The 144,179-nt window shown below is 42.6% G+C and overlaps 4 protein-coding genes across 5 annotated transcripts; 1 reads left to right on the forward strand and 3 right to left on the reverse strand.

Moving 5' to 3' along the window:
• Positions 1–13,723: 13,723 nt before the first annotated feature.
• RAB43 (RAB43, member RAS oncogene family) lies at positions 13,724–26,695 on the forward strand. The gene is made up of 3 exons (XM_075287082.1): positions 13,724–13,920; positions 22,727–22,910; positions 25,661–26,695. Exons 1-3 carry the CDS (start codon positions 13,729–13,731, stop codon positions 25,912–25,914), a joined length of 630 nt encoding a protein of 209 aa, XP_075143183.1. The 5' UTR covers positions 13,724–13,728; the 3' UTR covers positions 25,915–26,695.
• Positions 26,696–32,181: 5,486 nt separating this feature from the next.
• On the reverse strand, positions 32,182–46,675 carry HDHD5 (haloacid dehalogenase like hydrolase domain containing 5). The gene is made up of 8 exons (XM_075286406.1): positions 46,399–46,675; positions 39,369–39,578; positions 38,748–38,860; positions 37,796–37,889; positions 37,191–37,224; positions 35,831–36,005; positions 35,085–35,273; positions 32,182–33,903 (listed from the first exon to the last, which is right to left on the reverse strand). Exons 1-8 carry the CDS (start codon positions 46,504–46,506, stop codon positions 33,498–33,500), a joined length of 1,329 nt encoding a protein of 442 aa, XP_075142507.1. The 5' UTR covers positions 46,507–46,675; the 3' UTR covers positions 32,182–33,497.
• Positions 46,676–51,377: 4,702 nt separating this feature from the next.
• Positions 51,378–81,988, reverse strand: ISY1 (ISY1 spliceosome associated protein). The gene is made up of 11 exons (XM_075286951.1): positions 81,941–81,988; positions 79,145–79,167; positions 77,104–77,155; positions 76,800–76,865; positions 74,599–74,641; positions 72,624–72,736; positions 71,094–71,211; positions 57,958–58,080; positions 55,633–55,745; positions 53,012–53,098; positions 51,378–51,574 (listed from the first exon to the last, which is right to left on the reverse strand). The coding sequence occupies exons 1-11, from the start codon at positions 81,941–81,943 to the stop codon at positions 51,467–51,469; spliced, it is 849 nt and encodes a 282-aa protein (XP_075143052.1). The 5' UTR covers positions 81,944–81,988; the 3' UTR covers positions 51,378–51,466.
• A 33,223-nt stretch (positions 81,989–115,211) lies between these two features.
• On the reverse strand, positions 115,212–120,941 carry CNBP (CCHC-type zinc finger nucleic acid binding protein). 2 transcript variants are annotated; one of them, XM_075287208.1, is made up of 5 exons: positions 120,819–120,941; positions 118,185–118,328; positions 117,953–118,015; positions 116,344–116,542; positions 115,212–116,151 (listed from the first exon to the last, which is right to left on the reverse strand). In XM_075287208.1, the coding sequence occupies exons 2-5, from the start codon at positions 118,309–118,311 to the stop codon at positions 116,034–116,036; spliced, it is 507 nt and encodes a 168-aa protein (XP_075143309.1). In that variant the 5' UTR covers positions 118,312–118,328; positions 120,819–120,941; the 3' UTR covers positions 115,212–116,033. The 2 variants fall into 2 exon arrangements, with proteins under 2 accessions (XP_075143309.1, XP_075143308.1); XM_075287207.1 differs by having other exon boundaries at positions 117,953–118,045.
• Between the last annotated feature and the right edge of the window lie 23,238 nt (positions 120,942–144,179).

Genomic DNA, 144,179 nt, shown 5'->3' on the forward strand with positions numbered 1-144,179 from the left:
AGAGGCCCAACCAACTTCCGGCTGAAGCGCCAACCTACGCCGGAACTCCTCGTCGTATCTCCACCATGCCGTTCCACCATAGAGCTTGTGAGCAGTAAAGATAGTTTCCAAATACACGAAAAGATCAGCCGCCAAAGATGGTGCTGACTGACACAATATACAAGCATAAATAGCAAAAGCTTGTAACCAATTAGAAAACGTCTTGGCTACTTTGGGCTTCTTATCTTCACCCCGACCAAACCCTCTCTCCTTATCTACCGTCATCTGATCGGGGGACAACAAGGACCAGATGTCAATATACTCATTAGCCGTGATCTTGTGGCGAAGCTCGGCTGGGACATGGGTACCCAACGGAGCCACCACGCAAAAATAAGAATCACGGAACCTCAAACCGGAAGGAGGGGGAACCGGCTCAGGCTGTGCACTAGTTGCCCCTGGAGAAGCAAGTGACTGCCCCCTACCTTCCAACTGACTAACCATTGCTTTTAACACATCCAATACATCACCACCAGCCGGTGGTGTTTGCGAAGACCAAGCCTGTGAACAGGACAACTCACCAGCCGGAATCACTGGGATCTGTGACGAAGCGACCAGGGGTGGAGGCAACGGAGCCACAACAGGAGGAGGTTCAGGAACCACAACAGCAGGCACGACTGGAACGCCCTGGGCGGAACCGTATTCTCTCCTCCCACTCCGCCTCCTGGAACCCTGCTATAATGCGAACGCCGGGACCTACGGGAATCACATGAGGAGGAGGACGAACGAGACTCCGACCGACGCCGGCTATAGCGAGACCCACGCCGCCTCCGGCGACTTCGTGACCTAGAACGACTACGATACCGCCGAGACTGCCCAGAACGCATCGACACATCATCCTCCGGCCCAAAACTCCTGTAGGAGCGGGCCCCCGACCCCGGCGCATGACTAGACAGGGAACGGGAGTGACCAGGTGGCAAAACATGAGGAGTTCCAGGCACATACTCTACATCAAAGAACTCCTCTTCGCTCTCCTGAAACAACACTGGGGAGGCTGCGGCCGGCAACGGAGCCAACGCAGACACATGAGCTAAAGTGCCAGCCGCCGTATCCTGGGCTGGTGCAGCACTGTCTACCCCCGCAGGGGCGGTAGTTGCCCTCCCAAACCACCACGCCAATCTACCCGGCGGCGGTGGGGGTGCCCCAGGAGGAACCGCAGCCGCAGATGCACTAGGCCCCACAGGGGGCGCTACAACTAAGGCCTGTTGGGAGGCTTCCATAGGGGGAGCACTCCCTGAAACATGCTGGGAGGAGGGCGGGGGGCCCATCGCCGGCCTATCGACCGAAGGGCCACTGCCACTGGAGACCCCCCCCCCCCCCCGTACTGGCTGCCATAACGGAGACCGGGGGGCGGCGCCCGCGAGCCCGGATGCCCGCACCCCCAGACAGGGAAGCTGCGCGCCGCCCGGTGCGCGCAGGAGCCCGGGCGGCACGCGATACTGAGCGGGCGACCCCCCGCGCCGGAGCCCTGCTCCGGCTACTGGGGGCCGCATCAGGGGACAGCCGCACGGGAGGCCTCGCCGTCCTGCTAGGCCGGGTAGAGGCCTCACGCTGCGGCATCGGTGGAGCGGGAGGCAGGCTGGAGCCGCCGCTCGCAGTGAGCAGCGTCCCCAACCACGCCGTCCCCTCGTCCCTTACCCGCTGTTGCAGCAGCTCCATGAGCTGCTGTTGACGAGCCGTCGGGTCCATCGGCGCTGCAGGGAAACACGTCCTGCTCCGACGCTGGCGGGGATCCGAAAGGAAGTCCCCGCCCAGCGCCGGAAGTTACATTGGACGCGTAACTCCGCCTCCTCCGAAAACCCCGCCCCGGACAGCAACAGCCGCCGGGAGGGGAAAAGAGAGGAGGGAGGGGGAGCCACACGCCCGGTCAAGACCCGGACAGCTTAGGCAGCCGTCCGGGTCACAGGTTGAAACCTGTAGAAGAGCTAGAGTGATTCCTGAAGGTTTGCTGGAGCAATAATCACCCTGTTTTGAGTATTTGTTGCTGCAGTGCCCTTTAGAGATGCATGAATTGCATTGCAAAGGGGCCCACTGAGACAACGTCACACAGGAGCCCACACAAGCCTGGAGGTCTCTATGTTAAAATCATTGAATATTCTACATTTTCGAGAATGAGATTCGTTGATGTGAAGCCATCTCAAAAGATTCACTTCCTAATAAGTTTCGGCATGCTGTAGAGTATGACATTGACACAGAAATAGCCTCAGTATCAGACAGCCCTTAAAGCTTCATTTATACAAGGGTAGAGAATAGAGATGAGCGAGTACTGTTCGGATCAGCCGATCCGAACAGCACGCTCCATAGAAATGAATGGAAGCACCTGGTACTTCCGCTTTGACGTCGGCCGGCCGCTTAACCCCCCGCGTGCCGGCTACGTCCATTCATTTCTATGCGAGCGTGCTGTTCGGATCGGCTGATCCGAACAGTACTCACTCATCTCTAGTAGAGAAAGAACAGAGCAACTGGTAATATACAGAGGCTCATCTACCAATCGTAGTTATACAGCATTATGATGATGCTTGAATATATATATATATATATATATATATATATATATATATATACAGTATATATATATGCTATTTTTGCTCAAAATGTTAGCGTGAGCGCAATCCGCTCTAAGTATCACCGTATTAAAGTCCAAATTAATACAACCGGTATATAAGATGTCTTTGAGTAACACACACACATAGCTTTTGTGTATATAGTGGGTTCTGATTGAATGGTGGGAAAAAAGATAGTTTAAATACATTGTATAGACAAAGAACAGGTAGTTCTGGTACATGGCTATTGGATAAGACATAATAGAGGAGCCGCATTCCATAATGGCTTCCAGGGGGGATGAGCTCTCTAAACAAAGAGGAACCAACAGCCATGGTCCTGCAAGGAATCCAAATAGGATACACAAGCTAGCATCCTCCACATTAGCCCCACTCAATAATGAAACAACTGGCACACAAGTTTAGGTGGAAAGGTACTGGTGTAAGGCACGGTATATATTCATATGTAGAAACAAATATACTGTATATAATTGTAGGTACCTTGAGACAAATGACTGCACTTCAACCAGGCTACATTGCCATCTGGATACTGTGCCCACTGCCAGATCTTCCAACTGGTTCGTTGCTTGTCAGACCTACTTATCCTCAACTGGCTCCTTCAAGTCAGAGCCTTACTCTAGGTCAGTGATGGCGAACCTTTTAGAGACCGAGTGCCCAAACTGCAACCCAAAACCCACTAATTTATCACAAAGTGCCAACACAGCAATTTAACCTTAAAAATGTGTGGATCCACAATTGCACACAATTACAGACCTGCAAAATATGGTCATACGAATGGGGCTTTATAGAGCTTTCTGCTCCACTGTGACCCTCACAGAGTCCAATCTGCTTTACATTGACCCACACACAGTATAATCTGTTCCACGGATGGGTGCCCAAAGAGTGGGCTCTGAGTGCCACCTCTGGCATCCGTGCCATAGGTTCGCCATCACAGCTCTAGGTTTACACCTGCACCCGGTTTCTGTTCTTCAGGGACCACTTGGGACCATAGACTATAAATGGGTCGGCCGGTTCTCCATGCAAAATATGTGGAGAGAAAAGTCCTGCTTGCAGCATTTTTCAAGCGGATTTGGAGGCGGAATCCCTGAAGGTAGATTGATCACTGGTGTGAATCCAGCTTTAGGCTGCTTACCCACCCTGAGGGTTCAATTGAGTCAGCACCTGCTATCTTGAGGGACCAGCAGGGCAAGCTGTGTCCACACCCTACAGCTGTTGTTTGGTGTCCAGCCAATGCACTTGATGCCAAGGGGTCACCAGGTCTTCTGAGAAACCACCAGAGTATAATAATAGCAGTTTCGTTTTGGCCGTGTTTGGTCTGAACGAAACTGCTGGTTGATTTTGTCTAAATCCCCCCCAAGGGACTCCGGGTGCCGGGCCAGAGAAAAATCCCTGGTATATATGATACCTGTAAACTACAGTCATGGGAGGTGGGAGACTATAACAGGTATAAGATGAGTAAAAGCTGCCATATATACTCAAAGGAGGTGGAGATCATATATAAATACCTCTTCTCCTAGCATCTCCAAAGTCTCTTCACCTACATGTTAAATGGGAGAAAGCAGGGGATATAGAGCAGCACAGGGTCTATTTTTCCCCTTTTTTAGCTATCATTGATCCAACACCAATCATTCGTTATTTCTCCATTATTCCTTATTGCTGTGACACTTTTGCCCATCTTGGTGTCAATGCCCTATTGTTTCCGAATTATATTGCCTCACTACCCTGGTCAGTTGCACTTTATCCAGATTAATTTTTAGTCCGGACCCACCTCCCCCTCCTCTTTTTCTACCTGAGGGATTATCCCTAATCCCTAAATTAGTTGCTGCCAACAAAAAAAAGGGGGAGGGTGAAGTAAATTATCATTAGTATTCGGAGAGTTTTTTTCCCTGTACAACTACTTTTTCCTATAAATTAGCTCAATAGTCCAGTGTACAGCTGGTAAATGATTCATTGTGCCTCTTGTGTTTATGCTAAATATGTTTGCTTCCAAGGAGTTTATATTATTCTGGTCACTTCAAGACCCCTCCACCCTCTACCCCGCTGGTTTGTCCACATTTTCTTTCTCTAACACATTTAAAAGCTGGGGGAGGGCAGAAGCAGCTAGAAAACAATATATGTAGGGCTGCAGAACAAAGGGAATACTGGCTTCTGTTTTTTGTTCTGGAGAAAATAAGAAAACAAAACATGTAAAGTGCATGTATGCAGTACTTTTCTCTCCACATGATTCATGTAGAAACCACACGGACCCCATTATAGTCTATGGGGTCCGTGTGGTTTCTTAGCTAACCACTTTTTAATGTGTATAGGTTTCCGTTCGAGGGGGTCCCCAAGCGGATTCCCCAAAGGGAATAACGAACGCAGATGTGAATGGCTTTAGTTTTAAAACCCATTGAAATCAATTGGTTTTAATCCGGACAGTTCAAAATCAATTTTTTAAGCTTTCAGATACTGAATTGAAATGGATTTGCCGAACACAGATGTGAACCGGGCCTTAAGCAAGTTGTTCTATGACAATTAGAAAGAAATAGAAAGTATGTATATTTGTACACATGCCTATCTATGTCCATATATACACATTTGTGTACATATATCTATCTATGTCCATACATACACGGACCTCTGTTATACATACACAACTAAGTCTATATATACACATACCTCTGATACACACACCTGTTATACGTACATAAATACCTATTTGCATATACACACATAACCCTATTATACATACATACCTATGTCCATATATACACACCTCTGATACACATATACCTCTGTTATACATACATACCTATGTCCATATATACACACACCTGTTATACATACATGGCTATTAAGTGCGTCTATACACACACCTTTGTTACACATATACAACTACATATATGTATAGAAACACATACATGCACATACACACGTGGACAAAATTGTTGGTCCCCCTCGTTTAATGAAAGAAAAACCCACAATGGGCACAGAAATAACTTGAATCTGACAAAAGTAATAATAAATATAATTTGTTGACAAGCCACAAAGCTTCTGGGGAATGTCCTATGGACAGATGAAACAAAAAACAAAATTATGTCCATGTGTACACGCTTATTACCATTGATACATATGTTTGTCCTATACTAAAGGTTAAATAGGTTAGATACATATGTTTGTTCTATATACAGTATTGGCCTAGTTATATGACCTATCTGTAGGCACATAGCTTCCAAGGAGTTTATAATTAACCTATTTTGTTTTGGTCACTTCAAGACCCTCCACCCTCTGTCCCCCCTTCCCCCGAATACCCGCCCCCGCTGGTTTGTCCACATTTTCTTTCAATGAGACTTTTAAAAACAGGGGGGAGGGCAGGGGAAACTAAAAAAAACAATATATGTAGTTTGCAGGACAAAGGGAATACTGGTTTCTGGTTTCTTGGTAAGGAGAAATTAAAAAACAAACATGTCCATCCAGTCACAACTACATGTACTGTATATATTGTGGATTGTTTACGTTAGTTGTTCTATCACAATTAGAAAGAAATAGAAAGTATATATATATATATATATATATATATATATATATATATATATATATATAGTGGCGTAACAGCTGCCACAGGGCCTTGGACATTAGGGGGCCCAGTGACAGCCGCTACCACTGTTTTTTTTTTATAGGCCGTTGCCGGCTGGAGTTACTCAAGCCAGTAACGGGCCCTACTTACTTACCGATCCTGGCAGGGGCAGGGACCGGTAACTGACACCGTGGGCCCCGCAAACATCATTATTATACTCAGGGGTCTTTTCAGACCCCCGAGTACAATGATCGGAGGCCCGGAAGAGGTAAGCGAACATAACAAACAGTGTTACTTACCTCTCCACACTCCACAAAGCCTTTGGGGCCTACTTGTGTGACGTCTCAGACGTCACATGACCGGGGCCTGCGTCCTTATGCGTTGCGACGCAGACCCCGGTAACATGACGTCCCTCACGTCAATGAAGTGAGCCGACAGCGGGGAGCGCAGGGATAGCTAAGTAACAGTGTTTATGTTTGTATCCCCCTCTCGGTCTCTGATTATTATACTTTGGGGTCTGAACAGACCCCAAAGTATAATAATTGTTAATGGGTGTCCACAATGGAGCATAAAGCACTTACAAAAGGAAAACACCCTTAAATAATTTTCAGTCAATCATATAAAATTTAAGTACATCTTTATTATACCAAATATAATCATAAAATTAAATAGCAGCTAGGCAGATGATAAAGCCAAAGTTGAAAGTACAGGGACAAATAGAGGATTTGAGACTATATATAAATCACAGTTAACACATAGGGCTTAAATATACAGGGTATAAATATATAAATAGCTGTAGACAATAATTTTAACCCTGAAGATAAGGCACTATACAGATATTAAATCATTTTATACTCCATTGCTAGTAATAGTAGGACCAATGGTATAAATACAGCTCAATAGCAAGAAAGTCAAAATACATCCCAAACTGGAGAGCTTCCAAAGGGTTAAAACCCATATAGTGGTATAACATGAATCATACATACATGAATAACGGAAGCCCAGTATATAGATAATTCAAGCTGAAGTCATATCAAATTTTGAAAATACCTGAGGTCATTATAGCAGATGGATACAGTCTCAAATCCTTGAATTATCTATATACTGGGCTTCCGTTATGCATGTATGTATGATTCATGTTATACCACTATATGGGTTTTAACCCTTTGGAAGCTCTCCAGTTTGGGATGTATTTCGACTTTCTTGCTATTGAGCTGTATTTATACCATTGGTCCTACTATTACTAGCAATGGAGTATAAAATGATTTAATATCTGTATAGTGCCTTATCTTCAGGGTTAAAATTATTGTCTACAGCTATTTATATATTTATATATTTATACCCTGTATATTTAAGCCCTATGTGTTAACTGTGATTTATATATAGTCTCAAATCCTCTATTTGTCCCTGTACTTTCAACTTTGGCTTTATCATCTGCCTAGCTGCTATTTAATTTTATGATTATATTTGGTATAATAAAGATGTACTTAAATTTTATATGATTGACTGAAAATTATTTGAGGGTGTTTTCCTTTTGTAAGTGCTTTAGTGGTTGAATTTAATTCCCTCAGCTACTTATATGGTCTATGGATAATTGGTTTTTTTCACAATGGAGCATAATACTGGGTAATGGGGCCACTATGGGGCATAATACTGGGTGATGGGGCCACTATGGGGCATAATACTGAGTGAAGGGGCCACTATGGGGTATAATGCTGTGTGTAGGGGCAACTATGGGGCATAATACTGGGTGAAGGGGCCACTAAGGGGTATAATGCTGAGTGAAGGGGCCACTATGGGGTATAATGCTGTGTGCAGGGGCCACTATGGGGCATAATACTATGTTCAGGGGTCACTATGGGGCATAATACTGTGCACAGGGGCCACTATGGGGCATAACACTGTGTTCAGGTGCCAGTATGGGGCATAATACTGTGTTCAGGGGCCACTATGGGGCATAATACTATGTTCAGAGGCCACTATGCGGCATAATACTGTGTGCAGGGGTCACTATGGGGAATAACACTGTATGCAGGGGTCACTATGGGGCATAATACTGTGTGCAGGGGTCACTATGGGGCATAATACTGTGTGCAGGGGACACTATGGGGCATAATACTGTGTGCAGGGGACACTATGGGGAATAATAATGTATGCAGGGGCCACTATGTGGCATAATACTGTGTGCAGGGGTCACTATGGGGAATAACACTGTATGCAGGGGTCACTATGGGGCATAATACTGTGTGCAGGGGTCACTATGGGGCATAATACTGTGTGCAGGGGCCACTATGGGGCATAATACTGTGTTCAGGTGCCACTATGGGGCATAATACTGTGTTCAGGGGCCACTATGGGGCATAATACTATGTTCAGAGGCCACTATGCGGCATAATACTGTGTGCAGGGGTCACTATGGGGAATAACACTGTATGCAGGGGTCACTATGGGGCATAATACTGTGTGCAGGGGTCACTATGGGGCATAATACTGTGTGCAGGGGACACTATGGGGCATAATACTGTGTGAAAGGGTCACTATGGGGAATAATAATGTATGCAGGGGCCACTATGTGGCATAATACTGTGTGCAGGGGTCACTATGGGGAATAATACTGTATGCAGGAGCCACTATGGGGCATAATGCTGTGTGCAGAAGCCACTATGGGGCATAATACTGTGTGCAAGGGCCACTGTGGGTCATAATACTGTGTGCAGGGGCCACTATGGGGAGAGTTCCCACTAATTTTTTTCTCAATTTAAGCACTGCACATAACTCTGTTATACATACATACCTATGTCCATACACACACACACACACACCTCTGTTACACATATACACCCACATATGTGTACCTATAAATACCCATATATGTATAGATACACATACATGCACATACACCCTTATTACCATAGATACATATGTTTGTCCTATAAGATAAGATAAGATAATCCTTTAATAGTCCCACAGTGGGGAAATTTCAGTATGTTACAGCAGCATAGTAATACAGATACAGGATAATACAGAGTAATATGTTACAGACGTAGACACAGATAAGCTGAGAAGAGAAGATATACTAGGAGTCCATGGCAGCTAAGGAAAAACAGAAGAGAAAGAGGAAGACCTCATGGTCATCCTCATAATCATTAGTTCTCAGTGCGGAGTGATCTTCGTTTGGTCTGATGTAGATTATACAGCCTGGTCGCGGTTGGAAGGAAGGACCTGCGATAGCGCTCCTTCTCACACTTGGGGTGAAGCAGACGGTCGCTTACAGTGCTGCCAAGTCCCATCAGGGTCCCATACATGGGGTGGGATTTGTTCCCCCGCATGGAGGTCACTACGGACAGTATCCTTCTGTCACCCACCACCTGTACTGGGTCCAAGGGGCTCCCCAGGACAGAGCTGGCCCTCCTGATCAGCCTGTCAAGTCTATTTCTGTCCCTGGTTGATATACTGCTTCCCCAGCAGGCCACACCGAAGAAGATGGCTGAGGCAACCACAGAGTTGAAGAAGGCCCTAAGAAGTGTCCCCTGGACTCCGAAGGCCCTCAGCCTCCTGAGCAGGTAGAGTCTGCTGTGGCCCTTTCTGTGCAGCGTCTCCAGGTGATCAGCCCAGTCTAGTTTATTATTGAGGAGCACGCCCAGGTACTTATAGGTCCTGACTATCTCAATACATGTTCCTTGGATCTCCACCGGGGTCGGAGCACCTCTCCGTTTACTAAAGTCCACCACCATCTCCTTGGTCTTCCCAGCATTAATCCTGAGCTGGTTCTGCTGGCACCATTCAACAAAATCCCGGTTTAAGTCTCTGTATTCCCTATCATCGCCATCAGTGATAAGGCCGACTATAGCAGAGTCATCGGAGTACTTCTGTAAGTAACAGCTGGATGAGTTGTGCCTGAAGTCAGCAGTGTACAGTGTGAAGAGGAATGGGGCAAGAACTGTACCTTGAGGTGCCCCCGTACTACAGATCACAGTGTCAGACACACAGTCCTGGGCTCTCACATACTGAGGGCGGTTTGTCAGGTAGTCTAGGATCCAGTTGGACAGGTGATGGTCCACACCACCAAGGTTCAGCTTCTCCCTCAGTAGCCCTGGCTGAATGGTGTTGAACGCACTGGAGAAATCAAAGAACATTATTCTCACAGTGTTCCCGGGTTTCTCCAGGTGAGAGAGAGCTCTGTGAAGAAGGTGGATGATGGCGTCATCTACCCCAATGCCTGGCCGGTAGGCAAACTGGAGGGGGTCCAGAGCGGAGCTCACTAGGGGGCGTAGGTGTGTCAGGACCAGTCTCTCTAGGACCTTCATTAGGTGTGATGTCAGTGCTACAGGTCGGTAGTCATTGTAGCCCATCGGGTTGGGTTTCTTTGGGACTGGTACCACGCAAGATGTTTTCCACAGTTGAGGTACCACCCCCAGCTTCAGGCTCATATTGTACATGTGCGTTATAATACCACACAGCTGGTCACTGCACATTTTAAGAACTCTTGCGCTTATACCATCAGGTCCCCCCGCTTTGTTCGCTCTAATTTTCTTCATTTCCTTACACACCTGAGACTCCTGCAGGATCAGATAGTCAGATTGCAGTTGACCGCAGGTCGGTGGGGGTTGGGTCTTGGTGTGTGAGGGGAGGGCGGTTAGCTGACATGCTGGTGGGGGGAGCATTTGCTTGGAGTCGAATCTATTGAAGAATAGATTAAGCTCGTTAAGCCACTTCCTGTCTATACTATAGGTTATATAGTTTAGCTATATATGTTTGTCCTATATACAGTATTGGCCTACTTATATGGCCTATCTGTAGGCACATAGCTTCCATGGAGTTTATAATTAAGCTACTTTGTTCTGGTCACTTCAAGACCCCTCCACCCTGTACCACCTCAATCCACTGGTGAGGGTCTGGCTGAAGATAATTGACAAAGTCATCGCTCCGATCCCAGACAAGTCTAAGTGGGATTCCAGCCCAACAGAGACCTTTCATCTACAGTTCTGCAAGTACCTCCTCTATGTCCATTGCTGCACCTCCAATATGGGATGCCGGGCAGAGCTATGCAGGCTCCCCCTAGGGCTCACTATGCAGAAGAGGGCACTATTATTCTGGACACACATACAGGGCAGCAGCCCTGGCTCTTACCACCACCAAGCCTGGATAAGCCACCGAGCCCTGAGCAAACCTGATGCCCCCCCCCCCCAACCAAGTATCAAACGCCTGCCAAGCCAAAACCCCCAACATGCCCTAAACAAGGCTCAAATAAAAGGGGCCATTGAGAGCGACAAACAGTGATACATCGAGGAATGGAGAAGTGCAATAAATAACTCCAAGAAACTCACCGTGTACCAGTCACTGCAAAGGGACTACACCATGGCCACCTACCTGGAGAGAATACCCCACTCCAAACACAGACAGACCCTGAACCTGTACAGACTGAGTGCCCACAGCCTGGAGATGGAGATGGGGCGGCACAGACAGACATACAAGCCACGGGAGAACAGACTGTGCCAACACTGTGACCAGGGGGCCCTAGAAGACGAGACCCACTTCCTGCTTTACTGCACCCGTACATGACCATCACTCTTGAACAATGTGAAACGTGATTCATCTGACCACATGACCTTTCTCCACTGCTCTAGGGTCCAATCCTTGTGGTCTCTTGCAAATGACAGGCACCGATGTCTGTTGGTCTCTGTCACCAATGGCTTTCGTGTGGCGACACAACTGTTGAGACCCATTCGCATTGTTCGCTCCGAAATGTGTCACTCCGTCGAGTTGAACATCTGTGTGAGCTCAAAGGTGGTTTTCCGGCGGTTATTCTTCACCAGTCGCTTTAGGGCCTCAAGTTTCGAGTATAGTCTTACGCCCACACTTTCCACAGTTGGAGGGGGGTTCTCCACCATCTCGCCATGCTTGTTTGATACGCTGAACAGTTCTCTGTCCGATACCAGTTACTTCGGCTATCTCCTTGGTTGATTTGTTGGCCTGATGCAATCCAATGACTTTCCCCTTCTTGAAGGCACTAACATCTCTTCCTCTGGTAGCTCTTCCGTTGGTAGACATCACTTCACACCTTTAATTATGATCTGTACTTGAAAGGCTACAGCTCAATTATGTATATTCAAGAATATATGCAAATTCCTGTCATGAACAGTTCATAATTATATCAGGGGTGGAACAGTACCTTGTTGCACAATGCAACTTTTTTTATGGCCAGGCAGTGTATACACACATACACCTCTGTTACACATATACACCCACATATGTGTACCTATAAATACCCATATATGTATAGACAGACATAAACTCTTATTGCCATTGATACATATGTTATGTCCTATACTAAAGGTTAAATATGTTAGATACATATGTTTGTCCTATATACAGTATTGGCCTAGTTATATGACCTATAGCTTCCAAGGAGTTTTTAATTAATCTATTTTGTTCTGGTCACTTCAAGTCCCTCCACCCTCTACCCCCCACTGGTTTGTCCACATTTTCTTTATCAGAGGCTTTTAGAAACAGGGGGGAGGGCAGGAGAAACTAGAAAACAATTTATGTAGGGCTGCAGAACAAAGGGAATATTGGATTCTGTTTTTTTTTTTGTTCTGGAGAAAATTAAAAACTCACGTAAAGTCTAGTAGAGTGTGTATGTGTGTGCATGTGTGTGTAATATCACACTACAGCACACACACACATGCAACCCCACAAGTTTATAATAGTCCACATGATCTCGGGCCCCTTAACACTAAATGGCTAGCTGACTTGTTTGATGACTTATTCAACTATTTTGGGGAATCTCAATGGCTGCTCTTATGGCTCCTCACCCTGAGCCCACCATTGCTCTTTAGCCATAATTGTAAGCTGTACAAATGTAACCTATGTACTTTAAGATTCTGCTAAGCAGAAAGTTAACCTTTAAAATAGCAAACAATTTCTTAGCTGTGGAGAGGAGGGGGCTGTCTATGTCAACAGAGGAGACAATAGCTTTTCAGCCCTCTCACAAGGCTTTATGGGATCCCATGATAGTACCCAGTTTGTAGACCAAGAAAAGAAGTAATCGATGCTTTCCAACCTATGCCAACTTTTATCTGAAGCAGAAAAATAAACTTTATGTAAACTTTTGCAACCAACTTTATAGTCACATACTGCATTAAAAAGATAAATAAATACTCTGTATACAAAAAATTCACGTCAGATATTTTGGCTACTTTTACAGGCCTTTCTGCGGACAGCTATGTGAATGTGGTATATGAGGCACATTATATATGTGCATGTGCTGTAGAAACTGTTATATTACAGGCTGACTCCTATAGAGGTGTATGGATCGTATAATAATCCAGACAGGCATCACTTAGGGCAGCTATGTGCAAGTGGTGTATCTTTTGCATAATGTTTTGAACAGGCATCTCCGCGGGCAGCTATGTAAGTGGTGTAACTCTGTAGTGTTACTGGTCGGCGGCTCAGCCAATAGGAAGCCTCGGGGTCCTCAGCGCTCTGTAAGCTCATATAGTTCCGCGTTGTCAGATCCGCGGCTTGTTCATACCACGTCACGGTGTGTGTCAGGAGCTCTCGGCGGACCCCGGCATGTCCGCTCCAATAGACTCGGACGATGCTTATGATTTCCTCTTTAAGATCGTACTGATCGGAGATGCCGGGGTGGGAAAGACGTGCGTGGTGCAGCGGTTCAAAAGTGGGGTGTTCGTGGAGAGGCAGGGGAACACTATCGGGGTGGACTTCACCATGAAGACTCTGGACGTGCAGGGGAAACGGGTTAAGGTAAGAGATCAGAGAGCTGGCACTAGGGGGCAGCAGCAATAGATGGGCTCAGCTCCAGGGAGAGGTGCGCTGCTGGAGAACTACAAGTCCCAGCTGGTTAGCAAAAGAAGCAATTGATTGTAAGGATGGGAAGACTGTGCATGATGGCTGAATATTTCCCTATAGGCTATTATTGGCTCTCTACATGGTCAGATGCATGGTTACTACTTGGCTGTATTCACACGTGCAGGCATTCTGATGCAGCTTTCAGAACTAAAATCGGGTCACAAGAAAAGTAAGTTTTATACTGATGCTGAGTCTGGGGTTTGAATTCACTTTTGGCTTTGTCAACATTTAAAAACCTGATCAAATCCTGCCAGTGTGACTATGACCTAAACAGTAGATGTTGGTGATGTAACGGATTGGATTGTTTTGATGACTCAGATTTGATTCTTCTCATCAGGATGACTCAGTATAAGATCGGACCTGTTACATCTCATTACAACATATGGACCCTTCAGCAGATTTATGGGGGAAGTCTCTGGGAGGTAACAAAGGGGACGGGCAGGGGGTATGTGGCCCCTTTTCTTTGTAAAGCCTCAGCTGGCTAGCATTACTAGCCCTTCCCCCGGTTTGTTCTAAGGTGTCAGATGACACCTTCAGGTGGACAAACAATGGCTAAACCTAGAGCTGGCCGCAGACAATGGGGCTAACAGCTGGGTGGTCTATGGGTGACTATAGTGCAGCCATGAGAAACAATACAGCCGGGCTACCTTATTAAGTTCGTGTTCACTCCTTACAGGAGATGTGTTTTTGTCACTATGGAGCCCATGGCAAAAATCTAAGGCTGAGCTGGTCATCACGTTCTGTAGTTTTTAGTCTGAAACTGCGGCAAGGAGAGGCCGAACGCTCACCGAAGAGACAACCTATCTGTCTCTGCCTCAACATTAGGAAGATTTAAGGATTTTCCTACTAAGGCCCAGTTTACATCTGCACTTCGGGATTCCGTTCCCCTATCCACATGAAATATGCGGAGAGAAAAATCTGGCAAGCAGCACTTTCCCTCCGCATTTTTCTTACAGGAAACCACATGCACCCCATTATAGTCTATGCGGTCCGCGGGTTTTCTTAGGTGACTGCTTTTTTATGTGGATAGGTTTTTGTTTAGGGGGGTCCCTAAGCTGACTCCCTAAACGGAAACCCGAATGCAGAACACAATCCCATAGACTTCAATGTGTGCCAGTCTTACGCACGCTACACATTGAAATCAATGGAAGGCTTTGTAACCCATTGATTTCAATGTGTAGTGTGCGTAAGCCGGCACCCATTTAAGTCAATGTGATCTGTTTTGAAGCTCCTCGCTCTGACACGTGTTTACGTGTCTAAATGAGCGGCGCGTTACTCTGTGGGAATGGAGCCTTAGAGATGAAGCTAGCGTCAAGGTCCATGATTGGCTGAAGTGTTATGTAGGTGTATGACATGTCACCGGTACCGGAAAATCAACAAACAGCGAATTTATCAGGCGAGTATTTATTACAGCTTGGAGACTGCTTGGGCGCTATTCACAATACCAATGTTCATAAGTGATTGGTGCCCATGATCTGACTTGACAAAAGTGACAATGTCTCGACCCGACAAATTAACTGAATGTACTGTTATACGTGGCAGAAAACTGGCATGAGTTGTACCTAAAATATGAAGCAGTTCCAAGCTGGCATAGATTGAATTTCTGGCATATTAAGAGGCAAATTTGTAGATTATAGAGTAGGAATACCAGTCTTAAAGGGGATGTCCAGGATAAACTAAGAATTAACCCCTAATGAAACTGAAATTTCCCCAATGTGGGACTATTAAAGGATTATCTTATCTATAAACTAAACCCCTTCCCCACACTTAACTTGTAATTTACTTCAGTTAAAAAAAAATAAATAAAAAAAATGTGTAATTACCCATATCCCTGGAGCGGTCATGTGATCGCCACAGGGTAATTTTCTGATAATCCGGTGACGTTCCGTATCACCGCTTGCGAAACAGCGTCATCATTACTCATCCCCCTCTCCTATCCCCATCAATACTTACCAAGCCTTCCTGTAAAGGGAACAGCTCTTCCTCTCTGTTAGAAGTGGGTGGTATGGGTTAGAAAGGGAGACGGGGGTAGTACTGGGCGGGATTGCTAGGCTAGGGAAACTGGGAGGGGCTTGTAATAGGCAGGATTGCTAATCTAGTGAGACTGGGTAGTGGGAGAGTAACGGAGTGAGAGAGGAGGGGGTGAGTGAGAGGGAACTAGTGCAGTAGCTACACAGGAAGCTGCACAGCAGGAAACTAACACCATGTAACTCAGGGGATGCAGCAGCAACCAGAAACACTCAGAAATCACTCCAAACATTGCTAAAGGTATATGGGTGCACTTATTACCCCATTACTTGCACTAACAGACCTTTCTTTAAAAAAAATAAAAAAAATAGATTTTCTGCCCTGAAAACCCCTTTAATAACTACTCTTTATTTTGTGGCTATGTCTTAAAGGGACCTGTCACATGAAGAATGCTGTTCAATCTGCTGGCAGTATGTTATAGAGCAGGAGGAGCTGAGCACATTCATATGTAGGTTTGTGGGGAAAAATTCAGTATAACTTGTCAGTTCTTGAAGTTTCTGTAGTGTTTTTGAAGTTTTAATGCTGGGGAGCCAAAGAGGCGGAGCTATCAATGATGGGTCATAGAGGGGCGTCTGTCACCCGCTGATGGGTAAATGATCAGTTATACAGACTCTCTCCCCGCACAACTATATATCAATCCGCTCAGCTCCTCCTGCTCTATAACATACTGCCTGAAGATTGCACTACATTTTCCATGTGACAGGTCCCTTTAAGCAGGTTTTTTTTTTTTTTTTTTTTTTTTAGGGGAATTTCTTCTTAGTGGTGCACTTAGGGGCTAGTACAAGAATAGACCTTGTATGATGCAATATCTTAGATAAGCCAACAAATTACACACAGCTTCTGTTTTGGAGGTTGTGAAACTTTTTGTTGTTTTGAAACTGGTTCCTCGGGCCTAGACGTTCCCCCACTCCTCTAATCTAACCTTTTGTTGCAGGAACATAACTGTTATAACTGGATTTATCTGATGTACTCGGGTTTTATCTGATAAATCAACCCCTTTCTTATACTATAGGTCCCCATTTACAACATTTCAGGTATTGGTTTAGTTGGTGTATTGCCATGAGCGTGCTCTCTTATATGTACTGTATTCATTACATAATATATCTTCATAGAATATAAGGCCCTGGTGATATAGAAATGTGCAGCATCCAGTACACAGCCATAAAGGGGTTTTCCTGGCAAAAAAAATATACGCACAGGCGTGGGAAGCCAACAGAGGTAAGTTAGGTATTGGGGAAGGGGATGGTGTTTAGCTTAGTGTAGCAAGATCATTTTATCCTGGACAACCCCTTTAAAGAGGACCTTTCATCAGATTGGGCACATGCAGTTTTATATACTGCTGGAAAGCTGACAGTGCGCTGAATTCAGCGCACTGTTGGCTTTCCCGATCTGTGCCCCGGGTAAAGTGCTATCGGCCCCGGTACCGTAGCACTTTAGTGTCAGAAGGGCGTTTCTGACAGTTAGCCAGGGACGCCCTTCTGCCCAGCAGCGCCTATCATGCCGTACTGTGGAGCGGGGAGGAAGTCCCCCCCGCCCCCCTCCTGATAATACTCGTTCCTCCCCGCTCCACAGTACAGTGCGATAGGCGCTGCTGGGCAGAAGGGTGTCCCTGGCTAACTGTCAGAAACGCCCTCCTGACACTAAAGTGCTACGGTACCGGGGCCGATAGCGCTTTACCCGGGGCACAGATCGGGAAAGCCAACAGTGCGCTGAATTCAGTGCACTGTCTGCTTTCCAGCAGTATATAAAACTGCATGTGCCCGATCTGATGAAAAGTCCTCTTTAAATAAATGGTCACATTCTGGCTTTCTTCCTCTGTCGCAGGGGGTCGCTCACTTCATATATTTGTATACAGCTCCCATTTATGCCAGTAGGGGCAGTATATATATGCAGCCAGTGCGCAGTTTTGTTGCGGTTTTTAATTTTTATTATTACACCTGTAAAAACTGCATCGAAATGGATGTAGTTTTTTTTTAATGCCTTATGTGCACCATATAAACACACCGTTGGCCTCTCTCCCTGTGCAGTGATGCAGCATATCACAGTCACAAGGAGCGCCTCCCTTCTAGCATTGGGAACCTTCAGGCCCCTCATGCAACACCCCCCTCCCCCAACTAGCTGATAGCGAAGTGAGAAATTGTCCCCACTGCCAGCCATTGTAGTAGAGTCAGCAGTATGACTGGCCCTGGCCTCATGGAAATCCTGCAACAAATAGCGGTCCGTAACACAGAGCTGTGCAGACTATCTATCTATCTATCTATCTATCTATCTATCTATCTATCTATCTATCTATCTATACATACATACATACATACATACATATATATATTATATGTGTGTGTATATGTATGTATACATACATATATTTTATATATATATATATATATATATATATATATATATATATATATATATATATATATACATACACACACGTACATAATAACATGACACGCAAACAACCTTCTGTCAGGTTACAAGTGTCCATTTTAAGGAACATGCTGTCTCTCAGGCTAGGGGTACATGGCGACTTTGGTGTTAAAACCAATGATTTCCGTGTCTCCCTGCAATGCCTTCACTAAAAGTGTATGCAGTGGCATTGCAACCCCAAGGGTGCTGTGACTTCTAGTCGCAAAAAATTTTAACATTGGTGAAATTTTGTGGCTATAAGTCAGTCACTGCACCTTTGGGGTTGCAATTCAATGTTACCTTCTCATTTGTACCAGCTCTTTGTTGTTTGGTCCATTGAGGGACTGTTAAGAGTAGTTACAAATGCAGCCCGGTGGTCCCCATTGACCATAAAGGGTCTGCCATTCCGAAACTGAAAGCGGCAGAGAAAAAAGTCCCCCGTGCAACAGAAACCCAGACGCAGAGGTGAACCCAGGATTACGTTTGATGGGCGTTACCATGCAGTCCTAGCCTTAGGATATATAAACTTGCCCCACTTAGGCTTTGTTCACATATGGTTTTCTGTTTCATTCACTACAATGTCCGTAGAAGTCTGGCTAGCTTTGCTGCTAAATCTCTAGGCAGATTTGACATTCAGGAGTCTGGAAAAGCTGGATGAGGACATCCTGCAAGAACTGTAGTGACAAAGTATTGCCAGCTTTAGGGACCGGAATAACGTATGTTATGGGGTTGTATTACTAGACGGATTTGTCATATAGGAATCCCGCAAAGCTGTTTGACATCCCCTGAATGGACACCGATCCAGATCCAGATATGGCATATTCCTGATGGGTTTTCAGTACAGGTTCTGCCTTATAATAATCTAGACATTTTCCACTTCAGGATTTTCAGGGAATTTTCCATTTCTGTAGGATGTTATGTTTAGAGGTTTTTAGGGTTAAATGGACCCTAGTTAGAGGTACTTTCATATGTACAAACTTAGCCGTCTGCCCTGTAGTTTGGTGGTTTTGTTAGTTTCAGCCTTGCAGCTGTGTATCTGAGCCCATTGTTTCTGCTCAGCAGCGTGTGATCTGTCCTGTACATTGAGCTGGCTTCCTGTTGTGACATTGCAGTTTTTCTGATGACTGTGCCCTTATGACAGGTGTATAGATGTCATACGTATTACAGGTTTACACAGTAGCAATTCTGATGTTCATTTATACATTGTAGATCGTGCAAGTCCACCAAAGAGATCCAGTGAAGCATCACCATCAATGTCTCTATGGATAGATTACATGGACGCTAGATTTTGGTTTACAATCTGCATTAAAAATTCTGTGAAGTATATCAAAAATATCAATGACATTCCTCATTCGATAGGTGCCGTCACCCTGAGCGTTTTGGTGCTTTGTTTATCCAAATCTGTTCAGCCATTCCAAAACTAAAAGCCCTTTTTAGTGTTGGTGTACATTAGGGTATACTAGCCAAGTGAGAGTTAACACTGCTGAAAAGTGTTACCACCCACTTGGCTAGTATACTCTAATGTGAATCAATACTAAAAGGGCTTATCTTTGGAATGGCTGAACGGATTTGGATAAACAAAATGCCAAAATGCTCAGTGTGACAGTGCCGATCAGATTATGTATTGTCATTGGGCTTTTCAGACCTGGTAACAGTTCTACTTTATATCGGAATATATCTGTAAGTTATTAGACCAAAGTCTCCAAGATCTGCACTATGTGACCTGCTTGCTTGTAAAAGAGTGGGCAGCATGGTATAGCGGTTATTGCAAAAAACTGATAAGAGCCAAATAACAGGCACAATACCATCCTTCAGGTTATGCTAGGTTCATACTTGCATTCAGGTTTCCATTTTTCGGATCCACTTGAGGAGCCAGAAAATGGAATCTTAAGTGGTTACCTACAGACAGCCACAGACCCCATAGACCATAATGGGGTCCACCTGGTTTCTGCCTGAAAAATGCATTTTTCAAGCTGATTGGGGAATGGAATCCCCGAACAGAATCCCGGTGTTATGACAAGTCCGATTCATGACTACTCCCTTTGCACATAGCCCAGCATGGTATACTGTTCTGGCTAGTAGTGTGAACAGAGTCCTGGGACGCTGCTGGAATTTGTCAGTGGTCATGTTAAATGTATTTTACGACTCCTTTTAGAGTTTTCAAACTGTGGCGACAGGTGCAAAAAAGGGCTAAGATACACAATACATTTGGCCCCTGCAATGTACTCCACGTTTAGGCTTTATGGTCCCGTGTTTTCCATTGAATGAGGAGACCCTAAAGACACTCAAACCCCCAACCCACAAACCCCGTACCCATTCTCCTCCACCACCCCCAACCTTCTTTTTGTATCTGTATCTTGTTGCATGTATACGTAGCATTCTGTACAGGTCAGAATTTCCCCCAGGTACACTCCACCTGCAATGAAACCTGATGCTGGTATATGCAGATACAGAGGAAGCTCCACGTATTACACTGAAATCTTGGAGGAGTAACATGTAAGCTGGTTACAACACCTGGAAGTTACATGAACCTGTTATGTGACATTTATATGACTTTCACCATTTGCTGTATGTATGTGCCAATAATGTGGGTCAATGTCTAGAATGGAGTGTCAACACCACTGGTGGAACAGACATCCCAATACATGGGGAGGCCAACAAAGATGTGTGTGGACACGCGTGGTATAATCTCCGAGGGTTAGCTGCTGTGAAATCACTGGCGTCTAACCCGCTGCCATGTACAACCCCAGTGTAGCGGATCTACACACTTCCGAAAATACCCCGCAGACAATTTCTTCTATTGCAGAGTGTTTGGTTTAATTTTGCAGAGCTGGGCAAAGAATCGTGGCTGAAAACCGCAGTGATACCCAAACGATTTTGGCTGGTTTTCGACGTGGGTGGGTCCGCTGTCAACATCCCTCACTGGGCCTATACCTATATATTATAGGTGACCTATAGTGTAGCGCCTCCTTACACTATAGGCCAGTACTACATGTTCTGTACTCCTCTTTAGGGCTCATTCACATCTGCGCCCGGTCTCCGTTATGCAGGTTTCCGTTTCCTGCACAAAACAGAGGCAGGAGACTGAAACCTGCAGGACTCTTATACCCATTCATTTGAATGGGTTTGAAAGCTGTCCGGCCGTGAGTGGTGGTGAGCGTTTTATGCTCTCCGCTGTGAAACCGTTTTTTTAAAATCCGGACACAGAGTCGGACATGCAGTACTCTGTGTCCGGTTTAAAAAAAAAAAAAAAAGGTTTCGCGGCGGAGAGCATAAAACGCTCACCGCCGCTCACGGCCGGACCCAGTCTGTTGTTTCCGTCTTCTTACATGCAGAAGACGGAAACCACAGAACGGAGACCCGAACGCAGGTGTGAACCTAGCGTTACCTGTACCAGGATAACTTGCTCAACTGTATATACTTTACAGGTCCCTTTAAAGTTCCTGTCACCATCAGAAAAAGTTTTTTTATAACTTCCAGACTCTCTTCCCTGCAGATCCTTGTATATATTAGTTAGATGATTTTCCATGTGGTTGCTGACAGTTTGGGGTCTTCAGAACCAGTTACTAGTTTTCCATTCCTTTCTGTTGTTCTGGTCCGTCAGAGGACCAGGACCAGGACAAGGGATAGACCAGGGGTAGGGAACGTACGGCTCTCCAGCTGTTGCAAAACTACAACTCCCAGCATGCATACTGACTCTGCTGTTCTGGGAACTCCCATGGAAGTGAATGGAGCATGCTGGGAGTTGTAGTTTTACAGCAGCTGGAGAGCCAAAGGTTCCCTACCCCTAGGATAGACGGACGGCTACAGCTATGGTCACATATGGAGCCCCTCAGACCCCATTAACTACAATGGGATCTGTCAGATCTCTGTTCTTTAAAATTGAAACCGACAACATTTTCATCGGGCAATTTTTGGGGCGCACAATGAAATGGAACACAGATATAAATGTAGCTTTAAGGGGCATTATGTCGGTCACTGTAATGGGGGTCCTGTAGCCCATGTTTCATATTTTCTGTCCTATTGATGCTGAATCTATATGGGCTTGATACATTGTAGCAGAAATATGGTAAATTCATGTTTCATATTGAAGATTTGCAGCAATTTACCTCGGTTTACTGTCACTTTACAGTTAACCCTTGAGAGAAATTTTCAGAAAATGATTGCAAATTCAGAAATTTTCTGACCAAAGGTTTTGGCATAGTCTGTAGGATAGGTAACATTGGTACTGGCTCACTTATGAATTCTTTTTCTTGACTACCAGCTACAGATCTGGGACACTGCTGGACAGGAACGCTTTCGGACCATAACCCAGAGCTACTACAGGAGCGCCAATGGTGCCATCATCGCTTATGACATCACCAAGAGGAAGTCATTTGATTCCGTTCCTCGCTGGATAGAGGACGTCAGGAAGTACGCGGGATCCAACATTGTGCAGCTGCTTATTGGTGCGTTGTTTTATTTACCTGGAGTCTTCACTTGCCTTATACAAACAGTATATAAAGTTACAGCCCTGTGCACACTGCCAGACAGTTCCAGGTTTCCAGGATACAGACAGACGCCTTCTGTCATGATGCAAATATGTTGTCTACACATGAGGGAGGCCATACGTTTCTGAAGCAGGATCCTATACATGGAATCTGTCTTAGGAAATGTAGCAGTCAATCACAAACTTACATTTTGGGGTGTTTTTTTAGTGCAATTCAGGAAATGAAAACTGAAATCTTATTGGTTACTGTAAACACTAAGGCTATATTCACACGGCTGTGGTTAAACAATCCATTTTTCCTGGTCAGTTTTCATCTATGGAGCTTTTTTCATGGATTTTACATACACGAGTATATAGGTGCAGTGGGGCAGATTTACTAAGTTTTATCTATAGTCTAAACTACACCAGATTTATCACAGTGTCTGTGCTGTTTGGCATAGTCTAGTATTACACCACTTGCTTAGAAGTTCTTGCCGTATTTTTGGCGCACAGAATTGCCTCTTTCTCACAAGGTCCTTTTCATACAATTGTGAAAAGTGTCTTCAAAGGGTCTTAAATACTTGATAACTGTGAACAACATTTTGGCCCGTTTTTGGTGGAAATGATGCCAGAACTCTAGCACGTGTTGCATATTATAACACCCCCATATGCCTTGACTGACTTGCACGTTCCCCACGTAGCTTAGTCATTTTGACCTGCTAAAACAGGGCAGCAAATGGTTAACTCTTAGAAGTTATGGCTCCAGCTCTGAGGCCTGTAATTTCAACACATTGTCTCTGTGGTCGGACACAATTGGTTTGTTAAGCAGGAGCATCTGTATACTTGTCGCCAAATAATTATATATCGCCAGCCGGACGCTTTGTTCCTATTGGCATCCACAGACTGCACTACTGCATTGTGCCCTATGGCCGCCTGACAAAGGCCGGCACCCCTGTCTCACCAGGATCAGGTGGAGCAGAGCTGCCATAATAAGTGTAGGGTCTCTAGAGCAATGAAAGCTCCGGGCTGGCAGATGCTACAGTCCTCTCACTAGTTAAACAGAGGAGCTGATGCCAGGAGGGGGCTGATGAATCATCAAATTTTTTTTTTTTTTGTATTTTACTTTTTTCTTTCTATATTGAGTGATATGCATGAGAATTGATATAAAAGCGCTGTTATTTGGGGCTTGTATCGTGACGTGAGAAGTGTCCTTCAACTAAGCTCTGACAAAGCAACAAATTCTTGTATAAATGGCAAGGCTGAGCTGCTGCTCCTGTACATGGGTCTAAGTACATTACATCACTACGCCCAATGTCAATCAAATGATAATCAGTACTGACCGTACCTAAACATATATACAGGTCATAATCCTAATAAGCGTATGTTCGTATTATGTTGTTGCTATCCTGTTATTGGATACATTTACAAATCATGTGAGAATCGATTCACACAATTAATTAGACGTATAGTTTGTTACATAATTACTTTTTTAGTCACTGACACTAGGTTCATAGTTGCGTTTGGGTTTCAGAAACTCAATTCGCTATTATGGGGTTCGTGGGGTTTTTGCCCGAAAATTGAAGTGAGAGAAGCGCTGCTTGCAGGAGTTTTCTCTGCATTTTTCAAGCGGATTTAAGGACGGAATCTCCAAACGGTGACCAGGCGCAGGAGTGGACCCAGCCTTAGGCTAAGGCCTGGTTCACACAGGGTTTTTTGGTCTGGAGCCTGAGGTGGAGGCCGACTCAGGTTCCTGACCAAAAAACGGGTACCCACGACTGAATACCGGTGCACTGCATCGGCATCCAGTTGCACACTCTGTTCCGGATTAGGCCCAATGAATGGGCCTAGTCGAGAGGAGGAAGTGTCTTCAGGCCTATTTGCGAGGCGAATCGGCCTGAGGAATGAACAATGTCCATTCTTTTTTCCGGGGGCCGGAACAAACTACTCCCGGCAAAAAAACCTGGCCGGCTCCCATTGATTTCAATCGGAGCCCTCTTTTTGGTCAGGATTTTGAGGCGAATGCGGCCTCAAAATCCTGACCAAAATAGCCCGTGTACTCTCAGCCTAAGGCCCCACATTGCGGAAACGCAGCTTTTTTTGTTGCAGATTTTGTTGCGTTTTTTTGAGCCAATGTCTGGAGTGGATTAAAAAGGAATGGGAAATATAAAGGAAGCTCTTAGATGTTTCCCTTCTGTGAGATCCATTCCTGACTTTGGCTCAAAAAAACCACAGCAAAATCTGCAACAAATAAAGCTGCGTTTCTGCAACGTGGGGCCTTAGCCTTAGAGGAGCTTTACTGCTTCAGAATGAGGCATGTGAATCTGAATAGGAATCTGAGTTGGTCTGTAGGAAAATAAAGGAGCTGGCGTTGGTGATTTGGCCTACTGACTCCTCAGTCCTGGTTTTTAGTAAATGAAGTGATGGCGTATACACCAGGTTATGCCATCGATGATGGTCAGTAGGGGTCTGGGCTCTGGGACCCCCATGGATAATGCAGAGATCACTGTTTTTCCCTGCTGGTAGCATCCCAGGGGCTTCAGTTTTTTGCAGCCCCTTCTATATAAGGATTAGTGGGGGACCCAGAGGTCAGAGCTTTTTAGAGTTACTTGAAGAAGACTGTTCTAGATAACCATACATGGCCTGATTCTTTCTATTTCGTCATATGGGACTGTGTGTAACATTATTGAACCTGGTATAAACCCTCACTAACTCTGCCCTTTGCCCCCATAGGAAACAAAATGGACATGGAAACGTTTCGAGAAGTTGAGCTCGCAGAAGCTGAAACCCTGGCCAAACATTATGACATCATCACTGCTTTTGAAACCTCTGCCAAGGATTCCAGTAACGTGGACGAAGCTTTTGTGAAGATGGCCACCGAGCTGATGATGAGGCACGGCGGGCCACTCTTCAGTGAAAAGGCCACAGATAATATAAAACTTGACAGCAAAGACATGGCTGAAGACTCCTGGAGTTGTGCTTGTTGATGACAGTGTTTTTTTGTTTGTTTTTTTTGTTTTCTAATTTTTAATATTTTTTTTTTAGGTAGTTAATTCAGTGAAATTACCTACAATTAGTATGACCATACGTTACATCGGCAGCATGTGGCTATGCCAGTTGTCTAGTTGCTGTTGTCAGGGGGGCACTAGATCGGCACCACTGACTGCACAACTCTGCCATATATTTCAGTTTTTCCAAAAATGTTACTTTTTTTTTTGTTTGTTTGTGATTGATATGCTACCTGAAACCTTAAATTGTGTGGATGACTATGGAGGGGGGAGCAACAACGGAAAGAGATGTGGAACTGGTTTCCACGCTAGTGAATCGTTGCGATTCTGTTGGTCCAAAGACCTATGCACTGTAACTTTGTATATTAACCACACCAAATTGCCTCTGAACGTTCAGAACCCTGGATGATTCTCTAACCTGATGCCGTGTTTGTAATACTATTAAGTAATTCAACAACGTGGCAGACGGCCACAAAATCGACACGTAGGACCACCTGCATTTTAGCAGATGTTTTTCTAAAATTTTTAAAACTTGAAAAAAAAAAGATCTATTTTATGGATATTTTATACTTACTTGCCGGATAGACAAGCGGTTTATTATCACTTAGAGTCATTCCTGAATTTTTATAATCTTTGGTTGGTTGACCCACAGAACATTTCAAGACTGGGAATAATGTGCAATGTTTCAATCATTTAAAAATACAGTTTAACATTTCAGAAGATTTTTTGACTTATTTCTTTAGGATTTTTTCCTTCTTTTCTTAAATAGATAAATATATTTATCACAGCAAATGAATTTGAAATAAATATTTGTAAATCTACGTGTTTGATTCTGATGTCCGAAAGGTCTCGTTGACCTGCAGGGGTTTGGTGAATACTGGAGTGTTTTTACCTCTTTCTACATTGGAAGTTTTTACATAAAATATACACCGATCAGTTCTGACATTAAACCCACCTGCTTAATTTGGAGGTCCCTCTTAGGTGCAAATACAGTTTGGATCCATTGAGGCAAGGACTCCACGGGAACTCTAATGGTGTCAATGGTATCTGGCATTAAGACTTTAGCAGAAAGGGTAAGAAGCTTTCATAAAAAATATCTGCAGGATCTTGGTAGGTAGTATAATCTCTGGCAGTATAAGCCATCATATGTGGTGCCCCCATTATGACTGCAGCACATTTTACATTTGTCTCTTGAGGTTGGGGGCATGTACAAGAAGGAATAATTTAGCCCCCTACTCTAGCCATTATAATTAATGTATAACTATGTAATTCTGCCAGGAGTAACTGTACGGTGGCAAATAATAGCTGAGAAAAGCCCTAGTAAACATAATATAGGCAATACAGAAACACTGTACTGCATATAAATGCAGGCATGATACAGCTAATAGGATTCTAGATACAGGAAAAGAGCCATCAATGAACATGATCATGTCTAACATCTCATCTGTAACCACACAAGTAGAGATGAGCGAACGCTATTCGAAACAGCTGTTTCGAATTGCACGCTCCCATAGAAATGAATGGAAGGAGCCGGCCGCTTAACCCCCTGCGTGCCAGCTACCTCCATTCATTTCTATGGGAGTGTGCGATTTGAAATGGCTGTTTCGAATAGTGTTCGCTCATCTCTACACACAAGTAGTTAGAAGTTGATACAAGTACATAGAAGACTTTTCTTATATTGCAAACTGAGATCTGCAGAATATTTAGTCCAGTGCACAGAGAAAGCATCACAAACTGGAAAAGGGGAAAAGGGAAGGATTATACTCAGCTCTCCTGCAGAAATCTGTGTATAAGTGTATGTCATCCGATTTAAATGCATATCCTTGGACTTGCCCGGATGCCTGTCTCCCTTGGCTGGGAGTAAAATCCAGAAATAGTACGAGAAATCATCCAGCAACGAAACGAAAGTTCCTCCAATAAAAAACTTTGCTTTATTTCATGTCCACAGGATAAAATATAAACACGCAGTCACAGGAAAAGACAAAAAGGCTGGATGTAATTTGCGTGTGATTCCTCTCAGCGTCTCCAGGTGCCCCTGGTTGTCACATACAACCCCCACCTGGAGACGCTGAGAGGAATCACACGCAAATTACATCCACTACTGCAAAAAGACAACCGTCTAAAATCCATATTTTCTGACCCCCCTCTCCTATGCTACAGACAGCCACCAAACCTCAGGAATATGATTATTAGCAGCTCTCTGTCACCTCCAACTAACAAAGGAACATTCCCATGTGGACAGAAGAGGTGCAAAACCTGCCCGCACATACTGACCCACTGACAAGATAGAGATACCAAACTCTAACAGGGAATATAAAATCCCAGGTACGTTCACCTGTAACACACCTAATGTGGTGTATTTGATCATTTGCACCAAATGTTCCACTGAAAATCTGTATGTTGGAGAGACTGGTCAGAAACTCAGAATGAGAATTAATTCACATCGCCATACAATCAAACAACAGAGAACTGATCTTCCCGTGCCAAATCATTTTTGCCAGGAACACCACAGCATCATCAATGACATGAAAATCTTGATCTTAAAAGGGAACTTTAAATCAAGGAAACAGCGACTGATTTATGAGTACAAGGCCATGACCCTATTCCAGACGTTGGACAATGGGATGAACATCTCACGTGGGTTTATGTCTTTTTATACACATCATTAAGACAGCCATTAAGATAAGAACTGGGGGATCTGGCAATTGATTGTTTGTTGTTATAAGTATATAGTAATAAGCCTCTTCCCCCCTCCCTCCTGTAATTCTAGCCCTGTGTCCAGTTATAAATATGCAGCCTCTACAGAGTGTTTTTTAGTTATATCTGAAGAAGAAGCTCAGAGGAAAGCTTCGAAACGTCATATTCTGTCATCATTATGAGTTAGCCATTAAAAAAGGTATCACCTACTGAAGACTTGCAAAGTTTTTTTTGTTTTTTATATTAGTTAAAAATGAATTTTCCTAGTGATAGAATCCCTTTAATGTATCTCTGGTAAGGAAAGGGCATATTCTGGAAATGGTTTTGAGATGGATATGACATGTGCGTACCAGTGATTGGATATGGCGGCGTCGGGAGGGGAGTAAAGGTCTGAGTCAAACACAACCCCGAGGCAGCGGGCGTGCCGCCTAGGAATTATAGTAAGGCCGGAGTCTGCAATGGATATATCAGGGACAGATCTATTAGATGGTGGAAACAGCAGTAGTTCAATCTTTGAGAGATTCAGTTTCAGAAAGAGCAAAGACATGAACTAGAAATGACAATTGCTAAATATGAGAGGGCTGGGGAATTGCTATAGGTAATACACCTAGCAAGGCAGATTCCATTTTATGGTGTGAGCTCATGTGATGTGTTACATGCTGAACTATGCAGGTTTTCTTTGTTTTTTTCACTCCTGGTCACCTATAAAGAAAGCCGTGGTCACCACTCCTCAGTCATGAATAATTGATTATTGGGAATATAGACAGCGCTGAGCTTTGCAGCAGACAAATATAAGGTCTGCTACATACACTGCAATATTTTTCCTTCCAGGTAAACAAGTACAAGGCTGGATGAAAACAGGCCATTCTAAAAACATTGTAAGTGAATAGGTGTATTCATATGTCCAATTTTTGGACAAAAACTATTCCTTGCCTGATTTGACAGTCTCCAACAGACCAGAATAACAGTGTGAACGGTCAGCCATCAAACCAGACATACTGACCTACACACAACAGTTGTTGAAGTGATTTATCCAATTTTCACAGCTGAGAAACTGACACTGTTGTGTGAATAAGACCTTAGGGGCCATTCACACGGATTAAGGCGGTGCTGATTCTGGCACGATAACTTGCGTAAGAATCAAAGCTGCAAAACAGAATCCCATTGAAATCAATGGGTTAAAAAGCCTCCTATTGATTTCAATGTGTTACGCGCGTTAAACGGAACCCTTTGAAGTCAATGGGATTCTGTTTTGCAGCGCTGATTCTTACACACATTATCGTGCCAGAATCAGCGCTGCATTGCTCTGTGTGAATGCCCCCTTAAAATGGTTACTTTCACATGTCAGAACTTAGTATTTGTAAAGGTATATTCTGACCATGTGTTACCCCATTCAGTGCTTTTGTGTCAGATATATAAAAAAAATCCTTGAGCCCTATGTAAATTCACACCGTACAGTTTTACTAATCTGCTTAAAACCAAATGGCCTAAATGTGATCTGAACAAAAACACAGCCAAAAATAGCATAGGAACATAATTTGAGAAAACAAATGGTTAAAGATTTGCACCTCTTCTATGTTTTAGACCCATTTTAGCCTACAAATATAGGTACGGATTTGCTCCTTTGGCTTGAATAGGGGCACATGTGATCATCCAGAACACTGCTGCAATACCCAGACTGCCTGACGTTCCCCAGAGCAGGACTTGGAGCGTTATAGGATTCTAAGCTGAGCCAGATCTAGTTAATTGTAATATGACTGATAAGATATAAGCCTTTTATAGCCAGCCTGAGGATATCAATAGCATATTGTTTGCTTTGTGACATATGGGACAAAGTAACAAGACCACGTAACCTTTGGGGCTCTTGCATACAGGGAAATGTAGTCAGTACATGGGTTAGAGTTCCCTGACCAAACCCATCCAGACTATAAGCATTATAGTATAGTATGATAGTGGGTGTTCCCGAGGTTACCAGTAGTTCTACTGTCCTTCATGTTGTGTGTCTACAGTACTCAATATGGCTAGATGGGCAATGTTATAATAACAACATGCAGAGACTGAATCTTAAGATTTGATTAGTTTCCTTGATCCTGACAACTGTATATATCATATAGTAATATTAATAGGGGGCTGCAGTTGAAACCAGACCCCATAAATCAAAGTGGGTGGTCCAGCACTTTCTAAATACACTTATGGTATTATGGGGTCCCTATTGAAACTGTATAATGGCCATCAAAACCTCATGTCTAGGTATTCCAGGCAAAAGCCTAAATTTATATGGCTATAATATCTATAGCTATATGCTTACACTTGTACTAATACCTATACACTATATAAGCGATTCTTACCAAACTGCCAGACGGGTTGTTTTTCAGAGAGATGTGCAGTAAATTACTCATACTGAGAAGGAAGCCATGGCCAACCAGAAGAGGAGACTGTGAGACTCTGGTTTAGAGGCGCTCCGCTGCATTTCATGGGGAGTTCTCTTAGGAACCCCTTTCATGACATCAGTATGTCCAAATCAATAATTTGGATAAGTGAATCCCCAGGACTGTTCTTCATATTAGAGTTTAATAGCATAAGAGCATAACACATCCACCAACACAAGGCTGCGTTAGTCATTGGGCCAATAGTGCACTTTCATCACGCGCCCTATGGTAGTGGGGGCTTTCCTGGTCCTGCCCCACTGTTCACAGCGCCATATCATCAGCGACCATCCCCTCCTTGCATCACCATTCAGCCGCTACTCCCAGTGTACTGGTCAGGAGTTAGGAGGCCCGATGTACTGATATCACTTACATTACGCCTGTTGCTCTCTGAAGCTGCCGGTGGCAGAAACAGAAGACAACAAGGGAACAGGGAAATGAGAGTATTAGGCTTTTTTTTTTTCTTCCTTGCCTTGATACTGTGAAGGCAATCTGGAGGGGGACATTATAATATAGGGGCCACTGGGGGGGGGGGGGGGGGGAGGGGGACCTGTTAATGTCTGATGCCTCTCCAGGGGCATTTGATACTGTGATGGGCATTATATTGTATTGGGTAACTAAGGAGGCTTTATACTGTATGAGGGCTACTACAGGGCATATACCATATTGGAGCCATTGATGGGGCGTTATAATTTGTGTCGGTCAGGTATTTCTTAGGCTCCGTTCCCACTGAGTAACGCACCGCACATTCAGACACGTATACATGTGTCAGAGTGTGAGCGCTCAGAACATTTCCCATTCACTTCAATGTGTGCTGGCTTACAGGCACTACACATTGAAATCAATGGGAGGCTTTTTAACCCATTGATTTCAATGTGTAGCGCATGTGAGCCGGCACACATTGAAGTGAATGGAATCTGTTTTGAGCGCTCACACTCTGACACGTGTAAACGTGTCTGAATGCGCGGCCCGTTACTCCATGGGAACGGAGCCTAAGGGGTGGCGATAGGAGGGGCTCATTTATGAAACCTTTGCACTGGGCCCACCAATATGTTACAACTGCCCTGTACCATAGGCCAATAGCGCCAGGTGATCTACCATAGCGAAACAGCGCGATCCTCACATTTAGCATTACTGCACAGCCCGGATCTAAAAGCTTGTGGATAAAAGAAACATATATTAGTTGTGTTGTAAAATAATTTTATTACAACCGTATGGAGAACATAATCTGTAACAGACACATACAGTAAAGAATATGCAAGATCCATGAAGGGTACAGCAACATGGCAAACATGCACACAGAGAGAAAACAAAGGCAGGAACAAAAACAATTCAAGTTACAACCCGGGCATCTCTGCCATTTAGGGTTAATAATACAGTAAGAAATAGGAAAAAAAATTGTATCACTGAAAATGCCCCATTTAAAAGTTGTGAAAATATTCCATATAAAACATTTATCTGTAATATTGCACTGAAACATTAGCTGCAAAGACAAGTCAGTCCCCATATGTCACACAGTCAGAAAACTGCAGATCAGATTCTAAACAGTAAAAAGATATCCAGCACCCAGGTTTATTATACACAGGTGACTATGGACTATAGTTATTGTAGGCAACCGGCGTGTTTGTGCATAAAATAACCTTAGGGCTACGTTACATGGGCTGACAATCCACCTGGAGTTTCAGCTATGCACAGTTTATATGCTTGGGATATTTGTACAAGTAGTGTAAATGCTGAGTCCATGTGACACCCGCTACTTGGTTCCTAGAGCATATCCATACCCAGTACTTTGGCTACTAGTAATGCTCATTAGTTTAGATCCAAAAAAAATAAAATAAAAATCTACTTCCTTATATTCTCCTGAAACGCTCTCAGTAGCGGAATTAATGGGGTAAAATATACAAATGCAACCAGCAAGATGGAATATCAAGATTCTTCCCAACAGGTTATAAGACAGTATTACTACAGTGCCCTCTAGTGTCTTCTGATGGGACAACAGCAGAGAATCAATGCCCAATATGTAACCACGTTATCTACTAAGGTGTAAACACATGCACAGCCAACAGAGCAAGTGGATATTGTATCCATGTAACCAGCCCCAAGTCACAATGTACATAGATGAATAAAAATACAAATTATATACATTACATAAAGAAGGGAGAGGGTCAATGTTTTTAATTCTACCAGAATCTAATCATATCTGATAACTTACTCTCCCCGTCACAATAAAAACAATATAAATATGAGTCTTAAAACCTCTCTATATCACTTTAAAAGTATTATGGATAAAATGTCATCTAAAAATGAAAGATATGGGGGAAAGGAGGGTGGGAGATGGGGGGGGGGGTAAAGTGCAGCAAAAATAACAAACATCAGGGCTATTTGAGGTTAATCGGGTTATATCCTGATACCATAGACGTATAGAATGGTATAAAATCTCTATGAAGTCCTCTTATCATTGCTTGGCACAAAGGTTTCTAGCTGGAAGATCAAGTCAACAGCAGCATTAACATCATCGACAATGTGCCCTGGTTCTACTAAGGCTGGATCAATCCTGAAATCCCGGTGACCATGAAATACTGTTTCAGTAACGGACTGTGAGGGGTCAGCAGGCACTTCGGCATGAGGATTGTAGATCCCAGTGCAGACGAGAACGGACTTGCATTTAGTAGCGGTGGGAAATGAGAGCTCGCTTTCCCACGCAGCTTCCTCCTCTTGAGACACCGTGGTCACTTGGGCTCCAGAACGAGCTTGCACTAGTGCCTTAGAGCCTTTTCTAGAGTTTGTATTTTGAAGGTAGCGGTTGTATAGGTTAGCACCATAGATATCAGTCATTAAATTGTCACTGCAGAAAATAACGGGAAAAAAAACAAAAAAGTTACTTGTCATACTAGATACAATTTATTAGGTTAATACATTCGGATACACCATGCCCACTCTTCTAAAGAGATACCATTAATCTAATGGGTGAAGGTCTGACTCTGGACTGCTTAGATCCTGAGAACGATTTCAGATCCCGAGAACGATTTCAGATCCCTTTAACAGTCCCGGCCACCTGGCTGTGCAAGGAACTGCAGTGTAACCCATTCACATGAATAGAGCTGGGGGCAGCATGGCGGCTGGGCTTCACTCTGCAGGAAAAGACTATAAGGCCGGGTTCACACAGGGTTTTTTGGGCTAGATTTTGAGGCAGAATCTGCGTCAGAATCCAGCAAAAAAAAACCCTGCCTCTCATTGAAATCAATGGGAGCCGGTCATTTTCTTTTTCTGTGAGCAGTTTGTTCCCGTTCGTGGAAAAAATAAGCGACCTTGCCCTTTCTTCAGGCGGATTCCGCAGCTGATTCAGTCACGGATGTCCGCCTCGCAACACCTCCTTCCCAACTAGGCCATTCAATTGGGCCTATTCCGGAGCGGAATGCCACGACTGGATGCTGATGCACTGCAGCGGCACCCAGTCGCGGCCAGCCATTTTTTCAGACTGGAATCTGAGGCGGCTTCAAATTTCCGTCTAAAAAAAACTCACGTATAAACTTACCCTAAAGGGGCCGAGACACAGCTGCAGCCCAGTCACTCTCAGGATCAGTGAGGGTCCTAGAGCTCACCCCAATGATTATAAAGTGATGGCATATCCCAACTATACTGCAATTACCCAACAATTAATAATTTAAAGTAATTATTATGATAAATAATAATAATAATCCCAGGAAATGGGTTTTTAAATTAAATCATAATAATGATAATGATACATAATTAAAGGGACTGTCAAAAAGTAGAGACCATTTAAAGAAAAAAAAAATATATATAATATTTTATATAATTTTATAGTTCAATAAATAAATGTAATGTTGTTGGGTTTCTATTAAATAGTTTTTTTAAAATAAAAATTAGAATAAAAAAAATAATCATAACCACTACATAAAAATAATGAATAAATAAATAAATATATACGGGACCAGCAGAAGGATTTAAACTACTACTACTACTACTAATAATAATAATTATGCCCAAAGGAAATATTTTTTTTACCCTATAGCATAAAGTGTTTGGACAGGCTTATTCCACTGCATCTCAGCGGCTTGGGTCCGGATGAGGTATTCTGCATACTGATATGTCACCTCGCTGGGTTTCCCCATCAAGGCCTCATATTTCAGCTCCTTTCCTGTAATCTTCTTATAGATGTTTTCTAAACAAACCATGAAGATCCCATGCCCGAACCTGGAAGAATATTTACACCGTCAGCATTATATTACAAGCACACGTTCAACTTAGGCTAAAGTTCACATGTGCGCTGCCAAAACAGCGGTTACCAGTGGACACCGGCAGACCCTATAGACTATAATGGGATCCGCTGGATGTCCACCAGTTTTATAGAGAAACCAGTGGAGAGAAAAGTTCTCCATACAGGCGTGTTGTCTACAAACGTGTGCTAGTTCTGTGGGACGTAACTGAGGTCCTACAGCCAGCTATGTGAAGTACATGTGAGAACCAGCAATGCATGAGAATTATGGAAACCGCCATGTCTGCCATCAGTGAACGGAAACATTTGTGGTTTCTGTTCAGTGCCAAAAAATCTATCATGATTATGTACTGGTGATCACAGGATTGCAAGGTCTGAAATCTGTTGGCGACTATGGCGGTATGAAAGTCACTGAATGGTTTCAAACTGACTGGCAAAATATTTTATGTCAATATGATTTTTGGATGTTGTTCACACTGCTGAGCCAGGAGTTACTCCTCCATGGGAGCCATTAGGGTCTATGATTTGGGCTTACCTGGGTGAGCGGGCCTCAGCCATCCACATCAGGTCCATGTTACAGGCCAGTAGAGGGATGTGTGGGTAACTGTGAGGTTCATGAGGACTTGCGGGGCGACCATTAGTCAGTAAAACATCTATGATAATCTGAAGATTGGTTTCCCATCTAATAGGTTCCCCAAAAAGGATGACAGCTGAAAGGAGAAGGCACGTTATTATAGCTAGTCAGGATAAAATACAAGAAAAGATATTGAACAGTGTCCCTATTGTGGACCCTTGTGCTGTTCCATTCATTTATTTTTTTCATGACGCTTCAGCTAGAAGAAAATATCCTGCCTCAAAATCTGCCTGAAATAAACTGTGTGAACTAACCATCCCGTAAAGCGTCAGAACAGGTGAAGAAAATTTTGTTTGTTTGATTTTTTCACTAACTGACAGGTTTTCTTTCCATTTTACCAGCTAGACCAGGGGTCCTCAAACTTTTCAAACAGTGGGCCAAAATATAGTTTAAAATAAATGTAAGATTATATGCTCCACAGTAGCTCTCCCCACAGTATTATATGCTCCACAGAAGGCCCCCCCCTACAGTATTATATGCTCCACAGTACGCCCACCCCCACACAGTATTATCTGCTCCTCAGTATGCCCCCTCCCACACAGTATTATCTACTCCTCACTAAACCCTCCCACATTGTATTATATGCTCCTCAGTGTGTCCCACCCCCCACATACAGTGTTATATGTTCTTCAGTAACCCCCCACACACATACAGTGTTATATGTTTTTCAGTACCCCCCCACATACAGTGTTATATGTTCTTCAGTAACCCCCCACACACATACAGTGTTATATGTTTTTCAGTACCCCCCCACATACAGTGTTATATGTTCTTCAGTAACCCCCCCCCCCCCAACCAACACTGTATTATATGCTCATCAGTGCACCCCTCCCAAACCAGGATTATATGCTCTTCAGTATGCACCTATATACATACGCACTTATACTTACCCATGAAAAGCCGCCGCACGTCCTCCTCCTCGAGACTGCAGACGCAATGGCTCACGTCATCGCGCCTGCGTCGGGGCAGAAGTCACAGTCTGCAGTCAGTGTAGGACACGGTCGCGCAGACCACAGCCTACACTGACAGCTTTCAGTTATATGTGCATTTGTACATACAACTGAAATCAGCAAAAGCTCACTAACAGGGAATCCTGTACCGGATTCTCCGTTATTGAGCGATCCGGGCGACGGTACACGTGCAGCGGGCCAGACAAATGTCCTCAACGGGCTGCATGTGGCACGTGGGCCGTAGTTTGAGGACCCCTGATCTAGACAACCCCTTTAAGTACTGTGAGTTAATGTGTAAGAGGACAATGTACCTTCTATCTTGGGGAGATCCACGGCTGTAGACGGCTGTCAAAACACAAAAGACATGACAGGTCACATTCTATTCTGCAGTCAGGTTTACAAGTTATTAAACTTTTACGCACATTAAACAGAACCGGTTTTATAACTCAAGTAAAGGTCAGAGCCTGAGGAGAACTGAAATGTACGGGCCGACACTCCAGCTGGCACTAGCACTAGGTCAAAGCGACATGACAAAACAAAACTGTATTGTAAGAGGGCATATACACACAATGGGCAAAGGTAAGCAGCAGGTCACATCCAAAAAACATCATTGTGCATGGAAAGTATATAATCTATACATATATATGGTAGCAACACTGAGGAAGATGGTGCAGTAGTGATAAGAGGAGACCCAGTCAACATCCATATAAGCAGCTATGATGCGCTCCAATTATGATGCGATAGATAGATAGATAGATAGATAGATAGATAGATAGATAGATAGATAGAGATACCGTAAAGAATATCCTATGCATAAAATAGTCATCCAACATATGGAAATTAATTTACAGTCGATTAAGAAGTTACTACCCCATTATACAAAAATAATATAGAAAAATGAACATGCAACACTCACCAAAATTTTAGGTCTTCTGTTATGGTCCACCATATCCAGAAAGGGGTAAGACTCCCGCACAGAGTCTATTGTGATAGGATTCGAAAATCCTAAACTGTACATTGGGTTAAGGAAAACAGACGCAGACAGAATGGAAAATGAAATGCAAACTTTTCTCAACTGTGTTGGTCAAAATAGGAGTCCTATTCAGTGAGTGACAGCCTTAGCCGCATGAGTGCAATGTGTAGGAAGGAATAGCTGTCACTCACTGTGTAGGGGCACCCACTGAACTCCTAAACCCAGAATGAGCAAAGAGTTAATTGAATAAAACACAAGCTATACTATATATGAATTTGCTCAGCTCCTACTGCTCTATTGCAGGCTGTTCTGCATTTTTAATGTGGCCCCAACCATCCCTCTCCAGGCTTAGGTCAGTGTCAGCAATCAATACAATGCCATTGTCATCAGTCTCCTCTACATGGTAACCATACAAACTCTCCTGTAGCTCACGATGGCGGCACTTTGGACCGAATGCCTGCCCAGACTTTACTTCTCTGGAATGGAGAAGCTCAGACTAGATAAACCTTGTCAGTGTGCGAGGGGGCACAAACATTGTTTTTACCAAGAAGGACACTAGTTACATGTTAAACCTAGTACATCTGATAAGTCTATTGACTTAGGCTGGCCATAAACTTTAAGTAGCTGTTGGTCAAACCTTAGTTCAGTCTACAGCTCTCTCCCAACCCCTACACATGGCCAGGGAGAGAGAGGGGAACATTCTGCTGCCACATCTGGTACCAGCTTATCCATCTGTAAACAAAAGGATTGGGCATGTTGAAATCTTTATCTCCATGACACTTGCAGTTGGGGTGGTGGCGTCAGATCCTATACACATTATATGGCTGACAGTCTCAAGTGACACTAGTATGATGTGTATGGCGAGCTTAACATAACATAATAGTAGAAAGGATACTATTTTGCAATATCCAGAACGGGCCCTTGTCCAGATACCAGGACGCACTTGTTGTGATATTGTTTGAAGATGCGCAGAGGACTATGTGACATCATCACCTGATCTTGGGAAATCTGGGAAATGGAAGAGAAAAGAAAGTAAGTATAAGTGATCCAGACAAATACAACTCCATCATGTGAATAATATATATATTAAACAGAATTCCAATTCTCTGAATAAAGCCAGCTTCACGCGCGCTCCCATTGAAGTGAATGGGATGTGTTTTGAAGCGCTTGCATGTACGGGTCTAAATGAGCGGAGCACTTACGCCGTGTGCAGGGGCCCATAGCTTTCATTTGTTTTCTATCAATAGGGATGTGGAGATATTGGGGTTACTACACTATTGATTAATTCAGAATATGAGCAATGTATTCAGCCTGCCCAGCAGATGCCAAGAATATCATATTGGCATCAGCCAGGCAGGTATAAGTTATTATACTTTTTTTTCCCCATGTAGTTATCACTTTTCTATGTAGTAGGCACTGCAAAAAATTCATATCACATAGTATACAGTTGTTTTTTTTAAATATATTAGCAGGATATATGTTACTGTGTGGTATACAGAATATAAATGACGCTCACCGGCACACCGAGGATATCTGACAGCTGATCGGCTTTGGTCTGACGGAGGCAGTTTCCAGCATTAGTGACAAATACGACTGGCACCAAGAATTGGCCTTGGCTGTTCACCAACTTCTGGAAAGCTTTTCTTGCAGCAGGGATTGGGGTCTTTCCTCGGACGAGTACTCCATCAATATCAAATAACAGGCCAAACGTTGGCTGGAAGCTCGACTGAAAAGAAAAACACAATGAACACATTATGCATTGAAGAGCTGCCCATCTAAATGTCATCTTACGCAAATGACCATGCCAGGGAAAGCTGTGCTTGGCCGTACTAATGTAGAATTACATGCCAGCTATTCAAAGCCATTATTTACTAACCCAGTAGTACATGCCAGCCTGTCTGTGAAATACATTGCCAGGTCCAATAGATTTAAAGGAGTTATCAACCTTTTACAAATTGATATGTCAATAATTTTAGCTCAGTGAGGGTCCAGCTATTAGGACCCCTGCAGATCAGTGCATCCTCCATTGTATACACACACACCAAAACTCTTTTAGGGCGTGCACAAAATATAACTCCCCTATGTATACCCCATATTTGTAATGCAAAAAGTGTGACAGGATCTATAGACCACATTATTATACGACTGTCTATCAGTACGCTCTTCTTTATCTGCTGCTCCCACACAGGGTATTATTAGATCTTCCCTCTCCCACACTCCCATATTCTCCATGTAAACTGATGCAGATGGATCCGGCTGACAATTTCCGTTCAAGGATGTTGCCTGATGGATACAATCCCGATCAATAGTAATCCACACTTCACTAACCTTCAGCTCAGACTGCTCAGAGTCCTGCATTTACAAGAACCAGTCAAAGTTTCTTTGCATTAATAATCTATAGCACTGGATAATATTATATACATATGTATACATATGTATGTAATATTATATACATGTACTTTGACTGTTCAGATAACAGCAGTGACGTCAGTCTACACAAGGCACGCACAGAATCATGTAATAAATGAAACGCACTACTAATAAAGGGTAAAACATGGTAATTATAGATTCTGATAGGAGTCGCCTCTCCCATTATAATTAGAGGGCAAAACCAGACTAAACCATTCTGAAACTGCCTCTCCAACGTCACATCTCAGGATTTATGAACGGTCCTGAACTCTCAATGAACGCAGATTACTGCCAAAGCAATGATCATACACTAAGAGAACGCCGGTCCCAGTAGGCTCATCATTTAGTATAGAGAGTGTCCTACTTGGGTTAGTTTTCTAAGAAGACAATAAGGGGGGCGTTCACCCTACTATTAGTGTCCACTCTTTGTATCTGCCACATGATGTTAACAGTAGGCAGTCAAAAATCCCAATGATTTCAATGGGATTCATGTCCCTTGTTAGGGTCCCGTTTCACCAAATCCATCACAGCTCTGGTATTTTGGCAAAGGTAACACAGGGTGCAGGACTTTTGGCTCTGTTCAAAATAATGGACTTATGATGGATATGAATTGCAGTGACAGTCTAATCCAGGGGTCCTCAAACTTTTTAAACAGTGGGCCGGAGGCAGAGCAGGTCGCACAGACATCAGGAGCAGTGCCCTCCAATAGGTAAAGTGAAGTGCGCTCCATGGCCTGGCCCGAGCTCCCCAGGAGCTTCATTATAAATGCACGCCTGCCGGCAGTGTTGGCGGGGCCAGACAGAAGTGCTTGGCGGGCCGCATGTGGCCCTCGGGCCGCAGTTTGAGGACTCCTGGTCTAATCCATTAGATTCAGTCGGTGCTCATATTATATAGAAGGGCTCTTTGGTGAGCTGCACACAGGCTTTTATGGTCCATATTTTGGCCGGATTTCCCTTTCTGCCCTCTGTCCAGAGACCTGGATTCCTAGTATCACAGTTATTCATGATGGTGGGAATTACCGTCTCGATGTGGGACTAGTCTAACGCTCATCATGAATACAACATGTACAGAGGACGGTGTAGTAGTGTGGTAATGTGTCCCAAATACATACCGTATTTTTCAGACCATACAAGTCCGTGTACATGTATTCTTTCAATGCAATCTTAGGGGGTTTTTTTTAGCTTGTTAGGCTCCGTTCACATCTACATCTGCCCAATTATAGAAGAACAAAGCGCCGAATATTTAAATTGACGGGCACCAACGGTGCATAAGAAATCCTATTTACTATAATGGGGTCTCCTGAGCTTCAGACACAGAGTATGTCATTTTGCCAAACATAAAAGTGCTGCATGCACATAACCCGCCACACACCACACAATATACTTTTGTCCTATAAAAAGAATCATGACACATCTGCAAGGAAACCGGTGTAGTTAACTTGTCACTAAATCAACAGATATTGACGTCCATATTTTGGTAGAATTTCCACCTGTGAACCATTTCCTCATGTGAACAAGGAAGGTTTGTGATGAGACATAGGGCGTTGTAAACAAGCTGGTGGCCCTAGAGTTACATATCCTTCATATCAGTATTCAAGGCAAGGCCTCAGGCGCTAAACCAGAGCCGGAGCAAAGGTTACGTACTGAGATGAGGTCACAAGCTTGGAGTGTATATATAGAGACGAGGATATAAATAGATGGGAAACAAGTCGTGTTCCTGTAACTCCTAGAGTTCATGGAGTTTCCTGTGAAAGACACCAAGACTCTGCTTTAAGCTGCAGAAGATGCCAATGTAACCGCTAACAGAAGTAATAAAACTACAGCTAGAGTGGTCAGAAAACTTTAATAGTCCATTCATCTTTAAGGCTTCATGCACACGGGAATGAATTTCATGCGCATTTTGCAAGGAAGTGTGCAATGTCACCACTGCAAACAAGTGCCAATCAATGTGTGCTAGCATTGACCATCCTCCATTCCATCTGCCCAGGTAATATCAATGCCACCAGCATTAGGCTTATCCTATTGAAATCCCCCATTTTTATAGGTTCAGGTGAGAGGTTAGGTTAGTATAAACCAATCCCATACACTTTAGTTGTAGGTTGAATGTTCGTTTGGCCAACAGCTATCTCACCAGATATGCCCACACACGTGCAAGCTCAGCAGACCAAATGAATCGGGCAGCAGGACTCTAACCGCAATCTCCCCTGTTATATACCATTGGGGGAAGTCAGGAGGACCTACTACATTTCAGATGGTCCACTGACCCATCAAAATTGACAGGTTCTGCTAATATAAACTAATGTTTATAGCCAGCTTAGTTTGATGAGGCACCTAGCTTCATAGATGATAAGGTGGTTTCTGATGCTGCAGCCCACCTCCCAGCTAGAAATAAAGCACCCAAACCATTCTTCCCAGGGTTTTACATGCATGCTCCCACAACAAAGCACATTGGACGTTGGTCATTTTTTTGCGTGTAATATATTATATTATACATGAAGGTGGCCATTCCTTTTTTTTTACGACATCCATCCATATCACAGTACTACCAGGTGTCTGCTCCAGAGCTGTTAATCCCCTATTTGCTCTGATCTCTTAATCACTACAAGAAAGATCATCAGGACAGTAAGACGATGAATCCAATTACATAGGAGGATCTCATGGCTATTAGTAAAATCCCCAGGTAATAACGGGGCAGGAGAGCAAATAACCATCAGATACACAGAGAAGGATCACATGGAATACAAAGAATGGGGTTATTCCATGATGACAACTTATGGCACATTATCTGAAGCCAAAAAGGTCTGCTCTGTCCCCCATTTCCAGTGAAGCAAACTTTACAGTGTCAGCACCTCCCATGGAATTCAATGGACAATGACCAATATACATGGTCAGATATCACCAGTTGTTCTAGTGGTTATTTCCACACTGCACAGATAGTCACAGTCAGTGGCCAAATCACGGGCTGTGATCTGGGCCCAAAACATGCCTGTACTTTTAGCGCATCCACCCCACACAGGAACCTTCAGCTTTGTCGAGGGAGCAAGTATTCTCAATGGCCATGGCTTATCTCCTAATAAAACAAAGGATCAGGCATGTTGAATTACCCTCTCCTGGCAATTTGGTAACCCCCATGCGTATTAGATGGTCATCTATCTACCACTGCTACCTGTCACACTGAAGATGCAAGACAATATACAAGCGCCATGTAATAGAGCAGGAGGAGCAGAGCAAATCGATATATAGTTTTATGGGAAAAGATTAACTATAACCTGTATTTATTCATTGAAATCTCTTTTTATTATGGGTTTAGGAGTCCAGTGGGCGGTCCTACTTTGTGAATGACAGCTATGTACATACATTCTATAAGGAGGGCTGTCAATCAGTGTACTAGACCGCCCACTGGACTCCTAACTCCAGAGATAGAAATGAATAAATAACACTAGAACCTAGCAAGTATAATACATGTATATTTGTGTGTATATTTCACTGGGTTATTTCCCTATTGTGGAAATGAACAAGCAGAGGAAACACAGATAAATAGATAGATAGATAGATTTGGTTCCAGGTTTATGAATGAGCTGTACACAGTAGTCACAGCGCATGGATTTACACACACAGCTCTGCTACATCACTTTACACTACACATCTCTACCCAGCATGTGATTTATTAACCACTGCACAAATAGGAATTGTATGCTGTCCTATCACTGCCAGGATTGGGGACTATGTAATTTTGGTGACAGTACAGGCCACAATATCATTGGAAGGGTTCCTATACTTTAGTGGGATAGAAATGAATAGAATAATAATCTTTACTGCTTGCTAACACTCCAAAAATGTGCCCTGCCAGAAACCAGAAAATGACAGAGCGAAGATGACAGGTTGTCAGACGAGGAGACACTCCTGTTCTTACAACCTGCTGAGGCCATGGTTACTTGGATTACATAAACACAGTCCGGTGGGAGTGACGCTCCGAGGAAGGGGAGTCAGACCAGGAAACATTCAGGAGCTCATTCACATGGACATGGTTGTCTCAGTCTGTGTGTACTACTAGATGGAAAATATACAAATGAAGTGCGACAATGAGATCTACAGAACGGTCAGTAGTCAGATGACTATTATACTGAATATGGAGATTTATCATTTCCTCCAGAATACCAGCATAATATATAAGACTTTGGCTCAACATGCCAGTTGTGGTTCCTCCTCAAATATTAGATCAGAAGATCCCACTAAGGTTTATCCAACATTTCTGGGCAGCTTAAGACCCCATGCACACTGGGCGATCTAAACCAGAAAATCTAGTATGTACTGTATGAACTCAGCCAGGAGATTGGGACTCCTTCAGTCAACGTGATCTATGATGCTCGGAGTCCCTGCCTACAGTCCCTACTATATATAGTCAGGACAGCGGTAGACTGAACCCGTATGTCGGAGATCACTATGATGCAATATGATGTAAGGACCGGATTTTCTGGTCCAGATTGCCCGTGTGCATGGGGCCTCTTGGGAATGTGTGACCAAAAAAATTACCTACTTTTTAAAGTTTTTATGTAAAGCATATTTATTTAAGAGTTCAGGCATTTTTTTTAGTCTTACATTTTCTATGTCACCATCAATATTTTTTTTTACTCTGTCCACCAAGCCTAATAATAGACTAACACTTGACAATTTTGCAGCAGTTTTCTTTGCAGACACCTCATTTATATTACAGATGTGATAACAGTAGAAAATAACACCTCTATAGATAACACCACTGACCCATCACTGCAACCACTACTGACAATAGAGGACGTCACAGATTAACTATCGCCTTGCCTGTACAGACCAAGTCTAGAAAACTCTCCCAAAGACCTGAATGAGTTGGCTCCAAAATATCACTCCCTATGCGCCGTTCTCTGTACAGTGGCCAGATGAGGTACTACAGATCTGCTCCAATTAAGGAATGGAAAATATATAGGAAGTTCTTATACTTCTCAATCCAATCGTGGCTTTGGCTGAAAAAAAAAAAAAAGGGCAGCAAAATCTGCAACAAAAGAAGCTGCGTGTCTGCAATGTGTGGCCTCAGCCTTAGATTTGCTTTCAATGACCTGTAGGGAGCCTGCTGATATCCACACAACCAGAAGAAGATAAAAAGCGTATGTGGCAACACAAGAGCCCCAAATGGCAGAATTGTGTCCGCCAGCAGTTTCTCTTAACATGCACGCTCAGCTGATCTTACAGACTTGGGAGGGGCCATGTAACATATATAGGCGGACATCCATAGGCATTGTACGGGGTCACATCTGCATCAGGCTTTCCCATAATGGAACAGGAATACAAAAAGCAAACTGGGAACTCCACCATTATATGATGGGCACCAATGGCACCTGAAGGGCCACACTGGCTGTTCACACAGTGGAATCTGTCACCGATTCCTTCCCAGTTCCACCTCTCTTTGTTTTCAGTGGGTTTTCACAAATTTCAGTCCCAGAACCTGAGGCACGAACCGCTCGGCTGATCAGCCCCATTCACCGGTGGCTAATGAAAGCAGCGGCAAGAAAGTCAGAGACAGGAATGGAGATGAATCTAAGACATGAGTCCATCTTAATTCCTCCACAGTGTGAACATGCTCTAAATGGCTTGTATTATTTTACCAATGAAAGTATTGCTGCATTACTAGCAATTGTATCCAATACTTTTATGGAATCTGCAGCAGAAGGCAGATGTGAACAAAATCTTAGCCATCAAGACAGCTTAAACCAAACACAGCAAAAGAAGCTATAATATGGGTACATTGCTAGTTGCTATGGACAATTTACCCCCCCCCCCCCATAATGTGTTTAACAACAAAGCCCTGACAACTATGTTCACACATGCACGTTTTGGAATGCGGTTTTTGAAGGCACCTGTCCTTTATACCCCCCTGTGTCCTTTTTCTCATCCCCACCAACTTTAGGCATCAAAATCCGGATCAAAATAGTGGCAGGTGTAAATATGCCTATGCAGTAACATGAAAGCTGCACTACACACGAGGCAATAGAAATTGCCTGCGATCGTGGGGTTATTGGCACTAGCCGCAGACCTCCCCTCCCCCACACACCTGATCCAAGTATCGGATGAATGGCAGTGGCTACAAAGCATACAGCCCCGCGTTACCTGTTGCTCGTCGGTGGCCAGACACATCCCGGCTCGGTGGTGCCGCCTAATGTTTCCACGAGTACTCAGTAGTCGGAGCCCCCGACAGAGCGGCCATAGCCCCTTCATCCTGCCCACGACCCCTCGCTGCTTCGGGCTGTATAGAGCTGTGTCCCGGTAGGTGATCTGGGATCTTTTCGGTTACCGGTGCGGCTCTTGCTTGCGTGTCGTGACCAGAGGAAGGGGCGTCCAGCTGTACCGGGGGTCTCAGCACTGGCGAAGCGTAACCGACCCCCGGGATATATCTCAGCTGTGCGGGGAGCGAGAGCCAATCAGAGGGCAGCTGCTCAGCCAGACCAAACCAATCAGGGGACGCTCAGAGATCCCGCCCAGATCCATCCCCTAGACTGAGGACAGGGGACACTTCCGGCGGAGACAAAAACAGCAGCTGAAGGAGAATGTGTCACAGCGCACAGCTGGCTGTCGTGTCAGTGTGTCATGTACCTCAGTCTTCACTGACTGCTGTATATTACCAGAGCTGGAGGAGACTGTGTCACAGCGCACAGCTGGCTGTCGTGTCAGTGTGTCATGTACCTCAGTCTTCACGCACTGCTGTATATTACCAGAGCTGGAGGAGACTGTGTCACAGCACTCACAGTTGGCTGTCGTGTCAGTGTGTCATGTACCTCAGTCTTCACTGACTGTTGTATATTACCAGAGCTGGAGGAGACTGTGTCACAGCACTCACAGTTGGCTGTCGTGTCAGTGTGTCATGTACCTCAGTCTTCACTGACTGCTGTATACTACCAGAGCTGGAGGAGACTGTGTCACAGCGCACAGCTGACTGTCGTGTCAGTGTGTCATGTACCTCAGTCTTCACTCACTGCTGTATACTACCAGAGCTGGAGGAGACTGTGTCACAGCACTCACAGTTGGCTGTCGTGTCAGTGTGTCATGTACCTCAGTCTTCACTCACTGCTGTATATTACCAGAGCTGGAGGAGACTGTGTCACAGCACTCACAGTTGGCTGTCGTGTCAGTGTGTCATGTACCTCAGTCTTCACTGACTGTTGTATATTACCAGAGCTGGAGGAGACTGTGTCACAGCACTCACAGTTGGCTGTCGTGTCAGTGTGTCATGTACCTCAGTCTTCACTGACTGCTGTATACTACCAGAGCTGGAGGAGACTGTGTCACAGCGCACAGCTGACTGTCGTGTCAGTGTGTCATGTACCTCAGTCTTCACTCACTGCTGTATACTACCAGAGCTGGAGGATACAGTGTCACAGCACTCACAGTTGGCTGTCGTGTCAGTGTGTCATGTACCTCAGTCTTCACTGACTGTTGTATATTACCAGAGCTGGAGGAGACTGCCAGCACTCACAGCTGGCTGTCGTGTCAGTGTGAAGAAGAATCAGACTACCAGAACCCCACTGCAAATTCATAAATCAGGATACGGGAATCCTCCTATCTATGAGCAAGGATGAATTTCCTCTCCCACATAACCCCTTAAACATGTGAATAAGGCCTTAAAAGGGGTTGTCCCAAAATTACAACTTATCACATATCCATCTGCTGGGGCTCTCACCATGCACAAGAATGGAGGGGGTCTTCAAACCCCCTTTTGAATAGGGCAACAGTCAGCTCTGAGACTGCCAAAGTGACTGACAACAGCAGTCAATACAGTACTCCGATCTCTCCAACAGTAATGTAGAAATCCCCCCCCTTCCCATTCAAACAGGGAGCTCGAGGTGGTTGAACCCCCATTATCCCCTATCCTGCGGAGTTTAATTAGTGGTCTGACCTCTTTAAGAACTACAGGCATGCCAGTTTTTGCATTCAGACTGTATCCACACATCACTAGTACAGCATATACACAAATCATTTTCCTGTTGGAAGATATTACAGTATCGGCGAGTGCCTGATACTACAGCTATGGCAGGTCTCACCTTTTCTTTTACATGAATGGTGAATAGCTGTTAGCAGGACATAGAAGTGCAATATAAAGGTAGCTGAATACATAAAGTGATATCCAACAGTATACACACAGCAAGATGTATAAAGTCAAAATCCTAACCTCTGCAATATGGAGAGCTCATGGTCACCAGAAGGCATGATACCCCCTCCCCCTATACAGTCTGCTACTTCAATTACTGTATATATCCTCTTGCATTCACACACAGGTTATCAATAGACAAGCATATAAAAGAATTACTCACTGATGTCTAAATAATACATTTCCTGCATGTTACTACTTATTGTAATACCAAACTGTGTTAAGTTAAAATGTGTTGATGGGATTAGAATACTGATGGCCAGGAGTATTAGATCGGTGGTGGTGGTGGTGGTGGTGGTGGTGGTGGTGGGGGGGGTCTAGACCCTTGGCATCACAATGATTAGTTGCCTGAAGGGGGTGTAACTTCATTGTTTCTTGGCTTCTCACCAGTCACAAGAAACAAAGCAAGTGCTGATTGGTTAGGATACAGCTACATGTAGATGTTTAGACTTTATTTACACAGCTGGGGCACTTTTAACTAAACAGCCATCAACCCATTAAAACCTTTGTACTACTCATAACCACAATTTAAAATTGTATGCAGTTCTGTAGTAAAAAGCATCATGTAAACACAGTCCAAAGCCTTTTCAGGGAGTCAGTGATTTGCATCAGTGATTGTATGCTGGTAGTCTCCACTGCTGCTTCTTCAGTCATTGATGCAAATGACCAACGTGTGAATGAGGCCTCGGGTTGGGTTTTCACATGCAGGCTTTGTTCACGCATTGAATGGCTTCAAAAACAGCAACAAAAACCTGAATGTAGAATCCCAGCTTCAACAAAAACCCTGAATGGGGAAACTCAGCCTCAAGCTCTCTTTTCTAAATTCTTGTGAAACTACTTCACTTTCTACAGGAAAACACTGAGCAAGTTAAAAAAAAACTCTTCAGTTGCCAAGTGAATTTTTTGAGCAATTTTATCTCCATAAAGTAACACAGAGTGTTTGGAAAACTGTTGAAAATTGAAGAGGACCTTTCATGCCCTCACAGATCGGCTGTATTATATAATGCAAGAAAGCGGACAGTGCACCGGATTCAGTACATGGTCAGCTTTCTAGCTGTATATAATGCCGCTGATCTGCAAGGATATAAAAGGTATGCAATGTGTATGGAGGTCCCTGAACTCTTCCCCCGACAGGTGATACTAGAGAGAATAAGGAGTGGCCATTGTTGAGAAAGAAGGATTAGCCAGGTTGAATGTTAAAGACAAAGAAGGATGGGTCAAAGTTACACAACTTTCACTACTGAAACACATGCATACTCGGCTAACCAGAGTGTGTATGGGGGAATAGGGAAGGAAGGAGCTCAGCCCTTATATCATCCTTGGCATAAACCCCACCATCTGTGCTCCATTTTAAGGTTACCTGTGTACAGCTCCAGGCACTCTTGGTGGCATGTCCTGGCCAATCCATGGACAGATTATCCACCCTGCATTTCAAGGAACAACAGAGGACATCAAGTTCATCAGCTTAGTAAATTTCCAGTCCAAGCTCCCCTAGGCTGGATGGAGAGATGATGAAGACTTATAATGATGAATGATCCTATACATCCTCCCTTGTGTGGAGCCAGGACGACAGACAGCTGCTCTATCATGCCCAGTTAGGCAATTTTTAATTATATACTTTGCACATAAAAAATACTGTCACTAAGTTCAGGGATGGTAAACAACATAGTAAACACTAGGAAGGTTTACAAAGGTTAAAAAAAAAAAAAAAAAAAAAAACCCAAATACATAATATGGCTTCTTTCTTCCAAAAGCAAGACCTCAATAGTACTTTGCACAACCCCTAGACGGGGGTGGCTTAGTTTATGGTAGAAAGCAGTAATGTCCAAGTTTTTTCCTTCTCTTTGTAAACCTAGACAATCCTTTTAATTTCCCCCCTTAATCATGTAGTTCTGGTAATAAGCAGACACAATACATGACTAAGGGGCACAGACTGCCCCCATCTATTATCATCTACTGGCTTTATTCACCCCCATGCTGAGCAGTTACCTGCAGGGGGTGAAAGGAAAAGGAGAAACTTTTGTAACAGAACTGTTCAGGCTGAATGTGCGCTTATGTAGTTATGCATGTAATGCAAGGTTTACATTACCATAAGGCATTAACCACGCCCTGGTACAGAATGCTCAACTTTTTCAGTAGATTTAAATGGCTTTGTTGTCTTCTGGGACAAAATATCAAGGTCCACCAAGTTATCAGTACAGTGTTAAACTTTGCTACAATCTATATATGTTCTGTGCTCAGAATGACCAATCCATATAAAGCTGAGGATTAAGGTGCCGGCACACCTTAGATAACAGTCAACCAACCTGTAAACACGCACCCTTGGTTTAGCTGCTGGGAATATGTAGGTGAATAAGGAGAGGGGAACATGCAGTTACCAAAGGGGAATGCAAAGGACAAGTCATGTTGAAATAAATCATGCCAACCTTTCTTTACATTGAAATACTTCACGGTATGAGAAGATGGGAAGCGTTTATACACATTAGATCACTGACCGATCCAGACAACAACTAACTTGTATTTATTGTGTATGGTCACCTTGAGCTGATACCATGCTAAGTGTTCCTAGTATTTCTATTGTGGAAGGATGGCTGAACCTCTAACACTCATTCAAGTGGAAAGCAAAGGGAACCTTAAATTTTACCATGCCACCATAATACATGTTTATTGGGAGATGGTAAGAACCTGTAAGCATTAAACCATTGGTAAATCCTGAAGGAAAGAAGAAAAATCTGGCAAAAAAAATTAATGAGTATCAGTAGCTTAACAGGGTTTTATGGGCCCTAAACACGGATTTCTGCTCCTATAGCACAGCCAAACAGCAAAATAAAGGGGCACAGTAGGCCATCCATATACCTCCATATATCCATATACCTGGTTCATTCCCATTCAAGGGACAATTTACCACAAATCATCCAAACAACCAAGATGTTTTTGTCAAAAAGTCAGTCTATATTTTTCATTTCTGTACAAAATGTAACAAAACAGGAGAATTTACAAGGACTCGGTGGGTTGCAGCAAATATTTACAATTCTATACGCCTAGAAGACGTTTAGCATCTTCACTTTGAGCCATGAGAGCCTCGCTGGCATATTTCTGAAGAAGTTCCATTTTCTTTCGTCGTATTAGGGCTTCCTCAATCTGTGAAGATAAAAATGAGAAGTTACATTGCGATGGACATGAGTGTACGTTTTAGGCTGGCATTTATGCAGCTTCAATGGAGTAGGATTTTACCCATCGGATCTTTAGTACTACCTAAAAATAAGTGATGCTATCAATGCAACCGGCTAAAGACAGTTCAAAAGGTAGAAAAATAGGATTTCTGGGAGGGAAATATTAATGCTCTATTACTTAGGATAGATCATCAGTGCCTAACCTGCGGGGGGGAGGGGGGGTTAGATATTGTGGGTGAGCACCAAATCCATTTCACAGGCCTGTGACGTCACATTCCTTCATCACGCGTCCTGTGTGCAGTTCGGTTCCATTCAAGTAAATGTGGCTGAGCTGTAATACCAAGCACAGCTGCTCTACAAAGTGTGGCGCTGTGCTTCGTATTTAGTGAAGAGGTCTCACTGAAATGAACAGGACTGAGCTGCAATATGCTCATTTGATGTGAGGTCACTTCTTGATAAGAAGAAAGCAACCATGTTTTCTAACCCTTTAACAGCTGACAGCAGACTCTTTGCTATGGTGAGATAAAAGGGGTTCTACAAATAAATATTTGAATAAAAATATATAAATAAAAATGGATATTGATTGTATACCTTTAGGGTAGGTCATCAATAACCAACTGATTGGGGTCAGACACCCGTCTCCCCCAGGGATCATGTGTTCACTTAATGGGATCTTGGATGCAATAGCGCAGCATAGCCACTTCTGGCTCCATCTGCTGTACTCAGAAGAATTGAGACTGGTAGGGGGTGTCGCTTGTCAGACTATCCCCATTCTGATACAGATGAACTATCCTAAGGGTAGGACATCAATATTCAACCCTCTTAATATATATCTGTGACCTATTGAAAATGTCTTATTGAGATAAAGCATTATATTTAAAAACAAATACTGAAAAAAATATAGGACAGTGTTTTTTTTTTTTTTTTGTTTGACCACATTGGTCAGTGTGCAGCAGAATGACCCCTGTTTAATCATTAGTATCTACAACTCCAAGCTAAAATGTAGTTAAAGCACAAGAGTATCACACAGTCAATATTTACATGCTAAATAACTTAGTTGAAAGCCAAAATGGTGCAATACATAGATGGAACACGATAAGAGTTATCAGCTGGAGTTTACATTTGTTTGGGTATATTGCTAAGGCTATAATACATCTATATTCACATCTGGTATTACAGCCCCAAATCCCTTCCCTGCCATACAATTTAATGACCTGAACTAGCAACAACAATGGGATCTGGGAAAGCGATGAAACAGGTTAGGTTCTCAGCTGCATTTGAACACCGTTTCCGTCCTCTATTCCACTTGAAAAGCACAGAGAGAAAAGTCCTGCAAGTCCAAAGTGGACCAGAAGAACGGAAACTGAAACGCAGGTGTGAACCCAGGATCAAGGCTTCTTCTTACCTCTTTTTGAGATGGTACCGGAACATGGGCAATAAACTTTTGCTGTCCTTCTTCTCTTTCAAGGTCATTGTCACTATCTTCTCCAGACTGAAAGACAAGAAATATTAGAATTGCTGAGCTACCATAAAAGAGATAATGCAAACAGCTCCAAGGTATCGCTTGTATACGGCTGGATTCTGTAGCAGTATATTTCTCTGAAGTGTCTCAGGGAACGCTATGGTGAGATTTATGAAAACTGGCGCTTGTCATACCAGTCTTCACAGCCCATATAATGGCAGAGGGTGCCCCTCTTATGAGCTTAAAACTGACATGGATTTTAAGAACCATTTACACCAGTAAACTGGCATAAATAGTCATAAATCTGCTGGGGTCCATACCTCTTGTTACACCGTTAGAAAAAGGACAAGGTTGAAGTAAAATAGAAATAAGAGCTGAAAATTGCCAGCAAAAATCTGATTTTAAGCAAAAAAACGCTTCTTTATGGTGAGATGACCTGCGTAACTCCTTCTTCCTAGTCGTATAACATTATTTCTCATACAGATACCAGATGCACAATACTTATGTGAACGTATTCAAGGTGACCAAGTAGTTTAGTTTTAGTACAACAAAAAGATGAAAGGGCAAACCATTCCCAAAAATAAACTATACAACCTGGAATATAATGGTATAAACATTGCATAATTCTTAGGACACGGAGATCAGTAAATAAACATTGAGTAACTGGTAGACATGCAGCACATTCATGACCGTTGTGTCAATCGGCCTCATACGGCTTTGTTCTGGGCAAAAGTTCTAGTCACGTTCTGCCCTAATCACATGACCTGTGTCAAATAGCACCCTTGTCATATGTCCAGTATCACGCTGCCGACTCATGAACGCTTTGGGTTGGCAACCTGAGCTAGAAAGTTTCTAAAAGGGCAAAGTGTTTGCTTGACTAGTTTTGATTAGCTGTTGCCCTGGAGTGCCCAAATTTTTCAGACGTTTTGTGGCACATGTTGCACGGTAAATAAAGCCGCATGGTAGTTGCTTGTCGTATTTCACATATGAACTGTACCTAAAATAGCGATAGTAGCCAGTGTTACTTTTTGTCTCTAACTACATACATAACTTCTATGCCCTGTAGAGGATCAACAACAAATAGTACAAATTTAACACACACGTAATAGAGATTAAAAATGAATAAAAAAATATAATAATAATAATAATAATAATAATAATAATTATATATATATATATATGATATATGATCTATATTTATCCTATGAATATTAAAAGGGGTTTTCTAGCCTTATAGATCACTGTGCAAACAGATAAACCCTGAAGTTACACTAAATGTTCTCAATGAATGCAAGTACATAAGCATCATCTCCCAGTCATGTGCTGCATATAAAACTTTATTTTTTAGCTAGATCTAGCTTAATAAAATAATTGGATGCATATGTTTGCATCTGCTTTATCCAGAAATAAATTAGCAAAAAAAAATAAATCACAAAACCTTCAGTCAAATTAAAATAAGATCCTTACAGTATAGTGTTCTGTGTTACTGCTGCTTCCACAAGTCAGTGCATTACTCAGGATGGAGTCAAATATAAGAGTCGCTGTGTGAGGCCTCACAGACAGCCATAGTGCACCACTTTAACACACTAAAAGGGGTGGTTTTGGATTCACAAAGTCCAGCTGGCAATATTCAGACCAGGGCTTCTACATAACAGAGGACTAAGACAATAAAGCAGAAAAGACTGCCCTTCAGCCTGGGAGCCCCTCTCACAGCACAACCCTCTCAGGTTTAGCTGGGGTATGGGACACACAGGAGAATTCAGTCCGAAGGAACTAGAAGGAAGGCTTCCATCACCTCCATGGGACTGGAAACAACTGAAACAGGTATGAGGAATGGCCTTTTTAAATGGATCCAAGTTGGTTTCTGTCCATGGATGTGCGGGATCCCTCCTGTCACTGCCATTGTGGAGGTCCGGGGGAAAGAGTGGCCAAAGGCAAAAAAACAAACTGTACTTTCCTCCTGAATTCCCCTCCAAAACTGACACTGAGTAAACACCAACAGGATGCAGCAGATCCTGAACAAACTCTGGTGATTCAGGTGGCAAGACTATTTTTTTTTAAAAAAAACATTCCATGCCTGTGGCGACTTTTTCTCTGCAATCAGAGAGCCTTTTAAGACTGTCTGAAAGAGGACTAATGCCAAATTTCCCCTTCAGAAAGGTAGGGCTGCCAACACAGGCATTATAAAAACCATTACCTGATTGGAAAACCCTTTGATTTCCCAAAAGGTGGCACAATCACAGCATTAGGGTATGTCCACATTCTTGCAGATCAGTCGCTGCACAATTTCTAGTGGCTTATCTACATCACACAAAGGTAGACAAATGGATGAGAGAAATATGTGCAACCCCCCCAAAAAAAACACGTCGAAGCAAGAGAAGATTTTTCGCAGCATCTCTCACAAAGGATGAAAACCAGCATGATATCCACAAAATTCTGGTGCAAAATCTCCCCATTTTAAGCAGAATATAGGAAAATCAAGTGCCAATTTTCTGAAATTTAAAAAAAAAAACAAAAAAAAAAAAAAAAAAACAGTAGCAGACATGACTCAGACGTGCGCCTACCTCATCGGCAGTCACTGCATAGATATTCACTTCCTCTTCCTCCTCATTCTTCTCCCCAGATGCCACACGCGCTTCCTTCTCCATTCTCCATTTCTCAATGGCCTGGGCAATGGCTGAAAAAAAATTCACAGGAGAATTGACCCGGATATTACAGCGATCTACAAATACTGGCATGACCAAAGGAACGTCATGCTCAAATATTTTCTCATGCCAAGTCTCGTATAAGGAGCAGTAACAACTGCTGTAGAATTACAGTGTGGCATCACATGAAACACATACACTCACCGGCCACTTTATTAGGTACACCTGTCCAACTGCTCGTTAACACTTAATTTCTAATCAGCCAATCACATGGCGGCAACTCAGTGCATTTAGGCATGTAGACATGGTCAAGACAATCTCCTGCAGTTCAAACCGAGCATCAGTATGGGGAAGAAAGGTGATTTGAGTGCCTTTGAACGTGGCATGGTTGTTGGTGCCAGAAGGGCTGGTCTGAGTATTTCAGAAACTGCTGATCTACTGGGATTTTCACGCACAACCATATCTAGGGTTTACAGAGAATGGTCCGAAAAAGAAAAAACATCCAGTGAGCGGCAGTTCTGTGGGCGGAAATGTGTTGTTGATGCCAGAGGTCAGAAGAGAATGGCCAGACTGGTTCGAGCTGATAGAAAGGCAACAGTGACTCAAATAGCCACCCGTTACAACCAAGGTAGCCAGAAGAGCATCTCTGAACGCACAGTACGTCGAACTTTGAGGCAGATGGGCTACAGCAGCAGAAGACCACACCGGGTGCCACTCCTTTCAGCTAAGAACAGGAAACTGAGGCTACAATTTGCACAAGCTCATCGAAATTGGACAATTGAAGATTGGAAAAACGTTGCCTGGTCTGATGAGTCTCGATTTCTGCTGCGACATTCGGATGGTAGGGTCAGAATTTGGCGTCAACAACATGAAAGCATGGATCCATCCTGCCTTGTATCAACGGTTCAGGCTGGTGGTGGTGGTGTCATGGTGTGGGGAATATTTTCTTGACACTCTTTGGGCCCCTTGGTACCAATTGAGCATCGTTGCAACGCCAAAGCCTACCTGAGTATTGTTGCTGACCATGTCCATCCCTTTATGACCACAATGTACCCAACATCTGATGGCTACTTTCAGCAGGATAATGCGCCATGTCATAAAGCTGGAATCATCTCAGACTGGTTTCTTGAACATGACAATGAGTTCACTGTACTCCAATGGCCTCCACAGTCACCAGATCTCAATCCAATAGAGCATCTTTGGGATGTGGTGGAACGGGAGATTCGCATCATGGATGTGCAGCCGACAAATCTGCGGCAACTGTGTGATGCCATCATGTCAATATGGACCAAAATCTCTGAGGAATGCTTCCAGCACCTTGTTGAATCTATGCCATGAAGAATTGTGGCAGTTCTGAAGGCAAAAGGGGGTCCAACCCATTACTAGCATGGTGTACCTAATAAAGTGGCCGGTGAGTGTATGGGTTGGCATAGCTAGCAATCCATTCTAGTCATCAGACAATTTTACAATAGGGGCCACACGGTGGCTCAGTGGTTAGCACTGCAGCCTTGCAGCGCTGGGTCCTGGTGTTCAAATCCCGCCAAGGGCAAAAAACCATCTGCAAGGAGTTTGTATGTTCTCCCCGTGTTTGCATGGATTTCCATCCCATATTCCAAAAAAAAAGACATACTGATAGGGAAAAATGTACATTGTGAGCTCTATGTGGGGCTCACAATCTACATTTAAAAAAAAAAAAAAAAAAAACAATTTTACAATGATACAGTGATGGGGCTCAGGAAGTGATGTATAAAATGTTATCTGTTATTCTACTGGAAATGGAACATCCTCATCCTTATCTTCCTCTACAATCGCTGCCAGGGAGAAGTAGGAGGCTCCAGTACACAATGGGAGGTTGATGGGTTTGGCTGACACCAATCGAATGTGTATAGCCAGTGTTATAATAGGTCATCAATATCAGACTGGTAAGGGTTTGACTCCTCGCACCCCACGATTCATCAAATTGAAGGGGCTTCATTGCACCACTTAATGATATTAATGGCCTATCCTAAAGGGAGATCAATAATTTAATAGTCTTGGAAAATCCCTTTGACCAATGTTTTTATAAGTACCTTATAGAACAATACAATATTTGTGTTTTCAGTGAATTCTTTTTCTGTCAGAGTTTGCAGAGTGTATAAGAATATATTGACATCTTGAAAGCAATAAATATTAAAAAATCAGTAACGACATTTTGCAGAGAAAGTAAAGAGATGACAGATATTATGATGAAACATAAAGCATTACCTCTCTTCTCCTCCTCGATCTCTAGGGGGACCAATACCCCATCATCCTCATCTCTGTACCCATAGTACTCTGCGTCAATATCTTTCATCAGCTCAGCACGTGTTTTCCGGGGTGGAGGAGCAGCTACAAATAACAATAGCACCAATAAGCACAAGCAATAGAACAAGAAAAACAGTTGTCTGCTGAAAGCTCAACTTCAGAAACCCTATGGGGATCCGCTCAAAGGAAAAAGTGCTGCCTGGACCAATACTGTCAAAATGAATGGACTGTACAGTAGATCTCTTCCTGTATATTGACCACATGTCCTAATAGAAGCTATGGAAAGAATATCTCAAGAGACATCGATACATCACCTCCATCCTCTTTGTACACTTCAACAGGTATCGCTCCACTGATTCTGGTACAGTTAGAATTTTTAATTTGCACCCACCACTCCAAAGCAATAAATTCTGTTCGTTTCAGCATAATTATACTCTCAGTTGTCAGGAAGGAGGTCCCCGTCTTTTTTGCTCAAACCCAGGATCGCCAACTTGACACTATAGAGCATAATGTTGTTGAAACTAACAGCAGTGAGTGCTTGTGAACAATGAGGGCTAGAGAAACAACTCCAAGTGTGATGGAATCAGTAAAACAGCGTCTAGTGAAGGATGGAATAAGTGGTGAAAGGTCCTCTTTAATGAGACAGGCCCGGCAGAGGATGCCCAAACCACTGCATCTACTTTCTGCGACATTATCAACATGCATCAATAAAACATTCTGAATATAAAGATTTAGAGCAGGGGGTCTCAAACATTTCTACCTTGTTCACCCAATCCAGCTAGATCAAAAGGACAAGGGAGAGAAGGGCCCCAGATCCGGTTGTAAAGCTTTTGAGTACAGGCTTGCAGCTTACAAGCTTGGGCTGGCCTCAGTGTATATACTTACCTCCCTCGACATCTCTTGTGCAGTGACAGGGAGTGCTCCTGGGAACAGTGAGGCAAGTACTTCATGGGGCCACTGCTGATAAGGGATATTAAACTGTATAGGGCCACTGTTTGGGTTACTGAACAATACATTGGCTTTGTATAGACTTTGGAAGGAATGTGGCACATCACAAGACCTGAAGCCAATAACAAACACGGTTCAATGGTTGGAACAATTTTACTCTTTTCAAAGTCAGCTCAATGTTGAGTCTGTGGCCAACTCAACGTACTAGCACATGTGTAAAACATCAACCCCGTCAACTAGCTTTATCAAATGCGGTTTACTGGTCTCTGACAAATTTTTGTAACCCACTTTCATTTTAAAGTCAACCAATATCAAAACAGGGCAAGAAAAAAAAAAATTACTACCACTGTCCTTTATAGCATGGGACTGAAATGGGTATTCCTAGCTCAGACATTTACGGTATATCCATAGGACATGCCACAAATGCTTTATAATGTGAGTCCCATCTCTGACTCTGTAAAATACAGTGTACTCTCACTTCTATCTAAGCTCCGAGTACACCCAAGTATTCAGTTGTTTTTGGAACTCCCATAGAAATCAAGAGAAAGGAGAGTGTTGTGCAAGCAAGGCCTCTGCTCCAGTCACAGCAGGAGAGGGTCCTGGTATGCCATTATTGAAAAGCGGGACCCACATCTACAATAAATTTATGGGATATTCTGAGGAGAGGCACCAAATAATATGCAGTGCAATTTATTGGTTATTTTTTCCCTATCACTAACTTACATATATATGACCCCCATCTTGTACCGAGTGCCCCAATAATGTAAAAAAAAAAAAAAATGGCATGACTGGAATACTAAGTGGATTGAGGGTAATGAAGAAGCATGACATCCAGATTTTGTTTCATGTGACTGAGCTTGTGCAGTAAATAAAGTGAATGAATCCAGCGTGATACATCATCTTGTCAATGAGTGAGTAGTTCATCCATTATCTGTAGAGGACTCACAGTAATTAGAAACTTCCTAAATCTACTGGGAAATGGAATCTGCTTGATATTCATTAAGTAAATTCTAATCACATTTTACCAATTTACATAATTGCGGCTCTATTCATTTTAATAAAATGCAGAAACTTCAACCTAAAATGACAATAAAGCAAGTTTATTACATCCTACGAGTATAGTTGTTTTTATATTGCTGCTTGTGGGCCAATAAGCATAAATCAGAACTCTCCTGTCCCCAAACCCCCGACTCCAGTGTTAGCAGGTCCAATCATCTGTATACAGGCCCCATGCTGATTGTGTGAGGACAGAGCTGCATCCAGCACAGGCCTCAAAGGTCACCTCTTCATGAACGGCACATCACCGCAGTTTGCGAGGAGGTCACTGAGGCCTGTAATTGGTTGCAGCTGCGCCCTCACACAAATGGGACGTCACTGATGACATCAGCTAGGGGTCCTGCATAAAGAATGGAGCTGCCACCACCGTAAACAGACCCTTAGGGAGAGGAGAGTACTGCTTGTTGTGTTCACTGGCCCACTAGCAGCAGGTTTTTTAAATTAAAAAAAAAAATTCTCAGGCCACCATTTAAAATGTCCCCACCATGTTACAGAGCACATTACAGTGATAATCAACTAACCATTGTTATGTATGTTAATTTTGTAGAGGCAGTTGGTGCACTGGGGGGAAGTTTTCAGCCATGAGAGCACTGCTCTTACTACTACGATCTCCTGCCTGCACCACTACACAGTGGGGATCCTCCTCACGGCATGTCCCACTTGAGCAGCAAGAGCAATGCTCCTGGAGTTGAAGGCCCGCCCCCAATGCACAAACATTCACATAAGACTTCAAAGTCCTTTACCCAAGGACGTAAAAAGGGTGAAAAATGCACATTACTGCAAATTACTACAGCAAGACCTATGTAGACACCAAAAATTATTTAAAGAGGACCTTTCACGTCCTTATGAACATGCAATTTTAAATACCGCTAGATCTCCCTAGATCTAGATCTCCCCACTGTCAGAAGGGCATTCGTCAAAGCTCAGCATCATCACTGGGCTGTGAGGAACACTTCCTGATGGTACTTGTCCTATGACTTTTACTGGAGGGAGGGCGTTACTCACAGCTCAGCATCATCGCTGAGCGGTAAAAAAAAACACCCAGTACAAGGCTATGTTAGAGAACTGTCAGTGGGGAAGGGGAATCATTCCTCACAGCGCAGTGATGATACAGAGTTATGAGAAACGCCATTCTGACAGTGGGGATATCTCCAGTACCAGGAAAGCAGACAGGACACTGAATTCAGAGCACTGGTAACTTTCAAGTGGTTTTATATACCACTAGTTTATGAGGACATGAAAGGGCCTCTTTAATTTCAGAAGTCAGCAGAATTGCAAGCACAGCTCTGGACTATAATACAGCCTGTATCTGAGGATTTTAATGCTATGTACCATATTTTTTTTGCTGCAGGAGTGCAGAACTGCCCTTTTTTTCTTTTTTTTTTTTTTCGCCATTTCGTCCCCGATTAGAATAAAAAGTGATCAAACCAATAGACATTCCCCAAAACAGTATAACAAAAAAGTACACCTGGCACCCCAAAAAAGATGCCCTATGCATCCCAGTACAGATGTAGGACCATCTGTCAATGTGGCCTTGCTGCTGCTGCAAAACTACAACTCCCATATATAAATATTTTACTTCAAGATTTATTTATTTTTTATTTTTTTTTAAATGTAGATTGTGAGCCCCACATAGAGCCAACAATATACTTTTTTTTTTCCTCTATCAGTATGTCTTTGGAATATGGGATGGAAATCCACGCAAACACGGGGCGAACATACAAACTGCTTACAGAAAAATTTACAAATCAACTACATTTATTACTCAATTTCAACCTTTAGGTGACTACTAGAGATGAGCGAACACTAAAATGTTCGAGGTTCGAAATTCGATTCGAACAGCCGCTCACTGTTCGAACGGGTTTCGAACCCCATTATAGTCTATGGGGAACATATACTTGTTAAGGGGGAAACCCAAATCCGTGTCTGGAGGGTCACCAAGTCCACTATGACACCCCAGGAAATGATACCAACACCCTGGAATGACACTGGGACAGCAGGGGAAGCATGTCTGGGGGCATAAAAGTCACTTTACTTCATGGAAATCCCTGTCAGCTTGCGATTTTCGCAAGCTAACTTTTTCCTATAGGAATGCATTGGACAGCGCTGATTGGCCAGAGTACGGAATTCGACCAATCAGCGCTGGCTCTGCTGGAGGAGGCGGAGTCTAAGATCGCTCCACACCAGTCTCCATTCAGGTCCGACCTTAGACTCCGCCTCCTCCGGCAGAGCCAGCGCTGATTGGCCGAAGGCTGGCCAATGCATTCCTACATCTGATGCCGGTCAGCCCATCTGATATAGCAGAGCCGAGTGTGCACACTCGGCTCTGCTACATCAGATGTAGCAGAGCAGAGTGTGCCGGTCAGCCCATCTGATATAGCAGAGCTGAGTGTGCACACTCGGCTCTGCTACATCTGATGTGCCGGTCAGCCCATCTGATATAGCAGAGCCGAGTGTGCACACTCGGCTCTGCTATATCAGATGGGCTGAGAGGCACACTCGGCTCTGCTATATCAGATGGGCTGACCGGCACACTCGGCTCTGCTACATCTGATGTGCCGGTCAGCCCATCTGATATAGCAGAGCCGAGTGTGCACACTCGTCTCTGCTACATCAGATGTAGCAGAGTCGAGTGTGCACACTCGGAACAAATGATAATACCGAGCAACCACAGGAATAGATTGTTAATACAATACAAGGAAGATTGGCAGCAGCAGTAATTCAATCCAGAACCCCTTAGGGAACAGAAGATGCAGGAGAATGACCGATGGATATGAAGAAAACCGCGCTACTCTCTTGGGATAAACCAATACACGCACTTTATTCCACTTTCTAAAAACACGACGCTACAACACAGCGTTTCGGGGATTCCCCTTTTTCAAGTGTCACAAAACACACAATATACCCTAATAAAAATAACAAATGGCATAATAAATAAATGCAACAGAAGTCAAAATAAATAAAAATACACATATGCATATAAATATATAAATATATAAACATATAAAAATAGGTAGAATGGCAGGTCTTAAATATGAATGTTCCATTACACAAGTATTTGTCGTTGTTTGTCATTAATCCAGCAAAGTCAAACAAAGTTGCTACCCCAGCTATTGGTGATAGTTGTAGCTACATAAAGTGACCAACTGTAATATAATGCAGGTCAGCAAATGTTCTAATAATAAAAGAGTAGGGTAACCAAGTATTTCATAGGCATGGCTCAGACAATAATGAAATATATAAATAAATAAATAAATTACTGTACCAGACAAGGAGTTAGGAGCATGAATCAGGAGCAGGAGCTTCCTTGTACGAGTAGAATGTGATGCACAGCGTGGAGTGTATGGGCTGCGTGTGTAACGCGGGCTTATTACACCTGGGCGGGCTGGAGGGGAGGGTCACGTGCCAGGTGTTGCTAAGAACTCCCCGTTACTTACTTAGAACTCAAGCCTGAAGGTCATATATTATACAATCCACATAATGACTGTGGATTGTAGAGACATCCAGCTTATTTGAATAAAATTGGATCGCTACTCCGCGATGCTCGTGTCTAGGGAGAGCGGTCGGGCCCGCTCGTGTGTTTAACCTAGTGCGCATGCGTATTGCACGGCACTAGGTTACGGGAAAAGCCGAGTCGACGAACGACCGCTCGTGTGTCGGGTTTAATACGCATGCGCGTACTCGTCCGGCCGCATAACCGGCACTAGCAGTACACTGGCATGTCCTGCCTATTGGATTCTAACGGCAGTTAGTTTAGACGGATGTCAATTAGTGTGAACCGCATACTGACATGTCTTGCCTATTAGATTCTTACAGCAGTTGTTTAGATTGATGTCAATTAATATAAGTAAAATACTAAGGGCCATTCAAGCCTCTATGGAGTTAATATTTAAGCAAACCATAACATGGAAGCAGCGGACCCTGATGCTGCTTTACAAACCATAGATATTTCAGATGTATACACATCATTCTGATGAATTAAAAGATTCATTGCCAATACAATATTATTGTCAAAGAATTACATTTAAAAACAATTATCTTTTTTAACAAAAGTCTTGGTCCTAAAATAATGACATTTGTAAACATCCACCTAATTATTAGTATGAATATAATAAAAATAGTAGTGTAATAGTGAAAAATGGACAAAAAATTAAAATCAAAAAATTCCATAAATATAAGAACAAAAGTTAGAGTGTACTAACATAGTAATATATCAAGAGATTTTTCTAAAAACTGAGATCATAGTGGTTACTCTTTACTTCTCTATGCTTAACAGCCAACATGTAATATATAAACATATAATAAATATATAAAGGGACTTAGTAGGAAATATCCTCCAGGGCTTCATTAAGACCCTCAGGATGGAGGGTATTTAATTTAAATATCCAAAACATCTCTTTCTTTTTTAGTGCCTCGAACCGGTTGTAAATGCTGGTAGGTATTTGTTCGAGTGGAGTTACAATAAAATTGGAAAAACTGCACCCATGTTTGATCTTGGCATGTCTGGAAACACTATGCTTTTCGTACCCGTTGGAGACATTGGAGCGATGTTTCTTAATTCTGTCTCTAAGGGACATTGTTGTCCGTCCTACATACTGTAGGCCACATGGGCAGCTTAGAATATATATAACGTATGAAGATGAGCAGTCTAGTCTCGATTTGATAGAGAATTTCTCGTTTGTGGATCTACTGGTAACCTCACTTATATTATGTGCTATATTCAAACAACACTTACATCTAGAATGTCCACATTTGAAGCTACCAGCGTTTCCACTGATATATGAAAAATTGGTACTGGTTCTTGTAGAGGATTTTAGTTTACTTGGGGCAATAATACTCTTTAGAGTTCGAGCCCTCCTAAAAGTCATCTTGGGTTTTTTTGGGATTACTTTTTTCAAGAATTGGTCATTAGCTAAAATATGCCAATGCTTCTCCAAGATTTTCCTGATGGAACTGTGGGCTATATTAAAAGTTGTTATAAAGTTGTGTTTGAACTCATTTTCTTTTTTGGTAATTTTTTTGGGGACAAGGCATTCCTTTTGACTCAAATTTGCTGTTCTAGACTGAGCTTCTTTTATAAGAGAGGCTGGATAATTTTTGTCCTTAAATCTTGAAGCCATAATCTTACTCTGAGCCACAAAGTCCGATTGGTTTGTACAATTCCGTCTCAATCTTTTGAATTGTCCATATGGGACATTCTTAATCCACTTATGGTAGTGTAGACTTTTAAAATTCAAAAGACTATTACTATCTACTTTTTTGAAAAATGTTTTCGTTTGTATGCCTTTCTCGTTACCCATTAAGACTAAATCCAGATACTCAATTTCCTTTTCATCTATTCTGCCTGTTAGATTTATCCCCCAGTTATTATTATTTAAATAGGCTGTAAATTCGTGAAATGATGTGGTGGTGCCTTCCCAGATAAAAAGCAGATCATCAATATATCGTTTATAGAATTTAATATTGGTGGTCCAGGGATGATCTTTTAATATAAAGGATTCCTCGTAGCGGCCCATGAAGAGGTTTGCAAATGCCGGGGCAAATTTAGTCCCCATGGCCGTTCCCTTTACTTGAATGTAAGTTTTTTGCTCAAATTTGAAGACATTATGAGTGAGAATAAAATTGATTCCCTCCAAGATAAAATCTTTTTGTTTCTCAGGCATAGAGGGATCAGTGCTTAAGTAACTCTTAATCGTCTCTAAGCCTTTATCGTGTGCAATATTACTGTAGAGTCCTGTAACATCTAATGTGGCCCACTGATAATTTTTACCCCATGCCATGGGTAATAATTCATCCAAGAGACTCACCGAGTCTTTAAGATAAGATGGTAATTTAATAACGTATTTTTGTAATAGAAGGTCGATGTAATGGGAGAGATTCCTTGTTGTAGCATTCACACCTGAAATTATCGGGCGTCCTGGAGGGTTAACGGGATCTTTATGAATTTTAGGTAAATGGTAGTAGAGGGCTGCTGTTGGATTTTTGACAAGCAAATATTCCTTTTCTTTTTTATTTAGAATGCCCTCTTTAAAAGTTCTCAGGATAAGTTTCACATATTCTGAATAGTGTTCAGTAGTTGGATCTCGACTGATCTCTTGATAATAGTTAGTGTCGGATAGGATACGGGTGGCTTCAAACATATAGGTCTCGCGATTCTGGATAACAATGCCACCTCCTTTATCCGCACCCCTAATTACAATACTCGAGTTTTCTTTCAACGTTTTTAGGGCTCTTTTCTCTGCTAGGTTAAGATTTGTTGGAACTTTAGTTACTTTGTCTAGTTTCCTAAATTCTGACGAAATTAGAGAATAGAATGTCTCAATATTTGCCCCTTTATGGTGTATAGGATAAAACTTTGATTTTGGTTTTAGATTGGTGGTAATGGGAAGGGGTGGGCTTAAGGGAGATCTAAACAAATTTATAAGGAAATTGACCCTATCAAGGCATTTTGCAATTACCGAAAAAAATGATTGCCCTCAATCAGGTCCCTCTACCTCCCATCTAAGTTTCAATTCTATAGAGGGTGTAGCCCTCGATCCTGGGCCATCCTGTCGCATTTCTGAAGCAAGTCCTTCCACTACTCACATAGTCCACTCCCCACAACCCACAGCCTCTCCCTTAAGCCCACCCCTTCCCATTACCACCAATCTAAAACCAAAATCAAAGTTTTATCCTATACACCATAAAGGGGCAAATATTGAGACATTCTATTCTCTAGTTTCGTCAGAATTTAGGAAACTAGACAAAGTAACTAAAGTTCCAACAAATCTTAACCTAGCGGAGAAAAGAGCCCTAAAAACGTTGAAAGAAAACTCGAGTATTGTAATTAGGGGTGCGGATAAAGGAGGTGGCATTGTTATCCAGAATCGCGAGACCTATATGTTTGAAGCCACCCGTATCCTATCCGACACTAACTATTATCAAGAGATCAGTCGAGATCCAACTACTGAACACTATTCAGAATATGTGAAACTTATCCTGAGAACTTTTAAAGAGGGCATTCTAAATAAAAAAGAAAAGGAATATTTGCTTGTCAAAAATCCAACAGCAGCCCTCTACTACCATTTACCTAAAATTCATAAAGATCCCGTTAACCCTCCAGGACGCCCGATAATTTCAGGTGTGAATGCTACAACAAGGAATCTCTCCCATTACATCGACCTTCTATTACAAAAATACGTTATTAAATTACCATCTTATCTTAAAGACTCGGTGAGTCTCTTGGATGAATTATTACCCATGGCATGGGGTAAAAATTATCAGTGGGCCACATTAGATGTTACAGGACTCTACAGTAATATTGCACATGATAAAGGCTTAGAGACGATTAAGAGTTACTTAAGCACTGATCCCTCTATGCCTGAGAAACAAAAAGATTTTATCTTGGAGGGAATCAATTTTATTCTCACTCATAATGTCTTCAAATTTGAGCAAAAAACTTACATTCAAGTAAAGGGAACGGCCATGGGGACTAAATTTGCCCCGGCATTTGCAAACCTCTTCATGGGCCGCTACGAGGAATCCTTTATATTAAAAGATCATCCCTGGACCACCAATATTAAATTCTATAAACGATATATTGATGATCTGCTTTTTATCTGGGAAGGCACCACCACATCATTTCACGAATTTACAGCCTATTTAAATAATAATAACTGGGGGATAAATCTAACAGGCAGAATAGATGAAAAGGAAATTGAGTATCTGGATTTAGTCTTAATGGGTAACGAGAAAGGCATACAAACGAAAACATTTTTCAAAAAAGTAGATAGTAATAGTCTTTTGAATTTTAAAAGTCTACACTACCATAAGTGGATTAAGAATGTCCCATATGGACAATTCAAAAGATTGAGACGGAATTGTACAAACCAATCGGACTTTGTGGCTCAGAGTAAGATTATGGCTTCAAGATTTAAGGACAAAAATTATCCAGCCTCTCTTATAAAAGAAGCTCAGTCTAGAACAGCAAATTTGAGTCAAAAGGAATGCCTTGTCCCCAAAAAAATTACCAAAAAAGAAAATGAGTTCAAACACAACTTTATAACAACTTTTAATATAGCCCACAGTTCCATCAGGAAAATCTTGGAGAAGCATTGGCATATTTTAGCTAATGACCAATTCTTGAAAAAAGTAATCCCAAAAAAACCCAAGATGACTTTTAGGAGGGCTCGAACTCTAAAGAGTATTATTGCCCCAAGTAAACTAAAATCCTCTACAAGAACCAGTACCAATTTTTCATATATCAGTGGAAACGCTGGTAGCTTCAAATGTGGACATTCTAGATGTAAGTGTTGTTTGAATATAGCACATAATATAAGTGAGGTTACCAGTAGATCCACAAACGAGAAATTCTCTATCAAATCGAGACTAGACTGCTCATCTTCATACGTTATATATATTCTAAGCTGCCCATATGGCCTACAGTATGTAGGACGGACAACAATGTCCCTTAGAGACAGAATTAAGAAACATCGCTCCAATGTCTCCAACGGGTACGAAAAGCATAGTGTTTCCAGACATGCCAAGATCAAACATGGGTGCAGTTTTTCCAATTTTATTGTAACTCCACTCGAACAAATACCTACCAGCATTTACAACCGGTTCGAGGCACTAAAAAAGAAAGAGATGTTTTGGATATTTAAATTAAATACCCTCCATCCTGAGGGTCTTAATGAAGCCCTGGAGGATATTTCCTACTAAGTCCCTTTATATATTTATTATATGTTTATATATTACATGTTGGCTGTTAAGCATAGAGAAGTAAAGAGTAACCACTATGATCTCAGTTTTTAGAAAAATCTCTTGATATATTACTATGTTAGTACACTCTAACTTTTGTTCTTATATTTATGGAATTTTTTGATTCTAATTTTAATTTTTTGTCCATTTTTCACTATTACACTACTATTTTTATTATATTCATACTAATAATTAGGTGGATGTTTACAAATGTCATTATTTTAGGACCAAGACTTTTGTTAAAAAAGATAATTGTTTTTAAATGTAATTCTTTGACAATAATATTGTATTGGCAATGAATCTTTTAATTCATCAGAATGATGTGTATACATCTGAAATATCTATGGTTTGTAAAGCAGCATCAGGGTCCGCTGCTTCCATGTTATGGTTTGCTTAAATATTAACTCCATAGAGGCTTGAATGGCCCTTAGTATTTTACTTATATTAATTGACATCAATCTAAACAACTGCTGTAAGAATCTAATAGGCAAGACATGTCAGTATGCGGTTCACACTAATTGACATCCGTCTAAACTAACTGCCGTTAGAATCCAATAGGCAGGACATGCCAGTGTACTGCTAGTGCCGGTTATGCGGCCGGACGAGTACGCGCATGCGTATTAAACCCGACACACGAGCGGTCGTTCGTCGACTCGGCTTTTCCCGTAACCTAGTGCCGTGCAATACGCATGCGCACTAGGTTAAACACACGAGCGGGCCCGACCGCTCTCCCTAGACACGAGCATCGCGGAGTAGCGATCCAATTTTATTCAAATAAGCTGGATGTCTCTACAATCCACAGTCATTATGTGGATTGTATAATATATGACCTTCAGGCTTGAGTTCTAAGTAAGTAACGGGGAGTTCTTAGCAACACCTGGCACGTGACCCTCCCCTCCAGCCCGCCCAGGTGTAATAAGCCCGCGTTACACACGCAGCCCATACACTCCACGCTGTGCATCACATTCTACTCGTACAAGGAAGCTCCTGCTCCTGATTCATGCTCCTAACTCCTTGTCTGGTACAGTAATTTATTTATTTATTTATATATTTCATTATTGTCTGAGCCATGCCTATGAAATACTTGGTTACCCTACTCTTTTATTATTAGAACATTTGCTGACCTGCATTATATTACAGTTGGTCACTTTATGTAGCTACAACTATCACCAATAGCTGGGGTAGCAACTTTGTTTGACTTTGCTGGATTAATGACAAACAACGACAAATACTTGTGTAATGGAACATTCATATTTAAGACCTGCCATTCTACCTATTTTTATATGTTTATATATTTATATGCATATGTGTATTTTTATTTATTTTGCCTTCTGTTGCATTTATTTATTATGCCATTTGTTATTTTTATTAGGGTATATTGTGTGTTTTGTGACACTTGAAAAAGGGGAATCCCCGAAACGCTGTGTTGTAGCGTCGTGTTTTTAGAAAGTGGAATAAAGTGCGTGTATTGGTTTATCCCAAGAGAGTAGCGCGGTTTTCTTCATATCCATCGGTCATTCTCCTGAGTGTGCACACTCGTCTCTGCTACATCAGATGTAGCAGAGCCGAGTGTGCACACTCGGCTCTGCTACATCTGATGTAGGAGAGCCGAGTGTGCACACTCGGCTCTGCTATATCAGATGGGCTGACCGGCACACGGTGTAGTTGAGCAGAACTGGCTCAGCACTGCTACCAATAGGAATGCATTGGCCAGCCTTCGGCCAATCAGCTCTGGCTCTGCCGGAGGAGGCGGAGTCTAAGGTCGGACCTGAATGGAGACTGGTGTGGAGCGATCTTAGACTCCGCCTCCTCCAGCAGAGCCAGCGCTGATTGGTCGAGTTCCGTACTCTGGCCAATCAGCGCTGGCCAATGCATTCCTATTGGAAAAAGTTTATGTCACAAAAATCACAATTACACACCCTTTAGAGCCCCAAAAAGTTATTTTTAATAACATTCCTACCTAAATAAAGGTTATCCCTAGCTATCCCTGCCTGTACAGCTATCCCTGTCTCTTAGTCACAAAGTTCACATTCTCATATGACCCGGATTTGAAATCCACTATTCGTCTAAAATGGAGGTCACCTGATTTCGGCAGCCAATGACTTTTTCCGATTTTTTTTCGATGCCTCCGGTGTCGTAGTTCCTGTCCCACCTCCCCTGCGCTGTTATTGGTGCAAAAAAAGCGCCAGGGAAGGTGGGAGGGGAATCGAATTTTTCTGGAGTTTGCCACGTGATGTTCGATTCGAATCGAACACATCGAACAGCCTGATATCCAATCGAACATGTGTTCGATAGAACACTGTTCGCTCATCTCTAGTGACTACTATAATTTTTTGCAGGGACATAGTACTTACGTTCTTTTTCAAAAAGTTCTCGAACCCCTGGTAAATCTTTGGCTGCTCCAAAGTACTTGTAGCCTCTGTTTCCTGGCACTTCCTTGCCTTCGTGGTCAAGCATCTTAGGTCCTATGCGCTAATATTAAAGACAAATGTACATTTCTTTAATAACAAGCAATCATGATAAATGAGTTATCAGAAAGTAATAAATGCTAGCAGTAATTTATACTGCCATATTAACATTATGAAATACTGTAAAGTAAGTAAGACGAAAAAAAAAAAAAAAAAATCACAAGTAAAATATGTAAAATACATACAATAAACGCAACAAACTCGGAGACCATGATAAATTATGTCAAAATTATATTAAGGAAGGCAACTTGTCCAGAGAATTTGGGGGAAGGAAACCACCAGCATTTTCTTCTGACCCGTTGGTTTAGTGTCCCAAACACACCTAAGGCAAGGCTGCATTCATACGAACAAGTATCACTCTGTGTTGGCCGGATTTACTGTCTTGAACATCATGGCAGGAGAGGGGCTCCTAGCATTATAGTTCTCTCTGATGCTTGGAGTCCCTGTCATGCAGTATAATCACTATGGGACATCATGTTACTAGGATGCAGGGACTCCTGGTATCAAAGGTAAGTATATTGCTAGGAGTCCCTCTACCACACAGATCAAATTACAAGGGAAGCTCAGTCATGTAAATACAGACCAAAAACTGAGGTATTTATTGACAATGAAGAAATGCAGAAGCGACTATATCACATTGGTAAGCAATAGCGCATTTTATTTTAAAGCAATCCCAGTGTAGATTAACTTACCACAGGCAGGTTTAAAGGGGTTATCCAGCATAAGAAGATTTTTGATACTAATCCACAGGGTGGGTCATCAGTTTTAAATTGGTCGGTATCTGACAACTAAACCGATCAGCTGATGTGGCCGCTGGAGAATACACTAAGTATACAGCTGGAAGCAGCGCTGACCCTATTCAAGTTAATGTGAGTGGGGCTGCAGGTCCAGGCGCCGCCACTACAGTATATCGAGGTCCATACACTGTATAGACTCTATACTATAGACTTAGAGTTTCCGATCCACACAGTATACAAGTGGAGTCTGGAACTGCAGCCCCACTCCCATTCACTTGAATAGGAGCAGGGCTGTTTCTGGCTGTATACTTCGTATATCCTACGGATAGATCATCAGTATAAAAAAATATTCAGACCCCGGACAACCCTAATTAAAAAAAAAAAAAAAAAAACATACCACCTAATTTGGATACCCCACTCTGACATCCATGTCATGTGCCCTAATAGACAATATGGACAGTATTGTGTTAATTTCTCATTCAGGATACGACAAAAGCCTATTTGACTTCTAATATACAAGAACCTGGGTGTGGACAGGAAGGTTTGGGACACTAAATCACCAGTGCATAAGGACATGCCGGTGGAATGTTTGCCAAAATCTGCTGACAGGGACTCTATTGTGTGATCTATTCTCTGCTGAAAATCTTCATATGTATGGCCAATTCCAAAATTTACTTACTCCATAATCGGGACCGCCAAGCTCTCTAATTCGGACCTCCCAATGACCCTTTTCTCGGATTAGCTTGTTTATTTCATCATTTAGGTCACGGATCCTGAATTCTCCAAGGCCGGCTAAACAGAAAGAGAAAGATTTTTATTATCACGTTAGAGCATGGGATTTACAACAACGCCCAAGTAGCACCTAATGGAGTGATGTTTTGTGATTTTCCACCGTGAAGATTCAATAGCTCATATGTTGACTACTATGAATAACCGTGTAATAATAATACCGTGAATAACTCTTTAAAGATTATCGGTCAGCTCTCTTGACAGGTCTGGTTTAGTAAATACTTTTCCATTTTATAGAAATTCTGCAGCATATTTTCTCCTAACTCTGCATTCCAGCATTCCTCAAAGAAATATTATTGCACCATAAAATTTAAGACATTTAAAGTATCTTGTCTTCTCTAGTGCTGCTGTCTATGCAGCAATTCATTGAACTGTTAGGGTAAGTTCACACGGAGAAAAAGCCGGGTAGCCACGACTGAAAGCCAGTGCACTGTAGCGGTATCCAGCCGCGCACTCCGCTCTGGATTAGGCCCAATGAATGGGTGTGTCTCCAGGCCGAATCACGAGGCGAAACGGCCTGAAGAATGGACATCTCGCTTCTTTTTTCCAGGAGCCGAAAGAAACGGCTAAAGGAAAAAAGACCTGACCAAATATCTCCATGTGAACTTACCCTGAGGCTGCCGGACGTGATTGAACAGCACAACTGGCACACGGTTGTCATCAAAGCTGGACAGAAATAGAAAAAGTCTGAATTTTTTGTGGTTGAAAAAATTATCAATATGAATAGTCAACATTCATCTTTCTATATACACCATTATGTAACAACTAGCATATAGTATACACAGTCCAGTCATATTAATGTGACCACCGCCTGCTTTTGACGTCAACGTTAAATAACCAATCGCAGAAGGCACGTGTCATCAGCCATCTGGGTGCACTCATCATTGTGGAAGGCACGATGGATCAACACTAGTATGCATCTATCCTTGCGGACTATGTTCCCCCTACATGCGAATTGTTTTTCCTCAGGATGATGGCAACTACCAGCAGGACATGTCATAAAGCTCGCAGTGTACGTGCGTGGTTCGAGGAGCACCAGGATGAGTTTACCATACTCCCTTGGCCAGCAAATTCCCCGGACTTGAACCCAATCGAGAATCTGTGGGACCACCTTGATCGGTTGTTCGCGCCATGGATGCTCAACCGTGTACCCCAGCGCAGCTGGACACAGCACTGGAGTCGCCATGGCTCAACATCCCAGTGGCATCATCACAACATCCCCTCTCTTCCTGCACATCTTGCAGCGGCCCGCTCTGCCAAAGGTGGTTATTCTGGATTTTGACAGGTGGTCAAAGCACAATTTGAATTTAGCTAATGGGGTCATTCATTCTCTAAAGGTGGACCAGAGAACAATGCTCAGCGGTCTCCAGTGCTCAAACAAGAAATGAATGGAGTACCAGTGCATACGCTTGACAATGCACGTTCAGCCAGTTCTACTCTACTGACAGGGATGACATCAAATCCTGGTACAACCCTTTTAAAGAGGACCTTTCATGTCCTCTCACAGTTAGGGAATGTTATATGCTGTAGCAAAGCTGATGGCGAGCTGAGCAGTGAGGAATGCCCCATCTCTGACAGTACATTCTATAGAAAGGGGGGGGGGGGGTTGTGAAGTCGGCCCCTCTGACAGTGCAGTGATATCAATGCTGTTAATATAAGTAGCCAAAACATCTGCAAGAGGGGAAGATAGTAGCAAAACTGGGAGCATGTTGAATTCAACACTCCAGCTTTGCTATGATATCTAACACAAGGACATGAATGGAACCACTCTGCATGCTTAAAGAGAACCAATATTCGTCAAAAGTGGCATATTTCTTAAATTATAAACATTCATTCAATGTATTTCTTGTTACATACAATCTTACCATTCTGAATCTGTGCCACTTTCTTTGAGATTTCACCAATGATCTATTAAAAAGATTTGATTATTAGTCAGATTTATTAGGTCACAAAATGAGACATTACAGATAATCAGAATAAAGGATAAGACACAATGGATATTACTCTCCAGCAGAACTGACAGAAGAACTGGCTTGCTGTAAAACGATCAGCGTTTATCCTTCTCAGAAATGGAGTTTGTATTTTATTAAGAAATTATATAGTAAACTGCACTGAGATTCTGGTTTAAGAAATGTGTACTGCTCACGCATAAGCTTCTGTAGATAAGGCTAAATGTATATGAACGTGTGCATCGCCAGGTATGTGGGAAAACGGCACATGGATGATATCTGTGTGCAGTTTGTGCCCTCCACGGGCCCCTTCATTTCATCAAGGAGCTCGGGCCACAAAATGAAGACGACCAGTCAGTGAGTTTTGCCCCAGACTCATAACCCCCTTCACAGACCCATGATAATACACAAGCATGTGGAAGGGGGTCATAGAAAATGTGTTGATGACAAGCGCAAGCACACCGACAAAGCGCACGTTCCTGTACGTGTAGTCTAAGACTGTATAGTCTGTGTATATACCACACAGCATCTCAATCATGGTGACCAAATGTCTGTCTCATACAATGTTCATTAACATTATAGTGCTCAGTAAAATGAATGCTGATTTTGAAGCTGAAAAATTAAGTTTTTGTGATCTAAGGGGAGGAGGTAAATGGATGTTTCCCATGGCATATCGTAAAGATTTGTTCCCACCAAGACTTTATGATTGGTGGGGAATAGGGTTGAGCCAATCTTGAGATTTCAGGATTGTTTTTAAAATCCGATTTTCGATCATTTTCCATTTGAACCCGATCTCAATGCAAGTCAATGGGATTTTTTTTTTTTTAAATCAAAGATCGTATTTAAAAAAAAATCCTATTTTAAAAACAATCCTATTCACTAAACAACATGGAGCCTAAAAATTTAACGTTTTAATTGTTAGACTCCACGCTGTGTAGTGCTTAAAAAAAAATCCTCTGGCTACTTAGTCCCCCCCCGGTGTCCACTTACCTGCACAGAAGCGCTACCGCTGGTCCGGTCCGTTCTCACTGCCCCCGCCTCCCAGGTTAGTGTTACAGACCTAGGAAGAAGATGGGGCTTGTGGCTTAGGAGAGTGTGGGCAGGTACAGGGTGGGGAGAGGCGAGTGCTCCCCTCCCAGTACAAATCGTACAGCGTTGCGGAATATGTTGGCGCTACATAAATAAAATTTATTATTATTAATATTACCCGCCCACACTCTCCTAAGCCACAAGCCCCGCCTTCTTCCTAGGTCTGTACCACTAATTTGGGAGGCGGGGGCAGCGAGGCGAGAAGAGGAGCAAGAACAGGGGGACCGGACCAGCAGCAGCGCTTCTTGGCAGGTAAGTGTTACGCACAGTTCACATATGCTGATGTGTTTTGTCCGTAAGGGTCCGCATGAGGACCCCTATAGACGGAACACAAGCGCAACTGCAAGTGGTGTGCAGTTCAAGCACACGGACCCCATTATAGTCTATAGGGCCGTGCGCTTGAACTGCACAGCGCTTGCAGTAGTGTTTGTGTTCCGTCCGTAGGAGTCCTCATGCGGACTCTTACGGACAGAACACATATGTGAACCAAGCCTTAAGCTACTAGAGATGTTAGCTAGTCTCCCATTAGAATGAATGGATGCAGCCGGCACACAGGGGGTTAAGCGTCCGGATGCCGGCACAGGCTGTGTGCCGGCTGCATCCATTCATTCCTATGGGACCTAGCTAACACTGTTAGCTTTTCCCACAATGCTTGTCCAGTAGCAAAGCATTAAGGGAAATAACCTCCTATCTTGATCCCGTCTAAAAAGATCGAGATCGGAATTCCAATCGCGAAATTTACTCGATCGCCGATCAGAATCCGATCTTTTCCAATCCCGATCGCTCAACCCCAGTGGGGAATTGCCCTTTAATAACCCTGAGAATGCCCTTCACATCTGTTCCATGTACAGCGACCTCCTGCCCTAATACTGGGCAGGGAACTATGCCAGGATGAAAGGGCACAAGGCATAAGGATAAGGTTTTGCCACCATAGCACATTATTAGCATATGTTACTGAGTTAAAACTTAAGACTCAAATCCCTTGACAGTCTGTGTTTTTTCACCATATAATAAAACAGACAACATACCTGTCTTCTCCATTTCTCTGCTTTAGGCAACTCATTACATTCAGAGGCAAGAAATGGCCGCCTTTCCTGTTTGGGGAAAATAATTTACCATATTAATTAACTACAAGACAGCTCACATACAGAGCAGAGTCACATTATTAAGACCAGCAGCAAATCTGCGGAGAAACCGCTGTGTGCTGGGTGGACAGCAGGCAACGTCACAGATCCAGTATAGTCCTTTCTGAACTGCCAGGTATTCCAGCCAACTGCTTGAAAAATAACACCGTCTAGCTCTAGAAAATTTGGAGAATATTCTGCGTCTTACCTTGACTTTTCCTTCTTCAAGTTGGGCTTGGCGAAACCTCGCCAAAGCCGTCCTAAACAAACAATATTTAATAAATTAGAATACAAGTATCAATTTCAGCATTGCAGACAGTCTTTCAGACTCTAATCCACAACCGTATCTGCATAGTTTCAAAACAGTCCCAAAAATGTATTTAAAGAAGACCTCTAACATTGGCGCTGTTGTAGAACTCTAGAAAGCTGACAATGTACGGAGTTAATTTGCCGTTGCAGTGATAGCAGTGCCGTTAGTTTTTGGACTGTCAGAGGGGCTGGCCTTACAGCTCAGTGTCATCTTAGGGCTCTCAGAAATGCCCCGACTGTATATTTCCATAGCCTTGTACTGTCAGGTGGGCATTACTCACAGCCGTGCAAAGATGCTGAACTGTAAGGCGCGCCCCTATGACAGTGCAGGGATATCGCCACCAAAACTAACGGCATCAATACCTCGGCAACCCGGGCACATCCCGGTAAAGCTGACTATACTGAATGTGCTGCACGCTGTCATCTTTCTAGCAGTATATAACACCGCCTATGTCAGAGGACATGAAAAATCCACTTTAAGTGAAAGCTACTAATGACAATAAAAGGGTGTTTCAACACATTTTCATTATTTCATAGGGCTGCAAGGGGCCAGTAAACTCATAAAAACATTACTCATCTTTCTCCGTTTGGTGTTTCCAGCAGTGGCAGCTAGTTTTTGCCTACAAGTCCCCTGTCTGACACCACTGACCCTCCAGTTTGTTGGAAGGGACTGCTGAAGCTAATCTCAGCCCTCAGCTGTGACCGCTTTACAAACAGCACGTGACTACTACGACATGCAATATGAGTAGAGGTAACCGATGACTGCAGATGGACAGACAGACGGGGGACCTGCAAGCTGCTATAAGATTAGAGCTGCCACAGCTGTTAATAGAAGCCCGGGGAGAGGTGAATAAAGATTTTTTTAATGCTTATAAGGCCATCAGCAGCACTATTAGATAATAAAAAAAATTATTAGGATAGGCCACCAGCATCAAGCCTGTGCGACCCAACTCCCTGCATTTCCAATGATCAGCTGCCTGACAGTTTGTGGTACTCAGGCGAGCATTGCACTCTTTACTGTTCACATTGGTCTATACCTGAATTTTGTGATGGAATGGGACAAAGCTACAATGCCATGCACAGCAGTTACTGATGGTATGGCATGCAAGTGTGCAAACTATTTTTCAAAAAAGGTGTTAGTGCTATTACTAGGTTACTAAAAGCCACCAAATACCTTTAGCAGTGTTTTGAGTGATTTCTGGAGTTCTCAGTGAGCTCATTGCATCCTCTGCATTTGTTTACATCCCTAACGTCCTTTTCTGTGTTTCCCACAGGTTCCCGGATGCCTCACTTCTCCTCCCTCTCTCACTGACTGAACCCCTCCCTTTCTCACACACTTCCCCCTCCGTTTCCTTAGCTAGCCGCCCACTACACCCTCAGAGGCCATCATTAGAATCCTAGATTTCCATCATCACACCTCCCTCTCACATTCACTGTCCCCCCCCCCCCCTTTTCCCTAGCTAGTCTGCCCACTTCACCACCAGCAGCCATTTTTGTGACGGCATCAGGCGGCTCGCGCATGTGCAATAGCTCACAATCATTCGGGAAGTCTATTGCACAGTTTCTTCTGTTTGCTAATGTATTTTAGTTCAGTCCAAAATATAATGTAAATGACACGGCCTTCTACTAGCATATGCTACACCTCTAAAGGGCACTTTGGATGTAGTCACAAAGTAAATCTCAGATGGTCACAGACAGTCAGAGGATAAAACTTCAACATTGATTAAACAATCAACCTTCATACTGTCCACTGGGTACTGCAGAATGGACCTCAAATTATACACACATAACATGCAATACAGTGAAACATTCCCAAGATGCCACTCCATTATCCAGACCAGATATTGTGTCTTGATTTCCACCATTCATTATGCTTACTGGTCATCTTCTTTATAAGGCCACTCTGTGAAAACACTTATAGAAAGTACAGGGATACTTACATGGCTTTCTCTGCATTGCGAGCCTGTTAGTAAGGAACATAACAGAATACATTAGAGAATTCACAGGGTAAAAACTTGCATAATTCTAGTGATGACAAGGATATCCCCCATGATCACATTTGCTCCCTCAGCTCTGATCTTGGCTGCAGGTGATGAGACATGTGCTGGGTCACAAATAGTTGTCTATGGGCATTATGAATCCATATGTAAATCATGCATATGTCAAAAACAGACACTGCTCTGACACCTGTTACCCTCCACGAGCAAAGAAACAATTACTGGAGCAATCTCCTACCTATAAATAGCAAATTAAGGGTTTTGTTTTAAAGGCTCTCCTTGTGCAGTAAATATGACACGTTCCTTATATCCTCTGGGTGTGCGCGGTCACTGCGACACCAATTTTATTATGTATTAATATCATATTTTCTGTATATGAAGGTGTGTAAGGAGTCTTTCTGCAGTACAAAATATGTTGTTTTTATTTTTAATACCATTTTGGAAAATGTCTAAAGCTTTAATCACATTTTGTTCAATGTTTTTGGGGGAGACAAAATGGCGATTCTGCTATTTGGATTTTTCTTTTTTTTACCGCTAAGGTGTTTGATGGGATAAAGAGTTTTTAGATTTTTTTTCGTTAGGGCATTGTGAGAATCACTAAATAGTTCATTAGGTCCCTTGTCCCATAGACTGTAATAGAACCGTTTATGGGAGAATCACTGTATAACTAATGAGGCTGAACACGGGCAAGTCTGAAAGATTATTTTCCTACGACAGGTTGTAAACCTGGTACAACCCTCTTAATTTAAAGGGAGTCTGTCACCAGAACTCAATAAATCAACCCAGCCCACGAGGCCTGGTTCACATCTGCGTTCGGTATTCCGTTTGGGATGTTCACTTGGGGACCTCTGAACGCATTTAAAGGGATTCTGCCATTAAACTAACTTTTTTTCTAATGAACACGTCGGAATAGCCTTAAGAAAGGCTATTCGTCTCCTACCTTTAGACGTGGTCTCCGCCGCGCTGTTCCGTAGAAATACCGGTTTTAACCGGTATGCAAATGAGCTCTCCGCAGCAATGAGGGCGGGCCCCAGCGCTGAAACACCGATGAGCGCGTCCCCACTGCTGCCCAGAGCTCTTTCCTGCGCCACCTCCTTCTTCTGCAGCAACTCCGCCTCTTCTGCCTTCTCTTGCTCTTGTAGTTCGATACAGGAGCATAGAGAGGCCACCCCAAAATGGCTGCCGGCCATCTCTTGTATTGAACTGCAAGAGCGGCTACCCCAAAATGGCTGCCGGCTGGCTCCTGTATTGAACTGCAAGAGCTGCTACCCAAAAATGGCCGGCGGCCATTTTTGGGTAGCCGCTCTTGCAGTTCAATACAAGAGACGGCCAGCAGCCATTTTGGGGTGGCCTCTCTATGCTCCTGTATAGAACTACAAGAGCAAGAGAAGCCAGAAGAGGCGGAGTTGCTGCAGAAGAAGGAGGCGGCGCAGGAAAGAGCTCTCTAGCAGCAGTGGGGAGGCGCTTATCGGCCTTTCAGCACTGGGGCCTGCCCTCATTGCTGCGGAGAGCTCATTTGCATACCGGTTAAAACTGGTATTTCTACGGAACAGCGCGGCGGAGACCACGTCTAAAGGTAGGAGACGAATAGCCTTAAATGGTAGAATTCCTTTAAAAAGCAGTGAGCAATGAAAGCACATGGACCCCATACACTATAATGGGGTCCGTGTGTTTTCCGCATGGTGACCACACAAGTCATGCGCAGATAAAAGTACTTCATGAACTACTTTCAGCATTATTTGTGCGGACTCCGCATGTAGCACACACAGACCCCATTATAGTCAATGTTCATTGCTCAATGTGTTCAGTATTCCATTCAGGAGGGGGTCCCAAAGCAGACTCCCTGAATGAAGTTCCGAACTCAGATGTGAATCAGACCTGAGATATATAAGTTAGTGTCACTTGAGTCATATGTTTCTCCCTTGTTAATCGCTGCCAAGACATTACATTTTGTTTTTTTTTGTCAATATGCAACAATGAGCTCTTTCAAGTAATGAAGGCATGCTTATTGCTCCAAGGAGATGAGCTGCGACGCCATCATTGCTCCAGAGAGATCATTTACATATTTTACATGTGGACAAAATCAGATGAATCTCAGAGGCGGCAATTCACAAACCATAAGCAATGTTTAATTCAGGTGACTCTTATCTTTCTCTGTGTAGGGCTGGGTTGAAATACTGGAATCTACAGACAAGACAGACTCCTAATAGGACAACCATCTAGTCACCAATAACAGCGGAACACCAGGGGTTAAAGAAGCTGTTGCCCTTTAAATATTTGAGGGTGACAGATCCCTTTATTGTGGACAGGCCTTCTTGCAACAAATCAAAGGGTTAAGTAAAAAATTAAATAAATTGGAACTAGTGTGCAGCACTGAGCCATGCGATGGCGCTATATACAGTGAAGACATATAATGAACACATGTTGCAGCCAGCACAGTGCTCTCTATAGCTATGGATATACAAGCCCTCCACTGGGTGACGCTGCAGCCATAGCTGTATCCTTTATATCAGCTACACCTGTCCAAATACAGGACTGCATAGGGACCTGTCAGAAGTGCAAGGAAGCCACAGACTGCGAACGTCGCCGCAGTGTAATAATAGATGGCTCAAAAAGCTATATGTGTACTCCTTGTAAAACTATTACTGCTAGAGTTATCGGGACACGCTGGGACATGTAGTCCCACAAAAGCAGGCGGTGACACAGCAGGCCTACGTCATGCACTAATTCAGAACTTACCATTATCGAAACACGGCCAGCACCACTACGTGAGTCCCTACAGAACACGCCCGGCGCACCGGAAATGACGACACACAAAGGACGCAGCTATTACACGAAATATTATTCCCCGCCTGGCCCGTCTATTCTTAGCCTGACCACAGCGACACCTACTGCCGGGAAGTTATATTACAGCTGTAATAATAAAGTACTACATAAGTTTTCGTGTTTTTTTTTATATTACATAAGTTTTATTCATTGTCATATATTATCATTATTTGTAGTTTATATAACAGCAACTAATAAATACGAGGAATTATTATTACCCTAAAGACTAATAGCCAACTATTTTATTTTTATACAGAAACATAGACAAAGAGTGTCCTTGATGGCCACAGCATATCACCAGTGGCTGCGTAATGTGTTCAGTGCAGTTACACAGATAAAAACAGAAATGAAATTTTGAGGAAATGTATCTCTTTTTCTCTATATAAAGCATGTTCCACTACCGTTATTAATGTCCATTGCTCTCATCCGTCACAGTATGAGAGCTACAGTGATTAAAGGACAGATGCAGATGGAGCCCCCTCTATCGGGTGTATGCACTTATGTCACAATGCTGAAGGACCCCAGGACACTACGTGTCCACCTACACAAGAGTCTGGACGGGTGAATAAAAAGTATTAGACACTGCTTATTGCAATAATACAATAAGTAGTGGCCAACTAAAAAAGAATGCCTCTCTCCCAGTCATATACTTGGTGGGCATACCTCCCAACTTTTGAAGAACCGAAAGAGGAACAAAACATGCGGCAAATTTAGCTCCCACTTTTATATTGACTCTGCCCATTCTCATTAATTTTTCTGTGCCCCCACAAAGTATCATCTTCCTACAGTCACCCGTAAATTATATGTCCCCCTCCATCTCTCCCCCAGTTTCATATACCCCCTTCATTTGCCCCCAGTTTCATGTCCCCCCATCTCTGCCCCCAGTTTCATGTCCCCCCAATCTCTGCCCCCAGATTCATGTCCCCCATCTCTGCCCCAATATTCATATGCCCCCCAAAAAAGGGGGGCATATACTGTGGGGGTGACAAAAAAGGTCATATACTGTGGGAGAGGCAAAAAAAGGGTGCTATATATTGGGGGGAAGTGGTCATATACTGTGCGGGGACAAAAAGGGGTGCCATTTACTGTGTGGGGGGCCAAAAAGGGGTCATATACTGTGGCGAGGGAGGAGGAAAAAAAGGGATGTCATATACTGTGGGGGGGTGGGAGAAAAAGTGCGTTATATACATATTGTGATAGGGGCTATTGGGGGAATGACCCGGGGTAGATGCCATCGTTATCCGAATTTGGTAAAGATGTGTTATGTCACGAGCTCGGGAGAACACAGAATACAGACCACACACATTCTGTATATCAAAAGTGTTCTGCTTTAATGGCGGGGAAAGGTAGTTTAAATACATTACAGACAGGGGCCACACGGTGGCTCAGTGGTTAGCACTGCAGCCTTGCAGCGCTGGAGTCCTGGTGTTCAAATCCCGCCAAGGGCAAAAAACCATCTGCAAGGAGTTTGTATGTTCTCCCCGTGTTTGCATGGATTTCCATCCCATATTCCAAAGACATACTGATATGGAAAAAAAAATGTACATTGTGAGCTCTATGTGGGGCTCACAATCTACATAAAAAAAAATAAAATAAATACATTACAGACAAAGGAAGGTTGTACTATTTGAATTAGTATAACATGATTGGATGTAGAGTTATAAGATAAGGCTGGCACATGACTATTGGCTGATGCGTAATGTAACATGCATCTCATTATAACTTTCCAAACTGGGATGGACTTTCTCATGAAACAAAGAAGGATAGAAAATACAAAATACTTATGTGTGAACTGACATCCTAGATCATGGCAAAAGAGATTAGGAGACATACTGGTGCCAGACCACTCCAGCCTTGGAGATAACTGAACAATGGCCTACTGAAAGTCTGTGCCTGCATTGCTTCACACTCTGCTTGACCTCACCTCATAGTATATGTGTTAGGGTACAATATGGATGACATATTAATAATAAAGTTTATAGAACAAAATGGCGTATATAGAGATACATGACTATACTTGCCCTTCACAGGGCCATTAAATTATGTATGGTGGCAAAAGAGGGCCATTATACTGTGCAAAGGGACAAAAGTGGGCCATTATACTATGCATATGACAATATATTGTGTGTGGGTCATTACAGCATCTGGGAGCATATGGGAGCCATTATTCTGTGTGCTGGGCATGAAGTGGGCCATTATACCCTGTGTAGGTCATTATATTGTCATACTGCTGACTCACCGTCAGCTAAGCCCCTGCCATATACCTCAGTCAATGAACATTTAAAAGCTTATGAGTGTAGTTCACCCTCACCACAACTCATATAAGAAAATTAATATATTATACGTACATTTGCAAAAAAAAATTGTGAAAATTTTTTTGTCCCTCTCTACACCCCCACAAATAAAAGGCAGACAAAGATATACTGTATATCTACCACAAAATAGTTAAAGGGGCTCTATCATTGGGAAAAGTCATTGGGAATAGTCTAAAGCAGGGATAGGGAACCTTCGGCTCTTCAGCTGCTGTGAAACTACAACTCCCAGCATGCTCCATTCACTTCCATGGGAGTTCCAAGAACAGAAGAGTAAGTATGCATGCTGGGAGTTGTAGTTTTGCAACAGCTGGAGAGCCGTACGTTCCCTACCCCTGGTCTAAAGGCTATGCAAGGGTGCGTTTAGTTAAAAATGACTTTTTCCAATGATAGAGCCCCTTTAATAATATCCCTTGTCCCACAAAAACAAGGCCAATATGGCTACATCAATGGTAAAGCAAATAAAAATGTGTGACTCTTGAATTTTGGCAACATGAAAAAATATTTTTTTATTTGAAACGTGCTATTATATTGCAAAAGCAGAGAGACAAAAATAACCTATCCAATATTTATTAATATAATTAATGCAAATGTTTGGATCCATTGAAAGAAAAATAGTTAATAAAAGATGGTCATTTAGTAATATGTATCTTATCCTGCAATAAACAAGCCCTCATACAGCAATGTCTGCAGAGAAATAAATAGACCTTGATGCTAAAACAGTATTGGGGCTTAAAGGGTTAAATCTTCAGCTGCATTTGTCACCATGGCAACTACAGTCAGCGACAACCAATAGGATTGCAGGATAGTAATTTGAAACAATCAGTTGGCTGTGGTCAGTTAGTAGACGGTGAAGAGAGAAGAAGGACATGGAGGTGCTCGGGCTCTGCAGAGGTGATGACATTGAGATAAGTGACCGGGATCTAATCCTAATACTGAAGACCGATCATTACACAGACTGTATTACAGATAACAGCTAGGGGGCGACTGTTAATAAATGACCAGTATTAGCCTCTGTTCACATGAGCTTCTCTCTAATCTGACCCATCATTTATATAACAATAAGAAATATTTCCATGAATGTCTCCTGCCATTGTTAATAAGATTTCTTCCTATATCCAATGGGTATCAGTCGTCATCAGTTATCTCCACTTAGTCAGGTTTGGGTTGTTATGGGGCAGGCAGGATAGCGCAGGCAGCTCTGCTATTCTACACAGTTATACAAGTGAGAGCCTGATCTTCTGATATTGGATTTAGACAGTTAAAAGCAAAGACATCTGTCCTGCCTCCTGTTTTCATCCATTGGAAACTAAAGTCATAATCTTTCTGCTTTAGTACACGTCCTCTGAAATGCCACATATGTCTACAGATTGACAGATCCCAAAATCATGGCTGCCATATCCTTGCAAGGGGACGTTCACACTACCGTTGCTAATGTTCGTTGCTATTATCCGTCATTGTTGCTAGTTAACTTACCTGGTTTTATCTTTGTTTCCATATAGGATAAACTACATGAATGTGTCAGAGATACCAGGTACCATGTATGTAAATGTCTGTGTGAAGGGTGACCACAGTTGTGGTAAGTATGTCAATACATAGTATGTGTAAGGTGTGTAAGGGGTATAGGAAAAAGATAAAAGGTGCAGAGGGGTAGAGGAGGCAGTAGAGCGGTGAGAGGCGGGAAGGGTAGAAACAAAATGTATTGAAGAAGCAAAGCACAAAGGGGTAGAGAAGAGAGGAAAAATGTGAGAATAGAGGCAAAGGAGAAAGGCACAGAAGTGTAGAGGAGAGAGGGAGAGGCGTGAAGAGAGAGAGGTGAGAGGCATGGCGGTAAGGCACAGATGAGACAGGTGCCAGGCAATGAGGCGGGAGGTACGAGGTGTGATGGGGTAGAGAAGCAAGAGGTGCTGAGGTATAGAGGCGCAGAAGGGTAGAAAATAGAGGAGAGAGTTGTGAGGTATGAAGGCATTGGGAGAGAGGTACAAAGTGTGGAGGAGCATAGGACAGAGGTATGGGGAGGGGTAGAGGAGAGAGGTGCCAGGCCCAGTGGGTAAAGGAGAATGGAGTGAGATGCAGAGGCGTAGAAGAGAGAGGTAAAAATCATGGAACAGTAAATAAGAGCGGTAAGACTTGTAGAGGTGTAGAGGAGAGAGGTGACAGACTTGAAAGAGGTGCAGAGGCATAAAGTAGAGAGGTACAAGGCACAAAAACAAAGAGGAGGTGCAAGACACAGAGGGGTAGAGCAGAAAGGACAGAGGTGACAGACTTGAAAAGGGAGAGGTTCAGAGGCATAAAGATGAGAGGCACAAAAGCATAGAGGAGAGAGGCACAGAATATGGAGAGGTAGAGTAGAGAATCGTAAGGCAGGGAGAAGTAAAGGAGCGAGGTGTGAGCAGTGGAGGGATAGAGTAGAGAGGAACAAGGAATGCAAGGTTATAGGACAAATGTAAGGACCATGAATGGGTAAAAGGGAGAGGTTTGAGGCATAGAGGGGTAGAGGAGAGAGATATGGAGTGGTAGAGCAGGAGAAGAGAGAAGAGTGATGTGTGGAGAGGTAGAGGGGAGAGGCAAGAGTCCCAGAAGAGAGAGGTGCGGAGGGGGAGAGATAAGAGGTCTAGTGGAGAGAGGCATGGATGGATAGAAGAGAGAGGTCTGAGGTGGGAGGAGCGGAGGGGTAGAGGAGAGAGGCCTGAGGTACGGTGGAATAGAGGAGATTGGAGAGGTGTAGAGGATAGAGGCAACAAGTGCAAAGTGGTATAGGAGAGAGGTGAATAGCATGGAGGGGTGGAGAAGATAAGAATGACATAACCCCTTTAATACTCCATACTATAATACATGTAGCAATGTATGTAAATAGTTTATACTGTACATAGGTGTTTGTGCTAATTATATATGTAGACATGTGTAGATGTAGTTCAAGTTATACAATTTGTATCTTATTGTCCACTTATGTCATAGTGTAATAAATCTATATCTATATTTATAGTAAATGTCAGGTGCCTGTATGGTATATAGACATATACACATAGTAAAATCTCTACAACGTGTATATTTTATATATAGTGTGTAAAAATATATACATATATGTCTATATATATATATATATATATATATATATATATATATATACACACAGTAAAGATGTATTATATAAGCAGACAGCACTTGCAGACTATTAGTAACATGGCACTATATGATGGGTACATAATTTTCTTTATAAAATTAAGAATGTGTAAAGTGTGTACTGTATGTATTTATTTCTATAATTATCTAAATATATATCTTTGAGTTGTGCCATTTACCTAATAAATATCTCTATATACATGATGTATAAGTCATCTACTATGTGTCTTTAAGTATATTGTATTTCAATAAATACAATATTATATATGTAATAGTACATTACTATTATTAGTACATTGTAGTATATTACTATGTTTTAGTAAAAAACTGAGGAAAAAGCAAGGAGCAAGGAGGGGTAGAGTAGAGAGGAGAGAGGCATAAGGTCTGGTGGACTGGAGGAGATGGAAGGAAGGTATGGAGGGATAGAGGAGTGAGTTGCAAGGTGCAGAAGACTAGAGGAGAGAGCCACAAGGAACAAAGGGCTAGAGGAGAGAGGTGCAAGGTGCGGAGTGTAAGAGGAGGTAGAGTGGTAAAACAGAGTGGCACGAGGTTTGGAGGAGTAAAGGAAAGAGGCCAGAAGTGTAGAGGAGAGAGAATATAGGTACAAGGCGCAGAGGGGTAGAAGATAGAGGAGAGAGTTGTAAGGCACGGCGGGATAGGGAGAAAGGCACAAAGTCTGGAGGAGTAGAGGTCAGAAGCATGAGGTGCGGAGTGGTAGACAAGCGATGTGCCAGGCTCAGAAGGGCAAAGGAGAGATGCGTGAGTTGTACTATGGTAGAGGAGAGAGGCAAAAAGCATGGAAGGGTAAATAAGAGAGGAAAGACATGCAAAGATGAAGAGCAGAGAGGACAGAGGTGACAGACTTTGAAAGGTAGAGGATCAGAGGCATAAAGAGGAGAGGCACAAGGCAGAAAAGCAGAGAGGAGAGAGGAACAGAACATGGAGGGGTAGAGAAGAGAGGTATGGAGTGGTAGAGCAGGAGAAGAGAGAAGAGTGATGTGTGAAGGGATAGAGGAGAGAGGCAAGAGTCCCAGAGGAGAGAGGTGCGGAAGAGGAGAGATAAGAGGTTTAGTGGAGAGAGGCATGGATGGATAGAAGAGAGAGGCCTGAGGTTGGAGGAGCGGAGGGGTAGAGGAGAGAGGCCTGAGGTACGGTGGAATAGAGGAGATTGGAGAGGTGTAGAGGGGTAGAGGATAGAGGCAACAAGTGCAAAGTGGTATAGGAGAGAGGTGAATAGCATGGAGGAGTGGAGAAGATAAGAATGACATAACCCCTTTAATACTGCATACCTATAATACATGTAGCAATGTATGTAAATAGTTTATACTGTACATAGGTGTGTGTGCTAGTTATATATGTAAACATGTCTAGATGTAGTTCAAGTTATACAATTTATGTTTGTTATTGTCCACTTATGTAATAGTGTAATAGATCTATATCTATATTTATAGTAAATGTCAGCTGTCTGTATGGTATATAGACATATACACAGTAAAATCTGTGAAATAGTAATATCATAGTAAAAGATGTATTATATAAGTAGTCAGCACTTGCAGACTATTAGAAACATGGCACTATACGATGGGTACATATTTTTTTTATAAATTAAGAATTTGTAAATTGTGCACTGAATGTATTTATTTCTAGAATTATCGAAATATATATCTTTGAGTTGTGCCATTTACCTAATAAATATCTCTATATACATGATGTTTAAGTTGTTTACTGTGTCTTTAAATATATTGTATTTCAATAAATACAATATTATATATGTTATAGTACATTACTATTATTAGTACATTATAGTATATTACTATGTTTTAGTAAAAAAAAAAAAGGAAAAAGGAAGGAGCAAGGAGGGGTAGAGTAGAGAGGAGAGAGGCATAAGCTCTGGTGGACTGGAGGAGATGGAAGGAAGGCATGGAGGGATAGAGGAGTAAGTTGCAAGGTGCAGAAGGCTAGAGGAGAGAGCCACAAGGAACGAAGGGCTAGAGGAGAGAGGTGCAAGGTCTGGAGGAGTAGAGGTCAGAAGCATGAGGTGCGGAAAGGTAGACAAGTGAGGTACCAGGCCCAGAAGGGCAAAGGAGAGATGTGTGAGGTGTAGTATGTTAGAGGAGAGAGGCAAAAAGCATGGAAGGGTAAATAAGAGAGGAAAGACATGCGGAGATGAAGAGCAGAGAGGACAGAGGTGACAGACTTGGAAAGGGAGAGGTTCAGAGGCATAAAGAAGAGAGGCACAAGGCAGAAAAGCATAGAGGAGAGAGGCACAGAATATGGAGGGGTAGAGGAGAGAGGTATGGAGTGGTAGAGCAGTAGAAGAGAGAAGAGTGATGTGTGAAGGGATAGAGGAGAGAGGCAAGAGTCCCAGAGGAGAGAGGTGCGGAGGGGGGGAGATAAGAGGTCTAGTGGAGAGAGGCATGAATGGATAGAAGTGAGAGGTCTGAGGTGGGAGGAGTGGAGGGGTAGAGGAGAGAGGCCTGAGGTGCGGTGGAATAGAGGAGACTGGAGAGGGGTAGAGGATAGAGGCAACAAGTGCAAAGTGGTATAGGAGAGAGGTGAATTGCATGGAGGGGGGGGGAGATAAGAATGACATAACCCCTTTAATACTGCATACTATAATACTTGTAGCAATGTATGTAAATAGTTTATACTGTACATAGGTGTTTGTGCTAGTTATATATGTAGCCATGTCTAGATGTAGTTCATGTTATACAATTTATATCTGTTATTGTCCACTTATGTAATAGTGTAATAGATCTATATCTATATTTATAGTAAATGTCAGGTGTCTGTATGGTATATAGACATATACACATAGTAAAATCTGTAAAATAGTAAAATCATAGTAAAGATATATTATATAAGCAGACAGCACTTGCAGACTATTAGTAACGTGGCACTATATGATGAGTACATACATTTTTTTTTATAAATTAAGAATGTGTAAAGTGTGTACTGTATGTATTTATTTCTATAATTATCTAAATATATATCTTTGAGTTGTGCCATTTACCTAATAAGTATCTCTATATACATGATGTATAAGTTGTCTACGGTGTGTCTTTAAATGTATTGTATTTCAATACATACAATATTATATATGTTATAGTACATTACTATTATTGGTACATTATAGTATACTACTATGTTTTAGTAAAAAACTGAGGAAAAAGCAAGGAGGGGTAGAGTAGAGAGGAGAGAGGCATAAGGTCTGGTGGACTGGAGGAGATGGTAGGAAGGTATGGAGGGATAGAGGAGTGAGTTGCAAGGTGCAGAAGGCTAGAGGAGAGAGCCACAAGGAACAAAGGGCTAGAGGAGATAGGTGCAAGGTGCGGAGTGTAAGAGGAGATAGGCGTAGAGTGGTAAAACAGAGTGGCATGAGACTTGGAGGAGTACAGGAGAAAGGCCAGGGGTGTGAAGGGATAGAGGAGAGAGGCAAGAGTCCCAGAGGAGAGAGGTGCGGGGGATAAGAGGTCTAGTGGAGAGAGGCATGGATGGATAGAAGAGAGAGGCCTGAGGTGGGAGGAGTGGAGGGGTAGAGGAGAGAGGCCTGAGGTGCGGTGGACTAAAGGAAATTGGAGAGGTGTAGAGGGGTAGAGGATAGAGGCAACAAGTGCAAAGTGGTATAGGAGAGAGGTGAATAGCATGGAGGGGTGCAGAAGATAAGAATGACATAACCCCTTTAATACTTCATACTATAATACATGTAGCAATGTATGTAAATAGTGTATACTGTACATAGGTGTGTATGCTAGTTATATATGTAGACAGGTCTAGATGTAGTTCAAGTTATACAATTTATATCTGTTATTGTCCACTTATGTAATAGTGTAATAGATCTATATCTATATTTATAGTAAATGTCAGGTGTCTGTATGGTATATAGACATATACACAGTAAAATCTGTAAAATAGTAAAATCATAGTAAAGATATATTATATAAGCAGACAGCACTTGCAGACTATTAGTAATGTGGCACTATACGATGGGTACATAATTATTTTTATAAATTAAGAATGTGTAAAGTATGTACTGAATGTATTTATTTCTATAATTATCTAAATATATATCTTTGAGTTGTGCCATTTACCTAATAAGTATCTCTATATACATGATTAAGTTGTCTACGGTGTGTCTTTAAATATATTGTATTTCAATAAATACAATATTATATATGTTGTAGTACATTACTATTATTAGTACATTATAGTATATTACTATGTTTTAGTAAAAAAAAACTGGAAAAAGCAAGGAGGGTTAGAGTAGAGAGGAGAGAGGCATAAGGTCTGGTGGACTGGAGGAGAGGGAAGGAAGGCATGGAGGGATAGAGGAGTGAGTTGCAAGGTGCAGAAGGCTAGAGGAGAGAGGTGCAAGGTCTGGAGGAGTAGAGGTCAGAAGCATGAGGTGCGGAAAGGTAGACAAGTGAGGTACCAGGCCCAGAAGGGCAAAGGAGAGATGCGTGAGGTGTAGTATGTTAGAGGAGAGAGGCAAAAAGCATGGAAGGGTAAATAAGAGAGGCAAGACATGCAGAGATGAAGAGCAGAGAGAACAGAGGTGACAGACTTGGAAAGGGAGAGTTCAGAGGCATAAAGAAGAGAGGCACAAGGCAGAAAAGCATAAAGGAGAGAGGCACAGAACATGGAGGGGTAGAGGAGAGAATCGCAGGGCACGAAGAATTTAAGGAGCGAGGTGTGAGCAGTGGAGTGACAGAGTAGAGAGGAACAAGGAATGCAAGGCTATAGGACAAAGGTAAGGACCATAAATGGGTAAAAGGGAAAGGTTTGAGGCATGGAGGGGTAGAGGAGAGAGATATGGAGTGGTAGAGTAGTAGAGGAGAGAAGATAAGAGTGATGTGTGAAGGGATAGAGGAGAGAGGCAAGAGTCAAGGAGGAGAGAGGTGCGGGGGGATAAGAGGTCTAGTGGAGAGAGGCATGGATGGATAGAAGAGAGAAGTCTGAGGTGGGAGGAGCGGAGGGGTAGAGGAGAGAGGCCTGAGGTGCGGTGGAATAGAGGAGATTGGAGAGGGGTAGAGGAGTAGAGGATAGAGGCAACAAGTGCAAAGTGGTATAGGAGAGAGGTGAATAGCATGGAGGGGGGGAGAAGATAAGAATGACATAACCCCTTTAATACTCCATACTATAATACATGTAGCAATGTATGTAAATAGTATATACTGTACATAGGTGTTTGTGCTAGTTATATATGTAGCCATGTCTAGATGTAGTTCAAGTTATGTAATTTATATGTATTATTGTCCACTTATGTAATAGGGTAATAGATCTATATGTATATTTATAGTAAATGTCAGCTGTCTGTATGGTATATAGACATATACACATAGTAAAATTTTAACAACAATGTGTATATCTTATATATATGTATGTATGAATTTATGAATGAATATATATATATATATATATATATATATATATATATATATATACATACAGTAAATATATATCATATAAGCAGACAGCACTTGCAGACTATTAGTAACATGGCACTATATGATGGGTAAATACAATTTTTTTTATAAATTATGAATGTGTAAAGTGTGTACTGAATGTATTTATTTCTATAATTATCGAAATATATATCTTTGAGTTGCGCCATTTACCTAATAAATATCTCTATATACATGATTAAGTTGTTTACTGTGTCTTTAAATATATTGTATTTAAATAAATACAATATTATATATGTTATAGTACATTACTATTATTAGTACATTATAGTATATTACTATGTTTTAGTAAAAAAATGAGGAAAAAGCAAGGAGGGGTAGAGTAGAGAGGAGAGAGTCATAAGGTCTGGTGGACTGGAGGAGATGGAAGGAAGGTATGGAGGGATAGAGGAGTGAGTTGCAAGGTGCAGAAGGCTAGAGGAGAGAGCCACAAGGAACAAAGGGCTAGAGGAGAGAGGTGCAAGGTGCGGAGTGTAAGAGGAGGTAGAGTGGTAAAACAGAGTGGCACGAGGTTTGGAGGAGTAAAGGAAAGAGGCCAGAAGTGTAGAGGAGAGAGAATATAGGTACAAGGCACAGAGGGGTAGAAAATAGAGGAGAGAGTTGTAAGGCACGGTGGGATAGGGAGAGAGGCACAAAGTCTGGAGGAGTAGAGGTCAGAGGCATGAGATGTGGAATGGTAGACAAGTGAGGTGCCAGGCCCAGAAGGGCAAAGGAGAGATGTGTTAGGTGCAGTATGGTAGAGGAGAGAGGCAAAAAGCATGGAAGGGTAAATAAGAGAGGAAAGACATGCAAAGATGAAGAGCAGAGAGGACAGAGGTGACAGACTTGGAAAGGGAGAGGATCAGAGGCATAAAGAAGAGAGGCACAAGGCAGAAAAGCATAGAGGAGAGAGGCACAGAACATGGAGGGGTAGAGAAGAGAGGTATGTAGTGGTAGAGCAGTAGAAGAGAGAAGAGTGATGTGTGAAGGGATAGAGGAGAGAGGCAAGAGTCCCAGAGGAGAGAGGTGCGGGGGATAAGAGGTCTAGTGGAGAGAGGCATGGATGGATAGAAGAGAGAGGCCTGAGGTGGGAGGAGGGGAGGGGTAGAGGAGAGAGGCCTGAGGTGCGGTGGAATAGAGGAGAATGGAGAGGTGAGAGGGGTAGAGGCAACAAGTGCAAAGTGGTATAGGAGAGAGGTGAATAGCATGGAGGGGTGGAGAAGATAAGAATGACATAACCCCTTTAATACTCCATACTATAATACATGTAGCAATGTATGTAAATAGTTTATACTGTACATAGGTGTGTGTGTGTGCTAGTTATATATGTAGACATGACTAGATGTAGTTCAAGTTATACAATTTATATCTGTTATTGTCCACTCATGTAATAGTGTAATAGATCTATATCTATATTTATAGTAATTGTCAGGTGTCTGTATGGTATATAGACATATACACATAGTAAAATCTTTACAACAATGTGTATATATATATATATATATATATATATATATATACACACACACTTTGTTGTATATGAATATATATATTCATATACCGACATACAGTAAAGATGTATTATATAAGTGGACAGCAGTTGCAGACTATTAGAAACATGGCACTATACGATGGGTACATAATTGTTTTTATACATTAAGAATGTGTAGAGTGTGCACTGTATGTATTTATTTATTTAGTATAATTATCTAAATATATGTCTTTGAGTTGTGCCATTTACCTAATAAATATCTCTATATACATGATGTATAAGTTGTCTACGGTCGTTAAATATATTGTATTTAAATAAATACAATATTATATATGTTATAGTACATTACTATTATTAGTATATTATAGTATATTACTATGTTTTAGTTATAGTGATGTCATAGCAAAAATTTTGCATGACATGTTTGATCCCATCGATCACTTAGTGGCCTTATTGTGATGGGTCCCTACACTAACACTTTACATATAGGACAGGGAATTACATTCATATAGACTCACTGTTACAGAGCAGTCTCTAAAAACTGGATCTCTGGGGTCTTATCTATAGGTAGTGGGTAGAGCATTTATTTAACAAATAAAGTCTTAGTGTAGGGACCCATCTAAATGAGGTCGCCTTGATGTGGCAGATGGGCTCACACAATTTGTCAAATTGTGTGCTAAGAACCTCACAATTATATCTGTAGTCAGTGATACATGTAGTCCATGCATTTTATCATTTAAAACTCTACATAACAAGTATCAGCTCACTAAGCTAGGATCTAGTCTGTGTGCCTAGAGCTGGATCTAATCTGTGTGTATAAAGCTGGATCTAGTCTGTGTGTCTAGAGCTGGATCTAGTCTGTGTGTCTAGAGCTGGATCTAGTCTGTGTGTCTAGAGCTGGATCTAGTCTGTGTGTCTAGAGCTGGATCTAGTCTGTGTGTCTAGAGCTGGATGTAGTCTATGTGTGTAGAGCTGGTTCTAGGCTCTAGTCTCTGGTTCCTCTACAAACTATCCTGAGTGCATTATGCCTCTTCTAACCTACCTGGTCTTTTACTTCTCTTCCATGTGTAATTATTTTTTTAACTATTGTATAGGAAATGTTTTATGTTGCCTTTTTTATGTATACTACATATTTGGCTTTCTTTTAGTAAAAATCTCAGTATGACAGCACGCATCACACACTGCTTCTGTATTTTGGCATAGTTTTTGTCAAATAAATAATGGTATACTCTAATTTGTCATGTGGTGTTTTTCATCTATGGTTGTATTTACCTAATTTGGCAATATGCACACAACCATTATTGAATGGCATGGACAGCACATGGTTGACATTCCTGTGCCGTCCATGTCTCCCCGGCCCTTTCATTGAGGCCAGTGAGCACGGGTTACAAAACGGACAAGAATAAGACCTGTAATGAGTTCTGCTCCCAGCCATGAGCCCCATACACCAGACTGTGAAAACACATAAAAATGAAAATAATTCTTGTAAAAAGTTTTAAAAAACATTTAGAAATGTTTTGCTTCTACAGCTTGCCTTTATATACACAGTTGAATTTTGAAGACAAATGGTAATAAAATATCCAGCTTCAAACCAGGCAGCACGATGATGACTTCTTTAAAACATAGCTTTTATTCTTGGGTCCAAATAAAAGTGTTACTAAGTAACATGGAGTAGACAATAATTAAAGCATAAGAGAGGCTACGTGTTTCCGGACAAAGCGTGTCCCTTCCTCATGGCCATGACTGTAATGGGGTCCATGTGTTTTATGTGCAGTGAACACACAAATTATGCGGAGTGGAAAGTAGTGCTTGAAGTACTTTTCTCTCTGTATGACTCATGCGGACACTGCACGGAAAACACCAGGACCCCATTATAGTCTATGGGGTCCGTGTGCTTTCATTGCTCACTGCTTTTTAATTCATTCAGTATTCAGTTTGGGGGTACCAAATGCAATTGTGATCCAGGCCTTAAAGGGATGTTCCCATGTCCCTTTCTCGACAGCTTTGTCTGCTGTCTCTTCTTCTCACTTCCTGTATTCTTCCACAAACCAGTAGGAAGGGTTTTCCTGTTTGATGGACACTATAATATGAAGTACCTCAATAGATATGGACATTACTTTTACCATGAAAGAGTATTTATTATTATTACTAGAAATCTATAATAATGCTGATCTAATATGCACAGTAAGTGTATATTACATTACACAGGTTTGGAGAAAACTAATATGCTTCTTGGACTGACAATGGACTTGCAGTAAATGTAACTCAATGTTACCTTTGTGTTTACTTTTAGAGATATAAAGCAGTGTCCAAGCATTTATCAGCAAACTGCAATTACCTGACCTGATTGTCAAGACCGTAGATCAGGAAATAACAGCTCTGACAGCAAACACAATCATGAGAACTCAGTACCCCTCTCCATCAGAGAGCATTGAGTTACGTCATCCATCCTATAATGCTAGATAAGGAGACAGAACAGGCTGGGTTCATTGGCAATATGTAAACAATCGGAAGAATAATCTCACATTGCATGCAAGCAAAGCATCTTTGCTAAGGCAATGTATTTAGGTAAACTCTTGAATTTACATAAGCTAGCAGTTTAGGATGTTTAAGTTGGGAATACCTCTTTTAGGGTTCGTTCACATCTGCGCCCGGGACTCCGTTCTGCAGGTTTCAGTTTCCTGCACAAAACTGGGCAGGAGACGGAAACCTGCCGGCATCTTTTCAAACCCATTCATTTGAATGGGATTGAAAAGTGTCTGGCCGTGAGCGCCGGCGAGCGTTTTATGCTCTCCGCGACTAAACCGTTTTTTTTTAAACCGGACACAGAGTCGGACATGCAGTACTCTGTGTCCAGTTTTAAAAAAGCGGTTTCGCCACGGAGAGCATAAAATGCCCACCAGCGTTCACGGCCGGACTTGGCATGACAAGTTTGCATGCAGAAGACGGAAACCTGAAAACAGAGTGCCGAACTCTGGTGTGAACCCAGCGTCACAAAAGTCCTGAATTTAGTGGGGTTGTTCTCAGCAAATTTGGTATAGAATGGCCTGTTCAGGGTGAATCCAGAGAAAGGGATTATATATTGGCTTTAATTCTGCCTTTACCAGGCAGAGGTTGGTAAGTAAGATGGCACTTGTTAAAGCCTATAGGGCAGTCATGGAGTCCTTGTGGATGTCAATTCTTTCATTCTAGTATGACTAAATTGTAAATACATTTATAACCATCAATGCATTGATCCTGAACATATTTTATTATTGAAATAAAAAACATGATTTTTTTTTTAGTAATAACTTACAAAATAACACAAATCTTAGAAGTGCTTTGTGCGACGGGTTCAGTATTTTCGGCTAACTGGTCATTGATTGTGTAGATAGAGGCAAACTCCTGTTGTGTCTGTCGGGTCTCTCCATGGTCACCAGTCTGAGTAACCTTTGTTTTCACATCTGTGGTTTTCTCAGATTTCTGACATAAAAGGTTCTGGCACTTTATAACCTCTTCTGTCAGCAGGAAGATGTCCTCTTCTTTTCGTACATTTTCCCTGTGAAGCTCGGCTACTTTTTCTTTTAAATACTCAATGGTTTCCTGAGCTTCCCATAACTGCAATAGAAATAAAGACAAATAAAATATCTGTAATAATGTGATGTTTTAGGGGCAATACTGGATTCCAGGGTGGGGGGAGACATCAAAACATATTTATGTATGTACATACAGCGTAAGGGCAGTGAACCTTTGGCGCATGTGAAGGAAAGCCTAAATACAACACTAATATTGGGGCAATTACTTTTGACTACTCAATTTACTGTCAACTGGGTGGTCCTACACTGCCCAACATCACTGGAGGACAACCTATGTGACAGTATACATGTATAGTCTTGTATTATCAAGTGGGCAGTTTGCCCATTCAGTTTCATTGTTGTGCAGTGAAAGGTCACCCACTTAACAATATACTTCTATCAGTAGCCAAAATTAACAGCACCAATGCCTCTGGAACTGGGCAAACTACACAAAAGATAATAACTGCAGAGGATACAGTGCAGCTGTGACAACCTATGGCTATACAGAGCAAGTTCTTTTTAAAGGGGTTGTCCAGTTTGAGCAAATAAATGTTATCGTTTGTATAATGAAATGTTACAATACAATTTTCTAATACGATTTACCTATCAATTCCGCATGGTTTTCTAGATCTCTGCTTGTTGTCGTTCATTGTTTACTTCCAGTTGATACAATACATGGTCATATGATGGACACACAAGTGCACAACTCCTTACAGTCACAGCGCAATTAATTAAAGCTCTGCCTTCTAACGAGCTGTGTACTTTGGTGTCCATCACATGACTGTGGGCTAATGAATTGATGATGGAAAACAGAGATCTAGAAAATCATTCATTCAGTCAGTCAGTCAGTCTTGCACAATCCTTTTCAGTATAGTGCCTGAAAATCGAAAGTCCATCATAAGTTGTTTGACCACATCGGCAGGGGTAAGAAGGTTCGGGAATGTTGAATTTTAGAATATCCAATCCTTTGTGCCTATGACAAATACAATGCTGTGAGAGGTAATTGGTAGTGGTTTATTCCTTTCACCCCATTGGAATAAACATACACACTTGTAAGATACGGGTGATGGCTGTTAGGTTGTCTGCCTACAGCTACATTATGTGTATGGCAAGTTATATGCCTCAAGCACACAACTGAGTGTGCAGATCAAGGTTCTTCCGAGGGGGTCTAATGTCCAATGATTATAGAGGAGGTCCTAATCTGCTCCATGACATCGAAATGAAACGGAACTGAACCCCCTATTGAAGTCAATGGGGGACAGAAGCCACTCAAATGACCACTTGGATGTCATCCGAGTGTATTCTGCTATGTAATCGGTCCTCCTTCTGCATTCATGGGACCTTACATTATAACCCTCTGTTAAGTCCTCCTTAACAGATTAATATTAAAGGGGTTTGTGTGTGACATTTTTAAGGGAGTCTACCACTACTAAAATCTCTTGTAATCCACTCATATGGTGTTGTAGAGGCTGTTCGTCGCATAGTGACCATACCTTCCTCCAGTCAAAGTGCATTTCGATGCGAATGTAAATGACCTGTTTGGAGCACCCTGGATGTGCCATTTTCACTTGAGGTTTCCATCCATCTGATCCCAATGTGCAGTCACCACAGGGGAAAACGGCAGCTCTAGAAGAAGTGGCCATGCTTTGGATATACCAAACAGCTCATTTACTTACAGATGAAAATTAATTAATTTTCTTGGTACCCTCTCGACTCCCTATAAAAAGAAGAAAGTCAAACTTACACTACACGTGACTCTTCTGCAGTAATGTTTGAGCTCCTCCATTTGTTCCAGTTTAAGCTGACACTGGGAAAGGAGATGAATCAAGTATGTGTTGTCTGATTCTCCGTCATCTCCCGGAGGATTTTCATCTTGCTCTTTTGGTTCTGGAAACTTTGAATCACTTTCGTCTGAGCTTGAAGCTGAGTCATTATTACATTCTGATACTGAATGTTCTGGATGTGCTAACTGCTGGTTATTGTGTTTCAGCTTCAGGTCAAGGAGTCGGAGGTTTCTCAGTGTTTTCTTAAGAGGAAGGTAAATTTTAGCGTTATTTTGCACTGGTTCCAGCTCTACCCTGAAGTGAGGATCTGTCTCACCAATGTCCACTTCTGTGTCAGCTACAAATGTTGGAAAATCTTCCTCATTCAGATTCTCGGCACTGCCGCCAGTCCAGTACGTGGCCGTCTTTTCATTGCACATTTTGGGTTCTTCCTCTAAATATTTAAAGTCCTCTTCTTCTCTGCCTGTTTCTACACAAGAATGTTGAAGAATCACAAAATCCTGCCCAGTGGTGTCCAGGTTCATCATGTTCCTCATCTTTATTTCGAGTGAATTGTCAAAAAGCTGGTTTACGTCTTCTGTCAGGGATGAGGGACATTTACCTTCCTGATCAACTACTATCTCATCACCTATGGGGTCTGTACTGGATTCAGTATCCAAATGGACATCTGTTTCCCATAATGCAAATGGACTCTCCATGTCTCGTCACTTTCTATTACCTGATGTGTGTGAGGCAGAAAAAAGGCAAAAGCATCAGATAATGAAACAAATACCCCTATTTATGTAACATGTTTCATTCACATAGAGATATCAAGAACACATGTAGCAATTATTCAATATTTTCGTAATATGGTTACCCAACTCCGCACCAGCACCATCTTTCTCACTAGAGGGTGCACTATTTAACTATACAGGCCGAGGGTTTAGGGTGAAACTACACAACTATCCAAGGCTTCCTCCTTCAAAGAGGTCCCCAAGTACTTGTGTACTTTCAACAGAGGAAACAACGCAACATGGCTTAGCCTAGCATACATGTTTATGATGGTGTTGGGAGAGAAAACTCTCAGCTGAATGAGCATTTGGCCATCAACTAGCTCATGTGAATGATCCACTTTAGACCACATGCACACAACCTCTGGGCCCAGACGCAAGACTGCAATTTTTGCAGCCATGTTTCTGTGCAGTATTGAAAGGCTGCCAGTTATAAAGCAGATCCTATTTTGGCCACCATAGCGGCACAGACCTTGTAGAGGACCATACAGTATCCGTGATTGCAGATGACATACTAGTGCAATGAGGACATGTCTTATGCAGATTGGGGATCAGTATTTACGGACCATAAATCCGCTATGGCGTCAAAATCCTGACTATTTTACTACGTGTGAACTAGCCCTTACAGTGTACAAACCCTTTTTCCAATAACATCTTTTATTCCCCATTGCCACTTTCCAAGACCTGTAACTTTTTGTGAGAGGTTTATTTATTTATTTTTTATTACTTTTTACATTGCTTTTTCCGTAACCCCCAGAAAAAAAAGACAATGTAAGGGCTAGTTTACACGGAATTCTGTATGTACACATTCCGTCGCAGCTGCCGCGACAGGATGCCGGTGCAGTGGCATCCGGTTGCGGCATTCCGCTCCGGATTACACCCAAATGAATGGGCTGCAGCCTCACACTGCAGATGCCAAGGCTGATTCATGTGCTAGACCTTCTGTTACAATTATACCTATGGGGAAACCGCCAGTGTTTTTGGAGGTATAATCGACATGCTGCGAATTCCAAAACCGCGCCGGTTTTTACCGCAAACTGGGCATGGGATTTGCTAGAATCCCATCCACTTTGCCATTACTGTAAAACGCTGCGATTTTTCCTGTAGTGTTTCCGCCACAGGCAAATTGCAGAGTTTCAGTTCTGCGGGGCCCTGGTCTTACTATTAGGCTGGATTCACACAGGTTTTTTTGGGGCCAGATTTTGAGACAAAATCCGCGTCAGAATGTGGCTCAAAAAACCGCCTCCCATTGAAAAAAGAAGCGACATGCCCATTCTTCAGGCCGATTCCATGGCGCAATCCACCGCAGAGTCCGCGGCACAACACTCCCTCCTGACTAGGCCCATTCATTTGGGCCTAATTCGTAGTGAAATGCTGCGATTGGATGCCGGTGCAGTGTATGCAGTGCACCGATATTCAGTCATGGCTAGTCGTTTTTTTGACTGGATTCTGAGGTGGCCTTAGACTCAAAATCTGGTCCAGAAAACCCCGTGTGAACCCAGCCTTAGGGTCCATTCACACGGAGGAAAATGGTGAGGAATTTGGTATGGAATTTTCCACGCTGAAAAAAAAAGCCTCCCATTGATTTCAATGGGTTCTGCACGGAAAAAGGAACCCATTGAAGTCAAAGGGAGTCTTTTTATCGGCGCTGATTCTGCCGTGAGTTATCGTGCCAGTATCAGCGCCAACTTCCTCCGTGTGAATGCCCCCATAGCGACCATATTAAATCTACGGGTTAACCCATTGTGTGATTTTTAATTGCAGTAATACCTAGCACATGTCATTTTACATTTCACCTGTATTCTAACAACCATTGCATGAAAACCTCTGGTTGACTTGCTGTTAGCATACAGAGATGAATAGTAATATAGACTTGTCATATACTAGTCATTGCTGTAATTAAAAACTGCATTCAGTTCTTCAGCAAAAAAAAGGCGCTGTATAAACCCAACCTCAAGGATCAATGGAAAAATGACACAAGGGTAAGAGCATGCTGTGGGCTGAAAAAATATGCAACATGCTCCATAGATCATGTGGTTTTGTATTGCACAGTCTGAATGAAGTGGTTTTTGAACTCCATTTCACACCCATGTACCATCTGCCCACTGTTCGGCCAGACTGCCTTCAGGAACAATACCAGGACAGGCCCTTGGAGATTAATATCCAACTTTGGTCTGGCACTTTAGGAAGAGGGGGAGGGGAAGAAACTCATCTTATGATTACCATGTATAGCCAGCTATACAATAAAATATATATATGAAAAATTTACTTATAGATAATATTCCCTTCAAAAAGACATAAAAATTCTCACTCACAAAAAATTGCAACTTTATCCATGGCCTACATGGCAGTTTTCTGAGTCATGATAAAGCAGCCTTGTTGAGTTTTTTTTTTTTTTTTTTTCCTATTTTGGTGCCAGTTTTGCTGTGATATTGAACCAAAGCCAAGAGTGGAAGGCAAAGGCATAGCCAGAATGAAGGAGAAGTTCCTCATTCTCATTCCTTTTGAACTCACTCCTGGCTTTAACTAAAAAAGAAATTGAAGTTCTGCAGAGGCAAAAGCAACAAAAACTCTATTTATGTCTTTTGCCTTAAAGAGAATCTTTGACCAGGTCTGAAAAGCCCAATGACATAGAACATCTGATCGGTGAAGTCACCCTGATGATTTTGGTGTTTTATTTATGCAAATCTGTTCAGTTATTCTAAAGATATAAGGCCTTTTAGTGTTGATGCAAATTAGGGTATACTAGCCAAATGGGAGGTAACACTGCATGACATACAGCTCAGTGTTACTGCCCACTTGTCCATTACACCCAAATCTGCATCAACACTAAAAGGGCTTATACCTTCGGAATGGCTAAACAGAATTGGATAAACCATACATCAAAATGCTTATGGTGACACCAACTACCAGATGGTGTATGTCACTGGACTTTCCAGACCAGGTGACAAGTTCTCTTTAAAGGGGGTTTCTAGTGAGCTCAAAATATATTGCAATAGTCAAAAAAAAAAAAAAAAATTGAATAGTCCTAACACAAAAATATGTACCCTCACCAATCCAAGCCCTGCTCAACATACAAAGGTCCCCATGTCTCCTCTGGTCTATACTTCCTAGTGTCGGCCAGTCATTGAGGAGGATTATTGCTATGGACAGTGATGGGGTGAGCAGGTAATGTCTGTGTACTGGGTAACATTAGGAAGTAGAGACCAGCAGGAATCCGTGTAGTGTTGGAAACAGACACGTACAGGAACTGATACTTATCATTTTTCTATGTTAGGACCCCTTACTTTTCAGTATATTTCTTTTTTTTTTCTGTTAATTCTCTGGAAACTCCTTTAAGAATAAAATCCCACATTTCATTTGAGTAAAAAACCAAATAAACCATAAATACATTTTTACGTCCATAAGATACAGATGAAGTCAGTGAAATGAGTCTATCATGGTTGCAGATTCTCATTGGAATAGACCACATAACAATGACTTCTAAATATAACAAGACTTACCTGATGTTACGTGTGCTACTTCCGATGTATATGAACCTGTTACTGTTTCTTAGGCTTCTGCTGTAGAGATGCTCCGCAATGGTGCTGTGATGGACCTTCTCATATATCATGGATTGTGTTCCACTTTCTAAAGTGTAAACTGAGATGTGCACAGCGTTATCCAGCAACCATTAACTGCTTCCATGCTGAGTGTATCATATTCATTCCCCTAAAGGCTCAGATCTTGGGCCCTTAAAGGGGCTCTATCAGCAAAATTTTGCTGTATGAGCCCCACATATGCGTGAATAGCCTTTAAAGAGGCTATTCAGGCACCGCTAATCTTATTTTAAACCCCCGTCCCGTTTTAAAATAAAACGGGTCCATACAGTTTAATGTCCCCCAGCAGTGGCCCTCTATAGATTAGTGTCTCCAAGCAGTGGCCCTGTATAGTTTAATGTCCCCCAGCAGTGGCCTGTACAGTTTAATGTCCCCCCCACAGTAGCATGTACAGTTTAATATTCCCCAGCAATACCTCTACACCATTTAATGCCCCCCACTAATGTCCCCACAGATCATAATGACCTCCATTCAGTGTCCCCATACAGTTTAATGTCCCCCAGCAGTGGCCTGTACAGTTTAATGTCCCCCAGTCTAGAAACCCATGAGGAACTAATACACAAACTATACTAGAAACTATATAACTTTTCATTATACAAACAATATCATTTGTTGCTCAATATTTTTCTGATACTGGACAATCCCTTTAAAGGGGCTCTATCAGCAAAATTTTGCTGTACGAGCCCCACATATGCGTGAATAGCCTTTAAAAAGGCTATTCAGGCACATCTAATCTTATTTTAACCCCTTCCCGCCGATGGCATTTTTTGATTTTCGTTTTTCGTTTTTGACTCCCCTCCTTCTAAACCCCATAACTTTTTTTATTTCTCCGCTCCCAGAGTCATATGAGGTCTTAATTTTTGCGGGACAATTTTTTCTTCATGATGCCACCATTAATTATTCTATATAATGTACTGGGAAGCAGGAAAAAAATTCAGAATGGGGTGGATTTGAAGAAAAAATGCATTTCTGCGACTTTCTTACGGGCTTTGGTTTTACGGCGTTCACTGTGCAGCCAAAATGACATGTCCCCTATATTCTGTGTTTCGGTACGGTTCCAGGGATACCAAATTTATATGGTTTTATTTACATTTTGACCCCTAAAAAAAATTCCAAAACTGTGTTAAAAATTTTTTTTTCTAAAAGTCGCCATATTCCGACGGCCGTAACTTTTTTATACATAGGTATACGGGGATGCATAGGGCGTCTTTTTTTGCGGGGCCGGGTGTACTTTTTAGTTCTACCATTTTCTGGAAATGTTATTGCTTTGATCACTTTTTATTCAAATTTTTATCAGAATTAAAACAGTGAAAAAACGGCGGTTTGGCACTTTTGACTATTTTTCCTGCTACGGCGTTTACCGAACAGGAAAAATATTTTTATAGATTTGTAGAGCGGGCGATTTCGGACACGGGGATACCTAACATGTATATGTTTCACAGTTTTTAACTACTTTTATATTTGTTCTAGGGAAAGGGGGGTGATTTGAACTTTTAATACTTTTTATATTTTTTTATATTTTTTTTTACTTTTTTTTTAATTTTTTTTTGCATTTATTAGACCCCCTAGGGGTGTTGAACCCCAGGGGGTCTGATCACTAATGCAATGCATTACAATGCTAATGCATTGCAATGCATTGCAAAAAAGCATCATCTCTTTTGCAGGCTGTATACACCAGCCTGCAAAAGAGAGAATTTGCAGACCGTCTGGGAGCCTTTAACAAGGCTCCCGGCTGTCATGGCAACGTGACGTCGGCCCTGGAGCATGCTCCAGGAGCCGGCGATCCCTGCCAAAATGGCGGCGCCCATGCGCCGCCGGGAAAATGGCGCCTCCGGCGCCTTTGACAGCAGCGCCGGAGAGGTTAATGCCTCCGATCGGTCTGCTTAAAGCAGTAGACACCCGGCGGCTATGACGGCCGCCCGGCTCCCGGGTGGTCGCCATAGTTACAGACCCGACACGCGCCGTACTATTACGGCGCATGTCGGGAAGGGGTTAAACCCCCGTCCCGTTTTAAAATAAAACTATAAAACCATATATGTAAATCATATCTGAACGTGCACCCTGGGCGGTGATGCACGATCCGACGTCATCTTCTGACATGCCTACCTCTCCTTTCTTTTGGCGATGCCCTCCGATCCTGCCTCTTCCCCAGCTTCATCTTCTTCTGGCGGTTCAAAGCCGATTGGTTGAAATCCGGTGAATGCACAGTAGTGCTCCCTCCGGAGCTACTGTGCACATTCATCTGTATAGGGCCACTGCTGGGGGACATTAAACTATACAGGGCCACTGCTTGGGGACACTAATCTATAGAGGGCCACTGCTGGGGGACATTAAACTGTATGGACCACCTCTGGGGGACATTAAATAGTACGGGCGGCCACTGTTGAGGGACATCAAATTGAGTGTAAATTTCAGGTAAGTTTATCCTTGCAGTAATATCATAGTAATGTGTTATTGTTACAGGAGTTCAAATAACTAATTGATTAACAATAATTTAGTATTGTATTGAATTTGAGAGAAATGAAACCCGTCTAATTTTTTCTACGTGTGGCCCCTTTTCTCGGCCGAGTTTGAGCCGCTTACTCTATGGAGATCTGCAAACGCCAACAATTTTCTTTGCAATTTTAGCTTCTTCTCTTGCAAACGCCCCAGTGGCAATGAGTCAGGTGTACCAAGTAACTACTGCATGTTCCTCCCCTTTTATAAATGCTGCTGTGATAATAACAATGAAGATTCGCAGCCTAGGTGTGGCTCCATAGTTAAATGTGCAGTACCAGCAATAAATATAAGTCACTCATTTTCTGTCCTCAGTGCTATGCTGTGATTATACAACAAGCCTAGACATTCACCAGTAATGGCAGCTTACAAAACAGAGGCCAAACAACTATTTGGAAATGTAAGAGCAATGAAGGGTGGTTGGAGAAAGCTGATCGCAGGTGCAGCACCAGACAGGACAGGGGTCAGGGGACCTTATTGCAAGTCCTAGAGATCTATCAGACATTTATGGCATGCTGAGGATAACATCTAAATGTCTAAAGTAAAAATACCTCTTTTGCTATCATCAGAAAATATTGGTAGTGCCCCACGAGTAGGGACAACGTAGCTATTCCCACTGGGTGGATGAGTAAGGACCCATAGACAGCACGGAGTGTGATTCTGATGTGGGGCCAAGTTTGCAGTGGAATGAACGCAGATGACAGTCCAGGGTGATGTCCAAGTGCATTCACAACTACAGGGGGGTTCTGATCCGTTCTTTTCGGATGACACAAATGATTATAGAGCAGGTCCTATACTGACCCGTGTCATTGGAACAGAATGGATCAGAAGCTCCCATAGACATGAATGCATGTCTCCAAGTGCATTCTGCTGCAAACTCACTCCCACATCGGAAGTACACTTACATAGGTTCACACTAGCGTTCGGCTTTCTGTTCATCGGGTCCACTTGGGACCACTTAACCTAATCTGCTTATAAAGTGGTTACCTGCAGAAAGACATAAACCCCCATAGACTATAATGGGGTACACCCAGGTTTCTGCCCAAATATTGCAAACAGGACTTTTGTCTCCACATATTTCAAGAGGAAAGGAAACCCCCATCAGAGACCGAGAGCTAGGGTGAACCTAGTCTTAGTCATGGGACCTAAAAACAAAGCTAACTCCCGTTTTCAACTAGATCCAGAGTTTCAAGCATATTACTGGGTATTGTTGGTTTCAGATAACTTTTCTTTCATGTATATAGCCATCTTAAGTCACTGACAACCCAGTTGTGTAAAATAGAAAGAATGAATGTAAATCTGCCACACTGAACATATTGTGTGAACAAGGAGCTAGGTAGACTTGTGTATGTTATAGTGAATAAAAATCAAGTATAACTATCATTGCCCACTCTAGCCTTCATTGCTATGAGTAGGTTCTCTCTGACTGGGTGCCTAAAATGTACCTCCAGTTATAAACAACCTTTCATAAATGGATAGTACAGGTTAATATATGAAGCTTTGCAATATATTTTTATTAAAGGAATATTTGTAGGCTTTGGTTACTTTCCAGATATTAATCTGTGAAGAGAGGAGAGGGATAGAAAAGACACTGCTAATTTGTAGATAAGAGGCTGATACTGCACAGAATTAGACAATAAATCAACTGGCAGGAAAATAGGGTCCATTCACACGGAGGAAAATGGTGAGGAATTTGGTGTGGAATTTCAGTGCTGAAAAAAAAGCCTCCCGTTGACTTCAATGGGTTTCCACTAGAGATGAACGAACAGTGTTCTATCGAACACATGTTCGATCGGATATCAGGGTGTTCGCCATGTTCGAATCGAATCGAACACCGCGTGGTAAAGTGCGCCAAAATTCGATTCCCCTCCCACCTTCCCTGGCGCCTTTTTTGCACCAATAACAGCGCAGGGGAGGTGGGACAGGAACTACGACACCGGGGGCATTGAAAAAAATTGGAAAAAGTCATTGGCTGCCGAAATCAGGTGACCTCCATTTTAGACGAATAGTGGATTTCAAATCCGGGTCATATGAGAATGTGAACTTTGTGACTATGAGACAGGGATAGCTGTACAGGCAGGGATAGCTAGGGATAACCTTTATTTAGGGGGGAATGTTATTAAAAATAACTTTTTGGGGCTCTATCGGGTGTGTAATTGTGATTTTTGTGAGATAAACTTTTTCCCATAGGGATGCATTGGCCAGCGCTGATTGGCCGAATTCCGTACTCTGGCCAATCAGTGCTGGCCAATGCATTCTATTAGCTTGATGAAGCAGAGTGTGCACAAGGGTTCAAGCGCACCCTCGGCTCTGATGTAGGAGAGCCGAGGGTGCACTTGAACCCTTGTGCACCCTCAGCTCTGCTACATCAGAGCCGAGGGTGCGCTTGAACCCTTGTGCACACTCTGCTTCATCAAGCTAATAGAATGCATTGGCCAGCGCTGATTGGCCAATGTATTCTATTAGCCTGATGAAGTAGAGCTGAATGTGTGTGCTAAGCACACACATTCAGCTCTACTTCATCGGGCTAATAGAATGCATTGGCCAGCGCTGATTGGCCAGAGTACGGAACTCGACCAATCAGTGCTGGCTCTGCTGGAGGAGGCAGAGTCTAAGATCGCTCCACACCAGTCTCCATTCAGGTCCGACCTTAGACTCCGCCTCCTCCGGCAGAGCCAGCGCTGATTGGCCGAAGGCTGGCCAATGCATTCCTATGCGAATGCAGAGACTTAGCAGTGCTGAGTCAGTTTTGCTCAACTACACATCTGATGCACACTCGGCACTGCTACATCAGATGTAGCAATCTGATGTAGCAGAGCCGAGGGTGCACTAGAACCCCTGTGCAAACTCAGTTCACGCTAATAGAATGCATTGGCCAGCGCTGATTGGCCAATGCATTCTATTAGCCCGATGAAGTAGAGCTGAATGTGTGTGCTAAGCACACACATTCAGCACTGCTTCATCACGCCAATACAATGCATTAGCCAGTGCTGATTGGCCAGAGTACGGAATTCGGCCAATCAGCGCTGGCTCTGCTGGAGGAGGCGGAGTCTAAGGTCGGACCTGAATGGAGACTGGTGTGGAGCGATCTTAGACTCCGCCTCCTCCAGCAGAGCCAGCGCTGATTGGCCGAATTCCGTACTCTGGCCAATCAGCACTGGCTAATGCATTGTATTGGCGTGATGAAGCAGTGCTGAATGTGTGTGCTTAGCACACACATTCAGCTCTACTTCATCGGGCTAATAGAATGCATTGGCCAGCGCTGATTGGCCGAATTCCGTACTCTGGCCAATCAGCACTGGCTAATGCATTGTATTGGCGTGATGAAGCAGTGCTGAATGTGTGTGCTTAGCACACACATTCAGCTCTACTTCATCGGGCTAATAGAATGCATTGGCCAGCGCTGATTGGCCGAATTCCGTACTCTGGCCAATCAGCACTGGCTAATGCATTGTATTGGCGTGATGAAGCAGTGCTGAATGTGTGTGCTTAGCACACACATTCAGCTCTACTTCATCGGGCTAATAGAATGCATTGGCCAGCGCTGATTGGCCGAATTCCGTACTCTGGCCAATCAGCACTGGCTAATGCATTGTATTGGCGTGATGAAGCAGTGCTGAATGTGTGTGCTTAGCACACACATTCAGCTCTACTTCATCGGGCTAATAGAATGCATTGGCCAGCGCTGATTGGCCAGAGTACGGAATTCGGCCAATCAGCGCTGGCTCTGCTGGAGGAGGCGGAGTCTAAGATCGCTCCACACCAGTCTCCATTCAGGTCCGACCTTAGACTCCGCCTCCTCCAGCAGAGCCAGCGCTGATTGGCCGAATTCCGTACTCTGGCCAATCAGCACTGGCTAATGCATTGTATTGGCGTGATGAAGCAGTGCTGAATGTGTGTGCTTAGCACACACATTCAGCTCTACTTCATCGGGCTAATAGAATGCATTGGCCAGCGCTGATTGGCCGAATTCCGTACTCTGGCCAATCAGCACTGGCTAATGCATTGTATTGGCGTGATGAAGCAGTGCTGAATGTGTGTACTTAGCACACACATTCAGCTCTACTTCATCGGGCTAATAGAATGCATTGGCCAGCGCTGATTGGCCGAATTCCGTACTCTGGCCAATCAGCACTGGCTAATGCATTGTATTGGCGTGATGAAGCAGTGCTGAATGTGTGTGCTTAGCACACACATTCAGCTCTACTTCATCGGGCTAATAGAATGCATTGGCCAGCGCTGATTGGCCAGAGTACGGAATTCGGCCAATCAGCGCTGGCTCTGCTGGAGGAGGCGGAGTCTAAGATCGCTCCACACCAGTCTCCATTCAGGTCCGACCTTAGACTCCGCCTCCTCCAGCAGAGCCAGCGCTGATTGGCCGAATTCCGTACTCTGGCCAATCAGCACTGGCTAATGCATTGTATTGGCGTGATGAAGCAGTGCTGAATGAGTGTGCTTAGCACACACATTCAGCTCTACTTCATCGGGCTAATAGAATGCATTGGCCAATCAGCGCTGGCCAATGCATTCTATTAGCGTGAACTGAGTTTGCACAGGGGTTCTAGTGCACCCTCGGCTCTGCTACATCAGATTGCTACATCTGATGTAGCAGTGCCGAGTGTGCATCAGATGTGTAGTTGAGCAAAACTGACTCAGCACTGCTAAGTCTCTGCATTCGCATAGGAATGCATTGGCCAGCCTTCGGCCAATCAGCGCTGGCTCTGCCGGAGGAGGCGGAGTCTAAGGTCGGACCTGAATGGAGACTGGTGTGGAGCGATCTTAGACTCCGCCTCCTCCAGCAGAGCCAGCGCTGATTGGTCGAGTTCCGTACTCTGGCCAATCAGCACTGGCCAATGCATTTCTATGGGGAAAAGTTAGCTTGCGAAAATCGCAAACTGACAGGGATTTCCATGAAATAAAGTGACTTTTATGCCCCCAGACATGCTTCCCCTGCTGTCCCAGTGTCATTCCAGGGTGTTGGTATCATTTCCTGGGGTGTCATAGTGGACTTGGTGACCCTCCAGACACTAATTTGGGTTTCCCCCTTAACGAGTTTATGTTCCCCATAGACTATAATGGGGTTCGAAACCCATTCGAACACTCGAACAGTGAGCGGCTGTTCGAATCGAATTTCGAACCTCGAACATTTTAGTGTTCGCTCATCTCTAGTTTCCACATCAAATTCCTCACCATTTTCCTCCGTGTGAATGGACCCTTCTACTTCACCCCTCTCTGCTCCATAGAGCTCTATGTATGAGGCTGAATATAGAGACAAATATAGCACAATTGAAGGAGGAGGTGGGCAGCTTAGTAAGTGGATAAGGAAACAGACCTTCTTAAAGGTTAATCGGTTAATAAGTTCAACCAAATATCTTTAGCAGTGTTTTGACTTTTTTCTGGGTTTCTCCAGGAGCTCCAGGCATCTTCTGCATTTGCTTACATGGGTAGCTTCCTGTTTTCCTGCAACTACCATGATGCCTTGTGCTTCACTCAGAGCTGACCCCCTCCCTGTTTCCCTAACTAGCCCGCCCACTACACTAAAATAACAGAACTTAATGTAAAGCACATTTCAGCAACCTATTATAAAGACACTATTGCAGTTGCCATCCTCTGCCTCAAATTTATCGTCGATCTCATACCTTTTTAGTAAATCAGGGGCATGGAAATACACATTTGAGGGCGGGTTCATACCAGCGCCCGGTCTCCATTTTGTGGGTTTCTGTCTTCTGCCCAAGAAACTGGAGAGGAGACGGAAACGCGGCAGTCAGTTTTCAAAGCCATTCACTTTCATGGGTTTGCAAAGTGACTGCCCATGAGTGTCTTCTGCTTCTCTGCGGCAAAACATTATTCTTTTTTTTTAACTGGATACAAAGTCGGATATGCAGGACTTTGTGTCTGTTAAAAAAAAAAAAAAAAACGGTTTTGCTGAGACCACCAAATGTTGCTTACGGGTGGACACTGACTGCCGGGTTTTCATGAGCGTCTTCTGGTCTCCTCGGCGAAAGTTTTTTTTTTTTTTAACCGGACACAAAGTCCAGCATGTCCGACTTTGTATCCGGTTAAAAAAAAACAAAACAAAAAAAACGTTTTGCCGCAGAGAAGAAGACAATGCTTACGGGCGGTCACTTTGCTAACCCATTCAAGTGAATTGGTTTGAAAACTGACTGCTGTTTCCGTCTCCTGTCCAGTTTCTCGGGCAGAAGACGGAAACCTGCAAAGTGCAGACCGGGCACAGGTGTGAACCCACCCTTAGGAAGATTGGCCACAATTACTAAATTAGAGGAATACAGATTAGGCTCGGTTCATATCTGTATTCAGGTCATTCCATTCCCCTCTCTGCATGAAAAAAGCTGAGAGAAAACTCCTACAAGCAGCAATTGTCACGCCGCATTTCTCGTGTGGAAACTGAACAAAAACCACACAGACCCCGTTATAGCCTATAGGGTCCATGGGTTTTCTAAGGTAACCATTTTTTTTTTTTTTTTTTAAATGTGGACTAGGCTTCCATTTGGGGGAAGGTCCCCAAACAGAAACCCATGCACAGATGTAAACCAGGCCTTACCTAGACTGGTGTTTGTTCACACAAGAAAGTACTTAAAATAGGAAGAAATCACTTGCATATCTACAGGCCACACTGAACTGTGAGCAAGTTTACAGTAAAATAACACTTGACAACCCCCCACTTTGCTTTCAGATCATTTTCAGCAGACTGTATGTTGTTGGAATGGTTTACAAACTAGATGTTTATTGTATTACGCCAGGAGACAGACAAATACTCCCGTAACACCACATTTATACAGCACAGTAACTCTATTCAGTGCTAATCCGCATCTGTTATAACTTGCTGAATGAGGCAAATTTAGACATTGTTTCAATACCAAGCCGGGTTAAATCTGGAATATCTGTCTGGTATTTTACATGTAATTTGTAGACTAGTGTATGAAGTCTGAAACTATGTATTACATTTATTAGCATATCATGATTATATACTTACCACTTCACAAATGGGTTGTTACCCTACATAGCAATGTATTTATCCATGAATATGAAATACATATTCTCAACACCCTGTACGCTCAAGTAACACAATACAACGTTTCAGCGGTGTGTTGGGACAGATTGGTTGCATCAGGTGTCTCACTTCAAGTTACATTATGTTTACTCCAAGTCCAACATTTAAGATTGAACTTAGAAAATAGGAATGGTTATATATAGTTTGTGTGCATGTGTCCAAAACTGGGATATAAAATACCAGCCCTTACTCATTTATGTTTCAGTGGATGGACTACATTAATATACACTAGTTGGCATGTAAGTAAGAAAATGACAAAAGTTGAGACTTGAACATTACTTAGTATAGTAATTGTGCACTTTGTCTAAAGATAGTGTTACACAGCAACTTTGATAGACTCCCATTGAGCGACCAATGATCACCATCATCATGGCCCAGGTAGCTATATAGCCCTAGACTGAATCCTGGTTATTGTGAAGATGCATTGAATTAGATTCTGTGTATGGATGACTCCGATTCATAAAGTCACATGGCAAAATACACAGCCAGAAGACTCTGTATGTTACAGGTTGCTTAACACATGGCTTTTTCTTGTGCACAAGGCCATTGTGGCAATTAGGATTACCTTGTTTCTCCAAAAATAAATCCTACCTGAAAAATAAACCTTTGATTGATTTCGCAGGGTTTGTGGAATAAGGCTTGAACTAAATACACTAGTTAGTCAGCACCTACAATGCTAGGTTATGTCATGTGACATTATGGTGAAGAATAGGTACCGTATTTTACGGACTATAAGGCGCATTGCCCATGAGCGCCTTATAGTCCGTTTCGGTTCATATATAAGGCGCACCGGACTATAAGCCGCAGTCCGGTGCGCATTATATGTTATTGAAAGCGGCGGCAGGCAGACTTTGCCAGCGGCCGCTTAACCCCCCGCTTCTATTGGAAGCGCTCGGCAGGCGAGAAGGGGCTCTATCAGCAAAATCATGCTGATGAGCCCAACCGTAAATGTTATATTAAACAAAACAAATCAGAAAAGATTCCGATTGCCTCTGGTGCCTGAAAAATAAGACAAATTCCAAAAATAAGCTTTAGCCCTTTTTGTAGGAGAGAAAAAAAAAAAAACCCATCCCATCTTATTTTCAGAGAAAACCAATATGGGGCAGGAATCACACCTGCGTCCAGTCTCCGTCTTCTACTCAGAGAAACTGGACAGGAGACGGAAACCCGGCGGTCAGTTTTCAAACCCATTCACTCCGCTGTGAAAGTTTTTTTTTTTTTTCACTGAACAAAGTCAGACATGCAGGACTTTGATTAAACAAAACAAAGTTTCACCATAGAGAGGCAGCAGACGCTCATGAACGGTCACTTTGCAAACCCATTCATGTGCATGGGTCTGAAAACTGACCACCGGCTTTCCGTCTCCTGTCTAGTTTGTATCAGCAGAAGACGGAAACCTGAAAGTGGAGACTGGGTGCAGGTGTGAACCCGCCCCATATATGACCCATGTGGAAACTTCACCAGGATAATGGACATTAACAGCAATCTTACAAGAGGGCCACAATATACTAGAATAAAGAAGTGAATGGAAACAAGACTTTAGGCAAACTCCCCTTCCTCCTCCAGCTTTATTGATAGTTTAAAATTACATTTCTATGTTCCAGGACTTCAGTTTCTTTTACCCTCTGACTTTAAAAACTGATTACAAGCAAATGAAACTCAAACAGTTGTCTAAAGTGATATAGTATACAAAAATAACATCTTGATTTCTGTGAAAACATTTCTCTGCAGCTCCTGAACAGCTTACTTTCGCTATATTCATTGATGCATGTTCTGGGTTTTACTCATTACTTCCATGAAAAGGTAAACAAAAAAATTCCAGATCTTTCTTTCACCTGCATCTCCGATTCTATCTTAGTGGCCGCGCTTGCCAGATTTGTACACAGGGCCACTCGCCGACATTGACGTGTTAACTCTGCCTTAGCCCGATACAGATGTAGTTGATGTCGAGAACAGCTGAGGTCAGACAATGAGACCATCGGAAATTATAAATTTGCAGAAGTTTTCACAAACTCTCCCAGTAGCAGTTCTCCCTTTTGCACAGGTGCTACAATAAACCTGAGAAGGGTCTACTGGTCTGACTCAACTCTTCCCATTCATTTCTTCCCAACTCACCAGTGGCACGGAAAGGGGGTTCTTTAACAAAGCATTATACATAACACCTCTACCAAACTAAACATAAACATTTTTTTGTAGTTAAATGCAGGAAGTCGTTTTTTTCCACCCTTTCCTCCTTTTGCACGTCAAGTAAAGCTCACTGGCCTGGGACTAGCTCTATCTGCCAACCTTTGGCCAGTGAAGAGGATTCAGAGAAAATAATACAACCATCAATCAGAAAAAGGAGGGGCGACAAAGGAAATTTAAGCTGTAGCTTCAATCGTGCATTCCCGTGCAAGGTGCCCCGACTCCCCACAGCGGTAACAGTTGACTTCACTGGTCTTGCTGCAGTTGATGGCTACATGGCCAGTCTCTCCACACCTATAAAAGATTAGAAGTAGATTTGTTAGAGTATAAAGAAACATACATGGTATACAGAAACAAGGCAAGTGCTAATTCTCACACACACACACCTTCACATTAGTGTCTACATTATAGCCGTAATTTCCAGCCCCACGAAACCCTATGGTCAGGCTGGACATTGTTGTCATGACATGGACAATGACATCTTACCTGTAGCATTTCACTTTGGTGCAGTCTTTCTGGATATGACCAAACTCTCCACAAGAATAACATTTCTGTTCATCAGCGTGGTCACAGTCTCGAGCAAGATGACCTGGCTTGCCACAATTGTAGCAGCACTGCTCTCTCTCTTTCCTTGGCTCCTTGCAATCCTTTGCAATGTGTCCACCTCGGCCACAATTATAGCAAGCTGAAAAACAAACCAAACAAGGCAAATACATTAAAATACGGAATTTCATACATTTTGCAGACATTAAACAAACTGAAGCCTGTCTGTCAACTTCAGTTTAGATATTTAACCTAAGTAACAAGTAGAGTAAAGAAATTGCTTTACTTCTACAGATCACAAGTCAGAGCATGCATTATACCCTAGAGCTACATCCAAAGGACTCTTAGCACTACATGCCAGCTCAATGTCTGCGCAGAGCTTGCGGCAGATAAGCATTTTGGAAGGTGTAGACCATAAACGCGCACCGTAAAGTAATCTGAACACTATACAGTGGCTATACACCTATAGCTGTTCACTAAACTTATTTGTCTGACTGCAATTACCTTTAGGAATTATTGAGAAATCCAAGCACATCACTGGTCTATCTCCAGCATTTACCAGGTAAGTGAATGATGCAACAACAAACTTCCCAAAGCCTTCAATGATACTTAGAAGATTAAAGAAAGGATGCCGCAGCTTTTGACTACATGCATTAGGCTGGGATCACATCACCAGGCTTTACAGTTACAGAAACAGAAGGCTTATACGGGGACAGAGCTGTCATATGATGGCCCATATTGGGCCCAAGAGGACAGTTTTACCGACATTGATAAGTAAATCAGATACACTGTACCAATATAGGGGCAAAATATTATTTTCTCAAAGGTTATTGCATCAACAGTATTTATGATTTTACAAACTGATCAGAAAAAGGAGGTAAGTCCTTGTCATTTCACCCAGGCTGTACTGTGCACCTTCTGGTATCCACCATGAACTGTGATGGTACCGGTGCTGTTGTTAACCCTTTAGATGTTACGGTTTACTGCAGTATTTAAGGGGTTGTATACCACCAATTCTCTTACCATCCATAGCACCTGATACTCATCATTTGTTCCAGCAGAAGTTCTTGCCACACATGGCCCCAAGAAAGGACTTGGAACGTCATCAGTGAGATCCTGGACCCTTTCCTGTGACTGCTGAAGCCACTGATTGGCCTCAGTGGTTACATGTGGCGAAAACTTCCACAAGAACAAGTGGTAAGTATCAGGGGTATAGTTCTCATCTTCCATGGGCTCTTGGCACAGAACTGAAATCTCCTTTAAACTATACATCAACAGGTCAGAAGGGGCCGTCTTCATAAGCACCTCAGTACTTTGCTCAAGAAACTAGGCAGAGATATCTGTGCAACGACAATTCATATGAATTCAATCTCTAGCTTCTCCCCCCTGTAATAGAAGATCTTTGCTGCTCTTGTCAGATTGTGGCCGACAGCCATTTGTGAAGGAGTCTGACTGGGACGGTGGAAAAGGAAAGGAGCTGAAGTCTGTGGTTTGGTCTCTACAGCCCTGCAGTAATGTACAGCGTCAATATACACCTTACAGCAGCACTCACCATCCTCCTGTAGATCACAATCCTTAGCAAGGTGGCCAGACTCTCCACAACGATAACAAATGTCTGGAAGAGATGAAGAAATAAATTGGAACCCTAAATTGGAGAAGAAAAAAAAAGTATATTAATAAAACTGCAAAGCAATAAAAGGTGTTAAAAAAAATAAAGAGGGCCAAGGGGTGTATATGGCAGCCAAAAGCAGGAAACCTCCCAAAACAAATAAAAATCATGTTACCTCTTGAAGAGTTAAATCCACCACGTCCACGGCCTCTTCCACCTCGACCACCACGTCCACCACCAGTAGGGCACTCCCTAGCCCAGTGACCAGAACGGCCACACTTAAAGCACTCGTTGCTGCTCATGTTTTCAGAGTAGGTTTCTATAAAGAAAAAGAAAAATCCTAAGCAACATAGCACGCACAAGCAAACTAAAAAACTAGCATTCTCGCTACAATCAAGAACAGATTGCAAAAATAAGACACATCCAACCCCCTGACAAACTACAAGGGAATCTTGGCTTTGTGACATCAGCCTGGCTGAGTATTATCAAGGGCTGCCAAATAAAGTGTCATTTTAAGACTATTCCTATCCCAAATCTCTAGGTTTTATCAGTCTGTATTGTAGCATTGTTACTTCTGCTACAAAACTATTATAAGCCACTATGAAGTGCGGCGAACTGCTCAGTCCCACTGGGCACAGCAGTCACCTGAGCTGCTTTACATCTGGCCCAACCAGTGTGGGAGGTGTAAAACAATAGAAGACTGTGGAGAAGGTGACTAGCGCTGCAAAATAAGTTCAAGACTAGAGATGAGCGAGTAGTATTCGATCGAATACTATTATAGTCTATGGGAAAAAACGGGAATGTTGTTCCAGTTTCCATGAAAACCAAAGTTCGACACATTGGATCCTCCAAGCTCAGGAAGTAGCAGGACGAGGAGGTTTTTGAATTGAATTCAATGGAATTTTCCTGCGTGGTATTCGACCGAATAGTAATATTTGATCGAACACTATTCGCTCATCTCTATAGATGTTAACTTGCACACTTTATTTTGTTCCCACGCCATCCTGCCATAGGCTAATGGACACGTCACTCACTGTACACTATCCATCTGAGGATTGCTGATATGTGAATAACTAAACGAAATTCAGTGGCATGTAAATAAGAGGGGAGTGGTATATAAAAAGGGGCGTTCACTAAACAGATGCAAATGTAACCCGAGATGCAGGAAATCTAAAAGAAACCTTTGGGTATGTACTTTACAGGACTTGTGCAGCAGAACCAGCCATTCGTTACATGAAGGTGCTTTTATTCTAACATGTCAGACATCAGTCTACTTTCTATACTGTCCCATGCGGGAGTGAGAAAAAAAAAATCAATTTTTCCCACTTTTTATAATGTTGCATCCTGACAAGTTTCACATGCAGCACCTTGATATTTTAGCCACACCCCTTGTCCCCACCCACTTTTCTTCTCTCAGTGGGATAGTCACAAACCACCTCGCTCCAGGAGACTTTTTAGAATGAGTCTCCCATGGATTTGTCTTCAGGATTTTTTTTTTTTTTTTTAACATCTATAAAATCTAATAAATTAAACATCTCAAGTACATGATGGGACTACAGCAATAGGAGTTATTGAACTGAACCTATCCCATTTGCTAGATCCAGAACTCTCCGGGTACACTGACGGGCTCTGAGTTCAATATATCACTGCATCAAAAGATCACGTTGGTAGGATCCATGTGCTCACTTCTGCCAAGATCCCAAAAACCCCTTTAGTGCAGGTTATCATCTACTATAAACCATGGAATGCTCAAAACAATAGGCACCTTAGGCCAGGTTCATATCTGCATAAAGGTTTCCATTTGCAATCAATTTGGGACCCCCCCCCCACCCCAAACGGAAACCTAGTCCGCTTAAAGCAGTTACCAGCAGATCCCATGGACTATAATGGTGTCTGCATGGTTTCCACCCAAAAAGGGCTAAAAATACAAAGAAAAGAGCAGCATTTTACAAGCAGAGAGAGGAAACTAAATTCCCGCATGGAAAGCCTACACTGGTGTGAACGCAGCTTAAAATCTTAATCTTCTGTAGAGACCACAGTCCCTTCTTTCTAGAGACACGAGTCTCAGCAGTCTGTATATTCTATAACACCTACTCTAAACCCAAGGGGTGAGAAAGTGATCCCTGGGGACCCGCAACTGGGACTACAAGAACAGATCAGACACCTGTGTGAATAGTCCCCAGTGTGATCACACGTGCACTACAGCTTCATTCACACTAGTGACTTATGATCGGCGTGGGTCCCAGGTACAAGACCCTTTAGGAAGATTTCACTAAAAATTCTGTTAACCCCCCCCCCCCCCAACAAACGGCAAACCGCCGATAATCGGAGGCTACTTAACCTAGGCTTGGGGGCGCAGGCCCCCGGGATGTCCAGCACGAGACCCCAATCCCCCTACCCTTATATGGAAGAGCCGATGCAGCACGTGTTCCTGCGCTCAGCACGACCGCGGCTGAAGTTATTAATAGCACGCGGCGCATAGACCGTGCTCAGCCCCAGGAACACGTGAGTGTGGAGGACGGAGGCCGCAGGATGCGCGGAGGAGCAGGCCGCAGCACCGGGAACAACCGAGGCAGCGCCGCCAATAACCTGCACGATGGCCTAATCCCAGAGCGTGCCTCGTAATACCCAGTCTCTATGAGCATAACGCGGCCAGGCCTAGCACCGCGCCCCCTCCTCTCAGCGTACACCTAGCACAGCTGACAGCACCTCCGCACTCCCGCCGTAAGGCCTAGCGCTTATTTCCCTACCTCTTCCGAATCCCACAGTCACCCCGACTCCTTCCCGCAACACCCGCGCTCTTACTCACCGTTTAGCTGCTGTTTATCTCCAGTTCCTCTTCGCTGCGCCACACGCGGTTTGCACACGACCCCAAAATGCCCGTCGAGCTGCGCACGGCGCCCCTGCTGAACCAACCAATCAGCTTCCAATACGCACAGCCACTGCCTTACCGAGAGCCAATCACAAACGGCGTATAGCCCACAAGACCACGCCCGCTCATAGTTAAGCTTGTGTGTCGCTTGTCAATTAGAAAGAACCACTTAGTTATACAGTATGGGGGTCTAGGTTTTTAACGTAGGTAGGAAAACGAAGACACTGCAGCAAACTCTACTGTAAAACGTTATGTCGGGTAGAAAGTATGTGTCTGTTATTATAATATGAATAAATACAAGCTTTGTATTCACGTTAGATTTTTATTAACCAGCGCATTTGTTATTTACCCCCCTATCCCCGTGCAGCTTCGGCGTGTACAGTGTGCTCACGGACAGTAGAGCTAAATGGTACATTCCGCCCACGTGATCCGAGGCGCGCTTTGGGGAGGTTCCCGCCTTCTGACCTGTCATTTTACCTCAGTCAGGCGGGGACGCCATTTTCTGCTTTTTATAACCAGCTGACTGGTTTCTGAGCTGTTGTCGTAGTGTAACAGCGTGCATGAGCGTAGGGTTACACGTGTTGTATTTGAGGGCAGTCAGTGACTGCTGCATGCCATAAAATGTATGCATTCCTCTCATGTGTTTAGCTGCAGGCAGCAATATGGCTTAAAAACTAGATTTGTGAGAGAAAAAACGTGAAAAATTCGGTGGTAATAAAGTGTAGTGTATTTATATATGTGTCCTAAAAGGACAGGGGCGCTATATATAGATATACATATCTCACTAAGCTGCCTGTGATGTGTCCTGACAGATGTCTGGGGTATAATAAGCATTGTAGCAGGAGAGCAGGGAGTCACTTGCCTATTTTCTGTGTAGATGGTCACTACAATTACAGAGATTGAGTAAGACTCCATATTGATAACCTATCCTTATCATTATTATTTATTTTACTTATATAGCGCCATCATATTCCACAGCACCTTATAGACGTTGTCAGTCGCTGTCCCATATAGAGCTCACATTCCCTATCAGTATGTCTTTGGAGTATGGGAGAAAACCAGAGTGCCCAGAAGAAACCCACACAGAGAACATATAAACTCCTTGCAGGTGTCGTCTTTGGTTCATCCTATAGGTTTGTCCTTTAGGTCATCTATATAAGCTTGCTAGGAGTTCACCATCGATTAGCTCATATCTGCATGGTCAGGGGTGTAGCAATAGGGAGTGCTGCCAGGCATGGAAACCAAAATTATACCACTATTTCTATAAGGCACATAGAATTTTAAGGGCCCCATTACAGATGATTTTTTCATTGGGCCCCAGCAGATTCAAGTGTATGAATCCAACAACAGCCAGCTTTGTATGCTGGTGGAATTTACTACTGGCACAAAAGAGACACGACTTTATAGACAGGCCTATCACAATTCCTAATGTAAACCCTTCCGTGCCGTCATTAGAATCCCCAAAATCTAACCCTCCTCTGTTCCACCTCCCACATTACCCCACATGATATGATGCCATTTCAGGCTAACTTTATATGTCCAATCACCATCCACATGTTAAAGGACACGACTGGTGATGGCTAATAAAGTTTTATGTTTGTGTAATGACAGTCACCTCTATTACAAAAGTGTCTGACCACTGTATAAGCAATGCTGCCCCTGCTACCTCTTGTGTCACCCCCTCTACCTCATAGATTGTAAGCTCTTGCGAGCAGGGCCCTCAGTCCCATTGTGTAAAATGACTTTCTTTGTAATGTATCTTTCTGTATGTATTTGGACCCTACAAATTGTACAGTGCTGTGGAATATGTTGGCGCTATATAAGTAAAATTTATTATTATTAAAAGAGGCACAAGAACATTTGCATCAAAAAATAAGCCAAAATGGAACCCCTCTGGCCATTTTTCGAGTTGCTTACCACTTTTCAGGAAAGTAGGTAAAGGAGAGTATTGGGGGGGGGGGGGGGGGTGACACCTCAACTTTAACAAATTAATATAATGGCAGAAAACTGTTTTGAGCTACACCTAAAATCTGTGCCAATCCCCGGCTGACGTAGATTTCAATTTTAGCGAATGAGACCTTCTGCGGATCGCCAGAATCATGAAAGCTGACCATTGTAAGTTGATCGTTGATACAGGTGACCGTTCCAAACACACGAACATTCATGCGAAAGTTTACCCCTAAACACATGGGGACAGATTTATTATGCCAGAAAATGGACCTGAATTTAGTGCCTGAATGGGACATTGAAACAAAGGGGGCAGATTTGTGTGATTGTTTTTTTTATATGTTACACCTTCCCCGGTTTCTCCTAAGATTTGAACAATTCCTGGACAAATCCTTTAAGTGAGTGACACAAATGACATCAGTTGTATAAAACAGTTTTAAGAAAAACAGTTTTATATAAAAAAAAATTAAATAAACTCATTAAAAAAACCTTTGTTCTGAGCCCTAAGGATTTTGACCATCAGGGTTCTAAAGTGTATGGCAAACTTAAGAGGCCGGAGCCTCTTAAAGAGGACCCTTCACCTCCCCAAGTCTGTGCAGTTTTCTGCACCATGTTATAGGTGCTGCTGCACAGAATCTGGGGCACGTTGAATTTTGTGTCTAGCGGAGTTCTGAACCCCGTTATTTTTGGCGCCCTGTATGTTAATGAAGCCCTTCACTGTCACAAGGGCATTTCTGACAGTGAAGGAAGCAGCGACGTCATTCTGACACTCCAATTAGCAGAGGGCAGTGTCAGAGCAGCTTCAGCAGCGTCATCTCGTGAGATCACCCACTTCTCTCTTTAGCGTCTATTCACACGGAGGAAGAAAAAGGAACCCATTGAAGTCAATGGGAGGCTTTTTTTTCAGCGCTGAAATTCCACACCAAATTCCTCACCATTTTCCTCTATGTGAATGGACCCTTACATTACTGCAAAGAAGAGACCCGGAGGAGCATTCCAGTGAGAGTTCTGAAGTGGGACGCAGGAGAACATCAGTGACATCGCTACAATGAATCGCGAGATCAGGCTGCTGAAGCTGCTCTGACAATACCCTCTGCTAATTGGACAGTGACAGAATGACGTCGCTGCTCCCTTCACTGTCAGAAATGCCCTTCTGACGGTGAAGGGCTTCATTAACATATAGGGCGCCAAAAATAATGGGCTCAGCACTCTGCAACGAGGGGGTCTAGAGGCGAAATTCAAAGTGCCCCAGAGTCTGTGCAATAATAATTTATTTAATCTATTAATAATATTTAATCTCCTCCCAACATTGTGGAAAAAATACTGTGGAAAACACAACATTATAAAAAATGCAGCATGTAACGTGTATCAGTGAAAATGCTCTGATATTCTCATAGACTTACTAGGGGAGGCAGCGCCTATAACAGGGTGCAGCCTTGGGGTGGTGAAGGTTCCTCTTTATTAATTCTTGCACATCTGCTGCTAGGACTCACAATATTAGCTTAGATGAATTCTCATGGACAGGGTGTTGATACCCACCATGCAACCCAAGCAGTTGCACGGGGTGTCAAAGATAAGGAGGGCCCCCTACTGATCTTATACTGGCCTCCTTAGTGGTCCCTTATAGTATAATTCCCCTGAATGGCCCATTACATTATTAAATGCCCCTGCAGAGGCATCAGACATTAACTGGTCCCCCCCAGTGGCCCCTCATACATTAAACTGTTCCATCCCCATGTCCCCTCAGACATTATATTATTATGTACTTCTCCACTTTGTCCCCACAACACAATGCCTCCTTTCCAGATTTCCCCCACAGTATAATGTCCCTTTTCCAGGTTGCCACCACAGTATAATGTCCCGTATCGAAGTTGTCCCCACAGTATATTGTCCCCTTTCCAGATTGTCCGTATATTTTAATACCCCCTTCCAGGTTGCCCTTCCCCAGCATCAATCAAAAATCTAATATTTATCTTTCCCTGTTCCCCTGTCTCTGCTGCCAGAAGCTTAAAGGAGCAACAGGCATGATGTAAGTGACTACACCGCGCCTCCTGCTCCTGAGCGGTACACTTGGAGCAGAGACAGTAGAGCGGCTGAACGATGATGTGGGGAGTGGATGGCTCCCTGTATCACTATTGTACTCCATTCATCTGCGTTCAGAGGGTGCAGATGATTTGGAGCTGTGACATATCAGGGGCGGCCTGGAACAGCGGGAGAGCAATCTAAATGGAGGGCTGTACCAAGGGGACCCCGCTACCATTGGACCCAGTGCAAGTGCACCATTGGCCCTATGGTTAAAGTGGCCCTGGCTCCATCATGTGATGTCCTGAAGTTGCCAGTGTTTGGATGTAACATGCAGCAGTTTCTGGAGCCACTCCATGATGGCAGAGTCAGGGTCTTACAGATAATGTGAGTGATGACTAAAGGAGCATTATACTGTGTGGTGGCAAAAAGTGCTACAGGGATTCCCCCACAGACATAACCTTGGTAATTGCACTTGCATGAGTGTTGTGCTCCTATAAGGATCAGTCATTAATAAAATAAAATAAAAATGTGGACAACCCCTTTAAGGCTAGGCCCACATAGCGGGCTGCAGCAAAAAAAAAAAAAGAGCTCTATGCAGAAAGTCACAGAGGTCTGCGGACTTTCTGCTTCCATTATACCTATAGGGAAACCACCGTAGGTATGATTGATATTCTGCAATTTCACTGTGTGCATTTTTCCCTATAAGAGTAATGGAAGCAGAAAGTTTGCAGAGGATTTCTGTGAAAAGCACTGCAGGAAAAAACACAATGCATTGCCACCACGTTTTTTCTCCAGAGTGCTTTTTTGTTGCAGCCCACTACGTGGGGCTTTAGCCTTGAGATCGAGCATAAGGGTGCATTCACACTGAGTAAACGCTAGCTTATTCTGAACGTAAAACACGTTCAGAATAAGCGGCGTCTAAAGCAGCTCCATTCATTTCTATGGGAGCGGGGATACGAGCGCTCCCCATAGAAATGAATGGGCTGCTTCTTTCACTCCGTGCAGTCCCATTGAAGTGAATGGGGAGTGCCGGCGTGTACGCTCCGGCATGAGCAGAGCTTGCCGTATACGCCGGCACTCCCCATTCACTTCAATGGGACTGCACGGAGTGAAAGAAGCAGACCATTCATTTCTATGGGGAGCGCTCGTATCCCCGCTCCCATAGAAATGAATGGAGCTGCTTTAGACGCCGCTTATTCTGAACGTGTTTTACGTTCAGAATAAGCTAGCGTTTACTCAGTGTGAATTCACCCTAACGCTTATTTTTCCATTAGCTGAAATGGAAATCTGCTGGAGGAAAAATAAGCATCTCCCATTGAAATGAATAGAGGCACAGGAAAATCAGGAACTAAAAATGCAGGTTTCTGTTTTGCCTGGAAATGTAGAGTAAAAAAAGTGCCAGCAAAGAGAATAATAATTTATTTAATCTCCTCCCCACATTGCGGAAAAAAATACTGTGGAAAACGCAACGTAAATGAATGGGCCTAGTCCGGAGGGTGCTGTCACGAGGCGGACGCGGAATCCGTCTGAAGAAAGGGCAGCTCGCTTCTTTTTTCTGCTAGGGGAAACAAACCGCTAGCGGAAAAAAGAACGCTAACAGTCTGCATAGACCTCTATTGTGAGGGGGTGGATTTTGAGTAGGATTCAGCGCCAAAATCCGCCCCCTCTTGCTCCGTGTGAACTAGTCCTTATGAAGTTATTTCTGTTTTTACATATTGAAGGAGTAAAGGGTTCTTTTAAGTTTTTTCCTATATAATTTAACATTTAATTGTTTATTGAAAAGGGTATTCCCATATTAAATTATGCCGCACCAAGAGGATACAGGATAGCTTGCAGATAGATGGGAGTTCACCAATCTGTAGAGCTGGGGAGTTTTGTCCTGTCTTCTGTATGAAGCGGTGATCGGGACAGTATGGCTGCCTTGACAAATTAGTAACTCCTTTGTGCTGATGATGTACTTATACTTCAAATGTCAGGAAGAAGTTATCAAGTCTCTTGAGAACTTTCTGGACAAGTTCTCTGCACCTTTATACTGTATTTGGGGTGTAAAATACTGTAACAATCACTAGGGGTCACTATAGCTTAACAATGAACACAGATCACCCCCTCTCACCCATCCCTATATACTCAGGTCCCTGTGCATGAAACCTAGAGCTTGCAGCTACCAATCACATCGCTTCTTCATAGAAAGCTTCATCTTTTTTTTCACTTTATATTTCTAACCAGAATGGTGGCTCACTTTGCCTCTCTAAGGAAATAGTTTTCAGTATTTGCAAGTATCTATTCTCTCCAGTATCTACATTAGGTATTTGGCAGACGTTTTACCACTCTCTGATCAGACCACACGTATAATATTGTGTATAGTCTTGAGCTTCAGTCTATAAGAAAGACAAAACCATCAAGACCTCTATTCTGTAACCCAATAATGCTAAATGCTTTCAGTCATGTTGTATTTTCCATTTACATCCTCCTGTAATAAACTCATCTGACTGCAGTCTATCAATATCCTCCAATCTCAGCCGCCTCTGCTGCTCTGTTCTAAGTACAGACTGGCAGGGACTCATCGTGTGCGCTGCCATGTGGTCAGAGAGGACGGCGCTCTGCAGGATATTTCACACTAGTTGCTAGTACTTATACTGGTATTTCCCTCTACCCTGCTCCTGATGACACTATTTTCTTTGTGATTCTTCTGCATACTGCCACATTGGGTCCTCTATTTGCTGGGACTGAGTAATTTTGCCTAATTTTAAAGGGTACCTATTGCCCATACCTCCCAACCGTCCCGGATTCCGCAGGACATTCATGGATTAGGTGTCCTGTCTTGCAGTCCCGGTCGGCGAGAGGTATGTCCCAGTTTCAACTCATTTGCGTCCTACGCAGATGAGTTGAATACATACGTGAGTAAAGCTGGTGCTGTCACAGCTCATCGCGCCTACAACTCTGAGTGAGACTGCAGAGAGAGCTGTGGTAGAGCATTGGAAGGGTGAGTATAAGTGTTTTTTTGTATTAAATATTGAGGGGGAACATAATGAAGGGGGGCGGGAGAACAGCATGAAACTGGGGCAGGTATGGAGGAGAGGACATGAAACTGGGGGCAGAGATGGAAGGGGGACATGAAACTGGGAGCAGGGATTGGGGTACATGAAACTGGGGGCAGAGATGGGGGGACATGAAACTGAGGACAGATGAAGGGAGTATATGAAACTGGGGGAGAGATGGAGGAGGGACATATAATTTACGGGTGACTGTAGGAGGATTTATTATACTATGTGGGAGCACATGAAAAATGGGCGGAGTCAACATAAAAGTTCTTGTTCTTGGAAAGTTGGGATGTATGCTGTTACCATCCAAGAGTGTGAAATATCACATTACTTTTGTTCCTCTTCTAACCCCTGATTTTTCAGTCACTTTTTCTATTCTTAGTTTTTTTCCATTCTTAATTATTTATTTGCATGAATACATACATTGACAACTGGGAGGTCCTAGCCCTCCTCTGTTATCTATACGTGAAGTTTGAATGCTCTGATACTGTTCGATGAGAAGAGCAGCTTGATGCCATGTCACCACACTCTCATCTCCTTCTCACCGTAATAAGAAAAAATCTCCATGATCATCTCCTTCAGGCAATGAGCAGCCCATTCTGCCCAGGCACGTACCGCACACATCTGGGCACACACACCCATAAACTGAGGTTCCTACCCATAGCCACACTGTCAATACATGTAACACAATGGACTTCATGCATATAGACTGTTCTAAGAAGAAGCTACAGGATCCATCAACTATACCGGCTGCTGCATAGATGAGGGAAAAGTATTGATCACTGTCGGTAATGGAGAGTTAGAGAGAGATATATCATGCAGGAGAAAGCATAGAAAAGCTTTGTATAATGGAATAAAGAGCACTGACCAAGTGAATTTCGATATGCCCAATAATTGGTTTTCATGGGATGTAAACCACTGACCAATAGAACTCATGCATTTTTTTCTTTAAAGGGATCCTATCATTCAAACGCCTTTTTTTCTCACTAACACATTGGAATAGCCTTAAGAAAGGCTATTCGTCTCCTATCTTTTGTTGTCTTCTCTGCGCCGCCGTTCGCTTGAAATCCCGGTTTTTGTCAGTAGGCAAATGAGTTCTCTCGCAGCACTGGGAACGGGCCCCAGTGCTCAAACAGCACTGGGGGCATCCCCAATGCTGCGAGAGAACTCTCCAGCGCCGCCTCCATCTTCTTCAGGAACGGGGCTTCTTCGCGTCTTCTTCCGGTGGTGGCTTCAAACTTCTAGGCCTTGGGCAGCCGACTGCGCATGTCTGCCAGCCACAAAAAAATGTCCGCTTACAATAATGTGTAAGTGGCCATTTTCTTGTGGCCCAGCGGCCATGCGCAGTCGGCTTTGCCCTAGGCCTGAGGCCTAGAAGTTTGAAGCCAACCCCCAGAAGAAGACGTGAAGAAGACCCGTTACTCAAGAAGATGGAGGCGGCGCTGGAGAGTTCTCTCGCAGCATTGGGGACGCCCTCCAGTGCTGCGAGAGAACTCATTTGCATACCGACAAAAACCGGGATTTCAAGCAAACGGCAGCGTGGAGAAGACAACGAAAGGTAGGAGAAGAATAGCCTTTCTTAAGGCTATTCCGACGTGTTAGGGTAAGTTCACACTACGTAACGCCGGGCGTGTATGAGAGCCGTACACGCCGGCGTTACAGCAGGGCTGCCGAGCACTTCCCATTCACTTCAATGGGAGTGCTCGTAAACGCCGCTGTTACGAGCGCTCCCATTGAAGTGAATGGGAAGTGTTCGGCAGTCTGCTGTAACGCCGGCGTGTACGGCTCTCATACACGCCCGGCGTTACCTAGTGTGAATGCACCCTTAGTGAGAAAAAAAGGCGTTTAAATGATAGAATCCCTTTAATGGTCTGATAAAAACTAATATCACTCAGCTGTCAAAAAAGGAATGGTATGGATGCCAACCGGATCCAAGATGGGTGATACAAAACTGACATCTGTGTTCTTTTTGAACAGCTGTTAGATCCGTCAAACACGTAACAGCCGTGTAAATAAGTCTTATACATACCTTTTCCATGGTCCCTTGGTGTTGTTCTCGTCTTCTAGTTTAACATGAACAGCCATGGCCACTCACATGTACCTTCCACTTCATGTGGTAGACATCACTGCGGGTCCAACGTGATATACTGTATATTGTTAAACTGATCGAGATAATTGTTAAACGATGGAGTGCCCCTAGTGGCTGGAAATATAGTTATCATTATTACTATCAACTAAATCATCATCATCATCAAATGGATCCTTGTATGGCAAAATTCTCGAACAAGGAGGATATTTAGCTGGAGGTGTGTTAACATGTAGCGCTTTACAATACCGGTTTTCAAGTGACCCATGAAATATACAAGATCCATTCTTAGCACCTCTAGCTGCTTAGCTGGCCATAAACTTTATCCCACTGTGTACAATTGGACATTATATTCTATGTAACTGGGAGTTAGTGTACGTATTTTCCAGGAATGGCTTTTTGGATTACATTCTGTATTCACGAACATCTTGAAGACCACTGGGAATACCCATACACTGCAGGGCTGTGATGCCTCTTAAAAAAAAGAGGTCACACTCACTTTTTTAATGCTAATTAAGCAGTGAGTAGGGTCATTTACTATAATAATCCTATGTGAACCATCTTTATATGAATCTGCTTGTACATACAAAGTTAGTAGTGTGGTTATGAAAGAACCTATTAATCCCCTTTAAAGCATCATTTCATCCACAACCGACATTCAAGCTGTAGATCCTTTATTGGAACAAAGGTCATTACCCCAGATAACACCATGTCGGAGGCCAAAGCCACCACTTCTCTGTGTGCAAAGTGTACTCAGTCAGGTTATCTGAAAGACAGTTCTCGTAATCTGCTGTCAAGGAGGTGTTTTTTTTTTAATCTTGTTCTTAGGATAGGTCAATTATTAACCCTTTAATGAAACAGGGTATTTTGTACGTTAATGCGACTTTTTTTTTCATATTTTCCCTCCAGGCTTTCAAAATTCGTATCTTTTTTTATTTTTCTGTCGACATAGCTATGGGAGGGCTTATTCTCTGAATGACGATTTGTATTTTAATTCGGCACCATTTTGGGGTACATGTAATGTTTTAATTAGCTTTTATTTATGTTTTTTGGGGGTCCTTGTGAAATATCCCAGGATTCTATCATAATTTTTTGCATTTTGTTTTTACAGAGCTCATACTGCATTAAAAATGACATGGTAGCTTTGTCCGGCGGATCATTACGATTACAACGATACCATATTTATGATGGTTTTTATTACGTTTTACCGCTTTCAGAAAATAATTGATATTCGTAGGGTCACCGAATTCTGATGCTTATTACTTTCTTACTCTATTGTTGACAGAGATGTGTGAAGACTTTATTTGCTCCTGGCTGTCGTGGCAACCCCACAAAAACTGCAATCTTATCGCACAGGGTCCGATGGATGCCATGATCACTGTTGATAAGGCCCTGGACAATAAGCTGTTTGAAGGGGCTGCAACATTTGGATGAGCTTTGCAGCCTCTTCAATATTTAACCAAGTGCTTCGCAATACATTTGTACAGAGGCTGTGCTTGGTATCTGAGCTCAGCCTAATCACTTGAATGGGACTGAGTTGCGATGAGGCCATGTGATCAATGAATGCGGCACTCCGCTCCGGATTAGGCCCAAATAAATGGGCCTAGTAGGGAGGGAGGTGTCTTCAGGCGGATGTCGCGAGGCGAATCCGCCTGAAAGAATGAGCATGTCGCTTCCTTTTTCCAGGAACCGGAACAAACTGCTCCCGGGAAAAAAAGAACTGACCGACTCCCATTGAACTCAGCCTTATTCTAGGTTCACACTAGCGCCCGGACTCCATTCTGAGCTTTCCGTCTTCTGCATGCAGAAGACGGAAAGCTGTCAGACCGGGTGCGGCGGTGAGCGTTTTCTGCTCTCTGCTGCGAAACCGTTTTTTTTTTAATCGGACACAGAGTACTGCATGTCCGACTCTGTGTCCGATTTTAAAAAAACGGTTTCGCGGCAGAGAGCAGAAAACGCTCACCAGCGCTCACGGCCGGACATCTTTCAAACCCATTCAAATGAATGGGTATGAAAGAGTCCTGCAGGTTTCCGTCTCCTGCCTCTGTTTTGTGCAGGAAACGGAAACCTGCAGAATGGAGACCGGGCGCAGATGTGAACGTGCAGTGCAGTGCAGTGAAGAGAACATAAAGAATTGTGTGTTTGTTTTGTTGTTACTTTAATTTTACCTCTGAATTACAGATATTTGTGAATTGTTGAGTCGCTGTCATGTGAACCTGCACCTCTGTCTTTCTTGCAGTTTTTTTCCTTGCCCTTTTCTAATGACACTGGTGTCATGATACATTATTTTGTAGGATGGTACAATTTAGCATTTTTCTTGTCGAAGAGCTGATTTGTTACTGTGTGAACATTAGCATCAGCCGTTTTACCTTAAGTTTCAAGTTACCCTTTTGTCTTCAGGTTTCAGAACATCTGATGACACTAACTAAATTTAGAGACTCTGTAAACATAGGTGTCAATAATTCAAGGTGTTCTGTTGACCTCACAGCTCTGGTGGTTATGGTTTCTTATAAGCTGCAACCAAGGTTTATTTGACTCTGAGTAACGATTTCCAAATTTTCCTTTTGAGAGTTAACCTTTCGTAGTTGTTATTTCAACACATCAAAATGCCACGGTCCTGAACACATTGATCAACAGCAACCTCCTCAACATTTCTCCATCTCTGTGATACTATTCATAGCTTTTTCATAAACAGTACAAAAGAAGTGTTGACTTTCAGAACTTGGGACATAGACTACAGGCCCCTTGTTTCCTATAAATTTCAGAACAACGTTGCTTGTTTGCCTTGTAATGAACATGTTATGGTTAGATGCAAGGCCACAATAAAAACAATAGCAAGAGATTCAGTGGTGAACATAGCCTCTCTGCTGCCTGAGGCGTCCGATCAAAAGAATAAATTCTGTGTGAAGGCTCCCTTATAGTTCTACCTCCTGCTCAATCCACTTTTGGCTTTGGCTTAGAAAACCTCAGCAAAATCTGCAACAAAAAAAGTTGCCTTTTTTTTTTTTTTTTTTTTAAGGCAGAACCCTACATTGCAGAAACACAGTGTTTTTGTCTACTGCAGAAAAAAAGTGTTTTACAGAACCAGAAATCTGAATGAAATGTAATCAATTTACCGCATCCTCACATTGAAAGAAAAAAAAATGTGGTAGATGCTGCAAATTGTAAGATGTGTGCGCTTAAACTATGGCAGGGTAATTCTAGCTGCGCAAACACAAGCATTTCCACATATAATTAATAGGGAGAGAAAGTGCAGGAAAATGCATCAAAAGCTCAAGAAAAAATACTGTGGAAAAAAAAAAAACTGATTCAGCGCTATTTTTTTCCACAGTGTTTTTTTTTAGCTGCGTCTCACTGTTGGACCTAATCCTTATCAGGGCTCGTTCACATCTGCGGCCCGGTCTCCGTACTTAGGTTTCCGTTTCCTGCCTAAAACACAGGCAGGATACGGAAACCTGCAGGAGTCTTTCTCACCCATTCATTTGAATGGGTGAGAAAGCTGTCCGGCCGTGCGCGGCGGTGAGCGTTTTGCGCTCTCCGCCGCGAAACCGGGTTTTATAATCCGGACACAGAGTCCGACATGCACTACTCTGTGTCCGGATAAAAAAATCCGGTTTCGCGGCGGAGAGCGCAAAACGCTCACCGCCGCGCACGGCCGGACCCGGTCTATGGTTTCCGTCTTCTGGCATGCAGAAGACGGAAACCATAGAACGGAGACCCCAGACGCAGGTGTGAACCCAGCGTCATCTGTGCATCACACTATAGCAATTTCCAAAACTAGTATACTGTATATACTCACACATACCACACACATATATACTATATATACCTACACAGTCATACATATACCATATATACCTACACAGTCATACATATAACATATATACTCACATATACATTATTATAGCATATATACCTACACAGTCATACATATACCATATATACCTACACAGTCATACATATACCATATATACCTACACAGTCATACATATAACATATATACTCACATATACATTATTATAGCATATATACCTACACAGTCATACATATACCATATATACCTACACAGTCATACATATAACATATATACTCACACATATACATTATTATAGCATATATAACTACACAGTCATCCATATACCATATATACTCACACATATACATTATTATAGCATATATACTACACATAACAAATATATAGAATTCACACAGTATACAAGACACAAACTATAAGCAAATGTACACATATATACATATTAAATATTATATTTTACAAAAAAAATCCACACTCACATTTGTCTGGAGTGAAGCTGTCCCATCGCTGCAGACTTCTTCCTGTCCCCACACGCTACGATCAGACACTGCTGTGAGTGGGGAGGGGGAAGTCCGGGCTGCCCAGACAGGATCTAATAAACTGCCAGGTGTAAGTGCTGCTGTATAGTGTCCGGAGGGTTTAGCAGCGGCCCTAACCTAACAGATCTTATTGCTCAGGCACATAGCAATGGGGGAGAATCTTTTATAAAACACAGGGCAGCAGATGATTGAGAGTTTGGTACTACTGAACTGTTAAAAGGGATCCACAACAGTGTGTATAGCTTAACAAAGGAGATAGAAGACTGAGCAGAGCATCTTTGGATCAGGCAGGCACACCAAGCAAGGAGGGAAAGAGAAAGGAACGTACCCAGCATACCTTCCAAGTGTCCCTTTTATGGAGGGACAGTCCCTACTTTTGACCCAAATCCCTCTGTCCCTCTTTATGGCTTAAATGTCCCTCTTTTTAATTCTGTAAATAGATGTACATTAACCCAGGGCATAATAGTACGTCCTGGTCCGCATGGGGATGTATGGAGAGAGCTCAGGAGCTGAGCTCTCTCCATACAGGGCGGATGCCGGATGTATAATACAGCTGGCACCCGCCACTAACAGTAGCAATCAGTGCCCGCACCGATCGCATCTGTTAACCCTTTAGATGACGCAGTCAAACAGGATTGCGGCATATAAATTGCCCAGGCGCCACGGGCACTGCCATTTTTTACCGATCACCGCCCTCCTGAAGGTTATTGGAGAGCGTTAATCGGTTGCTATGACAGCCGGGAGCCTATTCAACATTATATATTGCTGCATAAAGAAGTTGTCTAATTGTACATAACCCAGCTCATATTATTAAGGGGATTTTCTACAAAAAACTCTTAGCCCCCATCCACAAAATAGGAGATAAGTGTCAGATCTTTACAACGTGGGTGCCAAAGCTCCCCTTCTGGAAAGCAATGATGAACATGTGTGCATGTTGCACTCCATTCAAATCTATGGAGATAGCATAGCATAGATAGCATCTATCGACCATAAGTGTCCCTCTTTGACCATCCAAAAAGTTGTAAGGTAAGGCCTTAGGATATTACACAGAGTGTTTTTGAAGGCAGATTTTTGAGGTGGAATCTGCCTCAAACAATACCTCCCATCTTTCCCATTCATTTCAATGTGAGTCGGAGATTTTTTTAGAGGAAAAAAGAAGTTTCAGGATCTACAGTATCTTCAGGCAGATTTAAAATAAAATTATATATATTTTTTTAATTTTCTTACTTTAATATGCATTCAGCTATTGACGGTTTTACATTTGTCCATAAAGATCCATTGAAAAACCGAGCTATGAATCACAGATCCATAATTGTATACTGTAGATTACGTACTGCTAATATAAGGCTATAATAGGCAGACACAAATTATTGTTGCTCTATAGGCAGCTTACTGCTATTGAGAAGTTCTGGTGATTCTCTCCAGTCTGTCGCTCATCATGCTGATCATACATGCAATTCCAGTCTGCCAGAGACAGGGAGTACGGTTACATCTAGTGGCGTCATGCAGATACTATACACCACTGCAAAGTCTGTCCTCTAAAAATACTAATACAGAATAATAGACGCTTGAGTCTAAATAAGAATTTATGAAGAAGCGTGTGCTAAAATAAAAATAGTCAAATTACTTTCCAAGATAAATTATTTACTTTCAGCGAAGGAAAAATAACTTTATGAAATAAGGATCAGGAATAAATAACCTTTAAAGCAAGGCTTGAAAAAAAAACTTTCCTAGTGCCAGAACATAGTGACGTCTGGGCCTGTGGTTGAATTTAATACCTAAATAATAAATATTACTCAATGGATCTTTTATTTGCCATCGGAACTAAAAACTAAAATTTCATTATTCTGGGATCGAATTGTCCGCAAATCCCAAAAATATTGAATTTGTCAAAAAAAAAAATCTCGATGATTTATTGTTAAAGCTACCAGTCTGGTAATGACTTGGAGCTTGCATGGGTAGAAGGGCAATCTGAGGGCCATGACTGGTGAGGAGGGTATCTGTATCTAGATAATCCGTCACATGGAAAATGCAATGCGGTCTGTTATAGAGCAGAAGGAGCTGAGCAGATTGATATATAGTATAGTAGGGAGAGATTCTGTATAACCTGTTATTTATTCATTGAATTCACTCTTCCTGTACTGACAAGTCAAGGAGGCGGTCTTATCAGTGATTGACAGCTATCTCTGTATGTACAGTCATAGAGGGGCAGCTGTCAATCACTAATAGGACCGCCTCCTTTAAGTAGGTTTAGTAGCTTCTTTGGCACCTGTGTGTCCATCACATGACCATGGACTGTATTTTATCCACTGACTGTAAGCGGAATGAATGGCAATAAGCAGAGATATAGATGTAGAAAACTGTGATATTGATACATAAAGTAAATTGGAAAATTGTATAATTTTTCATGATACATCCAATAACATTTGACTCTCAGTATTGATCTGAAAGGGGTCAACTCCTTTAAATCTGTTATCTTGTTTTACCACTGCTACTTCCTGCAGATCACAGGTTAATATTTTCAATCTCCTTACATCATTTTTCAGACACAGCAAAATTATACTTGCAAACTTTTGCCAATGGACATCTGGCAGCCCCAACCAGTGAAGGGTTGTTCTAAAGTGAATTCATAAGAGGGTGTTCACACTACCGTTGGTGACCGTCAGTAGTGTCTGTAGCTATTGTCCGTTACAAGTGTTTAGCAACAGATAATAGCGGAACTGTCAGTAATCTGTTAACATTTTCATTCTTTTCATTGGGATTTTATCTTGTGTCCGTTTACACCCATCTGTCAGAAGTCCATTTTTTTTCCAGCGGACAAAAAACCCTACATGCAGGACTATTATGTCCGTTTGAAAAAACGGATACTTGACGGAGAGCAAGTGTCTGTTATTTTTTTAACATTGATGTCTATGGGCAACATTTACTTTCCATTATTTTGTGTCCGTTTGTTTACTGCACATGCTCAGAAAGCAGAAACAAAACAAAAAAAGCTGACAATATAAAAAATAGACAATAACTGATGCTATTGTCACCGCTTTTTTAATTGATCTATTAAATGGATCAGCTAAAAAAAAAAAGGTCACATTAACATCAGTTAGCGGGCAATAATATCTGTTATGATAGATGTCTTTTTTTTTTTTATAAATACGGACACCTTCATAACAAAATCCAATGGTAGTGTGAACTAGTATACAGTGATATCATAGTGCTGACATGCAATCTAAAGCCTATGATTTCCTACTTTGTAACAGGCGTCATCAGTATTGATGTCACAGTGTCAATAGATATCGTGTTTCCCTGAAAATAGGCCACCCCCCGAAGGTAAGGCATGCGGGGGGGGGGGGGGAGTCTGTTGAATTGCCTAATATAAGGCACCCCCCGAAAATAAGGCATGCCGAAAAATCTTTGCAGCCGACTGAACATTGTGCAATGTGCTCGGTGCGCAAAGGAAATCCGGCTGCTGCCTCTGCTGTTGTGTCCACTGTCCCTGCTGCTGTAGGATGAGCTCTCCCAGTTCATCCCAGAGGCAGAGGCAGCAGCCGGCATACAGAAGAGGCAGTGAAGAAGATTCAATGCTGTCAGTGAATTGAGGATCGCTAAGTCCCAACCACGAAAGTCCCATTAAACCCCGCCCCTAAAGCTCGCTAAGCCCCGCCCACCACTGCCGGGATGAACAGCAGCACCAGCACTGCTACGAAGATGGGAAAGATAAGTAGGATACCTTCCCCCCTCCCCTACACTACCTACAACCGGCAGTCATGCTGACGCTCCGCTAAGGAAATGCCAGCATGACTGCTGGTTGTAATAAGACATCCCCCGAAAATAAGACAGGTCTTATATTTAGGATGACAATTTAATATAAGACACTGTCTTATTTTCGGGGAAACACAGTACTCTTTGTGAATCCAGTGAACTAGACCAAAACTTAGGTGCTTCAGGGCCCCCTTGATTATGGTGCTTGTGGGCAATTATCCAGTAACCCCACTCCCCTTCCCTAATGCTGGCCCTGAGCTTATATCATTGTCTGTAGACTTGCCCAAATAAACATCTACTAGAAGTTATTGGTAATCTTTGGTTATTTAGATCCAATCCAAAAACCGGTTTTGCCGCACATGTGCAGCGACAGACTACAGTATATCTACCTGCTGGAGGCCGTGCAGTTATTGTTCTCTTTATAGGCTCCTACACAATCTGAGGCCAGAAGTATATAGTTATGGAGGCTGATCTGTAAACGTTATTATAACTGTGTGACAGGAACTGTCTACTCATCAGCAGGTAATGACAGGTGAATTTATTACATAAAATCCAACATATTTCACTTGGGATGTTTTTACTTATTTATGCTTTAGTTACTTTCATCTTTCTGAAGGCAATGCAGTAACATAAAATATAACTATCAAGTGTATTGAAATTAACATTTTGGACTTATTATCATTGAAGCCGGATGTTTGTTGTATGTTATGCATTTACTGTCTGTTACTTATAATTCAAAAGCAATCAAGACAATTTGCAAGAAGAGATATTTCAATAAAAATAAAATAAAATTCAAACCAGGCTATTTTGGAAAATGTGGTTGAGGGAAATTATTACTTCTAGTATTTTCCAAATTAAATCACAAGCCACAAGATGATCCTTGGCATACATCCGTACATCTATACAGAAGCCTGCTTAAGCAAACTTACAAGTTAGAGATGAATAGGACATAAGAAGAGGACTGCTGGAGGTTCAGTACACAAAAAACATTGAGGTACAAGACTACAATACAATTTTATATACACTGCTCAAAGAAATAAAGGGAACGCTCAAAAATCACATGAATGAAATATTCTCATTGAATACTTCGTTCTGTACAAAGTTGAATGTGATGACAACAAAATCACACAAAAATCATCAATGGAAATCAAATTTATTAACCAACTAGCTGGTACCCGCGACTTCGTCTGCGGTGATTGTAGAAGTGGGTATATACAGGCGTGGTTAAGGTTTTCGTAGTGTGTATAAGGTATGGGATATGAAATGTAAGTTTGTATCTTGTTTTTGCTGTAATTCAGAGAATACGTGAGACTTTTGTGTTGCAGTTACTTTGTATTTGAGCTGCTATACGGTGTTGTGAGAAACTTTACATAGTGACTTTGGGACAGAGGTATTTGAAGTTAACCCTTTCCCGCCGATGGCATTTTTTGATTTTCGTTTTTGACTCCCCTCCTTCTAAACCCCATAACTTTTTTATTTCTCCGCTCCCAGAGCCATATGAGGTCTTAATTTTTGCGGGACAAATTTTTCTTCATGATGCCACCATTAATTATTCTATATAATGTACTGGGAAGCAGGGAAAAAATTCAAAATGGGGTGGATTTCAAGAAAAAATGCATTTCTGCGAATTTCTTACGGGCTTCGGTTTTACGGCGTTCACTGTGCAACCAAAATGACATGTCCCCTGTATTCTGTGTTTCGTTACGATTCCGGGGATACCAAATTTATATGGTTTTAGTTACATTTTGACCCCTTAAAAACAAATCCAAAACTGTTAAAAAAAATTTTTTTTGAAAAGTCGCCATATTCCGACAGCCGTAACTTTTTTATTCGTGCATGTACGGGGATGTATATGGCGTCTTTTTTTGCGGGACTGGGTGTACTTTGTAGTTCTACCATCTTCAGGAAATGTTATTGCTTTGATCACTTTTTATTCAAATTTTTATCAGAATCAAAACAGTGAAAAAAATGGCGGTTTGGCACTTTTGACCATTTTTCCCGCTACGGCGTTTACCGAACAGGAAAAATATTTGTATAGCTTTGTAGAGCGGGCGATTTTGGACGCGGGGATACCTAACATGTATGTGTTTCACAGTTTTTAACTACTTTTATATGTGTTCTAGGGAAAGGGGGGTGATTTGAATTTTTAATCCTTTTTTTTTTTGTTTTTAATATTTTTTTTACTTTTTTAAACTTTTTTTTGCATTTATTAGACCGCCTAGGGGTATTGACATGGGTGGGCGGTGTCGCGGATTGTCAGAGCGGTGGGGGGTGGCAAACATGGCTGCTCCGGAGCGTTAAAGAGCGCCTCCTGGAGTATCGTTAAGGTGAGGGGCAAAGTGGTAAAGTATATGTATATGAGATTGTGTGGGGTTAGGGGCGAGGCTGTAGAGGGCAATATGAATTTTGTGGCTTGCTATGGTCCAAAGTGTGTGAGATTGCAGAGATGGTGATGTGAGTTTGGGGTTTGTGGGGGTCCTGGGAAAAACGTATGTGCGCTATTGTGACGAAAAGTAGCCTATTGCGCAATGGGGTGTATTAACTATGTTTGTGGAAAATTTCAGCCAAATCGGTCGAGCGGGTTTTGCGTGATTGACTAACAAACATCCGAACACACAAACATCCAAACTCACAAACTTTCACATTTATAATATTAATAGGATGGAGGCCTGGATTTGAAATCACACCCAAAATTAAAGTGAAAAAAAAACACTACAGGCTGATCCAACTTTGAGGTAATGTCCTTAAAACATGTCAAAATGAGGCTCAGTAGTGTGTGTGGCCTCCACGTGCCTGTATGACCTCCCTACAATGCCTGGGCATTCTCCTGATGAGGTTGCGGATGGTTTCCTGAGGGATCTTCTCCCAGACCTGGACTAAAGCATCTGCCAACTCCACAAGCCTCGCTGCTCACTCAGTGTACAAACTGTAGTGGTTGGGCTAGGTACAGCAGCACTTACCCATTGAAGTCACAAAATGTAAACATTACCAAGAGCCGCACAGTCTTGGTACAAATGATCTGTGGTTTTTACTATTGATGCCCAATGGATAGGTCATTAATAATAATAATAATAATATATATATATATATATATATATATATATATATACTGTATATATATATATATATATATATTTATATTTAATGAATAGTACAAGTGAAGTGAGTTACTTTCTACTTTAGTCCATGAAAAAGGGAGGGGGGTAAAGATGCTGCTAGAAAAGACATTAAAATAATTGGTTCTGCTACACTATACTACTCTGGGCTCTTTTTAACACTGCTAGATTGCAGATAAGAGGCTACCAGTGCACAGAATCAAGAAATAAATCAATGAACTAACCAGCAGCAGCAATCTCCTACTCCACCCTCCATTCTTCCTAGAGCTCTATGTGTAAGGCTAAAAACAAAGACAAATTCTATGTAAATAAGCCATCAGATTGAAGATAATGAGCAAAAGAACAGCTTAATAAGTGGAGAAGGAAACAGTTTTTCCTAATAAGATATATTACAAAGTTTATTGTATTCACATGCACTATTCATTTATGAAATTTTTTTTTTATAACTGGAGCTATGCCTTAAGTGGAACACCCTACACACTGCACGTTCTCTACTACTAAGCAATCTTCAATATTGTAAATTCAAGTATATTCCTTCAAAATGCTAATAGTCCAAGAATATTTAGGAAAATCCTATTCTCTTAGAAATCTAGTTGAGAGACTACAGAGCAACATAAAACATTAAGAGCCTCCTTGTCTTCATTATTCAGCGGGGAGGAAACAGTCCCTTTCTAGCCAGTGAAGATTCCTTTCAATTTGCCAGAAGAGCGCCCGAACAACTGTTTATAGAAGATAGACAGTGGTTTATCTTAATACCTTTAATAGGGCCGTTTTCATATTGAAATGTAAATAGACACTATCATTTCAACAATCTTTGTATAAATGAATAGTACAGGCCTTTGTAAGAAAGGTTGGAATATATCTTATCAGAGAGAAATGCCTGTTTCTGCTTTTATCTTGGTGTTTCCATGCTCCCCCTCCCTATCTTAAAAAAACTTCCACTTTGCAAATCACTGCTCTTTACTGCTTGGCATCCATCTTTTTCCACATAAGACTAGAAGAGTAATATGTCACATTCTAGCTTCTGCCCGCTTATTGTTTACCCACAGGTGGAAGTCAACAAGTTGGCGTTGATAATCCGCCAATATTCAGCAAATTGCTGCCGTTGATGGTTTGCTTGCTGCGGCATTTCGGCAGCTCTCAAGCTGTCCTGCTGCTGACCTTGTTCCTCACACTGTGCCTGTGATTGTTCCGGCATCTCAGAAGCTCACTGGGATGCCATATAATGAGCGTGTTGTTGGTGTTGATGAGCCACCTGCTCCGGCGTTTCGACAGCTGTGAAGATGTCCTGCTGCTGAACTTGTTCCTCGCGCTGTGCCCATGATTGTTGTGGTATCTCAGCAGTTTACTGGGACGCCATATAATGAGCGTGTTGTTGGCATTGATGAACCGCATGCTCTGGCGTTTTGGCAGCTCTCAAGCTGGCCTGCCGCTGAACTTGCTTCTTGCACCATGCCTGTGATTGTTCCGACATCTCAGCAGTTCGCTGAGATGCCATATAATGAGCGTATTGTTGGTGTTGATGATCCGCCTGCTCCTGTTTCGCCAACTGTGAAGCTGTCCTGCTGCTGAAGTTGTTCCTTGCACTGTGCCCGTGATTGTTCCAGTATCTCAGCAGCTTGCTGGGATGCCATATAATGAGTGTGTTGTTGTAGTCTATGATCCCCTTCAGCTGCGCTTGAGGAGAACTCTGTGACTTATGGCTACCTTCAGAGCTGTCGTTGTTTGCTACAAATGAGATTTTCTTTTTCCAGGCATGTTGAGAATTGGCAAACTGCCAATTTGGATTGATGGTGTTTGGCCATGTTAGTTTGTCTGCAGTGCCTGGATCAGATCAGATAATATGCAAATGCATGAATACTGAGGGTTAGCTGTGTGTATATACACAGAGAGATAACAGCCCTGGCTTTCTCAGAAGCTGAGATAAGAGCAGTGTAATATAGTATGTGACCATAAATTCATAACAGTCGCGAAGCCATGTCATTTACCGGGATAAAAAGTAGCCTATGTTTTAATCAAGGCTACAATCTATCTATGTGCCAAATTTCATTCAAATCTGTTTGGCCGTTTTTGCGTGATTGACACACAAACATCCAAACACACAAACTTTTATAATATTAGTAGGATAGGATTAGTAGGATAGGATTAGTAGGATTATCAGTTTATCCTGGACAACCCCTTTAAGATCTTCTATATTTGGTACATAGGAGACGCTTCATATTATTGCTGTATTTGAAGCTCTCTTTCTTTCTCATCGCTTTGTACCAGTGGATGTTTGGTCTGCGAAAACTGACTGCTGCTAGATCTTTTGTGGTTGGTTGGGGATCCCTCTGTGAAATCCTGTGAAAGATTGCAGGTCACATCACTCAGATGACTTCTCTTTATAGAAGACTATAGAGAGGGGAGTAGTAACAGGCAGGAAGTGGAGGAGATAACAAAAAACCCAGACCAACTGATACTAGAGCTGAGTAGAAGTCTTTCTAACACATCAGTACTTCTTACTATATGTCCTGCAGGATCCTGAAGCTCTGAGTGTGACTGATATAGAGCAAATTCTTCTCAATGTCTACATTATATGGCAGCTAGTCTACGCCCACCAACTCAAAGAGGCACTGGAAATTCCAGATGTACCATGCAAAGGGTGAAACTGCTAAAATGGTAATTTAAATAGTAATAGTAATTTAAATTTTCAGACAACTTAGTCTCATTTTATACATGTGATTTAGACCAAAATATAATGCACTTTAATTAAAAATGTTTATGTTTACACTTGAAAATCCTCTCTTAAGTTCCTACCACTAGGTGGCTCTAATTTGTAATCGATTGCTTTGTCACCAGGGAAGTACATCAATACTCCCAGCCTTACACATGTCTGCAAACTGCAAGGACTGAAGATTCTGCACATCTCACAGCTTAGGCCCGATTCACATTTGCGTTCGGTATTTCTTTCAGGGAGTCCGCTTGGCGAACCCCC

This window comes from Leptodactylus fuscus, chromosome 9, assembly GCF_031893055.1.
Source record: "Leptodactylus fuscus isolate aLepFus1 chromosome 9, aLepFus1.hap2, whole genome shotgun sequence".
Taxonomy (NCBI): domain Eukaryota; kingdom Metazoa; phylum Chordata; class Amphibia; order Anura; family Leptodactylidae; genus Leptodactylus; species Leptodactylus fuscus.

Coding starts and splice junctions, on each gene's coding strand:
- CNBP (XM_075287207.1), bottom strand. CDS start 118,311: ATGAGCAGCAACGAGTGCTTTAAGTGTGGCCGTTCTGGTCACTGGGCT. Junction 116,543..117,952: donor TTGTGATCTACAGGAGGATG/GTGAGTGCTGCT, acceptor TTTGTTTTTCAG/CTTGCTATAATTGTGGCCGA. Junction 116,152..116,343: donor ACCAAAGTGAAATGCTACAG/GTAAGATGTCAT, acceptor AATCTTTTATAG/GTGTGGAGAGACTGGCCATG.
- ISY1 (XM_075286951.1), bottom strand. Junction 76,866..77,103: donor TTGAAGAAGGAAAAGTCAAG/GTAAGACGCAGA, acceptor TTCCCCAAACAG/GAAAGGCGGCCATTTCTTGC. Junction 55,746..57,957: donor GATCGAGGAGGAGAAGAGAG/GTAATGCTTTAT, acceptor ATTTTTTTTCAG/CCATTGCCCAGGCCATTGAG.
- HDHD5 (XM_075286406.1), bottom strand. CDS start 46,506: ATGAAGGGGCTATGGCCGCTCTGTCGGGGGCTCCGACTACTGAGTACT. Junction 36,006..37,190: donor GGATCTCCCCAAGATAGAAG/GTACATTGTCCT, acceptor TTCTCCTTTCAG/CTGTCATCCTTTTTGGGGAA. Junction 33,904..35,084: donor CAAACACTTTATGCTATAGG/GTAAAAAAAATA, acceptor TATTTTCTGCAG/TGACAATTTAATGACTGATA.
- RAB43 (XM_075287082.1), top strand. CDS start 13,729: ATGTCCGCTCCAATAGACTCGGACGATGCTTATGATTTCCTCTTTAAG. Junction 13,921..22,726: donor TGCAGGGGAAACGGGTTAAG/GTAAGAGATCAG, acceptor CTTGACTACCAG/CTACAGATCTGGGACACTGC. Junction 22,911..25,660: donor CATTGTGCAGCTGCTTATTG/GTGCGTTGTTTT, acceptor TTGCCCCCATAG/GAAACAAAATGGACATGGAA.